Here is a 144,179-nt window from a genome sequence, read left to right on the forward strand (position 1 = left end):
TTTACGAGGCTGATACCGGAGTTGAGGGGGTTGAGCTATGAGGAGAGGCTGAATAAACTAGGCTTGTACTCGTTAGAGTTTCGAAGAATGAGGGGAGATCTCATTGAGACGTATAAGATGATGAATGGGATGGACAGGATAGAGGTGGAGAGACTCTTCCCGCTCAAAAAAGACAGTAGGACTAGGGGGCACAGCCTCAAGATAAAGGGGAGGCGGTTTAGAACGGAGTTGAGGAGGAACTTCTTCACTCAAAGGGTGGTGAATCTCTGGAATTGTCTGCCCGTTGAAGTGGTGGAGGCTGCCTCGCTAAATATTTTTAAGAAGCGGGTTGATGGGTTCTTGATAAGAGAGGGGATTAAGGGTTATGGGGAGAGGGCGGGAAAGTGGAACTGAGCCACGACAGATCAGCCATGATCTTATTGAATGGCGGGGCAGGCTCGAAGGGCTAGATGGCCTACTCCTGCTCCTATTTCTTATGTTCTTATGTTCTTATGATAATGTCGTTCATGTGGTGTATATGGATTTTCAAAAGACACTGATATAATGCCACACAACAGTCTTGTGAATAAAATTCTACCTCATGAAATAAAAGAAGAAGTAGGCATTTAGATAAGAAATTGACTGAGTGACAGAAAATGGTGGTTTTCAGATTGGAGAATGGTTTGTAGTAGACTTCCCAGGGATCAGTGTTGGGACCTTTGCTCTTCTTGATATATATTAATGATCTAGGCTATGATGTGCACAGCATGATTTCAAAATCTGCAGATGATATGATGATCAAAATATTTTCAACTGTGATGAAAAAGTCTTGTACGTCAAGAGGGTAAAGACAACTTGGTTGATTATGCAGACAAGGGACAGATAAATTTCAATATAGAGAAGTGTGATTCATTATGTTAAGAAGAATATGAAGACACAGTACAAAACAAAGGGAGAAACTCTAAGTGAGTTGCAGGAACAGAGGTATCTCAGTGTATATGGACATAAGTCATTGAAGGTAGCAGGGCATGTTGTGAGAGTAGCTAACAAAGTACATAGTACCTTAGGCTTTATTAATAGACATATTGACTACAAGAGTAAGGAGGTCATGTTGAACTTGCATAAGACACTAGTTAGGCCTCATTTGGAGTACTGCATCCAGCTTTGGGTACCATACTTGAGGAAGGATGTGAAAGCATTAGAGAGAGTACAGAGGAGATTCACAGGAATGATTCCAGGGATAAAGAACTGTTTGTATGAAGATAGATTGGAGAGATTGGGTCCGTTTTCCTTGGAGAAAAGAAGGCTGAGAGGAGATTTGATTGAGGTATTCAAGGTCCTGAGGGGTACAAACAGGATAAGTAGTGAGAAACTGTTCCCTCTCAAGACAGCATCAAGAACCAGAGGACAAAAATTCAAAATAATTGGCAAAATGAGTAAAAATGATGTGAGGAAAAATGTTTTCACCCAGAGGGTGTTTGGAGATTGAAATGAATTTCCTGATAGGTTGGTGGAGGCAAGTTCAAATGAGGCATCAATTGAGGATTTGGATTGCTATCTGGAAAGAAAGAATGTGCAAGGTCACATAGAAAAGACAGGGATGTGGGTCAAGGTAGAATGCTCTTTCAGAGAGCCAGTGCAGACTCAATGGGCTGAAAGTCCTCCTTTTGTATTGTACAGATTCTGTGATTCTGATTGGGAAGTGGAATTTGGTCAGTATAATGTATGGGAACACAAGCAGTACTGACTGTACTGAAGGGAACAGGTTATAGCTGTTCCTCTGCATATCTAACTGTTTGGAAAGAATTTGGTTTAATGATTATTAACTGACCTCTTTTAAATAAGTGTTCTTTCATCAATCTTGGAAAAAAAGAAAAACAAATGAACCATGTACAAAACACACAATTACCTAGTTTGGATCTTAAGGTATATTGTTAACCTTTTGGGTTATAAGAACATAAGAACATAAGAAATAGGAGCAGGAGTAGGCCATCTAGCCCTTTGAGCCTGCCCCGCCATTCAATAAGATCATGGCTGATCTGTCGTGGCTCAGTTCCACATTCCCGCCCTCTCCCCATAACTCTTAATCCCCTCGCTTATCAAAAACCCATCAACCCGCGTCTTAAAAATATTTAGCAAGGCAGCCTCCACCACTTCAACGGGCAGAGAATTCCAGAGATTCACCACCCTTTGAGTGAAGAAGTTCCTCCTCAACTCCGTTCTAATGTGATCATATTGCAAAAAATTCAAATTCCCTGGCAGGTTTCTTGAAATGCAATGGACTTAAAAGTCATTGGCAGTGGCTCAGAAGAACCCTTTCAATATTATTCATGACAGACATTTAACCAGTCAAATAATGATTTTTCTTTCTCAATGAATATATTGCACATTTTTACAGATGAAGGCAACCCACCGATCCTGCTACACCTTCCTAATAACCCTCTTGGCCTTACAATGAAATGCGTCATAATCTACTTTTGCAGCAGATTACTCCAGAGAGGTTTGTCATATCACTTTAAAGGCTTTGCCGAACAGCTCTTTGCTTTACAGTCCGTTGTAAATATTATTTTAGTGGATGAACTATGCAATTTGGGTACTCACAGCAGAGAAACCATCAGCTGCTCTGACTGGGCAAGTCATTATCTGTCCTGGCTGTGGTCAGCATTAACTGATAAAGTGATCAGTTCCTTAATAGAAGCATTTTGATGAACTCACAGGCAGGAACATCCCCACAACTGGGTAGATTTCAAAATGGGACCTAATTGCTGAGAATGTGGACAAATCAGAGAATAATACTGGAAATTCAGAAATGATCAAGATCTTTGATTTTACACTGTTAGAAATGTATGATTTTACAACAGAAAAGCATTCCTACACATTTACAATATCAGACTACAGCTTTTGCCCCTGAAGTAGAAGTTGTCTTTATTCCTTTTTCCTAAAACCACTGGACACTTGGTAAAAATCATTTTCTGGATGCAGAGTACCCCGAAGTATTTCACTCAATGGCCATCATTCACAGTGAATCTTGATACAGAACACTGATAATCTAAATGAATATCAGTCATTCTTAGATGTGCCCTCAGTTTATGTCCATGCACCAACACACTTCTCAGTAGCAATCATTTGACAGTCATCAGAATTGGGAAAACTGATAATTTTTTGCTCTCCCTAATCCAGAGATGCTGAACCCAATTATAGTTCTAGCCAACACCAGTTAATTCTGCATGGACTACCCATCTGGGTGGAGTCTGGTCTGTATAATTCAGATAATTGCTACCTAAGTCATTTGGGACAGTCTCACACTCTGGGGGCGATTTTCCAGCCCCACCAAGCTTGGCGCAGATTGCGCCAGTCCCAGAAAATAGCTTTTGGGCCTAAAAACGGGTTTCATGCCTGGCGCCAAATGATTTGCAATCCCAGTTCCTTTCTACTGGTGCAAACCAGATCATGCCCACATAGGACATGAGGCTGATGATATTTGCATATAATGTTAGCATATTAGAATAGTATTTAAATATACTTAGCCCATTCAACACAGATTCTCCCAGCTACCAGGATCTTCTGACCCTCAGGCATGGTGCGAGCCCGGCACGAACCACGATTGGTCTCCACTTGTGGGGTGTTTGGTGGCCATTGAATCCCCCAGCTGGGCAGGGATGTGGCTGGACTGTGTCCATCTGGCAGTGCTCACCTGGCACCTTGGCAGTGCCAGTCTTGCACCTTGGCAATGCCAAGAGGATGGGGCCTGAGTGGGGGTCACGATGGCGTGGGCTATGATGGGGAGGGCTATGGCAGGAGGAGTTATGAACAGCGTGTCATGAAGGGGGTTTCTGAAAGGTCATGAAGGGGTGGGGCATGAAGGGGTGAGATATGAAGGGCTTGTTGGGGCTCACGAAGGGTTGTGTTGGAAGGTCAAGAAAGGGGACATGTCGAGGCTCATGAAGGGCATGTCTGGGGTCATAAAATGGGGGCATGTTGGGGGTCATGAAGATGACCCAATGGGGGAACTCCAGTGCTAGAATGCTGACAATCTGTGTCAGGGTGGGGGTGGGGAGAGATGCTGCCGATGAGAGGCTGGTGTACTGATGGCCACAGGAGAAGGGAGAGGGACTTCCAATGCACTGTGAGATTGAGGCACCCTTTCAGAATAGCATGTTTAGTCCCTGCCCCTCTTAGAACTGGCAGGCAACCCAAAAAACATGGGATGATTATGGTCCAGTCAACTCCTCTGGTTTTCTCACCATTATGAGTCATTCTTGGAAAAATACTGGCCTATATGTTTAGCATTAAAATAAAAAACAAATTAAAAAATAGTGTTGATTTGGAGAAGATGTTTCCTCTTGACAGAGAATCTAGAACTAGAGTTTAACTGTATAAAAATAAGGGGTCACTTGTTTCAGACAGAGATGAGGAGAATCTTTTCCTCTGAGGGCTTGACTCTCTGAAACTCTCCTCAGAAGGCAGTGGAAGCAGAATCTTTGAATATTTTTAATACAGAACATGATAGATTCTTGTTTAACAAGGGGGTGAAAGTTAATGCGGGTAGGCAGGAATGTGTGGTTGACATTACAATCAGATCATCCGTGATCTTATTGAATGGTGGAGCAGGGTCGAGTGGCCTACTCCTGTTCCTAATTTGTAAGTACCTTTGGTTAAAATAGACTGAAAATATATAGCTGTACAGTTGTCATCTGAAAGAGAATAGGATCATGCTGCAATTTTCTAGCAATTCCTGTTTATTCTAATATTAGCTGTGTTTCTAGCATTCTGTGTACATGCTAAATATATTTGGAATTGTATTGCTTGCGTGTCATGTGAGATACTCAACCTAGCCCCAGGCCGCCTTTGCACAGTAAAACATGCAATGCCAGTATTTGTCCAGTGGGGACATATATCTTTTCCTCACTTCATCCAGAATGCACAATTCAAGTGTGACATGTTGACAGGATAATCTCAAAGGCTCCCTTCTTTGCACATCTGATGAAATGCCTTTAACCTGAAGTTAGTGATTTTGATTAAATGTGGTTAGAATCTGGAATGCACTGCCGAAGAGCTCGGTGGAGGCAGCCTCAATCAAAGCATTCAAAAGGGAATTCAGAAAATGTGATTGTTAAATGAAAATGAACATCGTGCAGGGATAAGGGGAAAAGGCAGTGCAATGATACTATGTGAATGCATATTCAGAGAGCCAGTGCAGATGCAATGGGCCAAATGGCCTTCTTCTGCGCTGTAACAATTCTGTGATTCTTTGATCAATTATTTCTAAATCTTTTGAAAACTGGGCCTTATTTTGGTGGAGTGCTCTGTGATGGCATCTTGATGTACTGTCAAATGTACATTACTCACTGTTAACGACAGGAGAGGGACAACCTGTCCTGATTCCCACTTGCCACCTGTCTGTAAGCTGAAGTTGTTGAGAATTAGTTTTTAAAAGAATAGGCAGTGGTGTGCTTTTCCAGACCCCCAGTTTTTTGGAATTCATTTGTACTAATAATCCACAGCAAACTTGAGTCAGAATTAACTCAGATGGTTAGGTTATTTTACACATACAACCTAGAGAAAAAGGAGTGTCCATATCCCCCACTCTGCACATATATGGAGCAAAGGGGGTTAGAGGAAAGGAGTCTTACAGTACAAGGACCGCAGAAAATGAGTATTAATTCATGTGAATTTCAGATGCCAAAATCAGAGCCTAGAAGATGTTTCCTTCACTGTGGGATTCTGTCCTGATGTGTTTCTGGCTGGTTAAATGATACAAACATCCTTGAAACAAATGATGCTGTTGCACGAGGGACTTTTCTGTGTTTAGACCATCTGTCAGGTGTTGATCAGAGACTTTGAGAATCCAGCAGGCTTTGTGGATTTTAGCCTACTTACCCAGCTTGGCTGCTGGAGTTCTGTCTGGTTGATATTTAAACAGCAATCTGGCTGTGTGGACCAGAGATGTAATATTAAACTGTCCAAAAGACTGGAGGTTTGGGTTATGTGACCTTCCTCCTTCAATGACTTTGAAAGGGGTAATTTAATTTTGATTTGATTTATTGTCACATGTATTAGTATACCGTGAAAAGTATTGTTTCTTGCATGTTATACAGACAAAGCATACCGTTCAGACAGAAGAAAAGGAGAGAGTGCAGAATGTAGAGTTACACTCATAGCTAGGGTGTACAGAAAGCTCAACTTAATGAAAGGTAGTCCATTCAAAAATCTGATGGCAGAAGGGAAGAAGCTGTTCTTGAGTCAGTTGGTACATGAGTCAGACTTTTATATCTTTTTCCCCCGATGGAAAAAGGTGGAAGAGAGTATGTCCAGGGTGCATGGGGTCCTTAATTGTGCTGGCTGCTTTTCCAAGGCAATGTAAAGTGTAGACAGAGTCAATGGATGCAAGGCTGGTTTGCGTGACAGATTGGGCTTCATTCATGACCCTTTGTAGTTTCTTGTGGTCTCGGGCAGAGCAGCAGCCATACCAAGCTGTGATACAATCAGAAAGAATGCTTTCTATGGTGCATGTATAAAAGTTGATGAGAGTCATAGAGGACATGCCAAATTTCCTTCGTCTTCTGAGAATGTTGAGACATTGTTGGGCTTTCTTAACTATAGTGTTGGCACATGGGTGCCAGGGTAGGTTTTTGGTGATCTGGATGCCTAAGAACTTGAAGCTCTCGACCCCATTGATGAAGACAGAAGCATGTTCTCTACTAGGCTTCCTGAAGTCAATGACGATCTTCTTTATTTTATTGACATTGAGGGAAAGGTTATTGTTGTCACACCAGTTCACCAGTTCATCATGTACGATGAGGTTCTGCTGTTTAAGAAGCCATTGTCACTGCTCCACTGACTCCTGGGCAAGGTTGGTTTAACAAATGCAAATGACATCCTCATCGTTCCCTTTGAAGTGGGTCTGAATATTCCCAGGTGTGATGTGAGTCTGATAGTAGTTCTCTCAGCATAATGAGGTGTGACATTCCAGAAACTGAGAAACAAATTATTTTGTCCTTGAACCTCATGGGGACACCTCCCTGACAGAAGGTCAACCTTGTGATCAGGTGACTTGTAACCATCTTAATTTTCTTTGTTCAACAGAAAAAAATCCAGTTTAAAATAAAATAGCAATAAGGATATATTTTTTAAAATATTCAATATTTCATTTGATTTTGATTTATTATTGTCATATGTATTGGTATACAGTGAAAAGTATTGTTTCTTGCACACGGAACAAAACACACCGTTCATAGAGTATATAAGGGAAAAGGAAAGGAGAGAGTGCAATTGGGTTTTCTTTTCTTGTCAAAGGAATTCAACACCACACTGTTCAATCAAGCTCCCCATGCTTCCTGACATATGCAATATCTATGTTAACCGGCAAATGTTGCCCTCAAAATTTGAAGTATCTACTTGGACAGAGTCACTGAGCAGTTGGACAAATGTTATCTGATCAGGAGAGTCACCATAGACTTAAGAACATAAGAACATAAGAAATAGGAGCAGGAGTAGGCCATCTAGCCCTTCGAGCCTGCCCCGCCATTCAATAAGATCATGGCTGATCTGTTGTGGCTCAGTTCCACTTTCCCGCCCTCTCCCCATAACCCTTAATCCCCTCTCTTATCAAGAAACCATCAACCCGCTTCTTAAAAATATTTAGCGAGGCAGCCTCCACCACTTCAACGGGCAGAGAATTCCAGAGATTCACCACCCTTTGAGTGAAGAAGTTCCTCCTCAACTCCGTTCTAAACCGCCTCCCCTTTATCTTGAGGCTGTGCCCCCTAGTCCTACTGTCTTTTTTGAGCAGGAAGAGTCTCTCCACCTCTATCCTATCCATCCCATTCATCATCTTATACGTCTCAATGAGATCTCCCCTCATTCTTCTAAACTCTAACGAGTACAAGCCTAGTTTATTCAGCCTCTCCTCATAGCTCAATCCCCTCAACTCCGGTATCAGCCTAGTAAACCTCCTCTGCACTCCCTCCAGGGCCAAAATATCCTTGCGCAGGTGCGGCGCCCAAAACTGCACACAGTACTCCAGCTGCGGCCTCACCAATGCCCTATACAGCTGCAGCAAGACCTCCCTACTTTTATATTCAATCCCCCTCGCTATGAAGGCCAGCATCCCATTCGCCTTCCTGACCACCTGCTGCACCTGCAAGCTGGGTTTTTGCGAAAATGTAAGTCTAATTAGCCCACTTGGATTTTTTGATCAGGTAACAAACATAATAGATAAGGGCATATCTATGTCCTTGCAGGACCAATCAATAAGGTTCCGCATAAGAGAATGTTTTAAAATAAGAGAATACAATTGAACGCAATCTATTGGATATGGAAATGATGAGGAGCTCAGAGACAGGGTACTGGTGTCCCTCAGGGGTCTGGTCTAGGGTATCAGCTTTTCACAAATTTATATATGACTTGGTTGGAGAAATGGAGAGCCTCAATCTAAGTTTGGTCTTGACCCCAATTCGGTGGAACAGTAAGATGTGTGGATGACAGCAGAATGTTGTAAAGGAACACCAATAAGTCCAGAAACAACTTGATTGCCAAGCTAGCTGGCTCAATGTGGGCTGCTGCGACCTCATCCTCCAAACCTCAGCACTTGTACTCTCATACTCAGTAGCAAAATACTGTGCTTCTATTTGGTCAAGATCATCACACAGAGTTAATACCCATCTGAACACTACCATGGGTATCATTACTGGGACATTACACTCAGCACCACTCCATTGGCTCCTTGTCCTGGCAAACGTCGCTCCTCTACAAATCCACCAACTTGCAACAACCCACAAATGATAGAAAAAGTTTGCAATGTACCCCACCTGCCACTTCATGCTGATTTATTCAGCCTATCCAAGAAACGGCTCCCATCTAGAAGACCAATCTGGAAAAACCCTCTCACACAGGACTTCAAACACAAATTCTTTGAACAGAACAAATAAATATCTAACCTCAAACCCAATCCAACAGCTGCCTGGTTTCAACCTTCCAAGGAAAGTTTGGTCTATCCTCAACAGGCTCAGGAACGGCCACGGCTCCTGCTTGGCCAGTCTCCAAAGATGGGGCATTTCTGCCAACCCCGTGTGTGCCCGTGGAAAACAGCAAAGTATGCACCATATTATAGAAGAGTGTCCAGTCCACAAACTCAGCGGAGGCCCATCTGCATGACCGGAAGAAACTGCTTGGCTTGGGACTTATCATTCACTAAATAAATAAACTAATAAATTAAGCGAGTGGAAAGAAACTGTGGCAGATGGAGCTCGCAGTGGAAAAGTGTGGGGTCATCACTAAGGATCTTAGAAATATCAAAGTAGAACAAAGGACAGTACAGCACAGGAACAGGCCCTTCAGCCCTCCGAGCCTGCACCGCTCATGTGCCCAACTAGACCATTCGTTTGTATCTCTCTATTCCGCGAATATGTTCATGTGGCTATCTAGATAAATCTTAAATGATCCCAGTGTGTCTGCCTCAACCACCTTGCTTGGCAGCGCATTCCAGGCCCCCACCGCTCTCTATGTAAAATACATCCCCCGACATCTATGTTGAACCTTGCCCCTTTAACCTTAAACTTGTGACTCTTGTGTTTGTCACGTCCGACCTGGGAAAAAGCTTCCCACTGTTCACCCTATCTATGCCCTTCACAATTTTATATACCTCTATTAGGTCACCCCTCATCTTCCATCTTTCCAGGGAGAACAACCCCAGTTTGCCCAATCTCTCCTCATAGCTAAGACCCTCCATACCAGGCAACATCCTGGTAAACCTTTTCTGTACTCTTTCCAAAGCCTCCACCTCCTTCTGGTAGTGTGGCAACCAGAACTGGATGCAGTATTCCAAATGTGGCCTAACCAACATTCTATATAGCTGCAGCATCATATGCCAACTTTTATACTCTATGCCCCATCCAATAAAGGCAAGCATGTCATATGCCTTCTTCACCACCCACTCCATCTGTGCTGCCACCTTTAGGGATCTGTGGACTTGCACATCCAGGTCCCTCTGTGTGTCTATACTCCTGATGGTTCTGCCATTTATTGTGTAGCTCCTCCCTACATTAGATCTACAATGTTTTGTAATTTCTAACTAGTGAGAATCTAGAAAGTATGGATGAGCAGAGTGAGTTTGGGGTCCAAATACAGAAAATACTAAACTAGAGAGGGGTCCAAAAAAAAATTGGAAGTCTAAAGCAAACATGTGATCATACAGCAGAGAAAGAGGCCATGCAGCCTATCTTGCCCGAACTAGCTCTTTGTTGGAGCCATTCAGATAAACCCAGTCTATTTCTACTTGGTCCATTGCAATGTTTTTCCTTTCACATATTTATTCAGTTTTCTTTTGAACGCTGAATCTAATTCCAACATGTTTTAGGCAACGCATTCCAGATCAATGCAACATTCCATGTGAATAAGAAGTGTCCTTATCTCTCCTCTGAATTTTTTCCCCAAGCACCTTGAATCTGTGTCCTATGGTTGCTAACCCTTCTGACACCGCAACATTTTTTACTTACTTACTCTATTAAAATCAGTTATGCTTTTGAACACGTTTATCAAATCGACTTTTCTGCTCTGAGGAAAATACTTCAGCTTCTTCCCTCCACATAATTTGAGTCTCTTCATTTTTGGTTCCATTCTAGTGGATCTATTGTGCATCCTCTCTAAGGCCTTCCGAAAGTACAGCTTTTTTTATTTCAAAAATACACTTTATTCATAAATACTCTGAAATAAACCATTGCAGAAACGACATTTCCAATAATTACAAACAGTGTAAAAAAAAGTCATATCTACAATACTTTACAGTGCTCAGTTCCGAGACATTACATTCATTACAGTTCAGTTTTTCAACAAACTATATACATTCCTCACATTTCACTGTGTGCTGTTTTTACAGATTAGCACACTGTTACGCAATCCGAGGGTATTCTACAATTATAGGCCGCTCAGTCTGCCTTGGTTGAAAGGCTTTAAATGGTGGCCTTTCCCCATTGTGCCTTTTCACCAGCTGCCCCAAGCTTGAGGGCATCCCTCAGCAAGTAGTCCTGGACCTTGGAATGTACCAGTCTGCAACGCTCGGTCGAGGACAAATCTTTGCACTGGAAGATCAGCAAGTTTCAGGTGCACCAAACAGCATCCTTCACCTAGTTGATGACCCTCCAGCAGCGGTTGATATTGGTCTCGGTGCATGTTGCTGGAAACAGCTGTAGAGCACAGAGTCCTGCGTCACCAAGCTGCTTGGGATGAATGTCGACAAGAATCACTGCATCTCACTCTAGACGTCTTTGCAAAGGCACATTCCGTAAGGCACATCTCATCGCCCCTGCAGCAGCTTCAAGGGCAGCATGCGGTGATGTTGAGACCTCGGGCATGCACAAAGGATCAGATGAGAACTGCCCTTCTGACCACCAGCCAAGCCAGGTCTTGGTGCTTGTTTGAAAGTTCTGATGATGACGCATTCTGCCAGATGACACTGATAGTCTGCTCATGGAACCATCCGAAAGAATCTCCTTTCCCCTCAGAGCCTTGAGGACATTAGGTGCTAACCACTGATTGATCACCATGTGTGGAAATGCCGGTGTTGGACTGGGGTAAACACAGTAAGAAGTCTCACAACACCAGACTTCTTACTGTGTTTACCTTAGATCACCATATGGTCAAAGGTGTGTTCCTGGAAACGTTTCTCCACGAAGTACAGGTGCTGCAGTATAGTCCAACTACTTGGAGCGTTCCGTGGCAGTGTGGCCAGACCCATCCTCTGTAACACTTGGGACATGTAGAACCTCAAAAAGTAATGGCATTTGGTGTTAGCTTACCAAGGATCTACAAACAACTCGATGCAGCTGCACAAAAAGTTGGCCATCAGGATGAAGGCGGCATCAGGAACATTTTTCCCTCCATTCTAGAGATTTATGCATCATTTCCCTCTGGACATGATCCACCTTAGATTTGAAGATGGCCTGGGTGACTGCTGCTGCACAGGCTTTGGGGAAAGATCAGATCTGTGCTAGATATAATAAAATGGACATTACCTCACACCGGATGACTAGGTTTTTGCCAGCGATAGAGAAGGACTGTTGTTTCCACAAGCCCAATTTCTGCCCTACTTTGGTGATGCACTCTTCCAGTTTTTCGCGCACGCCCCCATTGCCCCAAACCATATCCCCAGTACCTTAAGGTAGTCTGCCCGGACGGTGAAGGGGACAAAGGATTGGTCAGCCCAGTTCCCAAAGAACATAGCTTTGCTCTTGCCCCAGTTGACTTCGGCTCCCGAGGCCAGCTTGAACTGCTCACAGGCTTGGAGGAGCCTTCAAACAGAGCAAAACTCAACTACATCATCCATGTACAGGGAGGCTTTGACCTGCATGCCTGCGCTGCCTTTCTTTGGCCTCATTATATCACACTCAAAATCCTACACAATTTATGTGATGGCTGTGTTGCCTGGCAGAGACTGCCCCATCACATCCTGCTCCCACTAACATTTCAATACCATTGGTGTCTGGTAGAATACTCTCTCAACTTCTATGCCCTCTGTAAGGAAGACGAAGTGTCTCCAAAGGGATATACGTACTTTAAATGAGTAGGAAAGTAAGTGGGAGATTGAAAATAATTATTTTTCTTTCATGGGACAATGTGACAATGAGAAAATAATTTTTTCTGTGATAGTGATGCATGTTGGTCAGGATATCCTCAGTACTGCACTAAGGTATCAGCTTTGATTTTTATGCTCAAGTTTGAGAGTGAGATTTGGATCCACAATCTTGTGATCCAGAAGCAACAGGGCAACCAACCAAACCTTGCTGATCACTCTAACTCTTTGTACTTTGTCACTCATGTATTGTAAAACTCTGACTATTATTTGTCACTTAGTTGTTACAAATGTTATTTACCACTTATCAGCACAAATCTGAAAGTAGGTTTCAGTATTTGCTGTAGAATCATCAGCAAACAACCCTATTTTTGACCTGATGATGATGGAATATCGTTGTCTAAGTGTTTGACAGAGTCTTACCTCATTATCATGGGGCTGTGTTGGCTGGCCTCTAAAATCCGTAAAGATTTTCCTTTGTGTTAGATATGACTCCTGCCAGCGTCTCTGATTTTCAATTATATACTTTTTATTAGCACCTCTTTCGGTCACATTTGATAAAATGCTGCCTTGATGTCAAAGGTAGTCACTTCCACCTCCCCTCTGGAATTCAGTTATTTTATTCGTGTACGAACCATGAACTTGTGACCAGAAGCCCTGGGTTCACATCCCACTTCAGGATTTGATGGCCATGGAAGGCGTTTGCATGATGTAGCCAAGCAGGTTGGTTATCAGTCTGTAAATCTTTCCAAATATGCCTGATGGCAGGTGGTAAAGAATGGGAGAGTTCCTAAAGAAAAAATGCTGGAAAATCCCAGCAGGTCTGGCGCATCTGTAAAGAGAGAAAAGAGCTGACGTTTTGAGTCCAGGTGACCCTTCATCAAAGGGAGAGTTACATAGTCAGCCATACTGCAGAAGCAAGAATGCAAACCAATGCAGAACTTTACCAAGCATGATCATGGAGTATTCCAATGGAAGTCCACAGTTCCCCAATGCCCTGTTTCAGCATGAAAGAGGAAGAAGCAACTCTACCAAGGCTGTAATGAGATCTGAGTGGTGGTGGTGGAACCCAAACAGAGCACAGGAAGAAGGAGGAGGTTATTGCTGAGTAAGTTTCTTATGTTTCTCCAAAACTTGCACTTAGCAGTGTTGCCTGAGGGAGGTTCTCCCCATGAACTCTCGTGCTCTCCAGAAGGTAAACGTTCTCCAAGGCAGCCTTCAAAACGTACGACAACGCAGAATCACCAAGCAGAAACTTATTGCCAAGTTCCGCACACATGAAGATGGCCTCAACTGGGATCTTGGGTTCATGTCATACTGCGCGTAACCCCCACCATTTGGTCCGGGCTGGCAAAATCCTACTAATTATCCTGGCTTGAGACAATTCACCCCTCTTTAACCTATGCTTATCCCTCTCTCCACCGGCACTGTCTGTACCTGTACAGACTTGATTACCTGTAAAGACTCGCATTCAAACCATTATCTTACAATTCTTTATCTATATACGCCCTGTTTGTGAACCCAACTGTCCACTCATCTGTTGAAGGAGCAGCGCTCCGAAAGCTCGTGATATCAAATAAGCCTGTAGGACTTCAACCTGGCGTTGTCAGACTTCTCATTGTGCCCACCCCCGTCCAATGCCGGCATCTCCACATCATCTCCAACGCTTGCAGCAGCAATACTGCCAGGCTGGGCGGCACTGTCGCCTGCCTCTCTTCCTCTCCTCCTCCTCCTCTCCTCCGTGCCCTTGAGCGCTTGCAGTAGCAATGCTGCCAGTCTGGGCGGCGCTGTCGCCTGCCACTCTCCCTCTGGAGTCTCGAGCACTCACATCCGGTGCGGCTGCGACGTGACCCAGTTGGTGATCGGACCGCAGAATCCAGGGGCGAACAAGCAGCGGCAGCTCCGCTGGCCCTCCCCGCTTCCCTTCCCGGTATCAGTAGCTGGAAGACTCGCTCGCTCCGTGCGCCATGGCGGACAGCAGCAACCGGTATCAGGCGGTGAGTAGCCGCGCACTCGGCTCCCCGGGGAGGGTGGATGTGTTCAGTCCCGGGCAGGTGAAGGGCGGCTCGGCTGGCGGGTGTCAGGAGACACCGAGGATTGTCGTTGTCTTCTAGGCCTCACTCTATCAAAACGGACGGGGGGAAAAAATGACGGAAGTGTTTCTCCGACAACTGACTGAAGGCAGCTTTGCGAGACAGGACACCGGATTTAATATCCGGCTATCAGTTATTGATATAAAATAGGAATCAAATCAACACTACTTGTCTTTAAAAATAATTATAGTGTGTGTTAAAGCGGCGAGTTTGAGACGCGATGAAATTACCTTCATGTCGAGCAACGCAATGTTTGCCGAGACTGACCATCTTCATTGGAAGTGACGGTCACACATCTTGTTTTACAACAATTACTTGGATTGGGTTCTTGTCACTCTTGATCCGTGGCCTCGAGTCCTGAAATAGAGGCTTCAATCCGTTTCGGTCCTGATGAAATTGAGAGCCCCACTTCACATTGTATATATTGTTGACAATCTTTGGTGAAAGCATTGCGGAAGCTGTCAACATCATGGTAGTGTTGACGATGAGAAATAGCGTGACAGGAATTGTAAACTCGTTTCAGTACACGAAGTGTGCACTGTTCTTTGAGGGTGACCTATTTGAAATTAGGTTACAAATTGGCACTCCTCAGCAAATCTACCTTTCCTACAACTATTCAAGGTGTTTAATATGTTTACCACCTCATGTAGATCCATTATTAAAGACGAGAGAAAAGGGTGAATTCATTTTTGGGTAAAAAATGGTACTTTGATCTCCAGATAGGAAGCTGGGGATCTCATAACATTTATGGGCATTGTTTTTGATTTAAAATAAAAGAATAACTCTTAAGGTGTGCCTGAGATGCAATATAGGATAACCATTTGCTCGTACTATAAATATTCACTAGTACTATAAATACTTCACAGCTGATCAGATTACCTTTTGAGTGGCGAGGATCAAGCTTGTATTAGTGGCTGTTGCTCCTCTGCTGAAAGCTGATATTGAGGGAAAGCATCAGGGTATTGAGTAATGTAAGGGAGGTTTTGTAACAATATTGGTTTGAGAGTAAAGGGTGGATATCAGACACCACATACAAATGAAAACAATACTAGACCTAGTTGTATCTGTAAATATGTTCTTTGGCCTAATGTGATTTGATGACTACACCTTATAACGTTGGCCTAAAATGTTTTGTAGAGATACTGTGGGATGGTTTACTACATTATGGCGCAATGGCAGTTCTACTTTTTGCGCAAGCATTGCCCTGAAACCATGCAGAAGTGTTTTCTGTTCATTTCTATTAATTCTTTCACCAACTCGCTCTATTACCATGTCTGTTTCTGCTGTAGAATTTTCATTTCTAAAAAAAAACTTTTGTATCCATTTTTAGAAAACAGTGCACATTAATTGTGCAGGAGATGCAGTCAAATAAGGTATACAGAAATACAAAAATAATTTTCTCTTAGGCAGTTGTTGTGACTTGTAAATCTTTGGCGTGTTATTTTAAGGTTGAATAGAAAGGGATATAATTTATTTTGGCTTCAGACATATAATTACTTTTGGACAAAATGCTGCAGCTGTAGAACTTGGCAAAATGGAACAACCTAGTCCTCTTTTAAAACATTTAGATTTAAAATCTTAGTTTACTATTGACAGTGTTTACTTGGATAGCCTAATAATCCTTATGAAGAATTGATTTCTGAAAGCCATTGAGAGTTTTAAAGAAATAGATATTTTGGCCAGTCAGCGTTAATAAAGAAACATGAAATTTATGCCTCCAAGAGAGAGCTGGCAGGGAAGAAATAGTCACATGATTCATTTAAGTGCAGCTGACTCTGCATCTTTAGTGCACACTTGTGACTGCGTTCCTGTTTGTTGGAAACTGCTGCTGGTAAAGACTTGGCCATGATTTGGAGCAGAGGAGAAATATGCTTTCTTTGTTGAAATTTTCAGGAAATGTGCAAATTGATGTGGGTTGGAAACTTCCATATATTAAATACAATGAAATAAGCTGCATAGCTTTGTATTTTTGCCCTCCCTTGGTAGGTATCAGGATTAATGTTTAACCTTTGTCCCAATGTACTGCACTTTAGAAAGGTAGATATGAGTTTCTACCCTTGAACTAATTAATTTCCAGAACCATTACTCCATTACGGGTTGGCATTGTGCCTATATTGATAGGCAACTGACTTTAAAATGTATTGTTACTAATGCAAGAATGCTTTGAAGTGTTTTGCTTTCACTTTGGGTGGTGGTCCACATTTCCATTTGCTGGTTGTCCATGATGTAAAATGAAACACAAATTTACTTTTTGGTATACAATTTGGTAGACCATTACTGTTTCTTTCAGTTGCAGTGAATGCCACCAGACCAAAGATTATGTTCTTGCATCACGTGAATTGAGAATTGTTTTGTAATTCATCATATTATGTCGGATGATGATTCCTAGCTTTGAAAGAGGAAATTCATTCCCTTTGCTGAATATAGCATTTCATAGATTCCACTTTTTGAAAGACCCTTCCTAAATTCTTCTGCCATACCTTCTTTAAGACAATTCTTAAAATTGATCTCCATAATCTAAGTCTCAGTGATCTTTCCTAACCTCCTATGACAGTGATATTTTTTCTTTGCATGTCTTGTGATGCACAGTGGAATGTTTTGCTGGTATTAACAATGTCAAATAAATGCAAATTATTTTGGGTAGAGCTCCAAGGGTAGCGTTAAATAGGGAATTCATTATGTTGACCCAGTGATAATGGTTATATAAAGAGTTAAGTGGGAAGAATTCATAAAGGTACATGCCAATAAGCCAGTTTAGCTCGTCAGTGAACAACGGCATCTTTTGTTATTGTGGGTTGCTGTCTTTGATTTGGATTGCCTAATTTGCGATAGTGATCCAAAAAGTGGAAATAAGTGGAAATCTCAGCAGGTCTGACAGCACCTGCAGCAAGAGAACAGAGCTAACGCTTCAAGTCTGGATCACCCTTTGTCAGAAACTTTCCAGCATCTGCGGTGATGTATTTTTATCGGTTTGCAATCAACCCTCACTATGGCAATCTCCCATCACCAAGTAATTTGTCTTGGGACCAACTTGATCTGAAACTCTGGGCATTTCACTGTTGCCCTCTCCCAACCTTGATGAAGATAAACACTAATTGTTACCAAAGACAAGAATATTAGATACATGATCTTTTATCTGTAAGCAATTTGAGATGGTTCAATAAAAATAACTTGAAGACTCCAGTCAGGGCATTCCACTGTAACATTTCAGAGAACTTGGACGGTGTAAATTTAATGCATGTGTGAACATCCATGAGCTTTTTTGCACACAATCTACTAGTTGAGAACAGATGGCATTGTAATAAAGGATGGTTTAGAGAGACGGACGTAATTTGAACAGATAGAATGATTGTATTGGTTAGTATTTAGATCCAAATCCTTCCATTAGTTACTCAGGTGTCTTGTAAGTCGAATACTGATAAGCTATGGGATGCAATTTTTACTTGTTGGTAGTGCTGACCATAATGTGTAGGTTAGAGCAGCTTGATGATGCTACATTGTCTCTATTCTTTTCACTTAATAATGTTATATATTTAGTAAGTCACAGTTAATTGCCCCAAACCAAGTTTGTTTCTCAAGTTATCAGTTGAACATATAGACATTGAGCAGGAAAGTTAAATTTTATTTATTAGTCACAATTAAGTCTTACATTGACACTAATGAAGTTACTGTGAAATTGCCCTAGTTGCCAAAGTCCAGCACCTGTTGGGTCAATGCACCAAACCAGCACGTCTTTCAGAATGTGGGAGGAAACCGGAGGAAACCCACACAGACATGGGGAGAATATGCAAACTCCACACAGACATTATCCCAAGCTGGGAATCAAACCTGGGTCCCTGGCACTGTGAAGCTACAGTGCTAACTACTGTGCTACCATGCCACCCCCACTGTACTACTGGAATAGCCCCTAGAATCTGCTCTGCCATTTAATATGATGGTGGTTGATCTGATAGTAACATAAAATCTGCATCAGCCTGCCCCGATTACTGTTGCCTACTTGCTTACTAAAAATCTATCCATCTATCTGTTTTGAAAATATTCAAAGACTACTTCCCCCACATGAGCATGCAATGAATAATTATCAATGTGTCCGCTTATCTCTCACCCTCTTGTGTAGTGAATGACTTTTGTAAAATATCTTATACTCTACAAGTACAATTGTGTCCAAATGAATAATCTGATTTGTAGCTGTGCTGTAGTGAGTGTATTGCAACAAGGGATAGGGTATGAAAAAAATTGAAAGCCTATTAATCTTTTCATAAATATTATCGTAAAATCTAAAACAAAAATTAAAGGCAGGATGTACTTCCTGGATTTGTTTTGTGCCAGCTGCTACCACTAAAATAAATTACACTAGAATGATACTGAATGGCATTATTTTAACTCACTATTGTGCTGGAATTGATAAATAATTTAGTTAACGTTTTTACAAAGCACTAGGAAACTAAATGCTGATTGCATCTGGCACCCTCAATAACTTTGAGGGCCTCCAGAATTGGCCCAAGTTTACAGTTTTTTAAAAATAAGTTTACTTTATCAATGAAAGGCAAAAATGTACACTTGTTAAGTGGATAAAATTTAATTTGAAGGAATCAAATTTTCATGCGGCAGTTTATGTTCTTATAAGAAAACTGAACAATCAGATCAGCTTTCTTGCTACTGGCCTTTATTCACCACTGATGCCCTATGGCCACAGTATATACTGTCTGAAGGCAATATTGTAGCTGCAACATGTATTATCTGCAGGATCTGGTGCATAATTTAAACATCTCTCAAAATCCCATGATCTTTATCACCAGGATGAATGAAGGAAGAAGGGAGTACCATCAGAGTACCTCCCATTAGTGGGAGGACCATCACCTCCAATTTTCATTCCAAATTGTATGCCGTTCTGACATGGCTATATACTATTTCTTCACTATTGCTGGATCAAAATATTTAAATGCACATCTCACATTGTGTGGAAGCACTTATCACCATAAGGACTACTGTTTCAAGGAGACCTGCAACTGTTTTTTTGGGCTAACTTGGGACGATCAGTAAGTGAACCTTGCTAGCATTGCCCACATCCTGAGAACCAGTAATAAGATTGTTTAAAAAAATATATCTGAACTCCTAAGGAAAAACTCAGTTGAATTTGGTAGCCAAGAAATGACCAGTGTGTCCCTGCCCTCTTTCCCCATCTCTAGTAAAGCTGATGATCAGAAGTATGTGCAGTCTTCTGTACCTTGTCTAAGATGATGATTTATGTAGACTGTTTGATGTGCAGTATGTCATGGTGTTCTGAATTTGGATGAGACTTGTAATTCTATTACCTTTTTTCTGTAGCTTGGGAATATTGACTTCCCATGTGGTTGGCTTGGCTGAGATCAAAATCCCATTGTTTTCTTGTCATTTAAGGAACATTTCCATGAACCGTTCCTGTCTGAAACAAACTTCCAAAATTCCTTTCACAAGATCATGGCAAGAATAGAATTTTCTTTTCAGATCAATTTTGTAAGAAACATTAGACAATTGGGTATGTATCTAAATATTAGACAAAATCCATGCAAAGAAAAGAATAGGAACATTATTGTAAGAATTAAAATAATTTTATACTGAAAAGATCTCTAGATGACTCAGTAGTTCAGTAAGTAGTTGAGCTACACACATACCGAAAAGACACTAGGTTTAATCCCAGAAGCTGGAATGGAACCGGAATTGGTGTCAGCACCCTTGGTTGGGAGAGGTGAAAATAAGCCATGGCTTCTGTTACTGACTGCTGTCAAAACACGAGTTCTGATATGAGGGGAGGATTAAACTCAACTGTGACCTCCTTCTCACTCTCAGCATGAAACTTCACATCATTAACTGTCAGAGCACCAATTGTCTTAATGGGCCTGAAGTCCACAATGAGTCAATGTTTTCAGGCACGGAGTCAATAAGAACAGTATTTATCCTGTTTGCAAGTAAAATATCTGCCATGATTAACAACCTCTGATATTGCATTTCCTTTTCGGGATGTGAGGGAACAAATTTTTTTAGTACTTTAATGCAAGTAGATTGATAGATTCAACAGCCTTCTGCACTTTAAGCTTTTATGATTGTGGATGATCAGGGAGGAGGGAAAGAAATGAATCAGGATAGCATTGCATTGCAGGTAGGAGAGGTTCTCTTATTAAAAGTCTTTATTTAAAAGCAAACTTCAGGAAACAAATATTTTACATTACATATATCTGTTTAAAAACTGAGATTTAATTTGTCTTTTTTTGACTATACAGTTGCAGAATGAAGAAGAGCCATTGGAGGTGTCAGAATCAGGGGCTGAGGCTGCTCCTCCACCATACAGCAGCATTGCAGTCGAGAGTGCAGGTATGTCGAACTGTGTAGTAACAAGGAAAGTGTTACTTCACAAGGATACTTTCTGCACATTCTCTGGCAAATGGTTCTTACCATTTTGCAGTTGGTGTTATGTAGTAGCTCACCAGCTTTGCCCAAGATCTGGATTGATGAGTGACAAAAAGGGTTTGTTTGCATTTTGGGAAAATATTTCATCAGAGCAAATTGTCAATTAGTTAAGGATCTTTTGTAGAGTGTTTTAAAAGTTTTTTTTTTAACTCTTCTTAACAGTGCCCTTACTCCAGCAGTCACTTGAATAGACTGACTTTCTCGGGTCTCGCCTCTCAGCAGATCTTTTATCCACAAATTCTCCCTAAACTGCTGTCTACCCAACATGCTTCCAGGTTAGCTAAAATTGTGGCTCTCCTTGGTACCTATCATAGACTTTCAAAAATATCATCACTATCCTCCCCAAAAAACTCAACCTTAATCTCTCCTTGCAAATTGCCACATCAAACATACATCTGTCTCCAAACATGATATCTCCTGTGAATTGTCCAATGCACACTATCCCTCCTTGTGCTCCATGACCATTTTGTAGCCTTTGACACGGTTGACCAGAACCAATTTCATCTGACACCTACGTCTTAACACCTGTTCTTGATTGTCAACTCTGTGAAACTGCCTTCATGTGATTCCAAATCTGGCTATTCGGTTCACAACCAGAGCTTCAGCAACTATTATTCCTCTTAGCCAAAACAGAACAAGCTGCCAGAGGTAGTAGTAGAGGCGGAAATAATTTTATCTTTTAAAAAGCATTTAGATAGTTACATGGGTATGATGGGTATTGATGGATATGGGCCAAATGTGGGCAATTGAGATTAGCTTAGGGGCTTAAAAAAAAGGGCGGCATGGACAAATTGGGCCGAAAGGCTGAAAGAACTCAGGTCTGGCAGATTTGTGCAGAAAGAAACTGAGTTAACATTGAGTCTGTGCATTTGGACTCAAAGCATTAACTCATTTTCTCTCTGCACAAATGCTGCCAGACTGGCTGAATTTTTCAGCATTTTCTGTTTTTATGATGTTTGTAATAGCTGATCAGTATCATGAATTCCTTGCGTAAGTCGCATATTGGACTCTATCCTACCCCCAGATTTTAATTTTAAATTGTTCACTCTTATGCTTGATTTTTCAGAGCTGAAACAGCTGAATTAGATGGCTTGTGTTGCAATGAACTCTGCTGTAATTTGATTTTTTTCAAAGCCAAATCTTCAACAAATATTTTAAACTTAGTCATAGTGGATTCAGATTATTATTCCTTTTAGTTCTGAAAGTCCTTTGCTTCAGATTTCTCACTTGTTGTATAGGTTAAAAAGCAAGTAGTCACCCTGCCATGATGCCTCTGCAATAAAAGCAAAATACTGCAGATGCTAGCAATATGAAATTAAATAGCAAGCGTGGCACCATCTGGAGAGAGAATCAAAGTTAACATTGTAAGTCGAATAACACCCTTCGAAAGAGTCACATTCGACTTGAAACATTAACTCTGTTAATCTATCTGCATTCTGATTCATGTGTGATGGGGAGAACAAGCTGAAGGGAGAAAACCTCTCAGGATTTTTCTGAAGTTGCTGTGACATGGACCACTGGGATTGTGGAAAGGAAGATAGGGTAACTGATCTCTCAGCCACTGTGGAAAGGAACCAGGCCTTCACTTCTGATTTTCTCTCAGCTTTAACAAGAATTGAGGAGTTGTAAATCAGCCATATAATCTGTTGTAAAAACCAAAACATATAATTAATTGGTCACAGTCAACACTTCATGCACTTGTAGAATTGATTGAAGCAGCTATTTGTTTCACCCCAAAATACATGTGGATCTTAACTTGGAAACTTTGTAATTAAGTATAATAAAAATGGAAAATGACAATTACTTTTTAGATGATTTAAAAGTGACTGTCATGAATGAGGGGGATTATATGTTTTGAATACGTTTTGCACTCATTAAAATGAATGTTATCAGTGCTGAGAATGGAACATTAGCAACATCTTAGCAACAAATATTCCAACATCAGCAAATCATAGAATTACAGCACAGAAGCAAGCCGTTTGGACCATTATGTCTGCGCTAGCTCTCCATCAGAGCAATTTACCAAGTGCGACTCCCCTGCCTTCTCCTCTGCAAATTCTTCATTTTTAGTTAATAGCCCAATTCCCTCTTGAATGCTGGGATTGAATCTGCGCCACAGTCTCAGACAGTGCATTCAGATCCAAACCGTTCACTACATGAATTTGTTTCCTTAGGCTGCCATTGCTGCTTTTGCCAGTTAGTTTAAATTTGTGCCCTTTTGTTCTTAGTTCCATGGTGGGAACATTTTTTCCTTATCTATCCAGATCTCTCATGATCCTATTTGCCTCTATTAAATCTTCTCTGATTTCTTTTCTCCAAGGAAAATATTCTCAACAATCTATCTACATAACTGAAATTCCTCATACTTGGATTAATCTTGTGAATCTTTTTTGTGTGGGTCTTTTCCTTTCTCCTTGCTTTTAATATTCTCTGCCTCTTTTGGCAAAGCCTAGGATGCTGTATGCTTTATTCACTATTCTCAACCTGTCCTGCCACCTTCAATAATTTATGCACATGTATACCCAGATCCTCTACTCTTGTACCTCAGTTAGAATTGGACCCTTTATTTTATATTCTCTCTTCAGTTTTCTTACCAAAATATATATCTCCACAGTTCTTTGCATTTAACTTCATCTGTCCATATGTCCTACTTGTCTTTCCATTCCACCAATCTGTTTGTGTCCTTTGGAAGTTCTATATTGTCCTCTTCGCAGTTCAAAATACTTCCTAGTTTTGTATCATTTGCAAGTTTTGAAATTGTATCAAGTAAGCTAAGGTCTACGTCTATATATGAAGAAGAACAAGAGTCCTAACAGCAACTCCTGAGGAACTGAAGATAAACTTTCCTCTAGTCTGAAAAACATCCATTAATATTCAGTACTCTGTTTTCTGTCACTCAGCCAAATTCGTATCCATGTTGCCATTGTCTCTTTTATTCCATGAATTATAATTTTCTCCACAATTCTGTTGTGCAGCAGTTTAACAAGTGCCTTCTGGAAGTCCATGCACATCACATCTTTTGCTGTTATCTCAGCAAAGACATTCAGATAAAGTAAACACAATCTGTGCTTAAATCTATGTTGGCTTTTTTCAGTAAACTTAAATTTCCCTATGTGACTATTTTGTCCTGAATTTCTGGATGCTTCCCCACCATCAAGGTTAAACTGACTGACCTGTAGTTGCTGGGCTTATCTTTACACCCTTTTCTGAACAAGGGAATACCATTTGAAATGCTCCTCTCCTGGCACTACCTCTGAGTCTAAGGAAGATTGAAAAATTATAGCTAATGCCTTTGCAATTACCATTTTCACTTCCCTCGGTACCCCTGTATGGATCCCAGTTCAGTCAGCCTATCTAATACCTCCTTGGATGTAGAAGAATACAGAAAATCAGGAAATTTCCCAGTCTCTTATTCCTCCCTTTGTCACCTTATTCCCCCTGCTGCCACCACTTCACATTACTGTAGACAAGTGATAATTATGAACCTCTGTGAAGTAGAAAGTTACTTAACTAGGAATGAAAAATAATGTCCAGGTGCATTGCTGTATTATGTTTTTGTATTACTTGAGTAAGCTGTATGCTTTTTGTTCAAAGTGGGTTTTGAGATGTAACATTGAAATTTATAGTGCATTGTTTAAATTGTCTTCCGGATGCATCGGTTGCTTGAAGGTTACAGCAGTCCCATTGCAGAACTGTATGCATGTGACAATGTCAGTAATTTATTTTCATATAATGGTACCTTCCTGGGAGGAATTAAAAAAACAAAATTTATTAAAATTGAATTGTTGGTGAAAATACTTGCGCACTACTTGAAAATCCTATGCAACTGTTTAATTATATGGCTATCATGTCCATCCGTAACCTTTGTTGCATTTCAATTGCTCCATTAAAATAAACTGTAGATTGCACTTTCCCAATAAATATTATATGAGGTAATGGTCCTGGTAAGAGGTTGTGATTTTTGAAACAACAACATTTTAAAAGGGTTTAGGGCCAAATAACAATCCTACTCCACAATGACTTGATGTTTAGTAGAAAACTATTTACAGAATGACTTTGCTGCCCCTCTTGGCTGAATGAAGGGATATGTTATAATCTCTAGTCCCTCAGAGACAATTTTGCATTTTTCCTTAATTCAGTTCCAGTACAGAAAATAGTTCTACAGGGTTATTAATAAACATGAATTTAAAGCTACTTCTGGTTTGCATCGATCAGTTTTTGACTACCCTGCCAGTAAACCAAGTATGGTAACTAAGAACATAAGAAATAGGAGCAGGAGTAGGCCATCTAGCCCCTCGAGCCTGCCCCACCATTCAATAAGGTCATGGCTGATCTGTCGTGGCTCAGTTCCACATTCCCGCCCTCTCCCCATAACCCTTAATCCCCTTGCCTATCAAAAACCTATCAACCCGCGTCTTAAAAATATTGAGCGAGGCAGCCTCCACCACTTCAACGGGCAGAGAATTCCAGAGATTCACCACCCTTTGAGTGAAGAAGTTCCTCCTCAACTCTGTTCTAAACCGCCCCCCCCTTTATCTTGAGGCTGTGCCCTCTAGTCCTACTGTCCTTTCTGAGCAGGAAGAGCCTCTCCACCTCTATCCTATCCATCCTATTCATCACCTTATACGTCTCAATGAGATCTCCCCTCATTCTTCTAAACTCTAACGAGTACAAGCCTAGTTTATTCAGCCTCTCCTCATAGTTCAACCCCCTCAACTCCAGAATCAGCCTAGTAAACCTCCTCTGCACTCCCTCCAAGGCCAAAATATCCTTGCGTAAGTGCGGCGACCAAAACTGCACACAGTACTCCAGCTGCGGCCTCACCAATGCCCTATACAGCTGCAGCAAGACCTCCCTACTTTTATATTCAATCCCCCTCGCTATGAAGGCCAGCATCCCATTAGCCTTCCTGACCACCTGCTGCACCTGCAAGCTGGGTTTTTGCGACTCATGCACAAGGACCCCGAGGTCCCTCTGCACCGTCGCCTGCTGCAGTTTTTCGCCAGGTAAGTAATAGTCCTTCCTACCATTCTTCCTACCAAAGTGGACCACCTCGCCCTTGCCAACATTAAATTCCATTTGCCATTTCCTGGCCCATTCGCCCAGCCTATCTAGATCCTTCTGCAGACTCTCCACACCCTCCGCGCAATTTGCCTTTCCCCCAATCTTGGTGTCATCAGCAAATTTCGACACCATACACTCGGTTCCCTCCTCCAGATCATCTATATAAATGGTAAATAGCTGAGGCCCCAGCACCGACCCCTGGGGCACTCCACAAGTCACCAACCGCCAATCCGAATAGCACCCATTAACCCCCACTCTCTGCCTCCTATTTGACAACCAATCCTCTATCCATGCTAACACCCTACCCCCAACTCCATGCCCCCTGACCTTCTGTAATAACCTCTTGTGAGGCACCTTGTCAAACGCCTTCTGAAAATCAAGAAAGACCACATCCACCAGCTCTTCTCTATCCACCGCCCTAGACACATCCTCATAGAACTCCAATAAATTCGTCAGACCCGACTTCCCGTTAACGAAACCGTGCTGCGTCTGCTCTATCAAACAATTCTCCTCAAGATGCCTCGCTATTTTCTCCTTGATCACGGATTCTAACGTTTTTCCTACAACAGACGTTAAACTAACTGGCCTATAATTCCCCGCCTTTTGCCTGCCACCCTTCTTAAACAACGGCATAACATTAGCCGTTTTCCAATCTTCCGGTACTTCCCTGGAATCCAGCGATGTTTGGAAAATAATCACCAAGGCATCCACTATCACCTCCGCCATTTCCTTCAGAACCCTTGGATGCATTCCATCTGGTCCTGGGGACTTGTCCACAGTCAGTCCCTCCGGTCTGTGGAGCACCGCCTCTCTAGTAACAATAATGTCATTCAGGCCCTCCGCTCCTACCATCTTTCCATCGCTAACACCCGGCAAATTATTCACGTCCTCCTCCGTGAAGACCGAAACAAAAAAGGTTATTCAGGGCCTCAGCCATTTCCCCATCCCCTATCACTAAGTCCCCCTCTCATCCTCTAAGGGTCCAACGTTCACCCTAGCCAGCCTCTTCCTTTTTATGTATTTATAAAAACTCTTGCTATCCTTTTTTATGTTAAGCGCAATTAACTATTTGGGTGAACTTATGTAAAAACAGTTTCCTGTGCCAAAAATAATTTTAAAATTGTAAATTAAAGATGTGATACATATGCAAAGGATTTAGCATCTTGTTTTATATACAGGACCATTAACAAAATACTAACTGAAATGATATTTATATTGAAAGTGATTCTGTTTTTTAAATATATTCTCTTTTTACGTGGAAGTCTTAAACAATTCCATTTCCTCACCCCCCCCCCCCCCCCCCCCCCAAACTTACGGTTTGTAATGTAGCATAGCTTATATTGTTAAATAATTATTTTTAAGATCATATGACATTTGTAGTAAATGTAAACCAATGTCCAATATTTGGTAGTTTAAAGAAATTTGAAGCTTTTTGAAATGAGATATTGCGGTTTTGTGCTGGGACTCAACTCCATGCGAAACTGCAGCCTTCCAATACTTTGCTCAGATGTCCATTCGCCTGAGCTGAGACAGTGAAGGTCAACAGTCTATTCAAAAGGTTAAGACTTTGCAGGCAAGCCTAAACCTATTATCATCAAATATGCACATACATGCACTTTGCAAAACCATTGGATATACTGCTAGATAATGTGATCCCTTTGAGCTTTCCTTTCTGCTGAACTAAAAAGCATCATTTTTCATGCTCACAATACCCGATAGTGATCATGAATTTAGCTCAAACCAATAATCACGACAGTTTGAATAATTTTGAGCTGCACTGAGTGCTGCAATTACTCAATGAAACCGTAAAATGCTAAATTTTTGTAAATTCAGAAGACACTAACTTGTTTTGTACATCCCACTACTGTATACCTATTAGCTGGGAACTGTAGCTCTAGTGAAATTGTGATATAGCTTCATTATAAATTAAGTACCTATGGTTCAATTCCCTTATTTGCAACTCATTCTAAAATTTCACAGGGTATCAAAATTTGCTTTCATGTGGTTACAACACATGAGGCCATTCGGCCTGTCGTGTCTGTCCTGTCTAAAGGAATGACTCAGTAAGTCCTATTCCTCTGTCTTTTCCCTGAAGACATGTGCATTTGTTTTTTTTCTCTCCAAAATTTCAGTTGAATCTGAGTCAGTTGCACTGTCAGAGTATGCATTCTATATCCAAACTATTTGCTAGGTAAAAACGTTTTTCATGTCACCATTGTTTCTTTTGAGGGTCATCTTAAATCTGTGCGCTCTGGTTTACAATCCTCCCAGTAAAAAGTCTGACAACACCAGGTTTTAGTCCAACCTATTTATTTGATAATATACTCGCAAGCTTTCGAGGGGTTACCCTCTTCGTCAGGTGAATGGAGAGTTCTGGCCTCAGACAGAGCATATAAAGCACAGACAGTTTAGAGATTACTGATTAAAATGCGAATCCTTACACCTAACCTGCTGTTCAAGACCTGAAGTGGCTGATAATCCTCCCAACAGTGGGAACAGTTTCTCCCTTTGTTATGTCCATACCCTATCACATCTTCTCTTGTCCTTTTCTAAGGAGAGCAGCCCTAGTAACATCAATTTGTAACGTGAGTTTCCCATCCCCGAATTATTCTGATTCATTTCTACTGCACCATCCCAGTGTCTTCACATTTTTCCTGAATTTTGGTGTCCAAAATTTGATACATTTCTCCAGTTGAGGTTAAGCCAGTGTTCTTAAATGCTCACCACAATTTTCTTGCTTAAATATTCTTTAATAATGCTTAGGATCTAGTATGCCTTATTAACTGCTTTCTCAACCTGTCCTTCCACCTTCAACAATTTATGTACATATACTCCTAGGTGCTTCTGCCTTGCATGTCTTTTAGAATTGTATCCTTTACATTGCTTTTCCATTCTTCATATCAAAATGAATCACTTCACATTTCCCTTCATTAAATTTCAACTGTTGTGTGTCTGCCCATTCCTCAAGCTTGCCTATGATTTCTTGCAATCTATCACTACTTTAGGTTTTGTATCATCTGTGAATTCTGAAGTTAAGTCCTGAACACCCAAGTCTGGATCATTAATATAGGTCATGAAAAGCAGCAGTCCTAATACTGGCCCGGGGAAAACCCCACTATAAACCACCATCTAGTCTGAAAAACAACCATTCACCCTATAATTCCTGTCACCTAGCCAGTGTTTTGTACATGCTGCTACTGTCCCTTTTGTTCCATTTGCAGGATTTGGCTCATCAATGAAAGAACGACATTAGTTCCTGAACGTAAAACACTGATGAAAATGGGAATTATTTTAAGACAATATAAAATAGGGATATAGTATCAGTCTCTAATTTTATATCCTTGCTTTCAATGAAGTAAATACAAATTAAATACTGTGCATTGTTTATGAAAATAACTTACTTACTGGTAAGGATAAGATTTTAACATGTTTTTGTAACATTATTTGTCATTAAAATGAATTTGCTTAATAAATGGAGAGGAGTAACACATTTTTATGTGATGCATGTGACAGAAAAAGTATTTAACGGTTGATGAATAATTCAGAATGCTTCATTGCACTTCTGAGTGGTTGCTCAAAGATTTTTATGGATGTTCTACTTTTGATGTGGCCGTGGAGGAAAAGTAATCATTACGCAGTATAAATGTTACATTTTTTAAGGACCAAAAATATACAATAAATTTGACATAAAAACTACAAATATGCAGTACCTGACAGAGAAACTGGTTATTTACTGATTAAATGTAGCATAACATAACAGAGTTGCCACATAACAGATTTGTCAGCAAGCTTGAAACCGATTGAATAAGAAGGCAGTGGTAACATGGATACAAAGGTTGGCTGAGTCGTAGTAGTTGGAAGCAGTAGTCGTGAACAGTTTTTTTTAGACTGGAGGAAGGAATAGTGCGAAGTTCCCTTTAGGTTGGTATTAATATCAATGCTTAATGAGATTTACATAATGACCTAGACTTGGGTGTGCAGAGGCCAGCTTCAAATTTTGCGATGGCACCAACCTCAGATGTATCATGAGCTTTGATGAGGCTGGAACAATTAGTGACAGAACTCAAGGGGGCGTAAGCTGGTGGAATGGACAGACGCATGGCAGACAAAGCTTAAAACAGGAAAGTATGAAGTGAATTACTTTGATAGGAAGATCAAGGAGAGGCAATAGAAAATAAAGGATACAATTCTAAAACAGGTGCATAGCAGAGGGAACAGAAACAGAGAATGCTGGAAAATCTCAACAGGTCTGACAGCATCTGTGGGAAGAGAATAAACCCAACATTTTGAGTCTAGATGACCCTTCATCAGCAGCTCTGTTTTTGTTTCAGATTCCAGCATGCACAGTATTTTGCTTTTAGCATAGCAGAAGGAACTGGGTGTAAATGTGCACAAATTGTTGAAAGTGGCAGGATATGAGAAAGCAGTTAATGAGGCATATAGGATTCGAGGCTTTATAAATAAGCCCTGCAAATAGTCCTTGTCAGTGTTGAGCCAAAATTTGAAGCACTGTCCCACTGACTAGTCAACTAAGAGTTCAATACTGTCATGCTCACAACATCCTAACTTTTAACCAATGTCCCAAACTCAGCCGTCACCATCCAGGGGTATGTTCAGCTCCACCCGTTAGTTAGATCCACTGGAGCCTAATGGTATACAATTTGGAGGGAGTGTCCCTGGAAGTCCTCAATATTGACTGTGGACCCCAAGCAGCCTTATGACATCGGGTCAGTCATGGGCAAGGAAGCTTCCTGATTACCACCCCTCCCTCAACTGATTAATCAATACTCCTCCTTGGAAGAAGCAACGAGGGTCATAAGGCTACAATGTTTTGTTTTAAAGTTTTATTTGTTTGTGTCACAAGTAGGCTTACGTAAACACTGCAGTGAAGTTAATGTGAAAATCTCCTACTCACCATACTCTGACACCTGTTCGGATACACATAACCAGCACGTCATTTGGACTGTGGGAGGAAACTGGTGTAACAAATTGTCCCTAAATTAGTCTCCCCTCAATCTGGTTTCCAATGTGGAGTGCCATAAGCATAGACAAGGGTCACGGGTGGAGAGGGGACTCAGTGTTGAAATGGCGGCGCGGGCTCGTTGGGCCAAAGGGCCTGTTTCCCGTGCTGTGTTGTTCTTTTTTCTTTGAAACCCACATAGACGTGGAGAGAATGTGCAGACTCTGCAGAGACAGTGACCTAAGCCGGGGTTGAGGACTTGAATGTCTGTCACTAAGTGTGGCTCAGCAGCACCATTACTGACTGAGCTGGTTGAACATAAGAACATAAGAAATAGGAGCAGGAGTAGGCCATCTAGCCCTTCGAGCCTGCCCCGCCACTCAATAAGATCATGGCTGATCTGTCGCTGCTCAGTTCCACTTTCCCGCCCCCTCCCCATAACCCTTAATCCCCTCTCCTATCAAAAACCCATCAACCCGCGTCTTAAAAATATTTAGCGAGGCAGCCTCCACCACTTCAACGGGCAGAGAATTCCAGAGATTTGAGTCTTGAAGAATATATCCACCAGACCAGGCCTGCAGTAGTTGATGAGTGAACGAGGGGAAAAACTACTTCACCTTGTAATCTACCTGTCACAGAAGCAACTGCTCACGACAGAATAGGTAGGAGTGACCACTGCACAGTTTTTATGAAGACCTGTCCTCATGATTAGGATACCCTCTATCTTGATTTGTGGCCCAACTATTGTGCTAAATGAAATAATTGGATCCATAGAAATGCTACAGTGCAGAAAGAGGCCACTGGGCCTGCATCAACTCTTCAACAGAGCATCTTACCCTGGCCCTGCCCCCTGCCCTATCCTTGTAACCCCAAATATTTACCCTGCTAATCTACTTAATTTGCATATCTTTGGACTCTAAAGGAATCCATCTAACCTGCACACCTTTTGAACTGTTCTGTCTTTTGAAAGTTCTGCAATCTGATGGTGAACAATTAAATAACCAACTTGAGATTCCACAAACATCCCTATCCTCAATGATACACATCAGTACAAAAGACAAGAAGCGTTTGAACATAAGAATATAAGAAATAGGAGCAGGAGTAGGCCATCCAGCCCTTCGAGCCTGCCCCACCATTCAATAAAATCATGGCTGATCTGTCGTGTCTCAGTTCCACATTCCCGCCCTCTCCCCATAACCCTTAATCCCCTCGCTTATCAAAAACCCATCAACCCACGTCTTAAAAATATTTAGCGAGGCAGCCTCCACCACCTCAACGGGCAGAGAATTCCAGAGATTCACCACCCTTTGAGTGAAGAAGTTCCTCCTGAACTCCGTTCTAAACCGCCCCCCCTTTATCTTGAGGCTGTGCCCCCTAGTCCTACTGTCCTTGCTGAGCGGGAAGAGCCTCTCCACCTCTACCCTATCCATCCCATTCATCATTTTATACGTCTCAATGAGATCTCCCCTCATTCTTCTAAACTCTAACGAGTACAAGCCTAGTTTATTCAGCCTCTCCTCATAGTTCAACCCCCTCAACTCCAGAATCAGCCTAGTAAACCTCCTCTGCACTCCCTCCAAGGCCAAAATATCCTTGCGTAAGTGCGGCGACCAAAACTGCACACAGTACTCCAGCTGCGGCCTCACCAATGCCCTATACAGCTGCAGCAAGACCTCCCTACTTTTATATTCAATCCCCCTCGCTATGAAGGCCAGCATCCCATTAGCCTTCCTGACCACCTGCTGCACCTGCAAGCTGGGTTTTTGCGACTCATGCACAAGGACCCCGAGGTCCCTCTGCACCGTCGCCTGCTGCAGTTTTTCGCCAGGTAAGTAATAGTCCTTCCTACCATTCTTCCTACCAAAGTGGACCACCTCGCCCTTGCCAACATTAAATTCCATTTGCCATTTCCTGGCCCATTCGCCCAGCCTATCTAGATCCTTCTGCAGACTCTCCACACCCTCCGCGCAATTTGCCGTTCCACCAATCTTGGTGTCATCAGCAAATTTCAACACCATACACTCGGTTCCCTCCTCCAGATCATGTATATAAATGGTAAATAGCTGAGGGCCCAGCACCGACCCTTGGGGCACTCCACTAGTCACCAACCGCCAATCCGAATAGCACCCATTAACCCCCACTCTCTGTCTCCTATTTGACAATCAATCCTCTATCCACTCTAACACCCTACCCCCAACTCCATGACCCCTTCTTACCTTCTGCAATAACCTCTTGTGAGGTTTGCAATCATCTTTAACCAGAAGTTCTGTTTTGAAGATTGACCTTGGCCTCCAGAGCTCCTCAGCATCACACGTGCCAATCTTCAGATAATTTGATTGCTTACGTGATGTAAAGTTGGCTGAAGGCAGTGGATAAGTAAAGCTATGAATCCTGACAGCATTTCAGTTCAAGTACTGACCTGTGCTGCAAAGTCCCAATCTACTCTTAGTCATCGGCAAAGTGGTGGAAAGTGTAATTGATAGTGCTGACACTTGCTTATTTTGGATTCTGCTAGGTCCACTCAACTCCAGACCTCATTACTGCTTTGCTCCAAACATGGACAAAGACCTAAATTCAAATGGTGACGTGAGTGTGGTCTTTACATTGTGACAACACTTAACTAAGTGTGCCATTAAGGAGTACTAGCCAAATTGAAGTCGCAGGTATTTGAGTGTATAATTCTGCATTGGTTAGAGTCAGACCGAGCTCACAGGAAAATGGTTGGGTTTTTAGGTGCCAGTCATCTTGGCCCAGCACATGTCTATGTTCTAGATCCTTCATCTTCAGCTGCCTCATCATAACCTTCCTTCCATCATATAGTCAGAAGTGAAAATGTTTGCAACTCCTGAGATATTGAAGCAGTCTGCCTGCATCTAGCAAGACCTGGGTAGCGTTCAAGTAGGCTGTTAAGTGGCAATCGACATTTCATGCCATACAAGTATCAGACAATAGCATCTCTAAAAAGAAAGAAGCTGACTATCTCTCCCTTGAAGTTTAACTGCATTATTGCTGAATTCCTCACTGCCAATATCCTGGGTGTTGCAATTGACCAGAAACCTATCTGGACCAACTATACACAAACTGTAGCTAAATGGTGGATCAGACCATAGAAATTTTGCGCAAGGTAACTCAGTAACTCACCACCTGATTCCTCAAATCCTGTCCACCATCTAGAAGGTGCTTGTCTGAATGAGTATAGCTCCATTGACACTCAAGAAGCTTGACGCTATCCAAGATAACTAATCCACTTTACCTGCAATCTCATCTGCTGTCTTAAACATGCATTCCCTCCTCCAGCAGTGCAGAGTGGCAATGTGTATCATCTACAAGATGTACTGTAGGAATTACCATGATTTGTTTGAGAACACCTTCCAAATCTATGACCACCTGGAAGAACAAGGGCATCAGATACATGTGACCGCCACCACCTGCAAGTTCCCCTTCATGTCCTTCACTGTCGCTGGGTCAAAATTCTGACACTCAGCAACAGCACTGTGAATGTATGAGCACCATGCAGTTCAAGCTTGCAATGCACCACTTTTTTTTGAGGGCAAGTACAGATAAACAGTAGATGCTGGCCTTGCCAATGATGTTCGCATCTCATGTACAAATAAGAAAAAAGGATAAGTGAAAGAGTTTGATCAGTCAACAACTTCACTGATCTTTATATCATGCGACTACCAGGATATTGAAGGGCAGACTAGACGGATCATGGTATTTTTGTCACCCAACAGTTCATCTGTTCCTAAATTGAAGGGATTTTCTAGTTTTCTCTTATTTCCTGCTAAAGATGTGCGCAGTTGCAGCTGAATGCTAGGTCAAGTAAATGCTGCGGTAAAGGATTGTGATGCCATTTGTTCTTGCTCTCACCTCAATGCTATGCTTGGTCCAATAATGAAAATGCAGAATTACAATTCAGAACATTCCATGGTATTTTCTGCCAAGTTGCCAAAATGGAAATTGAAATAAATATTAACAATTTGCTTGGCAATTTTTGAAAACATTAGAAGTTCCCATACTTTGTTAAGCCAGATCTATCCCTTAACCAATTCCCATTCACATGCACTTTCCAGCAGGAGTCATTGCCAATGATGAGGACTACTGCCTGATAACCTTTGAAGTGTGATGTCCAAGGCTGATTGAAGTCCTTTACTACTTTATCTAAGCACTTCATATTTGAGGACCTCCCAAGTTCTCTTTTTAAAAAAATCATAACTTCTCAACACACTCTCACAAAGAATACTAACCCATTTTCTGAGATAACATCATGGCTGTCAGTTGATACCTGGAATTTGTTTTGGCAAGACCATGGTTCACTTTTGCCACCATTGATGGGCGGAATCAACCCAGTAGTTCTGGTGACCTTGTTCAAAGATGTTATTCACGTGATTTACCAAAGTTTAGGATTGCTGTTATTTGTCTAGCATTGAAACGTAACAGCCACGTCTGATAATCTGACTGCTCAATCTCAAAATGTGGTAGGCATATTGAATCTGATGGACCTTGTTAACCTTGAATGATGTTTTAGGCTCAGATTCACTTAGCAGCAGAATACTTTTAAAGACAGGAACATTGGCGTTCGTCATTTTCCTTAAGAACCTCAGAGTCTTTTTCACCAGCTGAAAACAAACCCATTGCTCGAATACTTTATAGTCTGGAACAGATGGGGAAAGGTACAGACTTCAGCATACTTATTGACACCTGTGGATCAGCCAGTTGTTGAAGGTGAGGCAGGACTTAAAGGAGTGTATTTTAAAGCTTATTTACAAAATCTATGTAAAACGAGGCTCTACAATGTCTAAAATTACAACTGCACCAGATAAAAGCGTGGTGAAAATGCAATGATAGTTATGTGTTTATAATCCATCTCAGGAATTGTGGTGTTACGATATGCAGCCTGAACTGCTTGCAAAGCAATGTTTTACTGAGCATAAAATTTGCATGGGAAGTGTATGCATGTATTTTTATAGTAACTTCAGTATGTCACAAAAATTAAAAAAAACAAACACAATTAACATTGTTCAGAGAAAGTAGGTCGCCATTGTTAAATCATTTGGATTTGTGACCTTGCCTTATCAAAATGGTTAAATTTTCAGTCTTTAACTACTGTCCAATTTGAAATGTGTATCACAAAAATACTACTGCTTAGGTAGTAAACCTGTCTGTAGTGAGAAGGCTAGACTCTCAAGTTCAAATGTTAATTGATATCTCCAAATTAGTTCATTTGCATTGTGTGCAACTATCTGTTAATTTTAACTACCTGATTTCTATGACAATCTATAACATTTTTTCCGAAATAGTGGGATTTTTCTATAATGTTTTCTAGGTGTGGAAGGTCGAAAATAACAATGCAAGTATCTATTTCTAACTGTCTCTGCCATTAGAGATTCATAACACGTGTGGTTCTATTTAGATAGTTTTACATTGCGTTGCCTGTAAAGAATTTGAAATGTTCTATCAGTTTCCACGCTAATAAACAAAATAATTATTATAGAGAGAACAAAGCAAAATATTATCACAAAGAAATATAACATTGGGCCATTGATGGTTTGTGCTCAGTTAATTATCTTTCTAGATCCCTCCTGGCCTTTTGCAGGCAATGGCAGCAGAGAAAGTAAAAACAAAAATGAATCACTGCATTCTTATATAACAACCAATTTGTCACTGTTTGAGTCCTCTGAAACGTGGGTAGAAAATTAAATGGAAGGGTCGCAGGTTGAGTACTGTACTTATTAACGTGGCTATGTGGTGTTCAGTTCTCAGTTACAGTTTTTGAGTGCTGAAATTGAAATTCTATGGCTGAACAGAAGGAATCCTAGCTACCACTTCAAGAATAGTACTCGATCTGGACAGTGGTTAGAACTCGCTCACCTTTATATATTTTAATGTTAAATTAAAGAGTAATTTTCAATTTGTAGCTTTCCAAATCAATTCAGTGTTTTAGCAGATGTATGGTAGGGCGAGTGGCCTCCATGTACGCCATCTATGTTACTAAATTTCCATGTTAGACCTGATGTACAAGATGTTTTTTGAGATACAGGATACAAAAGAAATACATAAAAAGTCAAGAACTTGTAAAAAAAAAATTGCGTTGCATCCCCTGAGTAATTCCTGTCACTGGTCCTAGCATTCAACTATACTCCTTTTTTTAGTATCTTTATATTACACCGTGTGGTGGAGCATCTCAGCAGTTTGAGTAAAGATATTTTTATGAAGTTTATTTTGCTCATTAGTAATCCATATTGTAGTTTTACTGGCCTGATTGACAAAGTAATATAGTTTATTAATTTTAATTCAGTAATTTTAAATAAGTTAGTGCTAAATTTGTACATGAATGTTTTGTTGATTTAATTTTAATCAAGTAGTCAATATCTATGACTGTAATACTATATTTTGCACTCTCTTGTTTTCTTCTCTATGAACTGTATGTTCTGTCTATATAGCATGCAAGAATCAATACTTTTCAATGTATGTTAATACATGTAACAATAAATCAAATCAAAAAATTTTAAGTGCAAAAGTCACTGAATTGGACTGAATTCAGAGTTCACCTTATCTGTGCAATTTAATACTTCATGCACCTGAAGTGAGGTTTTCTTCTCGATAAACCAAAAACATAAATCATTTCTGCTTTTGCCTCAAACAAGGTTCATTGTTCTCATCCTTGGAATCATTCTTCTCCACTTTAAAAAGTTTCAACCAGAATTGCACAAGCTATTCTAAGTGAAATCAAACCAGAATGTTACAAAGCTTTGATGTAACATCTTCTAGATTTATACTCTGCAAGTCTGACTATTGTGTTTCCATTTTGTTGTGTTTTAACTTTACTTTGAAAATGGTGAGTCAGTCTTCACTTTTATAGGTGTCACATTTTGTTTTCAAAACCTCATTGCCCAAAATTCATTTCCTTTCATTAGATAGCGATGTAACTGATTCCACATTACTTCATTTGCTAGTATTAAACCGAATTTGCTGTTCGACTCCACTGTTGCGTGACGCTCATCTTTCTGCAAAACCTAGGATAAGAATGTATCTGGGCCAAATAAATTGGAGTCACAGGTTGGCTAGGAAAATGGTACTGTAACAATGGGCTACCTTCAAGGCAAGGCACAGTGAAGGTATATTCTGTCTAAAGGGAAAAGTAGAGCAAACAAATCCAGAGCGCCTTGCATGATCAAATAGGTGAAGATTAGCATGAAGAGAAAGTGTGCTTGTGACAGATGTTAAGTAGAAAAGACATTTGAGAAGCAGGTACACAAAAAGTTCAGAGGGAGTTCAAACAAAAAGCTCAACAAATAAGAGAAGCAAGGAGAGAGTGTGAAAAGAGACAAGCACCAACATAAAAAGAATCCCAAAGTCTTGGGCATATAAGTAGTGAAAAAAAAGATTTTTTTTCATTCATAGGGTAGGGTATCACTGGCTGGCCAACATTTCTTGCCCATCCCTAATTGCCTGAGGGCAGTTGAGAGTCAACTACTTTGATGTGGCTCTGGAGTCACATGTAGACCAGATCAGATAACAAAAGTTGATTTCCTTCCCTGAAGGGCATTAATGAATCAGATGGGGTTTTCTGACACTCAACAATGGTTTCATGGTCATCAGTAGATTCTAGTTCCAAATTTGTTTCTTTGAATTCAAATTCCACTATCTGCTGTTGTGGGATTTAAACCCAGGTTCCCAGAACATTCGCTGAGTTTCTGGATTAATAGTCTAATGATAATACCATTAGGCCAACTCCTTTCCCTAGATATGTCCAAGGATACTGAGTGAAGTGAGAGTGGAAATTGCCAAGGTACTACCATAATTTTTCAATCTTTCTTGGATTTGGGAGGTGGTGTGTGAGGACTGGAGAATAGGAAATGCCTGTTCAAAAAAGGTATTAAAAATAAGCCCAGCAACTACAGAACAGTCAGTTTAACTACAGTGGTGGGAAAAGATCTAGAAACAGTAATTTGGTACAAAATGAATAGTTACATGGATGAATGCTGGTTAATTAAAGAAAGAAAACATGGATTTCTGAAGGGAAAATTGTGTTTAACTTGGTGGAGTTTCTTGAAGAGATATAATAGGGTCGATGAAGTCAATGCTTATGATATGGTGGACATGGACTTCTAAAGGCATTTAATACAATGTCACACAGCAGACTTGTGAGCAGAGTTATAGCTCATGGAATAAAAGAGACACTTTGAACTTGATAATGTTGGCGATTGGCGAGAAATAGAGTAATGGATACTTTTCAAGCTGGAAGAAGGTTTGTGGTCGAATTCTCCAGGAGTCAGTGATGAAATCTTGTTTTTTCCTCATTTATATTAATGATTTATACCTTGATACTTAGGGCGCAATTTCCAACTTTGCAGATGACACAACTTGGAAGCTTTGTTTACTGAAGGCAGGACAAATGGACGTGGACAAATTGGTGAAATTAATGGATAAGTGGCAGATGAAGTCCAATGCAACAAAATGTGAACTTATTGATTTCAGTACAAAGAACATGGAGAGACAGTATAATTTAAGGGTACAATTCTAAAGGGAGCGCAGGAGCAGAGGGAGCCAGATGTATATATGCATGTCATTAAGGGTGGCAGGACAGTTTGAGAAAGTAATTAATGAAGTACACTGTATCCTAGGTTTTATTAGGGTCATAGACTACATGAGGAGGGGATTATGTTAAACTTCTATGATTCCAAGGATAAGGACCTTCAGTTATGAAGGTAGGTTGGAGAAGTTGGGACTGTTTTCCTTGGAGAAAAAAGAAGCTGAGATGATATTTGATAGAGGTATTCAATATCATGAAGGGGGTCTAGGCAGGATGGATCGAGATGACTTGATCCCACTTGTGAAAGGATTGAGAATGAGAGAGCACAGATTTAAAGTAATTGGCAAAAGAGGCAAAAACATAAGAACATAAGAACATTAAAAACATACAAGAAAAAAACGATGTACAACAAGTAGTTATGGTCTGGAGCGCACTGCCTGAGCATGAGGTGGAGGCAAATTCAATCAAAACATTTGAAAGGACATTAGGTTGTTTTGTGAAAAGGAACAAATGTGCAAGGTTACAAGGAAAAGGCAAAATAATGACATTGGGTAAATTGCTCATTGGAGCGCCCGTGCAGACACAATGGGTCAAATGGACTCAGTCTGCACTGTCACAATTGTCATCCAGTCTGTTGGATTGCAGTTACTGATGAAGCAGTTGAAGATGGTTGGGCTTAGGACAATACATTGAGGAACTCCTGCAGTAATGGCCTGGGATGGAAATGTTTGGTCTCTAACAACCACAATCATCTTTCTGTGTGCTAGGTAACTCCCATCAACAGAAAGTTTTCCCCTAGATTCTCATCAACTTCAGTTTTGTTAAAGTTCCTGCGTATCATAGTGGTTATCTGCTGCCTTGATGTCAAACCACTCTCATCTCTTCAATTCAACTTTTTTGCCCATGTTTGGACCGAGGTCTGGAATAGCATGACCCTAGTAGAACTCAAGCTGTGCATCAGTGAGCAGATTATTGCTGAGAAAGTTCACTTGATAGCACTAACTGCGACACGTTTTGTCATTTTTCTGATAATTGAGAAATAGACTGATGAAACTATTGGCTGGATTAGATTTGTCTTGTAATTTAATATGACCTCAACTGCGCTTCTCCACATTGTTGGAAACAGTTGTAACTGTTCTGAAACAGCTTGGCTCAGCTATGGCTGATTCTGGAGCACCAATTATTCAGTACCAGGCTACTGTTAGGCTTTGGTCTATCCAGTGCCTTCGACTATTTATTGATAGCACATGGAGTCAATTGATTTGGCTGAAGACTAGTATTTGTGGTGCAAAGGCCTTCATGACGTGTGCAAGATGGATCATCATTTGGCTCATGTGACTGAAGATTATTGCAAATGCTTCAGCTTTGTCTGCTGTACTGATATGGTGCGTTCCCCCAATCAATTAAAATGGCACTATTTGTGGAGCTGTCTCCTCCAGCTAGTTTTTAATTGTCCACCATTATGCAATACTGGATGTGACAAATGTTGACCTGATGCCTCGTAAAGATATGATACAATAAGTGTAATTGCTTCGCTCTGACTATAAAATATTGCTTCTGCTGTTTGGCTTATGTTATTGCTTTGCCAGGTTGGCAACTCATTTTTAGGTATGCCTGTTGCCGCTGCTGCTGGCATGCCCTCCTGCACTGTTCGTTGAACTAGGTTTGGTTGCCTAGCTTGATGACACTTGTCGAATGAGGGACATGCCAGGCTATGAGGTTACAAATTGTGGTTGAGTACAATTCTGTGCTATTGACAGCCCACAGCACCACATACGAGGCTCAGATATGAGCTGCTAGATTGATTCTGAATCTATCCTGTTTCACATGGAAGTAATGCTACACATAATGGAGGATGTCTTCAGTGTGAGGATGGAACTTAGTCTGTGCATTGATGATGCGATGGTCACTCTTAACAATACTGCCATGGGCAGATATATCAACAACAGATTGGTGAGAACAAGTGATTTTTTTTTCCCCTTCTTGGTTCTCTCATCACCTGTTGCAGGCCCAGCATGGCTGCTAAATCTTTCAGAGCTTGGCCAGCTCTCAGTGGTGGTGTTATTGAGTGATGGACTTTGAAAACCCCACATAGTGCATATTCTGTGCCCTACTGTTACTTGGTACTATTTCCAAGTTTGGGCTACATGGAGGAACACTGACTATCACCTGAGTGTGTGTGATGGGTAGTAATCATCTTGAAGATTTCTTGCTCATATTTGACCTGATGCAATGAAACTTCATGGGTCCAAAATCAATGTTGAGGGCCATTTCTTTTTTGACTGTATACCATTCAGCCACCACCTCTGGGTGGATCAACTTTTATGGTGGTTCAGGACATACTTAGGAACAGTGATGGAGAAGTCTGGGATTAAGCTGTTAAGGTGTGACTTGTTGAGTATGATTGTCGGACTGTTGCTCAACAAGACTGTGGAACATGTCTCCCAACTTTGGCACCTCCCCAAATACTGAGGAGGGCTTTGCAGGATCACCTGGGAAGGGTGTGCCTTTCTCACTAGTGCAGGCCTCCGGATCATTTCAGGTTGCCTCCATGCCTTGCTTATAAACTTCCCAATCTTCTCATAATCAAGAGAATTGACAGAAGCCAGAGGGCGGTTGTAGAGGCTTGTTTTTCAAACTAGAGGCCTGTGACTAGCGGTGTGCCTCAGGGATTAGTGCTGGGCCCACTGTTATTGTCATTTATGTTAATGATTTGGATGAGAATATAGGGGGCATGGTTAGTAAGTTTGCAGATGATACCAAGATTGGTGGCATAGTGGACATTGAAGAAACTTATCTTCAATTGCAACAGGACCTTGATCAATTGGCCAGTGGGCTGACAAATGGCAAATGGAATTTAATTTGGATAAATACGAGATGATGCATTTTGGTAGATTGAACCAGGTCAGGATTTACTTAATGGTCGGGCATTGGAAGAGTTACAGAACAAAGAGATCTAGGAATACATGTTCATAGCTCCTTGAAAGCGGAGTCACAGGTGGACAGATTAGTGAAGAAGACATTGGGCGTGCTTGGTTTCGTTGAATACAGGAGTTGGGATATCTTGTTGAAGTTGTACAAGACATTGGCAAGACCACACTTGGAATACTGTGAACAGTTTTGGTCACCCAGTTATAGAAAGGATATTACTAAACTAGAAAGAGCAAAGATTTACTAGGATGCTACTGGGATTGATGAATTGAGTTATGAGAGGTTGGATAGACTGGGACTTTTTTCTCTGGAGCATAGCAGGCTCAGGAGTGATCTTATAGAGGCCTATAAAATAATGAGGGGCACAGATCACCTTGATAGTCAATATCTTTTCCCAAAGGTAGGGGAGTCTAAAAGTAGAAGGCATAGGTTTAAGGTGAGAGGGGAGATGTACAAAAGTGTCCAGAGGGACAGTTTTTTCACACACAGGGTAGTGAGTGTCAGGAACAAGCTGCCAGTGATGGTGGTAGAGGCGGGTACAATGTTGTCTTTTAAGAATTATTTAGATAGTTACATGAGTACGATGGGTACAGAGGGATATGGCCAGATGCGGGCAATTGGGATTAGCTTAGGCGTTTTAAAAAAAAAAGGTGGCATGGACAAGTTGGGCCGAAGGACCTGTTTCCATGCTGTAAACCTCTCTGACTCTAAGAGCCATTACCCTACAAATAGAATCATAAAATCTCTATAGTGCAGAAGGTGACATTCGGCCTATTGTACCTGTGCTGACAACAATCCCACCCAGGCTTTATCTGTGTAACCCCACATATTCACCCCACTCATCTCCCTGATACAAAGGGGCAATGTAATACTCGCTCCTAATTATGTTCAGCGTAGGGTTTGATAGCACGTGGCCAAGAAATTTTGTAAATTTCAGTCCTTTTAAATTCTCAAGGATGCCTCACTGATTTTCGTACATGGGGTGTGTGCTAAATTTGAAAAGCGTCTGTATTTTTATGCCATTAAAATTGCACAACTCCCTGATGCCCTCTAATGGTAGTAACACATTGATGATGCATTGCAATCATGAATAGATACTGGTAAACATAGGTGCCTGAAGAAAAGGCTGTTTTGGCACCCATGAATTGTTGGAACACTTCCAGTGTCATCACAAAACAGCATGCCTATTTTGGAGCATTTCTGGCTAGCACTGCCAAATTGTGTTTTACTGTATCACTGAAGAGAGAATTGCCTCTGGCTGGTTGCTTTTTAAAATACATGTGCAGGAGTCAATTTGTAGGGATAAGTAAATTTATACATTTTGAACTTGGGCCATCTTGGGATACAGCTGATATTTTAATATAGTCAATGTAATGTCAATATAAAAAAAAGTGAGATAGTATTTGTGTAAACGCAGGGGAGATCAGTGGACCAATAGCTCTGGACATCCTTTGATAACAACTAATTGTAGTGTGTCTTTTGCAGTGGCAGAACAGTTTTGCAGGGCATCCTTTGAAGTGTGTGCAAAGTTCTGCAAAACGGAGCAATTCTGTGTGTATACTGAGAGAAATTGCACCTTATTTCTAATGCTTTGTTATTCTGCAGTATACTTTGATTACAAAGAGGACTCTGCGTTTCCGAAGCCTCCATCCTACAGTGTGGCAACTACACTCCCTTCATATGACGAGGCTGAACGAACAAAAGTTGAAGCAACCTTGCCCCTAGTGTCTGGACGGGTAAGAATCTAACTTGCATTTGAATGCACAAGATATAGTGTAGCTGGACCACTGTATACAAAAGTATGTCTAGGACTAATGCATTATCTTTCTATTAATCTATTTTTCACACCTTTTTAATAGAGAGAAAGATATCTCCCAACCCCATTTGCTTTATTCTAATTCTAATTTCATTTTGCCTTTAACTAAATTAAAAATGGTATGTTCTTTGAGAAGGAACCTTCAGTGATCACTTTATTATCATAACTCAGTCTTGGCAGGCCAATCAAAATTTAACTGACCTTTCCATAATTTGGGTATTTAAAACATTTTTCAAGAAAAATTACTCAAGTAATTTCTATCGATCTGGTTTCCCAAATCTTCCAATTTTCATCCTATTCTAAAAACGGCAGAAGGGAGATGATTTTGGTGCTGTAAAATATTTCCAGCATTTGAAAGTTATATTAAAAAATACAAATAACGTTGTTTATTTCTGCAGTAGTATCAGGGAATCCATCACTCTGTTGTGCTGCTAATGTATTTAAGTATAGATTTCAGTAGATATTTTTTCTGAGTAGCGTTGTAGCTTTGATGAATATTCTGTAGACACCTCAGTGACAGTGCAAGGTAATGCAGAAAAATAATCCCATTTTTCCCAAGATGTCAGTTCATGAGTCTGCTGTGCTTTGCTTTGTTATGCTGCATTTTTTAATTGAACTTCAGATTCTTTTTTGGCATGACAATTAAATAAACTTATTATAAATTGAGCATCTAAAAGATTAGTTAAATATGTGGCAGTGAGAAGTGAGGGATAACTGTAGTAGCCATTTCACCTTTGCTATAGTCTGCTCCAAACAGATTGAAGTTCCTGGATTAGGTATGGCCATATTAAAGCAAAATGCTGAATCACTGTAAGCAGCTGGCTTAGTTAAATGATTTTCATTTTGCTATAGTCTGCTCCAAACAGATTGAAGTTCCTGGATTAGGTATGGCCATATTAAAGCAAAATGCTGAATCACTGTAAGCAGCTGGCTTAGTTAAATGATTATTGATTCAATATTGACTTTACTTCCATCAATAAGAGCTAAATCTCTTCCTGTTGAGATCTTTAAGTTGCATTTCAATCTCCCTAGCACTATGCCTCTCTTTGAATCCCAACCAATTACATTTTGTGACTGCAATGGTAGCCTCCATGTCCTCCAAGTTCCTGATGCCATGTTAGCACAGAATTAATAAATTAGGAACTAGGGAGGATAGAATTCCTCTAACAGCACAATGTTACAAGGTACCTGCTACAGAATTAAGCAGCTTTAGCACGGAGATTCAAGCAGAGATAACTGTCAAATTTTGAAGAGGTGCGCAGTAAATATTTTCTGAAGATACTTCTGTTTGTGGAAACAGTGATTTAAACAATAAAATATTGCATGTTTGAGAAGTTGATAGTGGAGTCAAGTATGGTGCTGCTTAAAAGAGATTGAACAGTGTCTGCCATGTAGTATGTTTTGTGAAATATCTGACCCTCCCTTCTCTTAAGCATGTGATATAGACACTTTCAAACATATGAAAATACTTCAAAATTGCGCTCAGAAGAAAAAAGTAATTGCTGCACAGTGATTTATCTCAGATATACATCATCAAAACTGGTCATTAGTCACAACAGCTGTGTGTCAGTCTTTATGTTGTACATGAGTACTCTCCCACCCTTCGTTATCTAACCTTCTACAACCTTCTATTCCTTTCACCCTCATATACTTAGCCATCTTCCTCTTAAATGCATCTATGGTATTTGCTCAACTTCTATTTCTGGTTCCATGTTCTAGCTGCAATTTGGGTAAAGATGACTGTAACATGCACACATATCCTTCTGAAATCCTTCTGAAATCAAAGCTGTATAGATTAATTAAGATGGCAATGGTTGATAATTAACTAATTATGTTGCCACTAAACAACTACTGACCAATTTTTCTTGGTATTAACTCAGTAATTTTAAATGGGGGCACTGATTGCTTTAAAGGTCACTTAAATCCCTCGAGTAGTGCCAGTGTATAGTCCTCTAAAAATGGGAACAATATAGCTATATTTTGATCACAGTTAAGATCAGGGATTAAAAATGGGTTCTTCAGGTCTGTGCTACCCAGGCTCGTGCCATATTGCGAACTAATTGGTGGGGAAATGGAATGGCATTGTACATCACTTATTTCTTAGTCACTGCAGTTGTAGTGCCATAGTTCCATTCTGAAATTTAATATTGTTATTGTGTGTGCTTTGCAAAAGATGCACTATTGGTGTGGGTGTTGGCTGATACTTCCAAATCTTATCAGCTCTAAAGGAAATTCATCTCAAATAGTTTAATGTTTAGTAAAGGGATTAGACACCTTAACATATGCTGCTGAAATCTTGAAAGCTGGAATCATTTTAGATTCACGTTCTGCTGATCATCTAAGTTTTAACTGAGCGTATTTGCTGTTTGTAGTTTTTGTCCAGTAAAGCATTTAAAGATTGTATCAACCAGATAAAACCCATTATGAGCAGTTTTAAAGAAATTCTGTACATAGTGCTACAGAAAAGAAACTAGTTAATGTTATTGATTATTTCCTTAGAAGTATTCACAAGGGACACAGTAGCAGCGTGTCAGTCAGATTTGCATAGCGGCCAAAGGGAGCCTTAAAGGATTTAAAACCAATAACTTTCCAGAAATTAATGATCAACCTTTGTGTGCTCTGAGATTTGGGACTAACTGTACCAAGTACTAGCAGTAATGAGGAATCTGTTCCCATGCAATTAGAAAAATGCCACCACAGTTTCTGCCTTTAGAAGAGGCAACAAAACTAACCCAGAGAATTGTCAACCCATCAGTCCTCATCAGTATTTGCTAAAATGATTAACTTAATTATTAGAAACAAACTTGGCCATTACCCCTCTAAAGGTACTTTTAACAAATAGCAACCAACCCAGTTTCAGAAAGGGTGATCCTGCAAGACCAAAGTCTTTGATTGTTTTTGAGGAAGTGGTTAAAGTTTAAGTTTATTTATTAGTGTCACGATTAGGCTTACATTAACACTGCAATGAAGTTGCTGTGAAAATTGGCACAGTGGTTAGCACTGCTGCTCAGCACGAGGGACCCAGAATCAATTCCCGGCTTGGACAGAGTCTGCACATTCTCCCCTGCGTGAGTTTCCTCAGGGTGCTCCAGTTTCCTCCTACAGTCTGCAAAGATGTACTGGTTAAGTGCACTGGCCATGCTAAATTCTCCTCAGTGTACCCCAACAGGTGCCGGAATGTGACTAGGGGATTTTCACAGTAAGTTCATTTCAGTGTTAAAGCAAGCCTACTTGTGACATTAAGAAATAAACTTCAACTTAAAAATCCTATGAATGAATAACAAAAAAAATGTCCAGGTAGCTGAGTCTAGGTGGTGTTCACCCAACAGGCAGACAGTCATAAGATAGGAAATAGCAACTAGTCAAGTGGGAAGAAGAACATAAGAACATAAGAACATAAGAAATAGGAGCAGGAGTAGGCCATCTGGCCCTTCGAGCCTGCCCCGCCATTCAATAAGATCATGGCTGATCTGTCGTGGCTCAGTTCCACTTTCCCGCCCTCTCCCCATAACCCTTAATCCCCTCTCTTATCAAAAACCCATCAACCCGCTTCTTAAAAATATTTAGCGAGGCAGCCTCCACCACTTCAACGGGCAGAGAATTCCAGAGATTCACCACCCTTTGAGTGAAGAAGTTCCTCCTCAACTCCGTTCTGAACTGCCCCCCCTTTATCTTGAGGCTGTGCCCCCTAGTCCTACTGTCTTTTTTGAGCGGGAAGAGTCTTTCCACCTCTATCCTATCCATCCCATTCATCATCTTATACGTCTCAATGAGATCTCCCCTCATTCTTCTAAACTCTAACGAGTACAAGCCTAGTTTATTCAGCCTCTCCTCATAGCTCAACCCCCTCAACTCCGGTATCAGCCTAGTAAACCTCCTCTGCACTCCCTCCAAGGCCAAAATATCCTTGCGCAGGTGCGGCGCCCAAAACTGCACACAGTACTCCAGCTGCGGCCTCACCAATGCCCTATACAGCTGCAGCAAGACCTCCCTACTTTTATATTCAATCCCCCTCGCTATGAAGGCCAGCATCCCATTCGCCTTCCTGACCACCTGCTGCACCTGCAGGCTGGGTTTTTGCGACTCATGCACAAGGACCCCGAGGTCCCTCTGCACCGTCGCCTGCTGCAGTTTTTCGCCACGTAAGTAATAGTCCTTCCTACCATTCTTCCTACCAAAGTGGACCACCTCACACTTGGTAACATTTGCAGAAGACATTTTTTTCAGCAAATAAGTTTTACTGAAAGCTTGTTACACAGTCAACATTTCAAGGAAAGAAGCATTGGAGCGATGCCACTGTGCTGGAAAAATGTGCGCAAGGTTGTGGAGAGAGTTGAGAGGAGCAGGTTGAATGTGGAAGTTCAGCCAGAGTGGGTGCTTGAATTATGTTAGGAACAAGTAAGCATGAACATTGAACGATAGATGATGTCAAGATAGGGGACGAAAAGTGGGTGCAGAAGCTCTTGAAACGGATGATTCAGCCAACTCTGTACAGTTTTGTTCTTACTTGAGAAAGGATATCCTGGCGCTGGGGGAGGTACAGAGATTCATTAGGTTGATTCTGGAGTTAAGAGAATTACCTTATGAGGAGAAACTAAATAGACTGGAGCTACACTGTTTGGAATTTAGAATGAGGGGAGATATTATAGAAACATAAAATTATGAATGGAATAGATAAAATAGAAGCAGGGAGGTTATTTCCATTGGTAGGTGAAACCTGAACTAGGGGGTGTAGCCTCAAAGTAAGGCGCAGCAGATTTAGGACTGAGTTGAGGAGGAACTTGTTCACTCAAAGGGTTGTGAATCTTTGGAATTCCCTGCCCAATGAAACTGTTGAGACTACCTCATTGCATGTTTTTAAGGCAAAGATAGAGTTTTGAACTGTAAAGGAATTAAGGATTATGGTGAGTAGGTGGGTAATCGGAGCTGTGTCCATGAAAATATCAGCTATGATCCTATTGAATGGCAGAGCAAGCTCTAGGGGCCAGATGGCCTACTCCTGCTCCTAATTCTTATGTTCTTATTAAGTTTTGATTCATGTCCAATCAATGGCACCGGGAAGAATGGTATTAAAGTTGTCAAGTAGGGACAGTTAAAGGCTGGAAAGTAGGTTAGGGAACAGGTACCCAGTTAGGGTCTCAGGGTCAGTACAACTAGTGTCAGTCTTTAAATTGATGATTTTGTAACTTATTTGCTAGCGTTCTGGTCATAATTTCTAGATGCTGAATGTGGTTATCCTGTTTGCATGTTTTCATCCTTCAGAAAAAGCACCTAAAATGTATTTCTTTTTGTCCAACCAGGATGATGATTTTTCAGGAAGGGATGACTTTGATGATGCAGATCAGCTCAGGATAGGGAATGATGGTATATTCATGCTCACGTTCTTCAGTAAGGATTATTTTTAAATTGCATTTATTCTAAAATTAGCATTTCTGAGAATTATTTAACCAGTATATTTACTAATAGGAAGGCAAGAATTTGTCAAAAAACATGTATGGATATAATGTGAAGTTCTGGTAAGTGCACGGCATCTCAACAGACAATAGCTTTTGCCATTTCGAATAATTTTATGGTACCTGTATAATTTAATGAATCCTGAAGGTTTTTCAATCACATGGATGCTAGATTTCAATTGGCAGCTCCAGTAATTTGTATTATTAATATGATAGAGAGATATTACATTTAAGTTTTAATTGTCATTTTGATTTGTTGAACTGATGACATTTCACTATTTTCACTGTGATACCTTTAAAGCTTCCCTGTCTGAAATGATAAATAATTGGAAGGTCTTTTCCTACTGCACTGATGCATGCAAAATAATAGAGTAGCTGTAATGTTTAATAAGACTGAAATTCCTGCATCTGGATGGACATTACAAGGGTTTACAAACAGGCTGGAAATTGGATTGAAACTCTGATCTAAAGAGTCTTTGTTGCTTTTTTTGACCAGTGAGACATTTTTGCTTGATTCTCCTGCCTCAGATGAGGTGGAGCTGATAAATTATAGCCCCCATGAGAAATCTTACGTGCTGCAGCCCTGTTGCCCTGCATACAAGGGTGCCTGCCTGATGCATGGAGTAAATAGTATGCTTAGACCAATGTTCTTAATAGTGGCCAACTGACATTAAGAAACTGGTATCTGCACAATACATTATTCTTCTAAACACAGTCCAGTTTTCATGCAAAATGGCCTGTTCCTCCTGTCAGTGCGACAGATTCCGAGTAGCACTCTGAAATTCCTGACCAGTATGCAGGGATTACGGGAAATATCACAGGCATCCTTCCCCTTACGTCACTGACCTTGTTCCCTATATTTCCACCTGAGACAGGGTCAGGCCAAGGTAGACTGGTGCCTAGAGCTGATGTCCTGCTGCACCTGGTTGGCAAAGTGGGTTTCTCAGAATTTCTGTGAATCTATGATTCTAACCTTGCATATTTAAAGATCTGCATGCCTGAAGTTTATTAAATGTGGGAGGGTGTTAATTAGGGGAAATCTGAGAGTGAAAGAAGTGCAGAAACCATCATGTTTTTCCCCTTTCCTGTGTTTCCCAGTGGCATTCCTGTTCAACTGGATTGGTTTCTTCTTATCATTTTGTTTGACCACTTCAGCTGCTGGTCGATATGGGGCCATCTCTGGATTTGGCCTCTCGCTGATTAAATGGATCCTCATTGTGCGGGTGAGTAAAACGTTTTCTTGTCCATTTGATGTTGACTATCCCATCCAAAAGATAAGTTGTTCCCAACTGCAACGTTAATTAAAATTGAACTTTCCTTTTGGCTACAAAAGCTAAATGAAAATTTAAGGATTGGTAACAGTTTTAACTTACTAGATTTTGTGACTGTCAAGCCTGGTGCTGAGATTTGTGCATCAAGTGAGATTCTGCAGATGAGTAACAGCACAAGAATACATTTTATTTGCCGTTGTATGCAATATTGTGACTTCTATACTATCCTAACCATGTCCCATTTAACGGGAACATTTCAGCATAGTTACAGATGTAGTTCTGATAATATCACATAACTCGTTCCATCAAATTGATTCTTTCATCTCATGAAGGCAGACAGAAGCTATTACAGTCACAGGATGCATTCTGTAAATTGTATTTGTGCTTCTTGTCTTACTAATGAGAAATTAAAACTGTTACCAAGCAGAATACATTTTCATTTGGATTTTGTAGCTCAGACCTTTCACATAGTCTTGACAGTGTTTGTTATTTTCATAATTTGGCTTGACAGGAGAATCTCTCAACTTGCTGCTATTTGTATGATATTTTAAGGTGTTTTAATGAACTTTTCCTTCTTGAGGTAGATTCACCATCCTTCCCATAAACGGATTGCGTGCCCTGTGAACCAGAGGTTTTACTTTTACATCTTTCTGCTGTAATAGAAACCATGTGACCTTTAGAGTATGCACATCTTCAATCTCTAGCATATGTTATGTTTAGATTCTCTCATAATATTGCCATCGCACAGTGCTTGAGCAGAGCTCAAATTCCATACAAGTCAGATTTAATTTCAGTAAATGGATCTTAACGAGTAACCTCACAACTTATTGCAAATTCTGGAACCTTGATAGCAGTAAAAGTAAACACTGTTGCTGGCAGCATTGAGGATGTAGCTCCTTTACCAACAGCGTGTAATATTCTCGATGCTTATTTTAATTCTGTTTCACCTTGTACCACCTTGGTTCACATGGTTTCATGGCTATCAGAATCTTTCTCTTGCACAAGCCAGAGGCTTAAGTTTTCTTTTTATTCTTTGAAAATTAAGGCAAAATACATTTTTGTTTTATTCATTGATGGGACATGGATGTCACTGGCTGGCCAGAATTTATCCCTAGTTACCCTTGGAGGGCAGTTGAGAGTCAACCACATTGCTGTGGCTCTAGAATCAGAGCCAGAACAGGTTTCCTCCCTAAAGTACAGTAGTGAACCAGATGATGAGTTTTTCTGACAATCAATACTGGTTTCATGGTAATCAGTAGATTCTCAATTCCAGAATTTTTTTATTATTGAATTCAGATTTCACCGTCTGCCATAACAGAATTCAAATCCTGACCCCAGAACATTAGCTGAGTTCCTGGATTAATAGTCTAACGCTAATACCATTAGGCCATCGTAATGTTAAAAAAGACTTTCATATAGTGTTACGGGTGGCATGGTGGCACAATGCTTAGTGTTACTGCGTCACAGCATCAGGGATGTGGGTTCAATTCCAGCCTCAGGTGACTGTGGAGTTTGCATGTTCTCCCCATGTCTGCATGGGTTTCCTCCCAGTGCACTTGTTTCCTCCCACACTTCAGGTGCAGGTTAGGTGGATCAGCCATGCTAAGTTGCCATTAGTGTCTCAAGATGTGTAGGTTAGGGGAAGTAGTGGGGTAAATTTGTGAGGTTACAGGGATAGGGCCTTTGCAAAGGTGCTCTGTTGGAGAGTCAGTGCAGAGTTGAAGGGCTGAATAGTAGCCTCCTGCAGTGTAGAGATTCTAATTTTTCCAGACCTCAGGACATCCCAAAGAACTTTACAGTCAATTAAGTATTTCTGATCTACTTGCTTTGTAATGAAGGAAAAAAATTCAGCAATAGAATTGCATATTAAAATTATATTTCTTTGCAATATGGGAAGATTCAGTTTCTATAGCGAGATAGTTAAATGGGGAATTACTTCTTGCTTCTCTGTTTAGTGAAAATAATATTGCTACCTGAGTAACCCACATGAATTACTATTTTCATTGCTGATGCAAAGATGTTGCTACTGTCATTCAATATCTAAAGTTCTCTTACATCTGTGAAGTTCTGTAAAAATAAAATTCTGTCTTTCAGTTCTCTACTTACTTTCCTGGATACTTTGATGGTCAGTACTGGCTCTGGTGGGTTTTCCTGGTCTTGGGTGAGTGTCTAATTTCCATCTTTGTAAACATTTGTATTTTTAATCATTCCTTTCAAAGTTGCAGGACCTTGATGAGCTAATGGTAGCATTAATTTTTAACTCAGTATTTCTCCGATACCGGATTAAGGACCTGTGCAGTGTATTTGGCAACCCAGGCAGTTCTTCATTTGGGGAGGAACTTCCTGTACAACTTGTGCATGCCCCTGAAACAAAAATTCCTACATGCATGCCCATTACAAGCCCAGTGCTTTATAAGATGGAAGAGGAAAAAGTTGCCTTGGATGTGACTGAGAGAAATTGCGAGAGAAATCTTGGGGCTTTTAAAAGATGAAATTAATTCCATAATACACGGATATAGTAGCTGAAAGCTGTGTTGTGGATGAAGGAATAAAAGTAGAAATGTACAGGGGGGAGGTGGGTAGGAAGGAAATCAGGAATAAAAAAGGTTAATGAAGATAGGAAAATAGTGCAGAATAAATGGTCAGCATTGGGTGGCACATCAAGTTTCCACGCAGCTGTCTTGACAAGAGAATACTGCATAGCAATGGGCAAAATAGTGGCACCTGTAAAATGAAGAAAACTAAGCTTCAAAATATCATGAGAGGTAGGAGGGATGAGTGAAACATTTCAGGCAGCATAATCTATTGAAAATTTGCTTATGTAGCTAAATTAATCCCAGGGTAGTCTGCTGTAGCCACATCAGCTGTATGCTCTGTTCATAGCCACAAAGCACAGCATCGTGCTTGGGCATAGCTTCTCATCCAGGATGAAGATTAGCCACAGCTTTGAGTGCATTGTCACCATCTTGTCTGTTTATTTGTGTCCCTGCAGCTGCCTCAATGTTGGGTAACGGCAGAGGATATAGAGAGCTTCATGGGAATGCATGATTTTGAATGCTCCAAGTTGTTATTGGTAGTTCAGTTTTTAATACATACAAAAGCTATTGTACATATTTTAAAAGTATATTGAGCCATTTATCAGTTCCCACAAGTGACCTGATTAAACAGGGATGCAAGAAGCTGAGTCCAGCAGTTTGACATCAGTGCTGAGCTGGTTGCTGGCTTGCATCAAAATTTTATGTCAGCAATATCGTCCTCCCAGTACTTTCTGACCTTCTTACAAAAAGATATGTATTTTAAGAATTATAATATGTTGGAAGTTGATTGCATCTACAGAAAAATCTGTAAGTTCTGAGTATCTTAGTATGGCACACACTTGAAATGAAATGGTTTCTTATTCCTGGAGTAGACCATTTATTAACAATTGGAAGAAAACAAGTGAAACATGTTAGCCTGAGATGTTTCATTTCATATTATCTCTGCAATTTTAAATAATTCTTTCAGGGAGCAGTCTTGGCAGATTTGGTTTCAGTTTTTATTTAAATATTTTTTAATGAACAACTCGCCAGCTGAAATAAGCCATCATAAAAGTGAGTTAATGGTCTTCTATAATAAGAGTACAGAGCAGTAAATTTTTAAAATACCAACTTTTTGTTTTTGTTTTTAAAAGACGCCTAGTCTATCAAACAAATACACCAAGAAAATTTGATTTGTGTATTCTGTCTCTGAAGTTTAGAATGGTTACAGAATTTGTGCAATTTATAGAATTTGTGCAAGAACAATTTAATTTGGTCAAAGCCCCCACCCTACTGTACTGATCGAAACTTGGTTTAAAAATTATAGTTTGGTCCATTGATCCAAAAGCTGTGGGTAAGTAGTTGCTCCAATTAGATCAGAAAGGTCCCAATGTCATTTACTGATCTTGCTGAATTGATTCTTTTCTTAAATCAATTCATGGGAATGTGAACAATGCTGGCAAGGCCAACATTTTTGCCCATCTCTAATTCCCTTCACGAAGGTATTGAACCGCTGCAGTCTGTATGATGTAAATGCTTCCACATGCTGGTGGATGGGGATTCCAAGGAATGGCGGGGGTTATATTTCTAAGTCACAATGGTGTATAGTTTGGAGGGGAATTTGCAGGTCATGGCATTCCCATTGTCTTTGTACTTCTGGCTGGCATAGTTTGTAGGTATGGAAGGTAAGGTTGGAGAAGGCTGGTGCATTGCTGAATCCTGATAGTACACACTGCAATCACTGTGTATCGGCATACTAATTAAACAAGCTGCTTTATCCTGGTTGGCATCAAGTTTATAGGGAATTGTTGGAACTGTTTTCATCCAGGCACTCCAGGAGAATATTCCATCACAGTCTTGAATTGTGCTGTTTAGCTGGTGGACTGGCTTTGGGGTCTTAGAGATAACTTACTGTAGAATTCCCAGCCTGAGACAGAGCAGGCTATATTTATATACCTGATTCAGTTAAGTTTCTAATCAGTGGTGGCCTCCAGAGTAGCTAGTGGGGAGAATTCAGTGATGGTAATATTATTGAATGTCAAGGGGAGATGGTTAGATTCTGTTTCTTGTTGGAGATGGGACTTTGCATGAATGTTTTCTAGGTCGTTGATGGAGCATGTATTTCAGTATCTGAGGAGCCATGAATGAAACTGAATACTGCAATTATCAGCTAAAATCCCCAACTCTGATCTATTGATGAAAGGTGGGTCATTGCTGAAGCAGTTCAAGATAGTTTGGCGTAGGACACTATCCTGAGGAGCTCTTGCACTGATGTCCTGGGGATTAAGTACTACAATTGTCCTTGGATTATCTGTTTGGGAGATGAGGGAGGATGTGGTGGTGAGGGTGGTGATTGTGATGATGAGGAAGGAGCCTTGCTCCTAATTATTATCCAGCAATCCCTGTTGGAAGCTCACCTCTATGGACATTGCATCAGAATGGAAATCATCATAACCTCCCCCACTGCTACCTGTTGCTTGATTCCCCTGATAGCTGAATATCTCACTAACATTCACTGTTGATGCAAGCACCCAGAGAGCAACTATAGTCCGTAGGACATACCACAACATTGACCTAGGAAGAAAATTTGTAAGAAACAAAATAAATTCACTAAGTAGTTCTTATGATTGTAATTTTTAATATATTTGAGCAGCTTTTGTGCATTTTGGGAGAGCATAGTCTATGATTCTGTTCATAAATGCTCCATAATAACATGATCACATCATTGTGTTGTATGCAACAGTTTGACATTCATTCTGGGTCACTAACCTGCATTAAATTTTTATGTCAGCAATATTGCTGTCCCAACATATAGCACTTTCTGATTTTGCATCTCTCAAACTCGAGCAAAAAGGATGTTGGAAATCTTATTAAAACTGACTGATGACAGCATTTGCAATATCCAGGCTTCCCTGGAGCATAGCCCTGTCTAACAGGATGTAAATGTCAAAGTGCAAAAATATGCAGCCTGCTTTCAATATTTTGACACCTCTCAAATGGAATGTCTATACTTCATACTGCGCATGAACTTTCAGAAGAGCGCAGTGAAATCAGAAAATAAATCGAACTCAAACAACCCCATTTAACTATCTGGCGCTGAGCGATCTAGTGCATAAATATATTGCTATTGGTAATCTTTGTGAAAGGTGAGTGCAAAGTAAAAGTTAAATGCAGATTACTAGAAATCTTTTGAATATATTCATGATTGAGATCAATAGATTCTTGATCACAAGAGACAGTGCAATAGAGTCCATGCAAAATCTCAGTCAAGATCTTACTGCTAGTCTGAGGGATCATTTGGCCTACTACTGCTCCTGTTTCTTATGGCAGACAAGTTAGAAAAATTAAGATCCATGGGATCCAAGGGAAAGAAACAAAATGAGTCTAAAATTTGCTCAGTGACAAGAAGCAAAGATCGAATGTTTTTGTGACTAAGGCATATCCAGTGTAATTCCGCAGTGTTCAATCTACAACCTTTGCTTTTTGCAATTAATATCTTTTATTTGGATATATATATAGGGACATGATTAAAAAGTTTGCACAAGATACAAAAATTAGTTTTGTGGTTTATAGTTAGCTGCAGGAAGATATCAGAAGACAGGTCAATGCATGGGAAAATGAAATTCAATCTGGAGAAGTGTGCAGTAATGCATTTCAAGAGAGCAAACAAGATATGGGTATATACAAAAATAGTGCTGGAAAACCTCAGCAGGTCTAGTCGCATCTGTAGAGAGAAACAGAGTTAATGTTTTGAGTCCAACATATCGCCTCTTCAGAAATGGAGCAAGGTCAAAGTGCGATGGATTTTATGCTGTTGATAAAGGGAGGAAAGTTAGATGGAGCAAAAAGGAAAGTCAGGGATACGTTAAGGGGTAAGGACAGTCTAAGTGACAAGACACTATGGAACAAAAGGTGAAGGGAATGGTAGTGGTAGTACTAATAAGCCTTGGTTCAGAGTTAGGAGCAGAATAAAAGTCAGCTCTATCTACAAGCAATGCATGAGACTGGCATTAGAGGAAGAAAATATAGACTGGCAGGCACATCTTATCATTGGAAGCTGTTGAACTCGTTGAGTCCCAAAGGCTATAAAGTGCCTAATTGGAAGATGAGGTGCTATTCCTCAAGCCTGCACTGGGCTTCACTGAAACATTGCAACAGGCAGAGGACAGAAATGTGAGCAGGCGAGTAAGTGATGAATTGAAATGGCGAGCGGCCAAAAGATCGGGGTCATGCTTGTGAACTGAAAGAAAGCATTCCTTGAAGCAGTAACCCAGTCTGCATTTGTTCTTCCCAATGTAGAAGAGACTGCATTGTGAGCAGCCAGTGCAGTAGACAAAAGTGACTTATGTAGAAGTAAATCACTACTTCACAATGCTCAGTATTTGGAAGAATACTGAGACGTGCAGAGAAACCTTGATGTGCATGTTCACAGATTTGTAAAGGTAGCAGGACAGGTAAATAAGGTGCTGAAAAAGAAATCTGGCTACTTTCCTTTATTACCCAAGTCATAGAATATTAGAGCAGGGAAGTAATGCTAGACCATTATAAAAGCTGAATTAGGCCACAGCTTCAGTATTATGTTTAGTGCTGGTTGCTGCATTACAGTGAGGATGTGATTGTTCTTGAGGGGGTACAGAACAGATTTAAGATATTGTTGCCAGGAATAGATAATTTTGATCACAAATAAGATTGGATAGGCTGAGGATATTTTCTTTGCAATAGAGGAGGGTGAGGGAAGATTCATTGACGGGTATAACATTAAGAGCCCTACATAGGATGCTAGGAAGGACTAGTTTCCTGTCGCAGAAAGGTGAATAATGAAAAGGCATAGATTAAAAGTAATTGCAAGAAGGATAAGAGAGGAGTTGAGAAATGTTTTCACCCAGATGGTGGTGGAGGTCTGGAATTCTTGAATATGCACTTGAAGTGCTATCATCTACAAGTCAGCAGGCCAAGAGTTGAAAGGAAGGATCAGACTGGATAGTACATTTTGGCTGGCATGGAGACTGAATAGTTGTCTTCTGTACCATATTTTTTATTCTATAAATCCATGCTGACTGTTATTAAGTTGTGGAAGTATCAAGCCACATACATTAGAATGTCAACTTGACATATCCTCTGATTCAGTGTTTGAATGCTGACATATTGTAGAACTAACTTTGCATTTGTCTTCCTGTAGCAATTTGCTAATCTTATTTTCATAATTAGGGTTCTAAAATTTGTAGGACTCAATTGTTGATTGGAGGAAATTTTGAACTTAGTGGCTCCATGATGGTATGGGTTGGGCCATGTGTTTTAATTTAAATGAAATGCTTTGTACTGTGTCGGATTGTATTAATCATACCAACTGGACAGATATCAGCTGAATTATACAGTATTGAATATTCCGTATTTTCTATTGGACCATTATATTATTGCATCATTATTTTTATTCAAAAAATTTGTCAAATTTTTGTCATCTTGCAGGATTTTTGCTGTTCCTCCGAGGATTCATTAATTATGCAAAGGTTCGGAAAATGCCAGATAGTTTTGCCACTCTGCCCAGGACTAGGGTCCTTTTCATCTACTGAGAAAAAGGTCTGTAAGTGATTCAAATTTACTAACATCCATGCATTACTATTAGCTACCTTTCAGGCGACAGGGGATCAGAAAATCTTGTTCACTCTTACTAAATATACATGGTACTTTTTAAAACCTGGAGAGACAATAGAGAAAAGGAACCAGTATATATTTGTTAGTTAGTAACCTGATTAATAAATTACCAGTAACTATGCAGCACAGAATTAAGTTGGCATTGAAAGATTGTTTCTTTTTTAAAAGCAACTCAACAAAGCAAGCTTATGTTCTCAGCTATACAGTGGTTCACAATCAATATCAAACTATCCTTTGTGACAGCTTGCATACTTCAGTCGATTCCATAAAATTTCTGAATTTTAGCATAATCGTTGAAAACAATTTGGCTTTATATATTATTTTTACAAAAATGTTTGTATTTGCAAAGTTGAAACTTGGGAAGAGATATTTTACCTCATTTATTCTGAGATCTTCTAGTTCACCCAGGAAGGGGTGAAAGACTGCAATGTCCAAATTTGGTTTGAAATTTGCTGCATTGCCTGAGCATCAAGTTCACCTTTTCAGCAGAAGAAAATGTGGTTTGGATGTGGGATTAGGCAGCAATGAACAGGAGGTGTTGATTTTCTCATTTTAGCAGCACCATTGTGCTGTTTGTGTTTGAAGTCAAACGAGAGGAGGAAGAATAATGCCAGCTTTAAGATGAAAGGTTCCAATATCACATGATCGGAAGGGAATGTAATACAGGATCTATCTTTTCAGAGTATTGCATTATTCACTGTCTTGTATTTATATAGCATTGGATACTTCCACGTCTGATGGCAGTACTGTAATCCTCTTGCCATTTTTTTCCTGTTCTGCCTGAAAATAGAATGGGTCTCATTATAGTTCATAATGTCTTTTTTTCTTCTTTGCTGCAGATGGTTTCCTGGAGAGTGATTTCCTGCATCCGTAGATTGAACAACTCGTTCACTAGCAACTGACACCTGCAGGAAGTGGACCTTACAACTGGGACACAAAAGGGGGGCGCTGGATAAATTACTGCATAAAAATGGAAAATGAGGACAGTGTTTCTTATCTGTTTTTAGATGTACAATTTTAATAGTGAATGCTGAGAACTTGTAATCATTATATTGTTTTAGTGGCTACTGTTGAAGTGCTACCGCAAAATTGGTCTGTGATGTACTAACAATGCCTTATTCATTTGTAGACATTACTTAGCATGCACTTTGCTCTTATAGCCAATAGAGGGCACAATTGCTTTACTTTACTTCCTTTGGGCTTTATCATCAATGGATTTTAAGAAGACAACATAGTGTAGAAATGATGCTGGTCATGATATATGTTTAAAATAATTGTATTCTTTGGAGTTTAGGATCTCTGTAAAGTGGTGAGATGATGTGTTATCATTTGCAGAAGTACACTTCTGCATTTTAAGAACAGACTAATGCACTTTTTGTGCTTTCTGCCAAGAGTTATTGGACTGTACCTTTTGGTTTTATTATGTTCTAAAGTATATGACTGTAAATAGTTCAGAACATCTAATAAATGTGAATTCTATAACAGCCTTCAGGGGCAGTGTCTGTTCAGTGAAAAGCACAAACACTTTCACTGGTTTCTCCTCTTCAATATTTTGAGAATTCCTTATGTCTTTCTCCTTCCCAATGCATTTTCACATTGCTGCTTTATTTTAACAGAAGTGCTTAACTGCCGTCCTTGGCAGGTCCCAGCAGAATTCTCCTTTGCGTTGTAGCTGGCTATGTATAACTCTCTTGGTTAGTATGGATGTTTGAAGCATGCAGAGGGATGCAGTTTGCTTTTTGGGCATGCGGTTCGTGAGCTGAGTCAGCACTGGGTGATACAAATGGTCGTTGTGTCCCAGGCACAAGCAGTTAGCAAATCCCACTCCTGCTTACAATCTAGTGCCACATCATTGAAAAGTTCACACGTAAGGCCCTCTAGTGAGGATTGGTCTTGGCAGTGATGGTCAGATGGATTGCCAGCGCTTGCATCTAGGATTAGGCGCGAAGAATGAGATACTTGGCCACAGCCCGGAGATGGGCCAGTGTCAGCTGAATCAACACCTGAGGAGGAAAAGCAAAGCATGGGCTCTCAAAGGAGGGATGATGGCTTAGTGATAATACCACTGGACAGCTGGTGGAATTTAAATACCATTTTTAAAAATCTGGTGAATAAAGCTAGTCTCAGTAATGGTGATTGTGAAATCCAACAATTGTTGTAAAAACCCATCTGGTTCACTGATGTTCTTTAGAGAAGGAATCGTCACCTGCGATCCTGGCCTGTTCTGCACTACATGTGACTCCAACCCCACAGCAGCCTGGTTGACTCTTAACTGTCCTCTGAAATGGCTGAGCAAGCAACTCAGTTCAAGGGCAATTGGTGATGTGCAACAATTGCTTTCCTTGCCAGAGATGCCCAAATCTCATGAAAGAGTCAATAAACCTAAATCTGGGCAGTGAGCAAAGTTGAATTTATTGTGTCTTGAGACATCAACGTTTTTAGTTCTACCCTTGTATCCATGCTAGACTGAGGAAATTTGTTTGAGTATGAAGATAACTAAAAACATGTAGATGTGCCAAATTTCCCAGAGGTTCAGAATTTCTTTTGAAACTCTAAACAGAGAAAAATGTAGATTCTCACACAAACTTTTATTGTGTTTGCATTGTTTATTGGTATATCTTGTGACAAATGTTATGTTTAAAAATACCAATTGTTTGAAGTCCAAGAGTTGGAAAGTCTGTTGTGTAGATCAGTGACCTGCTATAGGATCTGCTCTCCTTGACACCTAACTGGTTTGGACGATGGCTTGAGGATATAGTTTCACTGTTGTCTGTCACCAAGGTTGTAAAGGTAGCAGGATTACTGGACCACACAAAAAAAAACAAGCAGATGATATCCCTTGGAGGCAAACCACCCACTGCAAACTGTGTGCTATTTATTCAAAACTCTCCGAGGTTAAAATGTTTGTAGCCTTCTGACCCCCTACCCAAAATGATAACGTGTATTCATAAAATGTCTGTTAAACCCTTACTGGAGTTATAATCGTTGTGGAGGATGAGATTTTATTTGTGTACTTTTAATGGTAAAGCAGTGGAATTTAAACATATTTATTACTTGAATGGAGATTTTTAAAATTAATTCAGGGAATGTGGGTGTCACTGGCTGGCCCTTGTCCATCCCTAATTGCCCTTGAAATGAGTGGCTTGCTGAGCCATTTGAGGGTATTTAAGAATCAATCACTTTACAATGGGTTTAGAGCCACCTTTAGGCCAGACCAGATAAGAACATCAGATTTTCTTCCCTAAAGGACGTTAGTGAATGAGATGAGTTTTTACAATAATTGACAACGGTTTCACGATCAGACGATTCATTCCAGATTTTTTTCCTCTATTGAGCTCAAGTTTCATCATCGAACCCGGCCCCCCAGAAGCTTTACCCTGGGTCTCAGGATTACTAGTTCATGGACAATACCACTATGCCACTTCCTGCCCCCTAATCTAAATGTTTTTTGTGATACAGCAACACTTACTAAAACAGACAACCTGATTCTAGAATTCCAACCAAAAGGGATTCACCACTCATTTCAGCATGAAGAATTACTTATTTAATGAAGAACTGCATCGAATCTGTTCAACCACATTTACATGAGCAACGGTCATCTGATCCAGGAGAAATTCAAGACTGTTATTGCAGGTTTACCAGTTCATTCCCTCAAAATGATATTTTGAGGAATAGGGTGCTTCAGAAAATCTCAAGTCACATTAGACCTGTTTTAGCCACAATGGTTTGGGCTGTAGCTGCATTGTTTCCATTGAGGTGATACCACCTTTGAATCTTTCTTTGTGCTATTAGCTGATCTCCATGTGGGGGGTGTCAAATTTGCTTGGGACCCTGGACGTGGAGAAGGAATTCTGCCATGATTGCAAGTCCTGCAAATGACACAGTAACCCCTGCTGGCATGTACAGCTATGTGGATGTCCAGTGACCTCGGAATTGGGTATCTGTGATGTCTAGTTAAGCAACATAGCAAAAGTTGCTAGCTTGGCTCCTGGAGAGAGTGGTCAGTAAAGGTGCCAGAAGTATAGTGGCACCACATTACCTGCTGAGTTGCTACTTTCAGAGTCACAGCAACATTTGGGCAAGAGTGTAAGGAATCTGAGTACATTTCAATATTTTCCCCTCATGTTTGAAGGGAAAAGCATTAGGTAAATAGCGTGGAAAGAAATCTAAAATTCTGTCACGTGATATAACGTAGGAGCACTTCTGTGTTTTAATCCTGCTTTTGGGTTGCCAGCATTGATTAATTGTAATTAATTTTGTAAGAGCAGCGACATGACGAAAGAGTTGAAATTGGGTTTTTATTTCCACCTATGCTTGCCTGCATTACAAAACCAGCTATGTATTGGAATAGTCTCAATGCAGCTTTCATTCCTGTTTAGACTTGGTTGCGTAAATGAAGGATTTTGTTCTCTGGCTATGTCTCAGTGCAGTGATGGTTTCATGTTTTATTCTGTAGCCCAGGAGTTAAAAAGGCAATTTGTGCTTATCTGGATGGTGGGGGAGAGGCCTATGTTATCAACACCATGTAAACAGCTTTTACTGCTACAGAGAAAGCTTTTACTTAAGTGAGATTGAGTGATGAAAGGCACAAAATGCACTTGTTGAGTAAGGACAGCTTCTGTTTGAAAGCAAGAATGCTTTATTGAAAGTTTATGCAACCCTCTGAGGCTCAACACCCGAGTACCCTGTGACCACCATTAGAAATTAAATTGTGGGTGAGACCATAATTAAGTTATCTAGTCTGGGGAAAAGAGGGGGGGATTTCCAGTGGGTTCTTCAGCACCACTTTGAATTGTAATGTCTGCAGCAGGCCAGAGCTGGAATACATTGACGATAAAGCTGGATGGAGCTGCGCACACAAGTTTATCCCTGAGCAAATGATCCAGAAAATCGTTTTAGTGAAAGAACATCTGCTTCCACAGGCTTTGTCGTATTTAGCAGAAGATACTGGTTTCCTTGTCTAATCATTTTTACATTGAATATTTACTTCCTTGGCCAATCTTGAGTTTGACAGTCACTGAGGAGACTTGGTTTAAACCAAGTTGAAGAGCAAGCTGATCTAAGCTGTCTTGAAGTGAATATAACCACCGTACTAACATACTGTCCTGTAAGTTGTAAATTATGTATTGAGGAATGGGTGTTGATGTTTTGGAAGTGTGTCGTTCAAAATGGAGATTTCATGAACTCTGATATACAATTAGAGACGGAGTCAAACAACAGCTTAATAGCCTTCACTGATGTGTATCATTGAACAAAGCACGTGTTATTTTAGGAGATATTTCATAGAGGGAACCTAAGTATATTAATGTTCTATGAGGGTTGTATATGTGTTTGAGGCTTCACTCTTTTAAATTCTTTCATGTGATGTGAGCATTACTAGCAAGGGCAGCATTTATTGCACTTGAACTGAGTAACTTGCTTCAGGTGGCAGTTAAAAGCCAACTGCAATGCCATGGGTCTGGAATCATGTGTAGGACAAACTGGGAAAGGACGGCATGTTTTCTCCCCTAAGCACACTAGTGAGTGAACCAGATTTTTACCACGATTGATGATATGTCACCATTACTGAGACAAGCTTTCAGTTCAGATTTAATTCATTAATTGAATTCAAATTCTGAGAGTAGCTATGGTGGGATTTTAACCCATTTCCCCAAGGCATTAACCTAGGCCTCTGAAATACTGGTTCTGTGATGCACAAATAGGCTGTGTGGTTGAAAGCAATAAGGGGAACTGTCGACTCCAGGATGATATCGATGGTTTGTTTGAGAGGGCAAATGGAATTCGATCTGGAAAAGTGTGAGGTAATGAATTTGAGGGAAAACAAAGCAAGAGAGTGCACAATAAATGGGAAGATAATGAGAGGGGTTCAGGAAGTGAGAGACCTTGGAGTGCATGTCCACAGGTCCTTGAAGGTGGCAGGATAGGTGAACAACTTGGTAAAGAAAGCATGTGGAATCTTTTCCTTTTATCGGGCATGGTAATGAATATAAAAGCAGGAATGTAATGAAGGAACTGTATAAAATGCTGGTTAGGCCATAGCTGGGATTTTGTGTACAGTTCTGGTCACCACAATACAGGAAGGTCATTGCTGTGGAGAGAGTGCAGAGATTTACAAGAATGTTGCCAGTGCTTGTAAATTGCAGCTGAGAAGAGGCTGGATAGGCTAGGATTGTGTTCCTAAAAACTGAGGAGGTTCAGGTGTGACCTAATTGAATTGTACAAAATTATGAGGGGCCTAGATAGGGTAGACAAGGAAGACATCTTTCCACAGTTGAGAGGTCAATTGGCGTAGATTCTGGAATTTCCAAACCATGTGAATTGGTGGGAACCTAATCTGTACTTGTTTTAGCATGTGTGTGTACTACCAATATTAACTGCCAATTATCCTCAAGATAAACATACATTATACCAAAGACACAAGTGATAACTGATGCAAATCTCATCATGCCTAACTACATTTACAAGATTGTAATAGTTCTTTTATATCAAACATCCTAGCAGTCGTATCCTTCTTGAGGAACCTCTGTACCAAGGATAGACAAGAAAGATGTGTTTCCATAGTTGAGAGGTCAATTAGCAGGGTGCATAGATTTTTGATGATTGATAGATGGATTAGAAGGGACATGAGGAAAAAGGTTTCCGCCCAGAGAGTGGTGGGTGTCTGAAATTCATTGTCTAATTTGATGGTTGAGGCTGAAATGTTCAACATATTAAGTAGTACCTGGATCTGCATCTGACCTGCAGTGACCTGCAAGGCTACAGACCACATGCTGGAAAATAGGATTACAATTAATGGCTGGTTTATTTTTTCTCTTTTTTTTGGCAGGTGCAGACACGATGCATCATTACTTTTCTATGGTTCTATTACTGCGCCTGTTATTTAACATGAGCAAAAGTTCTGGGTCAAGTCTTAGACATAAAATTAAGATTAATTTTTCTTCCATGTGCATGGTTCAGCAAGTATGACCTGTTAGTAATGTACAAACTAGGAAGTTTCCACATTTAATCTCGTTTTTATTTAGTCACTGACATTCACATGTGAAGACTAGTCACCTGGGGGAAGAGCAAGCGCAACAACCTGATGCTCTCAGAAGATGAGGATATAGAAATTGGTGGAATTAAAAAGTAAAGTTCAGATTTATGTGATGTCAAGTGAATTGTTCCCTTGTGTAAACCAATATATTAATGATCCACATCAGACTGTAATCTGTCCTAAATCATTGAAACTGTAGCACATTAAACTCAAGCCATAGCATTTAAATTGAATTCTAATCCCTAAGGTCAACATTGTCAATCCAGGTACATCACACCTCTATGCATCTCTCAGGAATATTATGTCATAAACACAAGGGTTTAATATTATTGCATTAGTGATACAGACTCAAGTCACTGACAAAAGGAATAACATTGTATTTGGTTTCCCAATGAATCATAAGAGTTTTGCAATCAAGTCGCTGAGTCATAGAGGAGGAAGACCTTGTCTCATCTTTAGTTTGCCCTATGTTAGTTATTAAGAGTTGAAACATGAGTGGTCAATACATGCTGGTTCAGTTTTATAAAGGGGGGAGAATAATTAGCCTGGTTGCCGCTGCTCAGACCAGTGACTATTCCTGTGCTGTGGCTGTTCTCTTTGGGACAGGACAGGGCAGCAGCAGGAGTGGAAGAAATGAGTTATACCAACCAAATGCGCACAAGGAGAACTACTAACATGGAAAGGAAAAGCTTGAGTGATTTAAGAAGAGTATGAACTGAACCCACTTGGGCCTTGAAATTAGCTGGGCTGGCAGTCATATGCTGAGAAATTTCTAAGAACCTGTTTGTCAATTTGATAGTGGGGGTAGTGGGGCGGGGGTGGGGGGGGCGAACCTTCCTGTTGCTACATGAAACAGAAAACAGGTTGCAATTCTGATGATGGTTCAGTGAGTAAAGTCCCCACCCAGGGTGGCACCGAGCCAGAGTAAAGAACGAAGAACTTGAAACTTGTGCGACGTCCCAAATTGCTTCACAGGCAGTCAAGCCGTGTTGTCACCGTTGTGAGGAAGCACAGCAACGGCCCACCAGAAAAAACTGTGATAATCATCAGAACAATGGTTCCATGGTTCCAGAGCCCCATGCTGCACAAGTTAACGGCTTTAGGAGGTAAGGGGCGTACTCGGAAATTCTAATGCGGGTCAAAAGCCTGAAATAAAAACAGAAACATTGGAAATGTATGGCCAGTCCTTCAGTGTCTGAAAAAGGAAAAGATAGTTAAATGTTTCAGGTAGGGATGCATTCCTCAGACCTGGGCCATTAAAACTACCACATGTTATGGGCTGGGGGAGGTGGAGGGAAAGGTGGTGCTGGCAAGTACTACTTCAGTGGCCATTCATTACACATTGAGCACAGACTGGCTGCTGTGCAGGGAAAGCTTAAAGACAGACAGACATTTTTTTTGCAGGAGTGTTTAAGGAGGTGAACAGGCTCTAGCCTCAGGTGCGTATGCATGGCGTGGCTGGGCAGTTTTAAAGCAATCTACTGTTCCCAGGGCCCAGTTCACCTGCTCGTTAAGCAATTTGTCTGCTTTCTTTCCTTTTCAGAACTTTGCTTGGCTGAGTGTAAGGTGATAGTTGGCACCTCTTCAGGGAAATGGTGGAAACCCACAGGAATTTCAGAGACAACAGGGAGGATAATGGAAGGGGAAGGAGAATTTTGTGAATGAATGAAATCTTTATTGTAGGCTTGTGTTCTGAAAGTGCTGACATCTGAAAGTTCAGGGTTAACCCTTTAATTGGCATAAACAGTGCACACAATGGCGACTCGCGGGACGTACTATTTATCCCATTTAGTTTGTAAAACCACATCATCCCTGAGCAGAATGTACCCATGTTTATAAATCGACTGCTGATCAATTTTAGCAGGGTGAATAGGGAGAGTTTGGACATGGGCACTGCATTCTTGGAATCCATCTTAAAATATTGGATTAAAACTACTTGAAAATGAAAGAGGGAAAGCAATACGTGCAGGTCATTCTTCCCTATAAGAACATGAAAATTCCCAGTATATCTGAAAGACACGCTGGTTAGGTGCATTGACCCGAATAAGCGCCAGACTGTGGCAACTAAGGGAATTTCACAGTAACTACATTGCAGTGTTAATGTAAGCCTGACTTATGACTAATAAATAAACTTTACTTTTACTTTAATCGCTAACTGAAATATCCAACTTGACTCTGAAATTAGAAAACAGTGCCTTGAAAACTCTTAGGGCAGATGTAGCTTTTTTTTTAACTTTTCACCCAGCCAGTGGCAAAAAACAACTTGTGCATTAAGGATCTGGTTTTGGTGTGTTGGATAGAACAAGGAAGTTAGGATATTTACTATCTGGGCAAAAAGAAATGGGGTGGAGAGAGGGGAAGTGAATCTGCATCTCATCAACTGCAAATGCAGCCAGATGTTCCACATTTTCCCATCTTCCCTGTAACTTCCAGTCTTCTTTTCTTCCTGATGCTCTTGTTCCTGGTCTGTAGTTTGATAGCTGCTGTTGCTCTCCAATCTTTCATCCTAATGCGTGATTGAATGGCAGAGCAGACTTGATGGGCTGAGTGGCCTAATTTTGCTCTTATGTCTTATGGTCTTAGGGAGCCAATGTTTTGAATGCCAGCAGGTTGTTTAACTGGGTTGGTATCACAAGTAAACCGAGTCCTGTACCCAACACACACATTTCCCAAACAGGATTGATATCAGGAGTACAAAACTTGGTTTATTTTCATTTGTTTTGGTGTTCTAATGACCTTGCTGCTTCTATCCTTCATGTGGTGATGGAGTTTGAGAGATTTGGAGGTGTTGTCAAAGTAATGTTGGCGACTTGCAAGTAATGTCCTGCAGATACTACATACAACAGCAACAGTGATAGGAGGGATGGATATTTATCTCAATAGCAGAGTCAACAGTCAAGTCAACTGTTTTGTCCTGGATGGTTTTGAGCAACTTGGATGCTTTTGTAGCTGTATTCATCCAGGCAAGTGATAGTATCCCATTGCACTCCAGAGTTTGAGCATTGTAGAGGGTGAAGAAGTTTTGGCGGATCAGGAAACAAACCACTTACCTACTTAACTGGACAGAACTCCTGAACACTAAGTACACCAGATACTGAAAATCTAAAACAAAACTGAAACTACTGGAAAACTCAGCAGGTCAGGTCATATGTGTAGAGAGAAAAATAGTTAGCATTTCAGATCAATGACTATTCATCAGAACACCAATAATAGGAACAGGAAATGCTGGAAAAACTCAGCAGGTCTGGCATCGTCTGTGGAGAGAGAACAGGAATCATGCAGGCAGGGGGATGGGCCATGCAAAGTTCTGTTGACCTTGAGGGGAGTTTCTGATTTTGGGACGAGCGTATCTGGAAAATCTCGCCCAGAGTTAACGTTTCGAGTGCGTAAACTTCTTCAGAGCTCCAGGATAGTTTGTGCTCAGTGCAATACAAATGCATCTCTCACACTTTCAACTCTCAAACATAATAAAGAACTAAAGTAATTGAATTTTATCCCTAAACTACAACAATTACAACATTAAATATATTCACAAAGATTGTTGAGTATATTATAAAATTGAATTAGGCTCTGAGTGATTTCAAGGTCAGAAACCAAACTTGATGTTTGGAAAACAATCTAACTTCATTCACTTTCATCATTCATAGCATTTCAACCCTGAAATTCACCTGAACCTTTGCAATTCATTCTTTGCTGTCTGTTAATTTGAGTTTAACCCATCAAGGCTCTGTAATATGTCACTGAGCACAGTTCAGAAAAGCCCAGTTGTACTTCCACAGGCTGAAGAGAAACACACTTCTTCTGTATTTGGATTCTGCCCTCTGTTTGTGTGACTGACTCACTTACAGATGATTTGAAATGCCGTTTTGTTCTGTAGTTACAGATTCAAACCGCTTTGAACTCTTCTTGAATATTTCACTTTAATACTGAAATCCATTTATCTACACGTTCCACTCCAACCTTTTGTTTCCATGGATACCAGACATGTTTTCAGTGACTCACCAATGTGACCCTTCATTAATTCACATCACCAGCATTTATTGCCCATCCCGAGTTGTCCTTGAGATTGTGGTTATGAACTGGCTTCTTGAACTGCTGCAGTCCATCTGGTGTAAGCACACCTGCTTTCAGGGAGGGAGATCCAGGATTTTGACCTAGTGACAGCGAAAGAACAGCAGTACATTTCCAAATCAGCATTGTGTGTGACTTGGAGAACTTGCAAGTGGTGTTCCCATGTGGTTGCTGCCTTCTTTTGTTGGTAACAATCAAGGGGTTGGAAGCTGGTGTCAAAGTTGGCAAGTTGCTGCAATGCGCCTTGTAGATGATAATCTACAATGCATCTTGTAGAGGGTAATTCATGATGATCAGGAAAGACCTGAACTTGGACACACTTCTGAGGTTTGGGGCTTCTTTGATGACTTTGGCTTTGTCTTCACTGGGGACAGTCCATCCTCTGTGCCTGGAGGATGCATTTGCTACATTTTAGGCATAGCCCTGCCCCTGAAAATCTCTAAAACTTAATCCAAGTTGCTGAGGTGCTCCACCTCAGTTTTCCCTGTGATCAGAATTTCAGTTAAATAAATTGCTACATGAAGAATCCCCTGCAACAAATTGTCCATCATCCTCTGAAAAATTGACAGACTTGAGAAAACCATGTCATATCCGGAAAGCAAGATTTGAATGAAGCCTTGTGAGTGTTGAGTGTGATATATTATTTCAATCTTCCTCTAACAAAAGCTACTGGCAGGTGTGGTTCATGTCAAACATCTTGCCTCTTGTGAGGATTGACAACAGATCTTCCACCCATGGCAACAGGTAAGTTTCCAGCTTGACAGCCTGATTGATGGTGAGTTTGTAATCTCTGCACACAATACGTCCACTTTTATCAACAGGACCAACTGGAGCTGCCCAATATGAGAAGTGAATAGGCTCAATGATTCCAAGCCTCTGCGTTCACTCCAACTCCTCCTCCACTTTGCCTTGCCTGGTGAAGGGCACTGTCCTGGGCTTGAGAAAGTGAAGAGAAGGCCAAGGATCTAAGAACAACTGAACTGTGGTGTCACTTAATGTACCCAGTTCATCTTTGAAAACCTCAGGATATTTCTGAATGACATCCTCAGTCCTTTGTGTGTGCTTAATCTCACCCCAGTACAATGGGATTTCAGTGAGCCAGTTATGCCCTAGTAAACTAGACCCTTTCCCTTTCACCATGACGAGGCATGCTCTTGCTTCTTGGTTGCTGTATCAATGCCCATCTCTAACAGCCTAGGCAATAGGCTGGTCTTTCCAGTGTATGCCCTGAGTTGGATCCCTGTCTGAATATTTGATTTGATTTGATTTATTACTGTCACATGTATACAGTGAAAAGTATTGTTTCTTGCGCACTGTACAAACAAAACATACTGTTCATAGAGAAGGAAATGAGAGAGTGCAGAATGTAGTGTTACAGTCATAGCTAGGGTGTAGAGAAAGATCAACTTAATGCAAGGTAAGTCCATTCAAAAGTCTGATAGCAGCAGGGAAGAAGCTGTTCTTGATTCGGTTGGTACATGACCTCAGACTTTTGTACCTTTTTCCTGAAGGTGCAAGAGAGAAGGTCAGAAATGCCTGGGGTCCTTAATTATGCTGGCTGCTTTGCTGAGGCAACAGAAAGTATAGACAGAGTCAATGGATGGGAGGCTAGTTTGCATGATGGATTGGACTACATTCACGACCTTTTGTAGTTCCTTGCAGTCTTGGGCAGAGCAGGAGCCATATCAAGCTGTGATACAACCAGAAAGAATGCTTTCTATGGTGCATCTGTAAAAGTTGGTGAGCGTTCTAGTTGATATGTCAAATTTACTTAGCCTTCTGAGAAAGTAGAGGCAAGTAGAGGAAAGTAGAATAAGGAAAGTAGAATAAGGGCTGGTGTCAACTTAGGGCTCCAAGTGGGTCTCCTTATTAATTACAGGTGCAGAGGCTCCTATGCCCACTTCCACCTTGATTTGTTTTCCACCAATCTCCACTGTCACATAGTAAGAAGTCCAACAGGTTTATTTGGAATCACGAGCTTTCGGAGCACTGCTCCTTCATCAGGTGAGTGAAGAAGTGAGTTCACAAACACTGCTTACTATGCCCACATGCCGGCGTCTCCACATGATCACTGTCACATAGATAGGCTCCTTTCACTCTTCGCTCATGTTAAGCATACTGTACACATTTTGTTCTGCCTACTTTAAGCTTTCCAGGTGATTTGTAGCAGACTAAGGCTTTTTCAAACTTAAATTTCGCTGCTCAGCCTTCGACTTGCTCTTAGCACCCTTGCATTTCTAAGCTAAATGATCCTTTTTTTTGCAATGGTGAAAAACAGTGTCCATAAATAAGCAATGATTTGAATAGTGTGTCCCTCTGCATCTGAAACATTCCATTACTTTCAGCTTCTTGCTTGCAGCCTCTTTCTTTACTTGATGCACTGTACCCACCTGTGCACCACCATTGGTCTTCTGAATATTTTTTGCATTGCTGGCAGTCATTTTCATGCTGTGAGAAATTTCTAAATCCTTCTTGAAAGTCAGTGTGGCTTCTCTTAACAAACAACGCTGAATGTTGTCCTCATTAATGCCACAGACCAGTCTGTCCTGGACCTCGTCCTCCAATACTGCTCCCAACTTACAATGTTCAGAGAGCTGACATAATTCAGCAACAACGTTAGCTATAGACTAAGATATAAACCAAATACTGTAGATACTGGAATCTGAAATAAAAATAGAAAATGCTGGAAAATCTCTGCAGGCCTGACAGCATCTGTTGAGAGAGAATAGACTTCTGACGAAGAGCTCTGATGAAGGGTCATCCAGATTCAAAATGTTGGCTCTATTCTCTTGCCACAGGTGCTGTCAGACCTCCTGAGATTTTCCAGCATTTTCTGTTTTTGTGTTCACTACACACTGTCCTGTCTTATGAAAGTGACTGTGGAACTTGACCTGCTGGACAATCACTGAGGGCTTAGGATTGTGATGATTCTGAAAGAATGCAACTAAATCTGCAAACAAAATGTCCTCTAGTTTCTATGGTGTTGCTAGATTCCTCACTAGCTTGCAAGTTGTTGACCCACACACACTCAGGAGAATTGAATACTTTTTGGCCTCATCTGCAATTCCATTTGCCAAGAAAACGTGTTCCAATTTTTCAAATATTCAGTCTAGTCTCCATTCTGTTCCACAAACTCACTGACAGTCCCAAACATAGTAAGAAGTGTCACAACACCAGGTTAAAGTGCAACCAGTTTATTTGATAGTAATCGCACAAGCTTTCGGAAATGTTGTTCATCCATCAGGTGTGTGGAAGCCGGCATCTCTACATCATGTCCCAAACATAGTCACAGTGCTGTTAAGGTTTGAGGGACTGAATGGCCTACACCAGTTTCTCCACTCCTATGGGTTGTATGATAGAGGGATGGTTTTCCATTACTTCTGTCTGAGTTGAAATTGGATGTCTGCTCCAAAAGATATTATTTTTGCGAAAGTATCATCCATCATTCTATGGGGTTTACTAACTGGAGCAAACTTTATGGCCAAAATTCACCAGCCATTCACGCCAGTGGGATTCTCCAATCCTGCCTGCAGTGCACCCCCTCCCACAGGTTTTCCGCCAATTTGGAGTGAGGTCAATCGGAATTCCCATTGATAGTGTCGAGACCAGAGAATCCCACTACTCGCAAACAACACGCCGCTGCCCACCAGCGGGCAACACAAGGCTGGGGGCCGGAGAATCTCACCCTATGACTGGGCGGCATGGTGACACAGTTGTTAGCATTGCTGCCTTATAATGGCAGGGACCTGGATTCAATTCCGGCCTCGGGTCACTGTTTGTGTGGAATTTGCATTTTCTCCCCGTGTCTGGGTGGGTTTCTGTCAGGTGCTCCAATTTCTTCCCACAGCCCAAAGATGTGCGGGTTAGGTGGATTGGCCATGATCAATTTCCCCTTAATGTCAGGGAGATTACTAGGATAAATATGTGGGGTTACAGCGATAGGGCCTGGGTGGGATTATTGTCGGTGCAGACTCAATGGAGCAAATGGCCTTATTCTGCACTGTAGGGATTCTACAATTCTATGAATTTTACCAGCATGCCTGCTCCGATTCCAGGGCGCGGACAAGACTGGAAGAGTGGCATTCGCCAATGGCATTGGGCGGGATTGTAGAAATCCCTCCAATATGTTTATATAGACACATTCAAACTGAAAGCATCAAGCTAACTGCTTTCACATTAATAAAACAACATTACAACTAGAACTCTCCAACCTCACTTCTCCAGCCTTTTCAGTGAATGGAGATTTGGCTGAATACCACAGTCTCCATTCTCACTGGCAGCAGCAGTGGTGTGTTAGAGATTGGAGAATTCTGACCTACATTGTACAGAGGCACCGCAGATACAACAGCATACAAAAAGATATGAATACAGCCCATTTATCACTGGGATTGCTCACATTAGTTTTTAGGTGTCCAGATCACCAACATCCTGTCCTAGTCCCCCCATGCCGGCACTATGGTTAAGAAAGCCCACCAACGCCTCTACTTTCTCATGAGGCTAAGGAAATTTGACATGTCTACTCTGACTCTCATCAACTTTTACAGATGCACCCTGGATAGAATTCTTTCAGGTTGTATCACAGCTTGGTACAGCTCCTGCTCTGCCCAAGACCGCAAGAAACCACAAAAGATCCATCATGCAAACCAGCCTCCCATCCATTGACTCTGTCTACACTTCCCATTGCCTTGACAAAGCAGCCAGCATGATTAAGGACCCCATGTACCCTGGACATTCTCTTTTCCACCTTCCTCCTTTGGGAAAAAGATACAAAAGTCTGAGGTCATGTATCAACTGACCCAAGAACTGCTTCTTCCCTGCTGCTGTCAGACTTTCGAATGGACTTACCTTGCATTAAGTTGATCTTTCTCTACACCCTAGCTATGACTGTAACACTACATTCTGCACAGTCTCGTTCCCTTCTCTATGAACGGTATGTTTTGTTTGTATAGCATGCAAGAAAAATGACTTTTCACTATATGTTAATACATGTGACAATAATAAATCAAATCAAATCAAATCATTATGAAGGGTAAAACTTCCAAAAATGTCATCAACTATTTCTCAGTCATGAGTAGGTTTCTAAAAAAAATCCCATTAATTTTCTTCTTTGCAGCTGTATTTGGGGAAAGGCAACATTGATAGCAATAATGGCTGGAATTCTCCGACCTCGTCTGCACTTGGATTCTCCGGTCCTGCTGCTGTGATTTGGCTGAGCACCAAATTCTCTGTTCTGACTGGCAGCGGTGGCGGGACGTGCAAGACTGGAGAATTCCAGCCAATATCCTTGAAAAGGTGTGAGGGTGTGAACCTCAGCCTTCGGGTGGAGGGGAGGGAACTGATCCTAGTAGAAGGTCTCCAGTCGTAAACTATCCCAGGATAAACCAACACTGTGGCTGGAATTCTTCAACCTCCAATGCCCCAACCACAGCTGGGATTATCCAGCCCCGCTGCTGTGAACGGAGATTTTACTTAACCAAATGCTTCATTCTCACAGTAGGGTTTGCGGATTGGGAATTCCAGTCTGTAAAGAGCCTGCATAAGATTGGGATAACCCAAAAGCTGGCTTGGAAAGAAATTCAGTTGTCAATTTTTTTTTTGGGGGGGGAGTGGGGGGTAGGGGGGGTTGGTGGTGGGGGGGGGGGTGAAGAGAGGGGGGAGGGGGCCTGGAAATTTCCCAAAAATTCATTAGCCTGACTGCCTCCCTTCTTGGAATAGCAATTAATAATCAACACCGACCACAGATTCCTATTCACCAGCAATATTCCTGAGAAAAATGCAAACGTGTGTGGGGAGCGAATAACGGGCCAGGGAAATGACAAGCTCAGATGTGATGCCCCCATGATCGAATAGCATGCCAAAAATGATGATATAAACTTACATATGAAGAAAACAAGAACTGTGGGAGCACCCTGGCAAAGAGGGCAGTAAACATTCAGGGGAATATTAAAAATGACTGGTGGATCTCCCATTTAAAATTGCCCAAGGAAATCAGGAGAAAGTGAATCTCCCTCACTGGATTCATGCTGGCATGGGTATAAGGGTGGGTATCTGGAGGTTATGAGGTGGTTGAAACATGCAGTGCAGGGGTGACTGTGTGTCACAAAGATTTGCATTTATATTGCACCTTTCAGAATGCAAAGCACTTCACAAACGAAATAGGAAATTAGGTAGTGTTACAATGGGAAAATGCTCATGAAGTGCCACCTAGGACTATGATAGAATAGTGAAATCCAAACAAGGAATATAAGCAATCACAGAATTATTACAATGCAGGAGGTGGCCATTCAGCCCATCATGTCTGCACTGGCTCTCCAAATGAGCTTATCACTAAGTACCATTCACCAGCCCTCTCCCGTAACCCGGCAGATTGTTTCTTTATAAATGGTCACCTAATACTCTCTTAAATTCCTCGATTGAACCTGTCTCCACCACTCTCCCAGGCACTGCATTCCAGATCCTAGCTACTTGATGTATGAAAAAGTACTTTTTCACATCACGTTTGCTTCTTTTGACATTTATGTTACATCTGCATCCTTACGTTATTGTCATGAGTGGCAACGGTTCCTGGCTGTCTGCCCTCTCCAGGCCCTTCATGATTTTGAATACCTTTATCAAATCTCCTCTCAGCCTTCTCTTCCCCAAAAAGACACAACTTTATAGAATCATAGAATCCTACAGTGCAGAAGGAGGCCATTTGGCCCATCAAGCTTGCATCGACTTACCTACAGAACATTTCACCCAGGCTCTATGCCTATAACCTTACATATTTGCTCTGCTAATCTCCCTAATCTGCACATTTGAGACACTAAGGAACAATTTAGTATGGTCAATCCACCTAACCGGCACATCTTTGGACTGTGGGAGGAAGCCAGATCACTCAGAGGAAACCAACGTAGACATGGAGAGAACGTGCAGACTCTGCATCGACAGTGACCGAAGGCCGTAACTTCTCTAATCTATCTTCACCACTGTCTTCACCATTGAAGTTTTTCATCCCTGCAGTCATTCTTGTAAACCTTGTCTGCACTCTCTCCAATGTGTCCACAACCTCCCTAAAATGTGGCCCCCAAAAAGCAAGCATCATAAATTTAACATATTGAAGTTAGAAATCACACGAAAGATTCGAGCAGCTAAAAATTTATTGATCTTTGGAAGGAGGTGAGATTACCGGATAGACTCTCTTAGCGGGTTTACAATGTCACACAATTTCGGTTCTGACCATTTTCAAGCTGAGGAACTGTACAGTCCAAGAATTAAAATCAACTTCTGATTTAATCCTCTGACAGTTTACAGTTAAATGTTACCTCATTACATTTGTACTTCCCTGCATGTCCTCGGTTTATACATCTGTGCAGTAACTCAGCAAAAAAACACTGAAAAACGCTCATAACTTATTTCCATGTTCCACTTTGAAGGGTTTCTGGGTTGCAGGAAGGAAGGGTTTTATGCGCAGTGCTTGGATGAGTTTACCAAATGTTGCTGGCTTTCTGTCAAACACCCACTGAAAGAACATCCAGTGTGGAGCTCTGGCTCTGGAGAGCTTTCACCGTCCAAGAGATGTCAAACAGGATTTAGGCAAAGATCAAGGATGGTCAAATAGCATCGCTGTGGATGAATGGAAATGAATGAAAAACGTGATGTACAAAATTTTAATCATTAAAAAGCGGTCTAAAAACGTATTTTAAAAAATCAAAGAGACAAGGTTAAAAAAAAACCGTAGAAGTACAGGCTACTACTAGAGAAAGGAAAAATAAAGTACGGTGGCACAGTGGTTAGCACTGTTGCCTGATAGCACTAGGGATCTGGGTTCGATTCCCGGCTTGGGTCACTGTCTGTGTGGAGTTTGCATGTTCTCCCCGTGTCTGCATGGGTTTCCTCCGGGTGCTCCGGTTTCCTCCCACGGTCCGAAAGATTAGATGCGTTGGCCATGCTAAATTCTCCCTCAGTGTACCCACGCAGGCACAGAGTGTAGCGACTAGGGGTTTACATAGTAACTTCATCGCACTGTTAATGTAAGCACTAATAAATAGAAAATGAAATTATGGAAATGGGGTTAAGATTAAAAACATCGTTATACTGATTGCCCCACCCTGCAATGGATTATTTAAAAGAGCAGACTATTCAGACTAAGACCGTCTCAATTTCAGATTCAGATCTGAAATGAATTAGCTGATTTTGGCAGAGGCATTTCAATTGGCTGCAATGTCCATGGGTTGGGAAGGAGGAAAACTGTCCAAGACTCTCTTTCTTGCTGAGTAGCCGGTGACACCTGCTGGAAGTGTGTAAGTGACTGCTGGAGATAGGATTGGGCTCACATGTGTTGGCCCCCGTAGTTGAACAGCACCTCGTGCTGGCTGCCAAGGATTCCCAATGGGTAGCAGTAAAAGAGCACAGGGTACAAGAAGGGCAGCCAGTGCGTCATAGAATTATACCACGGCAAGGAGTCAAGTCCTTTAGGAAATGAGAGGAGAAAATTAGCTCAAAATGAGAAAGTTTGTTTCCCTCCAAATGACTGTGACAAATGACAAAAAGGAATAATGCAAGAAAAAAAAATACAGGGGAAAAGAGAGAGGAAAAAGAAGGTAAGAAAACAAACTATAACACACAGCCCCTCAGGGAATGCCAGTATACATTAACTCCTCCTGGGCTTTTCCCCTTGGATCTCCCTTCCTTCCTTCCTCAGTCTGTCTCTAATAGCTCCCTTGTTCCTAAAGGACAAAACTGGCCCTTTGTGACTACTCTTAGAGCAACATTAAAAACAGGAACAGGGAAATTGTAAACAGGCTGCTCCTGGCCTACAGGCCGAGGCGCGCACAACCTCTGCAGTGTGGTTTCTGCAGAGGAAAGAAACAGATCTTTGTTAGTCGGGGATTAGAGTGTGGGATTTCGGAGGCACTGCAAAAGGCACGAGGGGTGACTGAAGTAAAAGCTTTGTAAAAAGATACCTGCGTTTTCTATCTGCCAACGGAAATCAGGCTTCCTATTTATACAATACATGTAATGTGATAACGCTTCTGTGAGAGACTGTCAGGGGAAGCAATGAAACAAGCTCTCTCGCTGTCTCTCTGTTCAAACTTGTGCATATATTACATGCACAGCAACCTCCTTCTATTAGAAAAATGCTTTTAAAATGTCACAATATTGCATTAACTCTTTAAACACCACAGTGCCATTTCTAAATAATTCATTTACAGCATTAACACAATTTGGACAATAGGAATGAAAGGCGCAAGTATATTAAAATCTTCAGCTGAGTTTTTACTAATAAATATAAAGTATATGGTTGTAATTTCAAATCTTTCTACATTTTCAGCATGTAGTATCGGTTCAAACACTTCAAAATAATATGGAATAATACAGAAATCCCATGTTTTCACCCCGTAATGTGTTTACAAACTTATAAAATGCTGATAGGATTCGAGAGGATAAATTCAGAAAGAATGTTCCCAATGATCCAGAATTAGGGGTCGTAGTTTGAGGATAAGGGATAAATCTTTTAGAACTGAGGTGAGGAGAAACTTCTTCACCCAGAGACTGGTGAATGCGTGGAATTCACTACCACAGAAAGTAGCTGAGGCTAAAATGTTGTGTGATCCATAGAACCCCTAGCGCAGAAGGAGGTCATTTGGCCCATCAAGGCTGCACCGACCACAAGTCCACCCAGGCCCTATTCCCATAACTCCTCATATTTAACCTGCTAATCCCTCTATACTAGGGTTAATTTAGCATAGCCAATCAACCTAAGCTGCACAACTTTGGACTGTGGGAAGAAACCAGAGCACCCAAAGGAAACCCACGCAGACACTGTGGGGGATGGAGGGGAGGAGGGAACATGCAAACTCCAAGCAGATTGTGACCCGGGGCTGGAATTGAACCCGGGTCCCTGGCACTGTGAGGTAGCAGTGCCACAATTAGATCAAGTGATATGGGAGAAGGCAGTATCAGGATGTAGGATTTGATGATCAGCCATGATCAAAATGAAGGTGGGGCAGGCTCAAAGGGCCAAGTGGTCAACTCCTGCTTCTATTTTTTATGTTTCAAAACTGCTACCATTGCAATGGAATTAATTCAACTTAATATCTACCAAAATAGCTTTAACCAATTCAAAACGGTGCAGAATACAAATACTGACTAGGAAGTGGGTAAAAGGTCAGGCACACTTATTTCACAAGAGGATCTCTTTCGGCAAAGACAATTTTCTTCATGTCATCTGGGCTACATAGAAACCACATTACAGTGAATGAAATGATAATGGCCACAAAAGTGGGCTCTGTGGTGTCGCTGTACTTACCAGGCAACAGTCGTGATGCATTCATCCTGTGCCAATCATCTGTATCCACTATCCTTGGGCCATGAAGAACCACAGGCTAGCTGGTGGGTGACATGGCAATACCCACGCTACATCTGACTAGATACTCCCCTCTGCCACAAACTGCAGTGAGAACATTGCACCCTCAATGACACCCTGCAGCAAGTAGGAATGAGGTGTAGCAAACGATCGCTGTGCTGAAACAAAGGTTCCACTGCCTGGACCTCTGTGTTGGATACTCTCCAGTACTCACTGGAATATTCTCCAAGTCTCTCTGCTGTGTCCTCCATTACTGAGCTATCATGAAAACCCTTGACATCAGGCCTCTGTAGGCCAACTCAAGAGGAGGAGGAAGAGGAGGAAGGGGAAGGGAAGATAGGAAGGAGCCATCTGGGACCCTGTTGTTCAGGACGGATAATACTGAGACTTCAGTTTCCTTGCTGATATCCTTACAGCGCAGTTCCTGCATAATTCCCCACTTCTCAAATCAACAGCCACATTCCAACACAGCTTCCTTTTGGCCATAGCCCTGAAATAAATGCTACCAACAAAAAAAATTTCAGAACAACTTTATCCAACTATATTCCAATGATACAAATCAGAACTATTCACCATTGTGCATTCCCTTCGCAGCTGTTTTGTCGTGTCTTTATCTGTCCAAGCTCTCCTCTGCAGTATTAACTCAGCAGCAGGAATGCAGTGGATTTTCACAGGCAGAGACTTAGGTTTCCTTGCAGAACACCATTGAGTGACTCTGGGTCTTATGTATCAGGCTTCAGACTGCACCACCTTGGCACAGTGGCAGCAGTCGGGGCTGGTTGACTGACAGTCATCAAGACGTCACGGCTAAAGTGGCAGTGATGGAAGCACAGAAGCTATAATCTCAAGAGACCACACTAGTTCATGCTTCATGTAGACAATGCCACTTTCCTGGGCTGGTATCCTAACAAACCCTAGTAAACTGCGAGAAGACATTCCCCATGGCAATCTTCCGTGGCGCATTCTCCATGGCAATGCCCCTACCAATCAGAATCTATTTGCCAACCATCAGCACCCTCTTCCCATACAGTATGAATTTGTTGTCTTCCTTGGATGTGTATTTTTGTGAAATGTCCTGATGAGTGTAAGATGAAAAACTTTGACAAAAATGTCTCTTGTTTTCAGCAATACTCAAGAAGACAGGTTTCTGCCTTGCTGCAATGGCCTATGAATCCTAGAAACCCTACAGTGCAGAAGGAGGCCATTTGGCCCATCATATCTGCACTGACCACACTCCCACCCAGGCCTTATCCCATATCCCTACATATTTACCCTCTCACCTACATTAAGGAGCAATTTTTTAGCATGGCTAATCAACCTAACCCACACATCTTTGGACTGTGGGAGGAAACTGGAGCACCCAGAGGAAACCCACGGAGACACGAGGAGAATGTGCAAACTCCACACAGACAGTGACCTAAGCCGGGAATTGAACCCAGGTCCCTGGAGCTGTGAAGCAGCAGTGCTAACCACTGTGCTACCGTGCCACCCCTTTAAAGCACTAAGATCCGCTGGCATGATGGCAGCAGTCTGAGCCTGCATGGCACCAAGCTAGGCATGTCTGACAACAAGCATGAACCTCACCATCTCAGTTTGCACTTCCACTGCAGGATGGAGATGTAGGGCAGCTCCCCTGTGCTGCATGAAAACTGTGACATTGGGCAGCAGATGCTGAACCATGGCTGGGAAGGCTTGTGCTGTCATGGAGTTGGTCACAATGGAAAGGATGGACTCCTGGCTCTGAGATATGCCCTGTGCCACACTGGAGTCAGACTCCTCCATGCTAATAGATAGTCACTGTGCCAATCTCAATGTGCATATCCATTTGCTCCCTCCTGTATGCCACCTCTTCTAATTCTTCATCTGATCCCCCGCTTCCCGCGGTTGAACCCGGGTGCAGCCTGGCCTTCCAATCAGCACACAAAACCCACAGCAAACTGATGAAAGAAGAGCACTTCTTGCCAAAACCATTCATTACTACAGAAAGATTTAGGTTCCATTGCTGAAGCAGTAGGAAGGCGAAAACATTTCACAGTTCGCTGAGGTCTTACAAAAGCTAGCTAAATATTGCAATGTTTGATGATACTCTTCACGGGAGGTTGGTATGCAGATTCCAGAATGAAGCTATTCAGAGAAGCCTGCTCACTGAAAGAACGCTGACCCTGAAGTCAGCAGTGGACATTGCAGTGTCAATGGAGCAGGCTGCAAAAGAGGCTTTGCAGATAGGAGCCGGGTCAAGGATCCACAAAATGGAGACAAATCAAAATAAATCTGCAAAACAACAGGCAGGTCATTGATAGGCACAAACTGGATACTCAACATGGGGAGTTCTGGAGTAGGGAAAGCAAAAGCATGAATTGTGGCAGAAAGGGTGGCACAGTGGTTAGCACTGCTGCCCCACAGCACTCGGAACATGGGTTCAATTTTGGCTTTGCCTGTCTGGAGTCTGCACATTCTCCCCATGTCTGGTGGGTTGCCTTCGGGTGCTCCAGTTTCCTCCCACACTCTGGAGATAAGAAGGTTAGGTGCATTGGCCATGTTAAATTGTCCCTTAGGTTAGATGGATTAGCCACAGTAAATGTGTGAAGTTACATGGATAGGGTAGGAGAGAGGGCCTGGGTAAGGTACTTTGTCAGAGATTTGGCACAAATTTGATGGGCTGAATGGCCTTCTTCTGCACTGTAGGGATGCTATGATTCTGTAAAAATATCTTTCCATCTATAAAAATAGAAAATACTGGATAAACTCAGCAGGACAGGCAGCATCTGTGGAGAGAGACTCAGAGTTATTGTACCTCCTATCCAGCACTTGCAGCATTTTGCTTTTATTATCCTTTCTCCCTGGCCTGTCCACAGCCCGCTCCGGTCCTGTGACTCACCACGTGCTTTTCCTGGCTCTACACTGGCCTCTAAGTTATGTGCAAGGCCAATGTCTGAGCTTGTAGCTGCAAGTGTCAAATTGAGTGCGTTTCCTCATCACTGGTGTGGGATTGCTCTCCCTGCTCCTGGGTGTGCTGGCATTGGCCAGGTGGGGGTCCTTGGGTCTCTCTGTCTCTCTCTCTCTGAAAGGGAAAAAGTAGATGGGGTGCGTTAGTTTGAGTGAAGGGGCCACATCATGCCAGCAATCAGGTCAAAGGTGAGGAGAAACGTGAGAAGGGATATAAGGCATCTGAAATGTCAACTTGGTTTCTCTCTCCGCAGGTTATGCCTGACCTGATGAGTACTTTGAGCACATTCTGATTTTGATTTCAGATTTCCAGCATCTATAGTAATTTTTCTCTTGACTTACAAAGGTAGTGGTTTTCAATACCAGTAGAAAGAGCAAAATTACAGTGTCCTGTTTAACTGTGAAAATCAATCCAAATCAATGCATAGCTGCTCCAAGCATAATCCTGGACTAAGCACAGCAATGTACCAGACCACTTCCCATTGACTTCCATTGTATAGAATTTCTGCTCCAAGCATAATATTTAAATTAAAAAATCCTGATCCAAGCACCAAATACTCCTCAATTATCTGGTTTTCAAAGCTCAAGACATTAAATACGGTTACTCTGCTGCCAGGTTTTATGTTATGGCGCCATACAATTTTACAGTTGTTTTTCCCACTTCCCTGCCCTCTTGACTCTTGACTGGGTTAAGTTCTACAGGTGCCAACAGCTCTATCGTCCCTCACAGAAATGGCCATTCTTTGTGTGAGCTTACTCAGTGAGTTTGGACGCACTCAGTGAGGTGTTAGTAATGACTCACTTAGCAGCGTTCCTGCCGCAGTTGCTGGAAGGTTGTGGGTTCAGCTCCCGTGCCAGAGAGACTTGAGCACTTAATCTAGGCTGACACTTCTAGCATTAGTACTAAAGAGGTACAGTCTTTTGGATGAGGCATTGGACTATTGCTTCCTTTGTCCTTTCAGGTAAAAGATCCCATGCTACTATTTCCACAAACAGGAGGGTTCTGGTGTCCTTTCAACTGATGTGGAGATGCCAAGTGGGACTGGGGTGGGCACAGTAAGAAATCTCACAACACCAGATTAAAGTCCAGCAGTCCACTCACCTGATGAAGGAGCAGCGCTCCGAAAGCTTGTGATTCCAAATAAACCTGTTGGACCTTAACCTGATGTTGTGAGGTTTCTTACTGTCCTTCTCAACTGAGCTTCCTGTGCACAAATTGGCTGTTGAGTTTTCAATGTTGCAACAGTGACTTCAAAAAGTTCTTGGCCGTACAGCATCTTGGGACATCCGGACATCACAAAGGGTGGGGAATTCTGGAGTAGGGATAGACAGACTTAAGGATGTTTTCCCCCCCACCCCTGCCCAACTACAAGACATCAGGGCATCCCAATACCCCCCCAACCTTTCCTGGACTGACCTACATGTGACCCCAGATACACAGTAATGCTGTTGACTCTTAACTCGCCTCAGAAAGGGCCTACCAAGCCACTCAGGTCCAGGATAGCTAGGGATGGGTAACAAAATGCTGGTCTTGCCAATGACACTCACATCCCATGTCAGAATACCTGGGCAGCACAGTGGCACAGTGATCAGCACTGCTGCTTCACAGCGTCAGGGACACAGGTTCGATTCCCGGTTTGGGCCACTGTCTGTGCGGAGTCTGCATGTTCTCCCTGTGTCTGTGTGGGTTTCCTCTGAGTGCTCCGGTTTCGTCCCACAGTCTGAAAGATGTGCTGGTTAGGTGAAGTGGCCATGCTAAATTCTCCTTCAGTGTACCTGAACAGATGCCTAAATGTGAAAAAGCAAATAACTGCGGATGCTGAAATCAGAAACAAAAAGAGAAAACGCTGGAAAATCTTTGACAAAGGGTCATCTGGGCTCGAAACCTCAGCTCGTTTTTTCTCTCCTTATAGATGCTGTCAGACCTGCTGAGATTTCCCAACGTTTTCTCTTTGGTTTTGGGCGCTGGAGTGTGGCGACTAGGGGATTTTCAGAATAACTTCATTGTACTGTTAATGTAAGCCTATTTGTGACACTAATAAATAAACATTAAAATCTAAACAGAATAAATAGAACAAAATGAAGGATGGAGTGGGGGAGGGGGGCGATCACTGAAGACAGCTTCTGGTGAGGCTATTGACAAGCAATGCCACATATACTGTGAAAGTGCAAATCAAACTTTGTCCTCATCAAAGAGAACGAGGGCACTTTATTCCATCTGGAAAGGGAACTAAAGGGTTAGTCTGAGGTAGGATGTGGCACTATTCAGAATAATATTTAGCAATATGTTTACTAAACAGCTGTGCAATTACAGGGCAAATAAATCTCAGGGGCCAGTTCGGATACATCTAAGAATCCTGAAGGAAATAAGACAGGAAATCACAGGGACTCTGGCATGTATCTTCCAGAATCACTGAATACCAGAGAGGTGCCTTGGGACTGGAGAAAGGCAGATGGTACTGCTATTTTTAAAAAAAGGTAGTAAAATGTGACTTTGGAAACTGTGTGATGAGTTACGTTCCATTGTGGGTAAAATTGTGGAATTCCTTATTAAAGGTGAGGTCGTGGAGTATCTGGATAGAAATAGAGCCATTAAAGATAATCACCATTACTTCGAGAGTATAACATTTGATCAGAAATAAAGCAGACGTACTGTTCAGTTCCCTTGCAAAACCTTTGACTGGAAATAAAGACAGTTGGAATCAGTTGCCAGTAAAATGTATAGAAACCAAGAGCAGGAGTAGGCCATTTGGCCCTTCGAGCCTGTTCTGTCATTCACTATGATCCTGGCTGATCTTCTATCTCAATGAAAGATTTTACAATGGATGTGCAATTAGAAGATTGATAGGGTTTTTTTTTATTTTCAATTTTTTAACTCCATCTTTAAAGTTACAAAGCCAGCGCTCAGAGTGGGTTGGGCACACTCAAATCCACCTCCTTGTTCGCTCCAAAAACCAAATTCAAAATCCAACTGAATCCACTTTATGGTCCCCACAACAGAGACAAACAAGATCCAAGCTGACAAGATAAGGCATTGCATCCCATCTTGGGCTGGACGTGATGTTTAATCTGAGATGCAGCTTGGGAGAATGCTGACAGTGGATTTCATGGGTGTCTGCTTTGGGGCCTCTTTTCACAGAATCACAGAATCTTTTGTCTAATACTGTATCTTCAGACATGATCTGGAGGCGGGATTCACAAGCACAATGGCTAACTTTATAGATTATCCAAAGCTAATGATAGTGGCGGACTCCTAAACCGAACAGGATTAACCATAAGAGGATTTGAATACCTCGGGGGATTGGATTGACAGGTGGCAAACAAAATTCAATGTAAAAAAAAGTGCAAAGAGCTTCTCGTGGGGACAGAATTTTGTTACCTCATTGGTGAGGAAATAATCCTGATTGGCAATAAATCAAAAAATATTGCAACCATTCTTGCTGGCAGTGTATATAGCAAATCAGACATTGGAATATAGCAATATGGGAATATTGAACCAAGCAGGGAGGTAATATTACTACTTTATAGACATTGGTGTGACCGCACTTTAAAAAATGTGTACAATTCGGTCTCCACACTACATTAAGGATATTGCTGCCATTGAAAGAACATAGAAAAGAGTAACCTGAATGACTGAGGGGATGAAGGGATTGGCGTACGAGGCGTGATTATATAAATTAGGCATGTTCTTACCGGAAAAGAGAAGGTTGAGAGGTGACATGATTGTTGTTCTTAGAATTTGAAAGGAACTAGGTTTATATTCCCTTGAGTACAGAAGATTAAGGGGTGATCCAAATGACATGTTTAAGATGATTAAAGGATTTGATAGGCCAGATAGTGAGAAACTATTTCCTTTGGTGGGGGAGTTCAGAACAATAGGGCATAACCTTAAAATTAGATCCTGGCTGTTCAGGGGAGGTGCCAGGAATCATTCTTTCACACAAAAGTTTGTGGAAATCTGGAATTCTGTCCTGAAAAAGCTATTGAGATAATGTCAAGTGAGAATGTCAGAACTGAGATGGATAGATTCGCGCCAGTTAAGGGAGTTAAGTGACATGGAACCAGAACAGGTAAATGGAGTTGAGATACAAATCAGTCATGATCTAATTGAATGGTGAAATAGGTTCAAGGAACGAGATGGCTTACTCCTGTTCCTAAGTAACAAAATAATGGAGACCATGACAAACTGTTTTACCTTATCCAGAGGTCGTGGCCTATGCTTGAAGGGGAGTAAATTTAAAATTAATCTGCGGAAACATAGTGAGTGATTGGTAACTCTGGCGAACAGGCTCCTTAAGCAGATTCTGGAAACAGTTAACATTAATCCATTCAAATAGAAATTAGGTAGATTCTTTTTGGAAAATATTATTTTGGGATACAGTGTATGAGTAATTTAAGACATGACATATGGTAAATCCTTGAGAGGATCAGATGACTTTGAACCTATAATTCCCAAAGATTTCCACGATGGGGCATTTTGTTGCCTCTTGTCTGGGTCTGTTTAGACAAATTGATAGAGATTGATTGCCATGGTCAGTCCAGAACTGCATTATTGTTGTGTCATGTGACCAGCAGCATGGCATAAGGTAAACAAGATGGACTTTGACATTCTTCCATCCAGTAACTCCTATGTTCCTTACAAATCACCTTCAAAACCTTGATTGGATTCTGGAAAATTCTTGGCAATCTATAGCCTTCAGCAAACAATGAAGAGTGCCCCCCACCCCACCCCGTTATGTGTACTTTACAACAGTGGCTACACTTTAGAACTTCTTTGTGCCTCAGAGCACTTTGGGCATCAGAGGGTTATGAAAAAGCAATCTTTGTTTCTTCCATTCCTTCCTTCCCTCCTTCCTTTCCTCTGCTCTCCCTCTTTCTTCCATTGTCTTCCTTCCTCCTTCCCTTTCTTCCTTCCCTCCTTCACTCTCTCCCTTCCCTCCTTCACTCTCTCCCTCCCTCCCTCCCTCCTCCTTTCTGTGTCCAATTCTCTCTCTCTCTTTCCCTTCTGTCATCGACAACCTTCCTTCACCGTTCCTATACTCCAATATTTCTTGATCCCTTTCCCAAGCTATGGACTGTGGCTGATTTCCCCCTTCCGAGCTGACCGGATACTTCAACTGTAGACATCGAAGGAGGGGCAGAGAAGATATCCTGGAAAACTAGCATGGAATGGGAGCTTCAGTTACGAAGAGAGACTAAAGAAACTTGGATTGTTCTCCTTAGAGCAAAGACGTTGAGGGGGAGATTTAATAAATGTATTCAAAACCAAAGGTTTTGACTGAGAAAATTGGAAAAGCAGTTTTCAGTAGCAGAAGGGTCACTAATCATAGATTTAAGACTCTGAAAAGAACCAGAGGAGCAGTGAGGAGATTTATTTTTCACACAGTGAGAAATGTGTTGCCTATGAAAGTAGTGAAAGCAGGTTCAATCGGCATTTTTTAAAAAAGAATGAGATAAATACATGAAAAGGGAGAAATTGATGGGCCACAGGGAGAGAGAGAGGGGTGAGGGACTAATTGGATAGCTCTTTCAAAATACTGGCAGAGACATGACTGGCCAAATGGCCTCCTTCCACACAGTATCATTCTATATCGTTCCTGCAATGTACAAAGTTCCAAAAGTTCATTACCACATCTTACAGTGAACTTGTCAAACTAATGGAGCTGCTCACTGAGATATTTTACAAAAGGCTTCAGAACAATTCTTTAAGTGGAGCATTGTCACGATGGATCATTTCCACACATCTGCCTCCCTCTGATTTTTATCATTGAGAACATTATCACCTCCAAGTTCTCCTGAGTTTCAAACTATCTTGGGTTGGACAGACATCACTGGGCGATTCTCCCAGGCCGAGACTTAAGTGGAGGCCGTTTCATAGAACATAGAACACTACAGCACAAACAGGCCTTTGGCCCACAAGTTGTGCCGATCATATCCCTACCTACCAGGCCTATCTATCACCCTCAATCCCATTAAATCCCACGTACTTATCCAGAAGTCTCTTAAAAGACCCCAACGAGTTCGCCTCCACCACTACCGATGGCAGCCGATTCCACTCACCCACCACCCTCTGAGTGAAAAACTTACCCTGACATCTCCAAACCTTTCGTGGGATCCCCACTGGGTGCCATGCCCTCCATGAGTCTCCGGCAGCCAAATTTCCAGTGCTGTCAGCTTCTCACTAGAAATTCTCATTTAAATATATTTTAAATATTACTGGTGGTCCCAGGACTGAGATCTCCAGACCCGCTAGCATTCCCCCCGCCCCGCCCCCCACCCTCACCCCACCACTGCCAGGAGTGTTTCACTCCAGCGGGGTTTATAATAACTGCCCATTTACGGGGAGCTGGCAGCCTGATGCTGCTGGAGTGAAGGGCGGCCACCAAGGTCCCCCAGAGAGTCAGGCACTGGGGATGGTCCCTGGGCATTGCCACCTTGGCAGTGCCAGCCTGGGTCCCCAACACTGTCCAAGAGTCTAAGTAGAAATGCCTACTTAGGGACATCATGGCACTTCCCACCAGGCATCAGGCAATGCAAAAGGATGGGGCCTAATGGGGGTGGGGCCTAATTGGAGGGGTGAGAGTGATGGGGTGTGGGGGTTCCCGCTGCCACTGTACATTTGGGGTGAATGACTGAGGGAGGGAAGACAGCAATCGGGACTGGGGTGGGTTGGGAGGTGGGGTTCAGACTGCTGGGGGGTCAGGGTTGTTCTGGGCATGTCTGGGGGTCAGGAGGCCAGCAATGTGAAGCCATTGCGCGCGCGCTGATCTCGGCACTGACAGATTGGCGCATGTGCAGTGGCCTGCTCAGCGCTATGCTGCTGGTCTCTCCAGTGGGAATAGGCCTTACCCAGTAACATTAGCGTGATTCACGCTAGTGCACTCTGCAGAACACAGCGTGTGGAAGATTCATTTTGAAACTCCCGCTGAGGCGAGATTTACTCCCGTTTTTACACAATTTCGACACTTGGAATTTTTTTGGGAGAATTGCCCCCATATTTAATACTCCTACCGTCATAGCATCAGAGTGGAAGTGCCATCAGCATAAGGAGTGCAGTGGTTCATGAGGATGGCCCACCATCACCTTCTCAGGGTAACTAAGGATGGGTGATAGATGATGATGAATACAATTTTTAAGTTTAGGTTTATTTATTAGTGTCACAAATAGGCTTACATTGACGCTGCAATGAAGTTATTGTGAAAATCCCCTAGTCACCACACTCCAATGCCTGTTCGGGTCCATTGAGGGAGAATTTAGCATGGCCAATGCACTTAACCAGCACGCCTGCTGGACCGGAGCACCCAGATGAAACCCACGCAGACATGGGGAGAAAGTGCAGATTCCGCACAATCAGCGACCTAAGCCGGGAATCAAACCCTGGGTCCCTGGCACTGTGAGGCAGCAGTGCATTGCCCACACTTGCCCATGGTGGCAAACTTGAAAGTCGAGTTGGAGGGGAATTTGGCCACACAGTCATAAGTGCATAAGGAATGTAGTAGGAGGCTTGTTGGGCACTGATATTGCTGATGATCAGGGAGGTGGTGTTGTTGCCTATCCTTACTGATTGTGATTTCTGGGTTAGGAAGCTGAGGATCCAGTCGCAGCGGGAGGAGCTAAGGCCAGGCCACATAGTTTGGAGATGAGTTTTGAAGGAATATTGGTGTTGAAGGCTGAGCTGTAGTCAATAAATAGGAGTCTGACATAGGCGTCTTTGTTGCCTAGGTGTTCCAGGGTTGAATGCAGGGCCAGGGAAATGGCATGTGCTCTGGACCTGTTGCGGCAGTAGGCGAACTATAGTGGATCCATGCAGATCTTTATTTTGCTCAATTACAGTCCTATACTTCTGAGTGTCTGGAGACAACTATTTTGGAAATCATTGCAAATTTAGGTTTGGACATCAAAAATTCTCTTGGGCATATCTTTGATAATGCTGCAAATATGGCAGGAAAACATTCAGGTCTCCAAATAAGACTGAACATTGCAAGCCCCTGTGCATTATTCATCCTATGTTCCAGCCACTCCTTGAAATTAATTTGCAATGCTGCAGCTGAATACTGTGAGAAAGCTGTACATATTTTCAACTTTGTTGAAAATGTTTATGTCTTTTCTTTCTTTTCTTCCTGTTTTCCACGCACTGCTGGAAAATGTTGTAATCATGCTTGGAGCAGGCAATTGGACCTGAGAGTAGGCCACACCTACAAGCAAAAACAAAATGGAAAATTTAAAGTGACAGCGAAGTTCACAATGACTATTGTTCAGGGACGCATTGGCACTAACAATAACAAAAAATGTAAGCCCCTCTGATGATGAGAAGCATACTAGATTCAAGAAGTTATTTTTCAATGAAACTAGAGACAATTAAATCACTACAAAAGTGAAAGAGGAGGTCATTGTTGAGACTGCCAATGTTAAGTGTGGTGCCATAATGTGCAATTGCAGAGTAGAAGTGAATCTCTGAAGAAAACTGTTGATTTAATTTTCATACTTTTTGACAGAAGTTTGGGAGAAAATGCTAAAAGCCACTGCAGTGAGAAATTAAGTGAGTTCTACTAGGAGGACGTGGACACAAATCTTTTTGAAGATGAAATGAAACAATTGATTCATTTCATCAATAATGATGAGTTTGATACGGTGAGATCATCAGCTGATTTGTACAGATTTGTACATGATATACACCTAACAGGTAACCTTTCCAAATATGGAAATCTTCCTGAAAATATTTTCAACAATACTTGCCACAATTGCTTCAAATGATTGTACTTTTTCTGCACTGAAAAGAGTTAAAAACTATTTGTCAAGTACAATAAGTTAGCAACATATGACAAGATCAACAATACTAATGATTGAAAGTGAGTATTTACAAGATTTTACCAATGATATTATAATTTATGGTTTTATAGAGAAAATGTGTAGAAAAAAGTGATTGAAATTACCATGCCAACTAGGAATGAAACAAAAGATCTGAAAGATATGTCCCTCTTCCATATTAAGAACATAAGAACATAAGAAATAGGAGCAGGAGTAGGCCATCTAGCCCTTCGAGCCTGACCCGCCATTCAATAAGATCATATTCTCTTGTTTAAATTCTATTTTTCAAAATGGATCATTGCTGGTCTGATATGATGACTGTAACTGGTAACATGCTGGCAATTCTAACAACCATCACTCTCGGGACTGGCCTTCAGAAAGTCTCTGGGACAAAGAACGGAATCCTGCCAGACAAAAACACTGATATTAGACTTGGACTCAATAGACCCTTCCCTCATGTGAATTTATGGCAATAAATTCTTTGATTTTGAGGGGAAGTAAGGGAGTTAACTTCTATTTTTGAAACTGAATAAAATTCTGAAATATACCGAATGGCAGCATGTGCATTTTATTGATTGGAGTACTTGTTCCTGCACTGCACTGGCTCATTCTGTCCTGCGTCAGCTGAGTTCTCCACTGCTCACCAGCAAGTTCCATTTGCGCTCAGCTCAGGATTCACACGTCATAATATTAACTATCTTTATTGTCATTCTGACAAGAGATAAGCTTGGATTTCAAATCAGCAATTATTCTTACATGTGTATTTTTACAAGTTAAAAAACAGTGAAAAACCTGTGCGTTTTTGAGGTTTCTACCTTTACGTTCTCTGGAGTAAAGTTGGGTAAGGTCGGGAGGGGTGTGAGATTGGGGGACGGACCCAGAAACGAAGATGAGTGCATGGTTTCACAACTTGTAAGTCCACTTCTGCTTTCTTCAGTTATAGAGTCATAGTCATAGAGTCATAACAGCATGGGAACAGGCCCTTTGGCCCAACTTGTTCATGCTGCCCCCTTTTTTAAAAAAAACCCTAAGGCAGTTCCAATTGCCTGCATTTGGCCCATATCCCTCTATACCCATCTTACCCTGTAACTGTCTAAATGCTTTTTAAAATTGTACCCCCCTCTACTACTACCTCTGGCACCCTCTGTGCGAAAAAATTGCCCCTCTGGATCCTTTTGTATCTCTCCCCTCTCACCTTAAACCTAGGCCCTCTAATTTTAGGCTTCCCTACCTTTGGGAAAAGATATTGATTATCTAACTAATCTACACCCTTCATTATTTTATAGACCTCTATAAGATCACCCTCAGCCTTCTATACTCCAGGGAAAAAAGTCCCCATCCAGCCTCTCTTTATAACTGAAGCCATCAAGTCCCGGTAGCATCCTAGTGAATCTCTTCTGCACTTTTTTAGTTTAATAATACCCTTTCTATAATAGGGTGACCAGACCTGTAAACAGTACTCCAAGTGTGGCCTTACCAATGTCTTGTACAACTTCAACAAGACGTCCCAACTCCTGTATTCAATGTTCTGACCGATGAAACCAAGCATGCCGAATGCCTTCTTTACCACTCTGTCTACCTGTGACTCCACTTTCAACAAGTTATGAACCTGTATTTCTAGATCGCTTTGTTCTGTAACTCTCCCCAACGCCCCAAAGACTTAACTGAATAAGTCCTGCCCTGATTTAATCTACCAAAATGCATCACCTTGCATTTATCTAAATCAGTTAAAGAAATAATTTATTACTAAATGTGAGGGAAGTGATTAACGTACATGTTTATGCAGTCACACAAGTTAAAAATGAGAGTTGATTCCAAAGGTAAACGGAATAATATGTACAAATCAGTCTTTCACATGTCTGTGAAGAGTCGATCTTGGAATGATGTGCCTGTTGTGATTTGTGATTGCAGTAGCACTGACTTGAGCAGGTGAATGGTTGGTTTTGAGAATCCGGTGTTCTGCGGTTTAGCTATGAAGATTCTGGGAGTGATTCTTCCACCTTACAATGCTCATTTTCTAGCACAGCGGGGTGGGAGCATCTTATTGCTGGGCATGCTCAGGATTTGCCCGTACATTCCCGCCACAAACACATCTCCCAGTGCCGGATTTCTGGCAGCGTGGATCTGTGCTGGAAACCAGCTGGAAGACCAGGTAAGTCGTCTTAATCTGTTCTTAATACAATTTACATGTAATTAGCGGGTCCGTGATTGAATTCTCCAGACCCGCTAACGATCGAGCTGATCACCAAACGGGACGCTGACAGTTTGGGACCACTGCGCTTGCACAGAGGCCCATTGGTTTCAACCTCCCAGGTGGGATAGGCCTCACCTCCTGAAATCTAATGATATTCACACTGGTGGCCTCTGCAACGCACAGTGTTGGAGGTTCTAGTGAAAGCTCCCACTAAAAAAAAAGTCAATTATTCCAGTTTCCCTGCAAATTTAACACTTAGAATTTCTTTGGGAGAATTCCAGCCTCCCTGCTTCCTTTTCACCTGTAGCTTTGTTGACTTGGTTTGCTTCAGCAATCATAGAGAGATTTACCCGGAAAACATTTGCAGTGTTCTGCTGCTGTCTTTCCTCTTGTGTCCCACACATTGACATACCCGGTACTACGTTGATGTTGCAGAGTCTGATGCAAATGCAGCCTGAACCGTCAGACATACCAGTAACGCGGTGCAGAAGTTGGAGATTCAGGGTGGGATTTTATGACATCGCTTAGGCAAGGCTCATAAAGCCCTGCTCAAGGCCAACGAGAATCCCATTCTGCGAGCCTCAGAATGGGGACAGGCGAGGCAATAAAATTCCAGCCTCAGTCAGTTTGAGCCTCAATGTGCAATTTACGCCACACAGATTAAATCAAACCTTGTAACCCCTTATGGACCTTGCTGTTCAATAGAAGTTTGGCCTTGCATTTAATCTGTGGTGTTAGCTAATCTGGGAGTGCTTGGTAATGACATTCCCCAAGCTTGGGCACATGCAGTCAGCATAGGCAGAACAACACAACACAATAATATCTGTAACTGGCCTCTTTATATCTTCGTACACTGCATTGCAGAATATTTCCAAATGCTTCAACAGCCCCACTGTGTTTCTGGCAAACTCTTCTTCAGTGTTGCTGTAGTTTATTGTTTGATTTCCATGGCAACTTTTTTGAAAGGATGTAAACAAGCAGATAACAATATTCTAACAAGCCTGTAGGAACACTGCAGCTATGCTTTTGCGATGTTATTTCATCATAGCTACAGGCTCCTCTGGTAATTTGAACACAGGTGGTTCTAGCCCAACCTGCAAGGTCATGACAATATGAAAAAGAATTTCAGAATTGTGGATCATATTCCCCAAAATAAACTTCTTGAATTCAACTTAACAAAATAAGTTTATTGAATTCAACTTAAACAATTCAATCTAACCACCGCCTCTTAACATTCAATGGTGTTACCATCACTGAATCCCCCATTGTCAACATATTTGGGGTTCCCATTGACCAGAAACTCAACTGGACTTGCCACATAAACACGTAAACTACAAGAGCAGCTCAGAAGCTAGGAATACTGTGGTGAGTAGCTCACCTTCTAACTCCCCAAAGCCTGTCCACCACTTCCAAGTCAGGGGTGTGATGGAATATTCCTCAGTTCCTGGATGAATGCAGCTCCAACAACACCCAAGAAACTTGACGCCATCCAGGACAAAGCAGCTCCATCCACAAACATCCACTCCCTCCACCATTGACGGTCAGTAATAGCAGAACTATCTGCAAGATCCACTGCAGAAATTCACCAAAGATGCTTAGACAGCACCTTCCAAATGCATGACAACCTCCATGGGCACACCACAATTTCCAACTAGAACTAGATCAAAACTGTGCTTTCTGCTACAGACCCAACACTGCACATAAACCACATCATCACATGGCCCTGTAAATCATCCTAATCAGAAATCCCAGGATAACTTAAATGAACAAACGTTCATTAACTCTACTTACCATAACCACTTGCAAGGCTTAAATGAGTAACTATCCTACTCTTCCACCATCTTGGTTATATTCCTGCCAGACATACTGACTACGTGGAGAATAAAGCTGATATTTTAAACATTCCCCTTAAACATTAAAAAATAAAATTTATGTATTTATATCATTTGCAGTACTACTATCACACTGGCCAAAATAACTGCCACTTGAACCTCTTCCACCATTCTACTGGATCATAAATAATCCATTTCTCAATTCCAAACAAATTTGCTCCATCTCCTATTGACTGCTATCTTCAAATGTGTCAGAGGTGAAAAGATCAAAATATGGGATTGCTTGGTCTGCAAGACATGCTAATCCAATTCCTTTCTGGGAATTTACAGACATGTGTTTTAAAATCAGAATAAAGGTGGATGAGGAGGAGAAATAAATTGAGTATCTAAAAACACTGCTGGAAAAGAGCAGTAAAGATCGCTCACTCTCTCTGAAGCTGAAGAATGTCTTCAACAAACATGAATCAAGTCAAATCCAAAATTCTACATCAAACCTACTAACTTTAAACAGTTGCAATTTGCAACAATCTAAGACTCAAACACAAACCAAGGATTAATGTGTATTCTTTTAACTTTTATTGGACTCTAACATTTCTTACATCTGAGATCGATAGCATTGCATCTTTATTATTTTTCTCAGTTATAGTAACTCAGGTACCTCCATCAACCACCTCCATTTAGCACTGGGCCTCAAAAGACCTCCCTTCATCCATTTCCTCTCCAGCAACATCCCCACCCCACCACCCCACTTCTGCCCGCTCCCTTGGGCCTCATCTCCCCATTCAACTCCAAGATCCCCACACTTACCTGGTCCTGGACTCCCGGGACTTGGACTCTGGGGACTTATTGATCACTTTAATGACATTTTAGTTTGATGTTTCAAGTTTCATTTGAGCTTTGTTTTTTTGTTGAAGGCAGTATTTCTTTAAGGGGCTGGCTCTTTTAGTTGTCCCTCAGTTTGTTTGACTTGGTTTGATAGGTTTTATAAAAAAAAACTGAAATCACCGTGGGACAAGAAGTATCAGTTGGGATGTTTCCTCCGCTGACGTTTTAGATGGTGGGCAGGGAAATCCCTCCAACTGAAAAGTCTTGGCCATTTTGTCTCAAATATTTTTGCTTCACACAAGAAAGATAAGAACATAAGAACATAAGAAATAGGAGCAGGAGTAGGCCATCTAGCCCTTCGAGCCTGCCCCACCATTCAATAAGATCATGGCTGATCTGAAGTGGCTCAGTTCCACTTTCCCGCTTTCTCCCCATAACCCTTAATCCCCTTGCCTACCAAAAACCTATCTAACTGCGTCTTAAATACATTTAGCGAGGCAGCCTCCACCACTTCAACGGGCAGAGAATTCCAGAGATTCACCATCCTTTGAGTGAAGAAGTTGCTCCTCAACTCCGTTCTAAACTGCGCCCCCCCCACCTTTATCTTGAGGCTGTGCCCTCTAGTCCTGCTGTCCTTTCTGAGCGGGAAGAACCTCTCCACCTCTACCCTATCCATCCCTTTCATCATCTTATACGTCTCAATAAGATCCCCCCTCATCCTTCTAAACTCTAACGAGGACAAGCCCAGTCTATTCAGTCTATTCAGATGGTGGACATTGCCTTAAGGTAGGTTTATCAAATTTGATTATTCATATAAAATACCACCATTTTAAAAGGGGATCTTCTGATGTTACTGTACAGTTCCTCACCAAGTGCTTTTTTATGGCCTCAATAGGCTTCAAAGAATTGCACTACCAATTGCAAGATAACATATAAATACCTAAAAGTCAGATGGAAAGGGACTGTGGCAGTTTGGGGCGTTACCAAATAGACTGAGCTCAGGAATGCATAATTTCGCAAAGTTGTTAAAGCCATTTGCAACAACAAGGAGCAAGGATCATACTGTAGTGGCACCTGTATATATAAAACATCTCACTTGTTGCCAAGATGAAACAGGGAGCAATGGATGTGATCAAAGAAAACCACCTGAATATTATCTGATCTCAGTTTCATCAAACACCCACACCAATCAGTCCTTGACCCATTACACAAAATTACCTTTCTAGGTACCTTCCCCCACAATCCAAGTCAGTCTCACTGAAGCAAAATAAGTGGAACTATGTTGTCTCTGCAAACATTTTGTTGGCTTTACGTTCACCAGCAATACGATTGGTTTCCTCTGTGATTAGTGGTTGTTTTCCCTGTGGTACAATGTGGGTCAATTGCATTACAGGGAGCCTGGAAAGAGGAAGATAAACATGAGCTTGAAAAGAAAACCAAGAGCATTTTAACAAAAAATTATCACTTCTACAGCTGGCAATGAGCTCACTTGGTGGTTTGACAATGTATCAACCACAGTTCATACCAGTGTTAAGGGCACACCAACAATACACATCACAAGCAAGCTCAGGCTCAGGGTGGGATGTATCGACTGGTGCCCCACACATTGGAAGAAAGGAATTCTGAAGAGAAAGTACAGGCAGCAGGGAATAAAATTAATAACTTTGAACTGAAGGCTGCTTTCTTTGTCTTGTGAGTTTTTTTGGAAACAACAGCCATGTACATATTGTCATGCAACAAGAGAGCACAGTGACAGTGGTGTATGTATACAGTATGGGAGGTATAGGCAATCATCATACCGGTCAAGATTTTCTGGAAATGATGTATTTGTAGAGATGTTTGGGCCACTAGAAATTATTTGACTGGTGTCTCGGAATCAAAGAGCTGTTGGAAAAAATTCAGTGATCAGCTTGAATGGAAACTAAATGGGGCTGTTTTCCTACAGCTATGTCAATTGTATGGAAAACCAGATATTAATGTTTTTGCATGATGTTTAAATGCACAGGTAGGAAATGATCTTTTCTCATGACTGGACCATGGCTTTTTCAATTCCCTGCCAAAGCTATTTCTTCGATGCAATTCCCCCACTAATACATGGTTATAGAAAATTGAAAGGGAGGAAGCCAATGGTTTCACAATAGGACTGAAATGGCCAACACAGCCATGCTTTTGAAGATTGTTGTGTGCACCAGTGCAAGAATCTATGACACTCCCAGCAACAAAGCTTTTAATTTCTCAACCGACTTCAACAGCCTGCATCTGCCTCATGAACATCTTAACCTTACAGCATCCAGGTTACTAGGAAAGGTTTACAAGACCAGAAACTGCTGACATTGTCCTATCTGCCTGGAGGCCATTGATTAGGAAATAGTACACCACTGACATCAAGCAATCAAAAGGTTTTTGCAGTCAATGATAAGTTAATCCATTGCAAACACATGTGGAAAATGTTTTGGAATTACTAACCTCATTATTTTACAGACTGTTCTTCGATGCCATGAACACAGCAATGCCAGCTTTGTCATCTTTTGTTGGGCACACATTGGGTTCAAATCCACCAGTCTCTTGTTTTGTTAGAGATGTGTATAACATCAAACCACCTGTGCCAAGGTATAATACCATATGGGATGTAAAGCCTCTGCTGGACTACCTCCAAATACTTTCACCTGTTTCATCAGCCACTTTTCAAGGACTGCCAATGAAAGGATTAATGTAAATTACAGTGTCAACAGACCATATATCCACTGGACACAAGCAAATGCAAGAAACGCCTCATCTTATTTTACAAGCAGAGCAACCAGGGAAGGCTAAGAGCATCCCCAACAGACCCTTGATCATGTTTCTTATTTCCTTACCCATTTATTAGTCATAAGTAGGCTTACATTAACACTGCAATAAAGTTACTGCGAAAATTCCCAAGTTGCCACAGTCCGGCGCCTGTTCGGGTACACTGAGGGAGAATTTAGCATGGCCAATCCACCTAACCAGCGTGTCTTTCAGACTGTGGGAGGAAACTGGAACACCCAGAGGAAACCCACGCAGACACAGGGAGAACATGCAAACTCCGCATAGACAGTGACCCAAGTCGGGAATCAAACTGGGGTCCTGGCTCGGCGAGGTCGCAGTGCTAACCACTGTGACACCATGCTGCCTCATTATAGTTCAGGGACATGTTTCTAAGAATAATGTGACATGTTATAAAGCCCGGAGACTTCAGTCAGAAATCCAGGTTCCAGAGACTTATGGAGGCCATGGTGCCCAACGAGGAGCCTGCTAACCATCCTCCACTGATGTTTTCTGGCACATTACGCTGCTATAGCACCACAGCAGGCTGGGATAATCACTCCCTGTACATTTATGCATGTATTTTGTTACTGATCAGATGCACCACTCTTCACTGGCAAGTGATATTCAATAATTGGCACTGATAGAGTTCAAACATTGCCCTCACTATGGGGCAGCACAGTGGTTAGCACTGCTGCCTCACAGCACCAAGGACCCAGGTTCAATTCTGGCCTTGGGTCTGTGTGGAGTTTGCATGTTCTCCCCGTGTCTACTCCAAGCGCTCCAGTTTCCTCCCACACTCCAAAGATGAGTGGGTTAGGTTGATTGGCCATGTTTAATTGACATTTAGTGTCAGGGGGATTAGCAGGGTAAACACGTGGGGTGATGGAAATAGGGCCCGGATAGGATTGTTGTTGGTGCAGACTTGATGGGCTGAATGGCCTCCTTTTGCACTGTGGGGATTCTATGACTCTACTGACTGCGCATGTAAGAACATAAGAACATAAGAAATAGGAGCAGGAGTAGGCCATCTAGCCCTTCGAGCCTGCTCCGCTATTCAATAAGATCATGGCTGATCTGAAGTGGATCAGTTCCACTTTCCCGCTTTCTCCCCATAACCCTTAAAGCCCTTGTCCATCAAAAACCTATCTACCCATGTCTTAAATATATTTAGCAAGGCAGCCTCCACCACTTCAACGGGAGAGAATTCCAGAGATTCACCACCCTTTGAGTGAAGAAGTTCCTCCTCAACTCTGTTCTAAACTGCACCCCCCCCTTAACCTGAGGCTGTGCCCTCTAGTCCTGCTATCCTTTCTGAGCGGGAAGAATCTCTCTACCTCTACCCTATCCATCCCTTTCATTATCTTATACGTCTCTATAAGATCCCCCCTCATCCTTCTAAACTCCAACGAGTACAGACCCAGTCTATTTAGTCTCTCTTCATAGTCCAATCCCCTCATGTCCGGTATCAGCCTAGTGAACCTCCTCTGCACTCCCTCCAAGGCTAATACATCCTTCCGCAAGTGCGGCGACCAAAACTGCACACAGTACTCCAGCTGCGGCCTCACCAGTACCCTGTACAGTTGCAGCAAGACCTCCCTGCTTTTATATTCTATCCCCCTCACTATAAAGGCCAACATTCCATTCACCTTCTCGATCACCTGCTGCACCTGCAGACTGGGTTTTTGTGACTCATGCACAAGGACACCCAGGTCCCTCTGCACCGTAGAATGCTGCAGCTTTTTTCCCTTTAAATAGTAATCCCTCCTGCTATTATTTCTGCCAAGGTGGATAACCTCACACTTGCCAACATTGTACTCCATCTGCCAGGTCCTTGCCCACTCGTTTAGCCTATCCAGATCCCTCTGCAGACTTTCCACACCCTCCACGCAATTTGCTTTTCCACTCATGTTCATGTAATCAGCAAATTTCATCACCCTACACTCAGCCCCCTCCTCCAGATCATCTATATAAATGGTAAATAGCTGAGATCCCAGCACCGATCCCTGCAGCACTCCACTAGTCACCAACTGCCAATCAGAATAGCACCCATTGATACCAACTCTCTGCTTCCTATTAGACAACCAATCCTCTAAACACGCTAACACCTTACCCCCAACTCCGGGCACCCTAACCGTCTGTAGAAACCTTTTATGAGGCACCTTATCAAACACCTTTTGAAAATCTAGAAACACCACATCCACCGGTTCCCCTCTGTCTACCGCACTAGTCACATCCTCATAGAAATCCAATAAATTTGTCAAACACGACTTCCCCTTAATGAATCCATGCTGCGTCTGCTCTATCAAACCATTCTTTTCTAAGTGCCTCGCTATTTCTTCATTGATGACAGATTCAAGCATTTTTCCAACTACAGACGTTAAACTAACCTGCCTTCTGTCTGCTACCTTTTTCAAACAGCAGCGTAACATTAGCCGTTTTCCAATCTTCCGGCACTTCCCCGGAATCCAGCGAATTTTGGTAAATAATTACTAAGGCATCCACTGTCACCTCTTTCAGAACCCTGGGATGCATTCCATCCGGTCCTGGGGACTTGTCCACCTTCAGTCCCATTAGTCTATCAAGCACTACCTCTCTAGTGACAGTAATCGCATTCAGGCCCTCAACTCCTCCCATCCTTCTATCTTTAAGATCCGGCAAACTATTTGTGTCCTCCTCCGTGAAGACCAAGGCAAAAAACTTATTTAAGGCCTCAGCCATTTCCTCATCTCCCACCGTTAAATCCCCCCTCTCATCCTCTAAGGGTCCAACATTCACTCTAGCCAGCCTCTTCTTCTTTATATATTTGTAAAAACTTTTACTGTCTTTTTTTATACTTAGGGCTAACAGGATCACTCACATTAACACTTCATTTTATGAGGTAGGTGGAGTGAGATTCAACTACAGACAGAAAAGTTCTCATTTAATCTTTCCAACTATCCAGTTGATGTTTCCTCAACTGAGAGAGAGGGGAGTGCAATTGGTTTGTTGGTGCCCACTATAACCGTGAAACACCCACGTTCAACAGAGAACAGCTACGACTTTTCTCAGTGTGGTGACTAATGTTATTTTGCTCAGTTGCAAGGGTTTGAAGGTAGGGTTCAGACTGGAAATATTTAGTGAGACAGAGATTCCTAAACCGGCGAACACGTAATGGTTTTCAACCTTTTTGTTAAGGTCAAGTGTCGGATCAAGACCAAGATGGGATTACGTGGCTTTATCTTGTCAGCTTGGATCTTGTTTGTCTCTCTTGTGGGGCCCATGAATTGGATCCAATTTGAATTTGGTGTTTGGAGAAACAAGGAGATGGATTTGGGTCTGCCTGGTCCACACTGGGCATTGGCTGTGGAACTTTGTCAAGCAGTAAAAGTTTTTTAAAAAGGTTTTCAGATACTGCATATAAACTCACATTACAATAGCTTCAGTCTCGGCTAGCTATAGTAAATAAAGTGGTTAAAAAAGGAAGCTGTTTCACTGAAGAGTAAATACAGGGTGCCTGTAATGAGCTTCTTTTCACCACAAAAATCTTAAGGTAAACAGTGCAGATAAACAATTAAACTAGACTTCCCGTGCTAACGGTCGATACGGATGTGGTAGAAATGTCAGATTAATACGGAGGCTGGTTGGGTGGAGAACATTTGGACAAGAGCTATTTCATCATGAGGCAGGGAGGGTAGTGTTGTAAAAGAGTCTGGCATAGACAGGGTTAATGTGGGATTGAGCAAAGCACCATCCACAATGTGATGTAAAGGAACACATAATCTGAATCTAGAGGGCAGTCTTATACTGGACCGAGACGTGTGTAGAGGCAAGCATGGAGACAGCCCCCAGCTTAAACTTGTACTACTTTTACGTACCTAGTCAATAGTAGTTAATAAAACACTTACTGTTAAACAAGACTCAGAACCTCTTCAAGAAACCTTCTGAACTACACACAATATTCTACCGCATGGAGGCAGCAGTGGCAACTTTCAGAAAAAAAGAACAGAGCCTCACAGAAGCTGGAGAAGGAATTTAAAACCCCGCAGATTGAACAGAGCAATATCCTGACTTGACTGAAAAACACCAGAAATGAAGACACAGACAGAGACCAGCTGAGACAAGCTCCAAAGCGGAAGTGGGAGCAGAAGTCAGGAATAAAACTTTACACTGTTGCAGAAGACTCCATTGAATCCTGCTGAAGGCCACCTTCAATACCTAAAGATTATAGAGCCTGATGACCAAGCAGGGACGAGCTCATAAACGCAGGTTCTTGGCCAGAATGTATTTAAGAAAAAATTTAAGTCAGCAGCTGTCAGAATCGTTGTTTTAATATGCACCATGAACTTCCTGAGTGGGTGCCCAACCATGTCACATCCTAATTCGCTCCGAGCAAAAAAGAAATGAAATTAAATAAACAAATAATTGACAGTTGAACAGTGGCACAGTGGTTAGCACAGCTGCCTCACAGTGCCAGGGACCCAGGTTCAATTTCCGGCTTGGGTGACTGTCTGCGTAGAGTCTGCACTTTCTCCCCGTGTCTGCGTGGGTTTTGTCCAGCATGCTCCAGTTTCCTCCCACAGTCCAAAAGACATGCTGATGAGATGCATTGGCCATGCTAAATTCTCCCTCAGTGTACCCGAACAGGCACTGGAGTGTGGCGACAAAGGGATTTTCTCAGTAACTTCATTGCAATGTTAATGTAAGCCTACTTGTGACATTAATAAATAAACTGAAAAGGCGAGGAATCAAAAGTTTCATGACCCAAAAATACTTAAATGCAGCAAGAAAGGATCAAACATGTTGATTCAGGGAGTTATTGCTGAAAATTTAAAAACACAGAAATTGCAACTGCTGCCAAGATCGGCAAGCGCAGGAAACCTCACTAAGATGAAACGTATGGCATCACCATCTTGGATTCCCTAATAACGTTTAAAGCTATACACACTTCCAATGTTAAATGACCATGAATTAAAAATCTATCTTAGCAGACCAATTTGGAGATCCAAGACCCAGATGAGTCACAAGAATGAGGAGGTTGGAGAAATAAATTTGAGTAGTTCTGAAAAAATAGACTATTTTGTGGTGGAAGTTTTTCGTCTTGCTTTTGTAAGAATGCAATGTAAAGGAAATCAACAAATTTATATTGTATGATAAGGGAGGCCTGAGTAGTTGGCAAGCAGACTCTGATTGGTAGAGGTGTTGCCATGGAGAATGAACCAGTTGATGGTGGACAGTTGACAGTTAACTACTGAGCAATGTTTTAAATTTAAACCAGGCAACTTAATTCTGATTTGTCAAGGCATTTCTCTGGGGCATGAACTAGTGAACGGCTGTCACTTACTTTGTTAGCTGAAACAGGCACAATGTGTGTATACATTGTCTGGAAGAAGGGCTCTGCAAACTTGAAACATGTTTCCTCTCCCAAGGGATGCTGCCAGATCTGCTGAGTTTCTTCAGCTTTCTCCGTTTTTGTTGCAATGTGTGTACATATTCTGCCTGTATGCAAAGAACAAGGTTCGGTGTATATGTTGCTTCCAGTACATGCAAATATATCAACAGCAAGCACAACTAACAATCTTAAATCAGCTGTCAGTGTAATTCCTAGCACACTGAGGAATAGTTAACAAATGTTGTCCGCATAATCAAATCTAATCTGGGACTTTGTGTTTTGCAAGCATGGACTTACTGTTAAACTGTACGACCTTTTCATGAGACCTTCTGAAGAAGTTGAGAACAGAGGTGCATGAAATAGATTGAACACACTTGAGGAAAAAGAGAGACATATCAGAAACTCAGTTACAGAAGGTTGCACCATCTGAATAGATGGAACGTAGATGGCGGAATTGAGTCCATGATGGAAAGAAGGTGTGAGGAAGAGTAGTCAAGGTAGCTGTTGGAGTCTGTGAGCTTGCAATGTGTACTAATTGATAGTCTATTCCCTAAATGGTGACAGAACAGTCTAACAAGGGAAGAGAAAAGTTAGAGATGAACCAGCTGAAGGTGAGAGAAGGGAGGAAAGTTGGCAACAAAGTCAATGATGGGCAAATTGATGGTGTAGGCAAGGAACGCGCTGGAGAAAAAGATGAGGAAGTGGGGTGAATAGAATTGGAAAAAAGAATGTTCCACATATTCCGCAAAGGCAGGGGTAGTTAGGAGCCATGCAGGAATCAAGGGATATGAGGAATGGGTAGAAAGGTGGAGTTGAAGCCAGTCATACTGAATTGCAAAACAGGCTTGATGGGTTGGATGCTCTTCCACTGCTCCTAGTTTTTATGCTCTGATGTTCTTCTATTTCAGAGTTCCAGCAGCAGCAGTATTTTGCTTTTATATACATATTTTTCCATTGGTGGCGCTGCAGTACTCCCCTCAACTCCCAGGCTAATTCTCCACTGTATTCTCTCCAAACCTCAGGCGCCTTCTGCTAACATTTCCAGCTCGCAGGTATTTCAATTCCCCTTAGTTTCAAAGTGTTTCTTTCATTTCTCAAAAAAAGTGCTGTTTGCCTTCTGGTCTGAATGTCGGTGCAGCATTAATTTCGTTTCTGGAACGACTGAAAGCCTGGGGTCTCCTCCGCTTTGCAGAAATAAATAATTTACAGAGAGCCTGTAACTATTGCCCCCCCACCCTCAGCAGCCCCCCTCCACCATCACCCCCTGCCCAACTCCATCCACTCTCACCCCCATCCTCACTGTTTCTCAAAACCCAGTGGAAAGATACATAGAACCCCTACAGTGCAGAGGGAAGCCATTGGCCCATTGAATCTGCACCAACTTGCTGACAGAGTGCCTCACTCAAGTCCAACCCTATCCCCATAACCCCACACATTTAGTATGGTCAATCCACCTAGCTTGCACATCTTTTAACTGTGAGAGGAAACCAGAGCACCCGAAGGAAACCCACTCATAACGGGAAGAACGTGCAAACTCCGCATAGATTGGAATTGAACCAGGTCCCTGGCGCTGTGAGGCAGCAGCGCTGACATTGTGTAGCCCTGCTGCCCTGAAAGGCAGTTTGCCCTGTGGTTCATCTGTAGCAGAAATCCTCAGCGATCCCTTTTACACCTCTCCATGTGACTATTTCAATGCCCTTCTGGCCAGCCAGACCCTCTGCTAACTTCAAGTCCTAAGACCATAAGACTTTGGAGCAGAATTGGGCCATTTGGCCCATCGAGTCTGTTCCGTCATTCAATCATGGCTGATATTTTTCTTGCCTCTTTCCCATAACCCCAATCCCCTTATAAATCAAGAACCTATCTATCTCTGTTGTAAAGGCACTCAATTTTCTGGGATCCACAGCCTTCTGCCGCAAAGAGTTCCACAGATTCGCCACGCTCTGGCTGAAGAAATTCCTCCTCATCTCTGTTTTAAAGGATCGTCCCTTTAGCCTGACATTGTGCCCTCTAGATCTAGTTTTTCCTACTAGTAGAAACATCCTCTCCACATCCATTCTATCCAGGCCTCACAATATTCTATAAGTTTCAATAAGATCCCCCCTCATTCTTCTAAACTCCAACAAGTACAGACCCCGAGTCCTCAATTGTTCTACATACGACAAGCTCTTTATTCCCGGGTTCATTCTTGTGAACCTCCTCTGGACCCTTCCCAAGGTCAGCACATCCTTCCTTAGATACGGGACCCAAAACTGCTCACAATATTCCAAATGGGGAATGACCAAAACCTTATACAGCCTCAGAAGCACATCCCTGTTCTGTGTATCCTATGAATATTAACATCACATTTGCCTTCCTAACTGCTATCCAAAACGCTACTGCTGGTGCCCTTGCTCACACAAAGTTCACACATCACCTGTGTTCTCACTGACTGCATTAGCTCCTAGTTAATCAACACTGGATTTTAAATTTCTCATTCTTATTTTCAAACCCCTTCCAAGGCCTACAACCCTCTAAGATTTCTGCATTCCTTGAACTCTGGCCTTCTGAGAGTACCCGCTTCCAATTGCTCCCCCATTGGCTGCCGTTTACGCTGCCTCAGCCCTACCCCAGGAAATTCCCTCCCAAAACTCCCCTTTCCCTCCTGTAAGACAACCCTTGAAGCCCACCTCAATGATCAAACTTTTGATCATATTCCTTATTATCTCCTTATGAGGTTCAATGTCAAATTTTGTTTGGTAACTGCAGAATCATAGAATCCTATAGTGCAGAAGGAGGCAATGTGGCCCATTGTGTCTGCACCGATCACAGTCCCACCCAGCCCTATCACCATAACCCCACACGTTTACCACACATTAGTCCCTCTGACATTAAGGGGTAATTTAGCATGGTAGGAAGTCTGACAACACCAGGTTTAAGACTTCTGTTGTCAGACTTCTTACTGTGTTTACCCCAGTCCAACGCCGGCATCTCCACATCATAATTTGGCATGGCCAGTGCACCTAACCTGCATACCTTTGGACTGTGGGAGGAAACAGGAGCACCAGGAGGAAACCCATGCAGAAACGGGGAGAACATGCAAATTCCATACAGACAGAGACCCGAACCGCGAATTGAACCTGGGTCCTTGGCGCTGGGAGGCAGGAGTGCTAACCACCGTGCCACTGTGTTGCCCCAAATGCTCCAAAAGGTAATGCTCCTCTGGAACACCTTGGGATGTTTTACCATATTAAAGGTGCTGTTTAAAACAAATAATTGTTATTGTTACTGCATTCGTAAAGCTCTCTGCAGAGAAAGACTTCTCCTCGTCTCACCTCTGGTTCTTTGTCCAATTACCTTAACTCTGCATCCTTTGTATATGAATGACTGCTAACCAAAGCTCGAGTCAGATAAGCAAAACCAGCACAGTTTATTTCTAGAGTAAGTGGTACAGCTGAACCATCATCAGAACTTCAGGCAACAGCTTTCATGCACGGCCACCAGGATATAAATCTGTGGTTACAGCCTTCTTCACAGTGGAAGGATGGTGTTGATAACATCTGGAGATTTGCTTGAGTGTGTAAGAACCAACTTTTACACATTCGATCCCACATTCAAAAGATTAAATCATGCTGGGATCTCTCTCTTGTTTGCATATATATATTTTATCTATATATGAATATATAAAATCTACATATATCAATAAGTTCTTAATGACGTTCTTAACTTTGGAAAGAAATTGCAATTTTGCACCTAATTTGATACAGTTTGTTGAATTTAAGTTTTATTCCACACAGCTCCGCACTGCACGGTTAATACTAGCAAATCCAATTTCATTCCGGAACAAGACTGGATTGGGGTTTATTTCCCCCAGAATAGTTGATTTCTTTTAGAAACGTGCTCAAAGTGTATAGAGGGGCAGTGAAGTCTTGGCAGTGCCAGAAAGGAATAAGTGCTGTGACCACGAAGCTCAGTGAAGGGACTGTTTGTGCGTCAGGAAGACATGGTGCCATTTCCCTTGCTGGAACAACTTCTAAAAGCATCTTCGTTTAGGATGACTGGCAGGAATAAACCTAATATGATTCGCTGCCAATTTTCATTCAGTGCCAATAAAATGTTTCTAAACTAGCCCTACTGGGACAGAGTGGGGAACAGGATTATATCCAGGGCCATATCGAGGATGTAAAAGGCTTTTACATCACTTTTATACAAATAGTTTGGAAATCCTGAGCAGTCGCTGCCCTCTTTCTGGGGTCTTTGGTTGCCTCTTCCCTGAGTCTTCCTCTGAGGTCTTGTGTTGATTCTTCATTGAGGTCTTTGTTGCTTATGGACGTTTTTTGAGAGTTTTCCTTTCTCTGCAGTCTTCTCCAAATATCCTGTCTATTGTTCTCTGTTTCTTCTTGTAGTTGCTGCTTTAAATGCATTGTCACATTAAATGTATTACCACTTTAAATGCATTACCTCTTTAAATGCAACACTTCTTTAAGACTGTCAGCTTTTTAAAAAAAAATTGTCAACAGCTGCCGGTGTTCTGTGGGCTTTTCTCGTTCTTTTGAAGTTTTGGCATGAACCTGGCAGGTCACCCTTTGAACCCATTTTAAAACTTTTAAAACTTGTCTTTTTTTACTGACAGAAAACTCCCTTGGCCATCTCTACCTCTTTTCTTTCTCTCTTTATTTGCAGAGTCTGTTCTTCTCTTCCTTTGATTTCAATACAAGATCATGAGGTCTCAAGGTCCAAGGGGATGTTTTTACAACTTTTCAACTCATCTTCTAAACAAATTGTGGACTTGTCTTTAAAAGTTAGGAACTTGTTGTCTGCAGTCTCTGCAGTGCAGTGTCTGCTACTCGAACCCCCCCCATAGCACTGCTTGGATCAGGAGCCTGGCACTCTCAGACTCTTCACTTTTCTGCATTCTGGAGACTGAGTCACAACTCTTTGGGGCATTTTTCTAAACTTCTGACTGTACCGACCAATTCAGGTTGACACTATATCTGGCAATATCTCAAGATCTCAGTACTCACACATCCAGGGCCACAGGCAGTGTCCTCATCATCTATTCCACCCTTGTCACCAACACAATGATGCAACCAAAGACTTCATCAGGAACCCAAAAGACATTTATTAAGAAAAGCTACACAGAGATTTGTAACCCTCTAGCTACCCCAGTGCCCACATGTTTTCTAAATGTTTTCTACCCATGGACTCCACCCCCAGGACCTCTACAACCTCCTCCCACAACAGCCTGGGACACAATTCATCTGGACCTGGAGATTTGTCCACTTTAAAATCTCCAGTACCTTGTCACTCCTTATATCAATTTGCTCAAGGCCCCTGCAGTCTCTCTCCCTGAGTTCCATATCTTCATTCTCATTCTCTTGAGTGAAGGCCAATGTGAAGTATTCATTCAAAACTTCACTGATGTCCCCTGGCTGCATGCATAGAGTTTGATCTCAGGTGGTAGGGACAGGGTCGCGAGCATCTGGAGCACCCTACAAAATAGAGATGCCTTCTCCTTAGAGCCCAGTGACATCAGACGTCCGACTTCTCCAACCTATCCCCCAAGATCCTGATCAGCCCTTTACAACCCCCAAGCCTTGCCTATTTCCCCCCAACCCTGCCTACCCCAACCCTTGACCTCTGCCATATGCCTTCCCTCTAGGTTTTGGCATCTAGTTCCAGGCAGTGAGCTGCACTGCCTCTTCCTGGAATGAAATTGGCTGGCAGCTCTCCGCAGCAGGATTTCCTCCTGGTGCTGGGGTGGGGAATGTCCCTCCTTCTGCCAATCATTAGAGCACCAAATAATATCAGGCCTATTTGAGCTGGCCGGGATGCATTCCCCGCCAACTCTTCTGGTTGGGCCCGAGCTCCCACCATCCAGAAAATTCTGGCCATGGGGCGGCACGGTAGCACAGTGGTTAGCACTGCTGCTTCACAGCTCCAGAGTCTTGGGTTCAATTCCCGGCTCGGGTCACTGTCTGTGTGGAGTTTGCACATTCTCCTCGTGTCTGCGTGGGTTTCCTCCGGGTACTCCGGTTTCCTCCCACAGTCCAAAGATGTGCGGGTCAGGTTGATTGGCCATGCTAAGAAATTGCCCCTTAACGTCCAGGGATGTGTAAGTTAGAGGGATTAGTGGGTATAATATGTAGGGATATGGGGGTAGGGCCTGGGTGGGATTGTGTTCGGTGCAGACTCAATGGGCCGAAGGGCCTCTTTCTGCACTGTAGGGTTCTATGATTTGTAATTAGAAATACCTAGACCACATGTACATTTGTAACCAACAGGCCAGGGCAGCTACTCCTCTTGTTCACTAATTTTTAAATAAAGAAATGCCTGAACAATGAGAAAAAATGTGAAGTCATCCATTTTGGTAGAAGGAACAGGAGTGCGGAGTATTTCTTAAATTGTAATATTTGCACTTGCCAATTCCTTAAAGGGACCTGGACGTCCTTATCCGTAAGTCAGTGAAGGCTAACATGCAGGTACGGCAAACTATTAGGAAGGCAAATGGAATGAAAGCTTATTATTACAAGAGGATGTGAGTACAGGAGTAGTGAGGTCTTGCATCAATTCTATTGGAGTTTGGTTAGATCACACCTTGAGTACTGTGTGCAGTTATAGTTCCCTTACCTCAGAAAGAATATTGTTGCCAAAGAGGGAATGCAATGAAAGCTCACCAGACTTGGTCCAGGGATGGCGGGATTATCTTAGATTGGGCAAACTGGGCCTGTATTCTCTAGAAAGCGAGGTGATCACATTGAAACCTACAAATACTTCAAGGAATAGTCAGGATAGATGGAGATAAGGGGGTGAATTTTGCCATTCTGCCCGCCATGGGAATCGCAGCGGGTGAGAGGTGGACCATGGAGAGGTCTATTGACCTCGGGTGGGATTTTCTAGTTTCAGGGCGAACGCGGCTGGAATATCCTGCCCAAGATGTTTCCATTGGTTAGAAAATCTAGAAGCTGGCGGCTCAATTTAAAAACAAATGCCGCTTCGGAATGAGATGAAGAGAAATATCTTTACACAGAGGGTTGCGATTCTTTGGAATTCCCCACCCCAGAGGGCTGTGGAAGATCAATCATTGAGTATGTTTAAAGTAGAGGCTAATAGTTTTCTGATTAACAAAAACAATGGAATATGGGAATAGTGGATGTGAAAGGCATTGAAGTGTGCGATCAGCCATGATTGTATTAAATGACGGAGAAGGTTCAACAGGCTGAATGGCCTACTACTGGTACTATGTTCCTGTGATGCTCTTGAATCTTTGAATGGCCAAGTGATGTACTCCAGCTCTAATTTCGTAGGTTCTTAACAATGATTGGGTATTGAACTGGAGCAAGAACCTTGTTGATTTTCTGATTCCCTCTTGCAAAGGAACTGAGGCTAGTTGACTAGCCTGGCAAGTTCCACACAGGGACTAAACCAGAGATTCTATGGTATACAATATTACAGGCAGACTTTATCCTTATGCCCTCTGCCCCCAGTCAGCAAAGTGACTCCTGTAAACTCAATGGATAGCAGGAGTCACAACTGCCTGAGACCATCTTGCTGCACACAGCCCCAGGGACAAACTACACATCCACCAAAGCCATTTCACCACTGGGAAAATGTGTCTTGAAGGAATCGCTTAGTCTGAACACAGGGCTGGGCAGCGATAACTGTTGATGTGAAAGAAAAATGATTGAAGCACCTTATTAAATGATTTTGTGCATCTGTGACGGTTCAGCACGCTCACATTACCTAGATTCAGTGACTCCTCCAAGCTTAATCATCCTGATGAGATCATCGGGACCCACTGTTCAAACAAAAATATTCCAAAAGGCAAAGGAACAGAAATAGAAAAATAAGCCTAAAGGATGTCAAAGCTAATCCTCGCGCTTCTTCAATAACCACGAGACGACGATTGCAGGCATTAACCAGAAACAATAAGTGAATGCTTTCATTGGTTTTTACTTAGTTATTCAATACTGTATTTTCCATTTAAATCTGCTGATGCTTGAGGAAGTGCAAAACACACCAGAAGTTAAATAAGGCTGTTTTTAATCAAACATTACGGTCAAAGGTCCAATAATGACATTCTGTTTGTTGGCTGGCCAGGCTGAATGGATGATGTTATTTGTATAATGGGTGCTGCACAGGATTTCCTGTTTCCACTGATAACTGTTGGACGAATACATGTTTATGTTCTTTCTCTGATTTTTATCTGGTTGAAATAATATTTTCAGAATTTTTCCTGGTTACAAAAGGACTATACTGTACCAGTGCATTTTAGTGCTTCTTTTTTTAACCTTTTATTACTATTAATAGTCAATATGAGTTAAATGTTTAAACAAAATGTCAGGAAGTTGGAATTCTCGAATAGTTGGGGAATGCACTCATTTCTCAAAGTGGTACTAAGTAATAAACAGACCAGGAAAGGCACCAGCTCTGAAGTCTGCTGAGTTAACCCATCTCAGCCAAGGTATTGGTACACCACAATTGGCCTCAGCATCCGTAAGCTATTGAGAGGGGTGCATCAGCCAAGTTTCCTGCTTTTGACAACTACCTAGGGACTGCAGCTTGACAGAACACCACACGGCCTGCTGCGATTCACTGTCCAAGCACTCAGATAAACGAACGGGCTTTTGATGGGATACAGGAGGCCTCGTCTGGCCTTGGTTTTATATCCCAGGATAAATTATGAGGTTCACAAGAGGAAAGGGGGAAAAAGAAGCCCTCAAATCTCACAGCTATGACTTGACACTTCATCCTCGATGCACACCAAATAGTCCTACTCCAAATCAAAAGCTCGGGGGGTGGGGGAGAGGAAACTGTCAGGAATTTTGAGACGGAAATGAAGGAATTATTATTAACCATTTGTTTTGATGGTGTCATGAGTCAAAGATTTTGTCTGTTCGCTAAGTGTTTTGACATAATAAGCACAGTGGGAAGCTTTCCGATCTTCAGTATTTCAAACAGAATCATAAAACAGTGCAAAAGAAAGTTTGATTTCACTAGAGATAAGCTCTCCGGGGAAATTCTGCCACTCTGTTTACAATGCCTCAAACACCAGAGGAAATTTATGAATGACTGGGTATTTATGGATTTCCTTGGGTGTGGGTCAGAAGAGATGGAAAACGTTCAAAAGAACAGTCCCATGGTTTAACTACTCACAAAGAAGAGACACTAATATGCATTCAAAACAGATGGTGTGTGGGAGGAAACCCTTGTGTGCACAGGCTTTCGCAGTAAGGTACGCAGACAATAATGCGGGCAATTTACCCTCTGTGCTGTGAAAGATAGCAGGATGTGTGGGGCAGTGTCAACTCATTTTATGAATAGTTAACATTCACTTTTTTGGTCTCATTTTAAGCCCTTGGATTAAACTTTATTAAATCTTGATGATAACCTTGCACAAATACAAATTTTGGACTGAACTTTGCCTCAGCCATTTCCCATAGGTATCTTTTCAAGAACAGATTGCACAGGGAAAGCAGAAAAATTTACTGAAACTCTTTCTTCTCCTTTGTGACTGCGACTGCGCCAATGCTTGTATTATTTTGCAGTGGTTAAACAAAAATGAAAATCAGTCAAAGGTACTAACTCTCTAAATCGATATTCTCTTTTCTTGATTATAGTTCAATTTTATCTTCATTGGCTCTCTTCCTAATAAACTGTGAACACTACATTTACTGTTGTCTTCAAGTTGGATGAATGGCGCGGGAGTCATTATTTCTGCTAATTTTGGAACCCAAGATTGCAATCCGTTTCCTTCCCGCCCCTCCCCCTCCTTCAGCATTCCGGTCAGCATTCCGCAGGGACTGCTCCTTCCGTGACACCTGGTCCAATCCTCCATCACGCCCAGCTCCCCATCCCCTTTCCTTGCAATTGCAGAAGGCGCAACACCTTCCCCTTTAACTCCTTCCTCCTCAAGGTTCAAACCTAGCTACTCTCTTCAGGTTAAGCAATTTACACTTCCTTCAATTTGGTCTATTGTATTTGCTGCTCTTCTGTACATTAGAGTGAGTAGACACAGATTGGGTGACCGCTTTGTGGAAACACTTTCATTCTGTCTGCAAGCATGACTCCAACCTTTCTGTTCCTTGCCATTTAACTTAGCATTTTGCTGTCGTGCCCACATTGCCTGTCCTGGGCCTGCAGCAATGCTCCAATGGATCCTGGCACAAGTTGGAAGACAGCAGCATCTCATCTTCTGGTTGGGCACCTTGCAACTGCCAGGACTCAAGGTTGAGTTCGGCAACTTTAGATCTTGACCTTCCTCCTCCATCTTAAACCACCACTAACCCCCCTCCCTCCATCCTCTCCCCTCCACCTACTCTTATTCTGTCATCTCTCTCGAAGACAGTGAATCATGTCAGAATGCAACCTCATTGGCAACGGGCCCCTTGAGCATCTCGATCATTTTTGTGAGTCTAGACAGAGAAGAATAAATTCAACTTAACCTACATGCCGGAAACAGGTGAGACAATGTCGAGGGGCAGTTGTAGACCCCACCTCATTTTATTCTTCACTGAATTCTATTACTGAGTGTCAGTAGGTTAGCCAATCAGGGGGTACATCACCCCAAATCTTATCCAGCCCTCCGCTAAGTTCAGTTCGACTGTAGGGATGATATCAGGCCATGTTATGGAGGAGGGAACAGATGGTCTTAGTGAGTGTACGTACGCATGGAAGCTGTTAATCTGACACCAAGATGGTGAACACTCTGTTCAGATAGTTGCCAAGAGATGGAGTCAGTGCCTAGGGAACAGAGCTATATCGGGGAACAAAGACAATGGTTTTGGTCTTTCCAATATTTAGTTGGAGTGAATTTCTGCTCATCTCCTTACTGGATGTTGGAAAAGCTGTCAAACAATTTAGAGAGTGTGGCGGATTCATGGAAAGTGGTGGTGAGGTAGGAATAGATATCCTTGGTATATATGCAAAAATGTTGCTGTGGTTTTGAGTGAAGGGGCAACAACGATTGAAAGGGCAGTGGAAGGTTTAATAGCAACTTTCATGGGGGAATTGGATAAATACGTGAAGGAGAAACATTGCAAGGCTGTGGGGAAAGAAGTAACACTTTAGATAACTCTTTCATGCAGCTGGTACATTACACAATGGGCCCAAATGGCCTCATTCAGCACTATATCATTCTGTGATTTCAAATTAATTCTGGCACACCTAAGCTGTTATTGTAATTAGCTGAAGTTCCTATCCCTGGTCGTGAACAGCAATGTTGTATATATCAGGGGAGGGCAGGATTGGAATTGGTTATAACCAAATAATCTGTTCACCATGCACTGTCCAGACTAACAACAGATAACAGTTAGCAGTTAAGGTGGTTGACAGGTGGCTCTGGAACAATAGCACAACTTGAGTCTGCAACTTCAAGGAGAAGGAGGGAATGTTCAAAAGAAAGGAAAATTAGGAAAAAGTGACAAGTCAGCAACATTTGTTTTTAGTTTTCAATGAGCCCCAATTTGTAACTATCCATGCATCTCAGCTACTCAGGATTCGCACAAGGGATATTACTTTTGGTTTACAATATTGAAATATTCTCTTGGGGTGATGCTTTGGGTTACAAATCTACACTTTCCCATCGATAGCACAGGATGTGCTATGGAAATCAATGGTGTGCTTACTTCTTATTTGCTACAGAACCTCAGAATTCTGATACAACAAAACTAGGTGGGACCACCACAGCTAAAGCATAAAATATTCATTGCTAAGCTATACAATCAATATTTTTCCAGACATGTTCATTGTTAAGTATTCAGCAACTACATTTCAATATTTTTAATAGGCAAACCACAGAGTCAGTATCCACCAATGACCTTCACCTATGAAGTATATGTGCCATCTTCATTTGCCAGTGATATAAATGATGATAAAGGATGAAATTGCACTGCGTATCTTATCCATTAAGAATAGGAAGAGTCGTTTTTTTTGAATGATCATGACTTCTGCTCTATTATAACATGGCTGGAGGCAATGTTTGACTAATGATAGCACCCACTGTGGTTTTCACATGAACCCTTCCAATTAACTGAAAAAAAATGCATTCACATAGTGCCTTTCATGATCACCAGGCCTCCTAAAGTACTTAGTAACCATTGGAATACTCATATGTGCATCAAGCATTATCTTGTTTGCAATAATAGCTATTACAATCCTGTTACAATGGGTTACAAAATTACAATGGGTGATTTTAATATGCATATTGACTGGAATAACCAAATTAGCAAGGGTAGCCACAAGGGAGAGTTCATTGACTGTATCAGAGATTGTTTTTTGCAGTGATATATTGCGGAACCAACCAGACAGCAGATTTGGTATTATGTAAAGAGGTAGGGCAAATAAATGATCTCATTGTTGATAGCGAAGAAGGTTATCAAAATTTACAGGGGATCTTGATCAGTTAGGAAAGTGGGCCAAGGAGTGGCAAATGGATTTCAATACAGGTAAGTGTGAGGTGTTGCATTTTGGAAAGTCAAACAAAGATAGGACTTTTACCTGGGGAGTGTTGAGGGACAGAGGGATCTAGGAGTACAAGTACATTGTTAGTTGAAAGTGGCGTCACAGGTAAGGTAAGACGTTTAGCACACTGGCCTTGATCAGTCAGGCACTGAGTATAGGAGTTGGGACATTATGTTACAGTTGTATAAGTCATTGTGAGACCGCACTTGGGAGTATTGAGTACAGTTTTGGTCACCCTGTTATAGAAAAGACATTGATAAACTGGAAAGAGTGCAAAAAAGATTTACAAGGATGTTGCCAGTTCTAAAAGGCCTGAGTTATAGGGAGAGGTTGGACAGTCTAAGACTTTATTCCTTGGAACATAGGAGAATGAGGGGTGGCCTTATTGAGGTGTATAAAATTATGAAGGGCATTGATAGGATGAAATCATATAGTCCTTTTCCTAGGGAAGGGGAGTTGAAAACTAAAGGGCATAGGTTTAAAGTGAGTGGGGAAAGATTTAAAAGGGACCTGAGAGGCAACATTTTCATGCAGGGAGTGGTGCATATGTGGAATGAGCTGCTAGAGAAAGTGGTTGAGGCAGGTTCAATAGCAACATTTAAAAAGCATTTAGATAAGAATATGGATGGAAAAGGATTAGAAGAATATGGGCCAAATGCAGGCAAAATTAGGACTAGCTGGAGGGCACTATGGTTGACATGTACCGGTTGGGCTGAAGGGCCTGTTTCTGTGCTGTATTGCTTTATGACTCTATGATAGTTAAAGATCCTCCAGGGAAGTGTGATCGTGGCACACTGTTCAAATTCAGTTTGAGTGTGAGAAACTGGAGTCCCTTACTAGGGTTCTGGATTTAGGTAAAGGAAATTATAGAAGCATGAGGACACATTATTGGACTGAGCTGGGAGACTGAAAGGGAGGATAGTTGATGAACAGTGACAGATGTTTAGGGAGATTTTCAAGTTCTCCCAACTTAAATATATTCCAGAGAGGTAGAAAAAGGGGTGGGGAAGGCTTTCATGGCTAAGCAAGGAAATTAAGGATAACATAAAGACAAAAACTAACACTATATTGCAAAGGCCAGTGGTACACTGGAAGATTGGGAAGCTTTTAATGATCAACAAAGGATCACTAAAGAAGTAATAAAAAGAGCAAAGGTAGAACCCCAGAGGGGTTGGTCTTACAAAGAGAGATTGGGCAGTTTAGGCCTATACTCCCTGGAGTTTATAAGAATGACAGGAGATCTAGTTGAGGCGTACATGATGATCAGGAGGATTGACAAAGTAGACGTGGAGAAGATGCTTCCTCTGTGGGGCAATCTAGAACATGAGGTGATAGATTTAGTATAAGGGGTGGCAGATTTAAAACAGAGATGAGGAGAAATTACTTTGCACAAAGGGCTGTGAGCCTCTGGAATTCACTACCCCAGAGCGCAAATTGAGTAAGTTTAAATAAGAGGTGGACAGATTTTTAATTAGTTAGGGTTTGAAGGGCTATGGTGAACAGGCAGGATCTTGAGACCACGATGAAATCAGCCATGGTTGTTATTGAATGGCAGAGCAGGCTCGAGGGGCTGAATTGCATACAGTTGCTCTTAATTCTTACGATTCTTTACTCCTGGCTGATGTCCCTTTTTAGCTCCTTCTGCCTCTACTGTCTCCTTATCTCTAATCCTCCAATGGAATTCTCCAATGGACACCTCTTAAAATTGGTACCCTACCAGGAGGAAAGTAGGAAGTGGGGGGGCTGGAAATACTCATTGGTGCCTCAATCATATGGCAGCCTGCAATTAGTACAAGCATAGGCATCTAGCCATCATCCTGCCCTGGACTAAGCCAAAAACAGTGTAACGGGAGTGGAGACATAGCAGGTTAAATTAATCACAGGCTAACATATAGCCTTTACAGAGCCATTGGTTTTATCCCAGGCCTTCAAAAGATGTTCTTTGTCTTTGAAAGGCACCAGAATACCCCTTCACACCGCACCAAACACATTTCTTAAACAATAAATGAATAAGCAAGTAGTCACAACACACAAAACTGCACCTGGAGAATGCTCAGTACTATAGCCACAAGATGAAAATGCAGAATCTGGCACTGGGCTGTGAGGGAAACAGATCAACACCAATCACGTCAAATTGGTCTGATAGTGAATTGGCTTCCAACAAAATCAGCTACCATCAGCTGTGGGGATGGAGGGGAGCACAGTAAGAAGTCTCACAACACCAGGCATCTCCACACCAGGGGTAGAGTGGGGGGAAACAGGGGCAGTTTGTGGAGGAGAGAATGACTGAGGGGGGTGGGGATGTTGGGTGGCAGGAGGGCCCCTGATACTTCTGTGGTGGCAGAGGGGAAGGTTAGTTTTTTGTTTGGATTGGGGCGCCCTTTAAATAAGCACCCCAATCTTTGCGCCGTGCCGGTCAGGCTAGCTCTAAGAGTCCCCATCCCACCCAGAGTGATGCCGTAAACCACGTCCACTCATTTTCTTTCGTCTTTGAGGCTCAAAGTCTGGAGAGAAAAGTGGCCTACAGAGCTGGAGAGCTTCATGTCAGTTTTCTGTCTGAACCTGACGCTCTGAAAATTTTGGTAAGATTCCACCGGAAAAGCAAAGGAAGCACTCCCCTAAATGAATATCTAAAATATGGAAATCAAATCAACACGATTTTCATCAGCAATTCTTCTATTTCCAACAGACCTGATTTACTTCACTCCATTATTGGAAGCCGGGTCTTTAGCTATCCAGGCTCTAAGTCCCTTACCCAAACCTTTCTGTTTCTCAATCTCTCCTCCTTTAAGATGCTCCTTTAAACCTTCCCCCTTGACCTTTTGCTCACCTGCCCTAATATCCCCTAACGTGGCTCAGTGTAGAATTTGTTTAATAACACTCCTGTGACGCGCCTGTGAAGCGTGAGGTGGCACAGTGGTTAGCACTGCTGCCTCTGTGCCAGAGGCTTAGGGTTTGCTTCCAGGGCTGGGTCACTGACTGTGTGGCGTCTGCATGTTCTCCCTATGGGTTTCCTTTGCGTGCTCCAATTTCCTCTCACAGTTCAAAAGACATGCTGGTTACGTGCATTAGCCATGCTAAATTCTCCCTCAGTGTACCCAAACAGTGGCCGGATGTAGCAACTAAGGGATTTTCACAGTAACTTCATTGCAGTGTTAATATAAGCCTACTTGTGTTATTTTACGATATTAAAGATGCTTTAGAAATGCAAACTGGTGTTGTTGATGTTGATCAAAAATAAATCCAAACTACTAGCAACAATTGCATTTTATAAAAGTTTTCTGTTCTTTTTCCACATGCTAAGTAGATGTCAAAACTTCCCAGTACTCGGGAGGTAATCTAATTTAAAGAACTCACTATTCTTGTTTACTGGAACCATTATAGCCATATCCAAAACAAAGATGAAGTTAGGTTAGATTTTATGTTCAAAAAAAATCAGATTTCACCATGTTGATTTAGAGATTGTAAAACATTACTCATGACGGATGCCCAGAGAGCAAATCAGGTATTCTCTATGTTTCCAAATCAAAAATCCTTGTGCAATGGCATCATATTTCAGAGCCTGTGCTAATTAAATATCACAGTAGAATAAAGAGATGGAGAACACTTTGGTGCCAAAAGGTTGCTCCTGTGTAAAAAGCTGAATGGGTGTTTTGCATGAATTTTCACCTTGAGAAATGTGTAAGCTTTTCTTGATAAGTGACTACATCAGATAGACACAAAGAAAAACAAACAGCTCTCCGAATTTCCCTTCTTATTTGATCATTATGAATGGCAGAGTTCCCCAGTATTTGTCAAACAGCTTAACCTATTTGCCATAGCTTGGCTGGTCACACAGGAAGAATTAGTATTAAGTACCAATGCTTCCTCTCTCCAACATTTGCAACGTGCCCCGACTTGGAGGGTCCACCTTGGTTTTTTTTAACTTCTTCATTTCAGCATTTTGTGATATCTTTCCAAATGGCACGCAGCTTATTGCAATGAAAAGCAAGTCACTTGAGAATCTTTACTTCAGGATCCTCACTTTGCTTTATAACAGGAACTCCACACAGCTAGCACAACAAACACTCGAGAAAGTGTTTTAACCCTTACCCTGCTGAATAAACAGGATCTGCGTCCCCTTAGTAGAACAAATACTGCAGTTCATGGTTCAAGGTGTCAGTTGCAGCATTTGTTGTGTCTACCCTGGAAAATCCCTGTTGATTCAACAGGGCAAGGGTTAAAATTTTTGGCGCCACATATATTGTGCTTACTGTATAACGATCCTCTTTTATTTGTCAGGGTAAAGATTAAAGCACTAATTGTGACACTCATTGCAACCCCATGGAGTTGATATTTGCTAACCCTCATTTTGCTGAGCTAGCAGAAAATGCATGGCGTGTCTGCAAAATAAATGTTTTAATTAATGGCTCCCCGATGGCCCATTTGGTGATCTGCTCAGCCATTTTGCCTGCTGTACAACCAAGGTGAAAGGCCACGGCCTATGATGTAGGACAGCAGGAAGACTGGAAAGAGAAAACAAAGTACACCAGCAAATGGTGAACGACGCAGACGTGAGTCTTGAGGTTTTACAGCTGAAAGGCTTCGGGCAGGAAAATGTGCAATGAATCTTGAACTCAGATAAATGAAGATATTGGAGAAGCTTCAAGCATTGAAGGAATAAGACAGGCATGCCCAGAAAAAGCTGTTAAATAGAATATCTTGCTGTATCTTTATTGCAGAATAGAGTTTGACCCTCCATTTCTCTCTGTCCATGTGTCTCTGATTTACCTGGAGCCTCACGTCGTGCAGGTAGAGATGATGACTGCTTTTCTTCAGCCTCTCCCATTAATACAGGATCTTATCATTGTGGTGGTGTGCATTGACACACTCTTCCCCCGAGTCAGTCACATGTGAGGCACTCCATTTGAAGACATGGAAACGTAAAAAAAAAGTGCAGGAGTAGGCCATTCGGCCCTTTGATCCTGCATTATTCAATATGATCATGGCTGATCATGCACTTTCAGTATCCCATTACCGATTTCTCTCCATCCCTTTAGCCACAGGACCATGTCCAGCTCCCTCTTAAACATATCTAAGAAACTGGCCCCAACAGCTTTCTGTGGTAGAGAATTCCACAACTCCCTGAGTGAAGAAGTTCTTCCTCATCTCAGTCCCAAATGGCTTACCCCTTATTCTTAGCCTGTGATCCCTAGTTCTGGACATCCCCAACATCGGGAATGTTCTTTCCACATATGGCCTATCCAGTCCCAGGATTTAGCATGTTTCTATGACAGCCCCTCTCATTCTTCTAAATTCCAGTGAGTACAAGCCCAGTCAGTACAGTCTTCCTTCATATGTCAATCCTGCTATTCCAGGAATCACTCTGATGAACTTTCCCTGGACTCCCTCAATAGCAAGAATGTCCTTGCTCAAATGGGGAGACCAAAATTGCACAAAGTACTCAGGCGTGGCCTCACCAAGGCCCTGTATAACTGCAGCAAGACAGCCCTACTCCTATACTCAGTTCCTCTTGCTCTGAAGGCCAGCATGCCATTAGCTTTCCTCATCACCTGTTGTGCCAGCATGCCAACCTTCAGCGACTGTTCCATCATGACAAACAGGTCACATTACACTTCCCCTTTTCCTAAACTGCCACCATTCAGATAATAATCTTCCTTCCTGTTTTTGCCACCAAAGTGGATAACCTCATATTTATCCAGATTATATTGCATTTGCCAAGTACTTGCCAAGACTGTGTGCACCAGTCCCCCTACCCTCCCCTCCTCCCTCCCCACCCCCTCAGTATTATGTGTTCCCTACCTACAGGCACCATACACTCTGCAGCCCAATACAGAGCCCACCACTCCCAGGAATACCAACTGTAGGACAGCCCTGCACACGAAACTATACATTTTGCCTTTGACATACACAGTCCTTTCCCCTCCTTGTAGCTGGGGTACACTGTGCACCCAATGAGTGCCCTTGCTGCATGGCTGCTGCTCTTCTGCACTTGATTCTATCTCAGATTGCAAACTGTGATGTCCACATGGCCCCCGGATTGCTTATCATCTGTCACTCCTTTCCAGTTTGCAGCAGCGATGTCTGTACTTTCTGATGCCTGTCTGACAGCCCCTGGACTTAAATGGGAGCCTTGACCTAGTTCCCATTTCCAAAGAGGATTATGGAAAACAGTAACCTTCACAAAGCACGGCAGCCCCGACCTGTTTAGTGTTTCTGCGAACCATTCCTAATGTGCCACACTAACTATCCCCATTCCATAATCTAGAGTCTGCATTCATCCCCTTCCAGTAATACATGTGCCATTAGACCCCCGTGTTTGTCTATTTTTCAAACAGCCTTGTTGGGATCCAGCTTTCCTCCCCTGCATTCCATTGTTTGACATCTTCTTCCAGCTCCTTGCTCCCCTGCCCTTGCCCTTCTCCCACCTCCTCCCTTTACACAACCCTCCTCCCACATTGCTCCCGAGTTTTTGACCTTCCCCCACTGTGCACGGCACTCCTTCCACTTGGCCCCCTTGTCTTCGTCTGCCCATCCTCACACCCACCCCCCCCCCCCCCACCCCCTCACCCCCAATCTTCACCTTGTGACCCAGGTTGAACTTCGGATCTTTGTTGTGGTGATGGGTCCCACGGCACTTTGCTGTCCAGATAGACACTAGTGTGCAGAACTGGTGGGGGAGGACACCTTTGTACTCCCTAACTGCAGGCGAGTACCAAACAGAATGCTGACACTGGAGGATCCATGGGTGCAGCAGCACGGTCCACGAAGACCATTTTGGTGTGGGGATGGAGGACATGAACCAGTCTACCCTGGCAGGCTGGTGTACAATGCACCCTACCTCAGAGTCTCTGGTGAACTGTTTTGTGCACACCACTCTTTATCAATCAGGTTTGACAACGTGATTTCCCGCTGATGTAACACTAGATTGGAAGGCCTAAAGGGATTGGGCAGTTTTATTGAGTATTCATGGGATGCAAATGGCATTCGCGCCACCAGCCAGTGGGAAGGGTGACCTGCATTAACTGACTTTGGGAGAACTGCAATGTGATTTTATGGTGGCTGGCTTCCGACTTTTTGGCTCCCACCAGCTTCACCGTGCTCGCCCACCACCAAACCCAACATGGGCCGATTGGGAGAGTTCTGCCTGCGGCCTTTGTGGAGGCATCAAATGGCCTCTGCTGAGCTAGCGAAAGAATGATCAGTCAGTTATCCAGCATTCCTGTGGAAATGCCTCAGTGTGAACATTGAGTAAAGGCACAACTGGGATAAAGAAAGGAACAAACAAGATTTTTTTAACTATAGAAACCCTTCAAATCCTCAAGGTGACCCAATATGCTTCTTGGCCAATAAAATTCTGAAGTACCGTTGTAATGTAGGGGGAAGTTGCAGCTAATTTGTGCACAGCAAGATCCCAGGAAGAGTAACGAGGTAAATGACCACACAATCTACTTGAGGGATGCTTTTGAAAGATCAGCATTGACCAGGACAATATCCTTGCTCTTCTTCTGCTATCACATGATTGTTTTCCTCAGACAAGGCTTTACATTAATAGATGTTCCAATAATCAGCACTGCAAAGAATGAAGTATTCCATTTGCCTCGATTATGGATTAACCATCTGGAGCGGGCTTGAGCATCTCACAGAGGTGAGACTGTCAAAGACTAGACGGTATTGCCCCTGTAATTGAACAATTTGCTGATTTTCCATGTCTAGGTTCACACATGATAATGGAATTCTGGGTGACAGAAGGCATAGCATCTCAGGATAAGTGCCTTAGGAATTTGAAAGTTGACCAAAATAAAAGAATGCAGGACCGAGGCGTGCAGACCAGGAAAAATAAACGGCTCAATTTCTGGTCTGGATGAAGTTGGCTGATCTCAGCCAGTACAAAGGTTGCAATGCTATCATTACTCTTGCCATCTGTGGCCCAGAGAGAGGAGAAGGCAACCAGTCCTCTCAGCTCCCATTGCTATCTGATGATGCCTGCTTGGCTAGTTCATAAATATGGCTATTGAGTGAACACAGGATTGAGTTTGGATGTGTTGTTGATTAGCAACAGCATGAATATTGTCTAGTAGATTGCACATAGTGGTGACAACTTGGTGATGTACTGCACTCATAAATAACCGAAATTGTATAAATCTTTCAGGAGAGAAAATGGGAGGGACAAATATATTATCAAGAAAAATGTTGGAAATCTATGGAGTAATTAAGGATTAGCAAGGCCATGTACACCACCCTGCCTAAGGCCATCCATCTAAGAGAAGCAAGTAGTTATGACACTCATTCAGATATTGTGACAGGCATGTCCTGAAGCTTATAACTCTACACCAGACTGATTATAGATTACGTGATAACACTTACGTGATACTGATATATAACTATTTCCACTCTTCGACCCAAGTAGAATGTGCCGGAAGTCTAAATGTCAGCAAATGAATCTCATACACCACTGAATTAGCAACATGTGCAACAGCCAACAACGTATAAAGAGACAGAGTTAACCAAGCAAAGTAGTCTCGAAACTGACAGATAGGAGAATGGTTAATTTTACATTGTTTTCTTTCTTTTTTCTCCTGAAGATGTTGACTCTTCCTGCATCACCAACACTTCAAGCAACTGACTATTTTTTATCCTTGAACTGAACAACAAATGGCAGCAAGTTATTCAACCAAGGGGGAAGCAATCCAAATTCTTTCCTTTGTCAGTGTTTACCCACAAACATTTTTCAATCAGGTATCAGTGTTAAATATACACAAGATGTTAACATAACATAATGAGGAACATTAAAGAACCTTGCATGCAAAGGGGTGTCTGAAAGTCGCTGCTTGAACATATTTTTAAAAATTTGTTTCTTGGATGTGATCATTGCTGGCTAGGCCAGCATTAATTGCTCATTCCTAAATGCCCTTGAAAAGCTGATGGTGAACCACCTTCTTGAACCATGCAAGTCAATGTGGTACAGGCACATGCAGTTAGGGAGAAGAATTCCAGGATTTTGACGCAGCAATAGTGAAGGAACGCTGATATATTTCCAAGTCAGAAAGATGTGTGGCTTGATGTAGGAGCAAAAATACTCATTGTATTTAACAAATAGCTGGATGTGCATTTGAAGTGCTGTAACTTACATGGCTACAGATCAAGACCTGGAATATAGGGTTAGGTTGGCCAGCTGTTTTCGGCTAGCAGTTGCATGATGGGCTAAATGGGATAGAACTATAGAATTACAGAATTTAACAACATGAAAAGTGTCACTTAGCTCATCATGTCCCCAATGGCCAACATGTAGCCAACCAGCCATATCACACTTTCTAGCTCTTGGCCTGTAGCCAAGTATGTTACGGAACTTTGAGTGCATGCTTTTAAATGTTTATGAGCATTTCTGCCTCTGTCACCTTTTCTTTTTAAGTTTATTTATTAATGTCACAAGTAGGCTTACATTAACACTGCAATGAAGTTACAGTGAAAGTCCCCTCAATACCACAATCCGGCACCTATTCGGATACACTAAGGGAGAATTTAACATGGCCAATGCAACTAACCTGCATGCCTTTTGGACTGTTGGAGGAAACTGAACCACCTGGAGGAAACCCATGTGGACACAGGGAGAACATACTAATTCCTCACAGACAGTGACCCATGCGGGGAATCAAACCCGGGTCCCTGATGCTGTGAGGCAGTGCTAACCACTGTGCCATCATGAGATGGCAGTGAGTTTCAGGCAGAGAATTTCAGACCCTCCCCACTTTCTGGGTCAAGACCTTTCCCATGAAGCCTTTCTGAACCTTTTACTTCTTACCTTAACTTGATTCTACTTTCAATGAACCACTCAACTAAGGGAAACATTGCATTCCTATTCACCTAGACCTTTCATGATTTTATACACTCCATTTAGGGTAACCCCAGCCTATCCATACTTTCTTCATAGCTAATATCCTCCAATCCAGGTTGCATCTTCATAAATCTCAACCATATCATCTCTAGTACAATCACATCCTTCCCATAAGTGCGCTGACCAGACTGCATCCAGTACTCCAGTTGTTGCTTAACTAGACTTTTATACAAGCCAGCCTAAACTCTTATGGTCTATGCCTCCCTAATGCCTTTTGTATATCACCTTATCTACCTGGTCTCCTGTAACTGTGCTATGCTTCTATAACCTCCTCTCCAACGCAAACAGATTATTTTAACTATCTCCAATATTTTTGTAACTAATATACATATGATCAATGAAAATAAAAACAACATTATGAAACAGACAGTCACATGGGAGCAGTGGAGTATAGTGGTGAGTCTGAAAGAAGTGGGCATGAAGTTGGCACATGGTTTATATATATATCATAGAAACACTACAGTGCAGGAGGGGGGTATTTAGCCCATCGAGTCTGTACCAACTCGACAGAGAATATAACCCGGACCCGCTCCCCTGCATATCCCCATAACCTCACACATTTACTATGGTTAATCCATCTAATCTTGGGACACTAAGAGGCAATTTAGCATGGCCAATGTACCGAACATTAACATCTTTGGAGTGGGAGGACACCAGTGCACCTGAAGGACACTCACTGGGAGAATGTGCAAACTCCACACAGACACCCAAAGCTGGATTTGAACCGTTCCCTGATGTTGTGACGCAGCAATGTGAACCACTGTGCCATTGTCCTGCCCCATATAGAATTATATGTTATTAATAAATAGTTATTGTTCAGCCATACAAGCCTCTGGGCCTTTTCATGAGACGATAAACAACATTACAACAAACATAATGCCTCAGTGGCCTTTTAGAAGATTAACTTTAAATTCCTGAGGAATCCAGGGCAATCCTGAAGGGTTGGCAACCCTACATGAGTGATGACAAAAGAATGTGGGCTTCCCAATTTCCAGCCTGATCTTTGAGATACCCTAGAGAAAAAATGTAAATGGCCATTTACACTTTAACTCTGCGATATCTGCTCGTTTCCCATTAGGGTTACAGTGGGAAATTGGGAAAGTCCTGTGAAAGTTCCAGACAATTATCCTTTCGCCTTCCCTGGATCTTTGCCATTTTCTTACTGCGTTGTGTAGCTATTGTTTCATATCTCATTGGCTATGCAATGGTGTTGCATTTTTTTTTGACTGGAGCTCTATGCAACAACATTCAGAATAAACGAAATGAAACGGGATACACATTCCTCCAGAGGTGCTGCAGTCAGCCACAGGAAGCTGATCAGCTGCCAGGCCACTAAGTCTTTTAACACCTTAAAAAACAACACCCTCCCACATGCCCCAGGAAATGGGAGGGACTGGCCTTCTATTTCTCACCAGTTGTTCTGGCTTCTAATTATTAACAACCCGGTGCCAGTCTAACAACTTCAATGCGAAAGAAAGACAAGAAACAACTTGGGTGTCTTGAGAAGTCTCTCAGCTCAGCAAGGTAAGAGTGAAATTGACCCAGCAAATTCATTCCCTCTTTCAATTGTCACTGGGGGGGTTGCTTCCCCTTTAAAGCCTGGATTCGATCCCTGAGTGAACCTTACACGATGATGTTGCTCTCCGTACACCTCCCCCATGAACCCCCCCACCACCCCCCACCCCCGCGCAAGATACCAGTGTCTCACCAATACTGAAACTCAGCCTCCAGCCATGCGTTTAATAGTGTTATGACACATCGTCACAGTGTGCACGTGACCCGTGGCTAAAGACCAGAGACCACCTTTGATTTACACCTGTGTCTCCAGGAAACAAAGGATGCCAATGTTGTGACTCGGAGGTTACTATGCTGTTGTTCTCGCTGTGCAGCTGTGCAGCTGGATTTAAAAGGTCGGAGGTCGTTGTGAATCGTGTCAACATTTCAGATGTCAGATCAGTATCTGTATACTGATTTTAAGGCCAGTTTCGTCACCCGCGAGTCTGCAACAAGCAAAGTGGGCGGCACGGTGGCACCGTGGTTAGCACTATTGCCTCACAGCGCCAGGGATCCGGGTTCAATTCCAGCTTCAGGTGACTCTGTGGAGTTTGCACCTTCTCCCCATGTCTGCATGGGTTTCCTTTGGGCGCTCCAATTTCCTCCCATTGTCCAAAGATGTGCAGGTTAGGCCATGCTAAATTATCCCTTAATGCCAGGGGGACTAGCTAGGGTAAATGCATGGGGTTATGGGGTAGGGCCTGGGTGGGATTGAGATTGGTGCAGACTTAATGGCGGAATGGCCTCCTTTTGCACTGTATGATTCGATGATTCTAAAGTTGAGAGTAGGTTAATCTGCTCAGGGTAGAGGGTAGGGGAGGGTGCACCACGGCCCTCTACAACTGAAGTCTTGGCACTTGTGATCACAACATAGTGTGCTGTAAGCTAAGTATGGTCTTTCTATTTTCATTTTATGGCTGCTTAACCTCAGGAGACAGCTGTCCGTCCAGCTGTGGATACATAATTGTCCAGTTATTGATGGCGCTCTCAAATATAAAAATAGACACAATGGAAAGGCAAACCTTACAAAATCCTATCAGCATCAAAAATTTGAATTGATATAGCGCCTTTGGCATAAACAATGAAGCACACCAAGTGCTTTACAGGATCGCCATCAGACAAATGTTTAACATTGAAAGAAGACATTAAAGCAGGTGATCAAAATGAAAGAGACAGGCCTCTTAAAGAAAGAAAGGTTTAGGGAGGGGATTCTAACCTTCCATTTTAGCCGCAATCTCAATGTATGCACCATGTAGCAAATCTCATGAACACATAGTCAACAGGATCTCTAGGCTGTAAACTCAGGTGGAGATAGTGTAATGTACTAATAATCCAGAAGCCCGGGCTAAAGCTTTGGGGAATATAGGTTCAAATCCCACCATGGCAACTGGTGGAATTCAAATTCAATTGATAAATCTGGAATATAAAACTAGTCTTAGTAATAGTGACCGTGAAGATATCATTGCGCATTGTAAAGACGCATCAGATTCACTAATGTCCTTTAGGGAAGGAAATCTGCCATCCTTATCTGGTCTGGCCTGTATGTGACTCCAGACTCATAGCAATATGGTTAACTCCCAACTGTCCTCTGAACTGTTCAGTTTAAGTGTGGTTAGGGATGGTTTTGCCAGAGATGCCCACATTCCACAACAGATAAAGAAAAAAAAGTTTCGAACAGCTTCCAGAGGAATGGGAGCAAGTTGAAATATAATTCAGGGGGAATGGTATGTAGAAGGAACTGGTCTCCATTAGATCGTTACTTACCCCAGGCCTATGGTGAATAGCAAAACATTTTGTAACATGTAATTAAATTTCCATGCTGTTGTTTTTTTTTTGAGAATTTTGGTGTGGCTTAAGAAATTTTCACATTATTTACTCTTTGTTAACCTGTGTCATCAAATTGCTATTCTGGTGTGAGACTGCTTTTTGGCAGTGGTGTTTGTGTAAGTGTTATTAATAAGTTGGGGGCTGCTATTCCTGTTAACTGGATGCCAGGGTTTGGATTTCATTACATTCCCTCCATATCCATGTCATGGGTAGGATTTTGAGACCCCACCAGAGCAGAAATACAGGTGGTTGGGAGCTAAAGTAGCCATACCTTACAACATACTAGCTCACAGAATCCCTACAGTGCAGAAAGAGACCAATTGGCCCATTGAGTCATACCGACCCTTCAAAAGAACATCCCACCAGGTCCACCCCTTCGTCCTATGTCCAAAAAACTGCACTTTTATCATGGCTAATCCACCTAACCTTCACATCTTTGGATACAAAACGAACAATTTAGCATGGCCAATCCACCTAACCTGCACACCTTTGGACTGTGGGAGGAAACCAGATCACTCAGAGGAAACCCACACAAACATGGGGAGGACGTGCAAACTCCACACAGACAGTCACGGAATGAAACTCAAGTCCCTGGTGCCATGAGGCAGCACTGCTAATCACTGTGCTACCTTGCTTCTCTGGCTCCATCTCTCTTTTGGGCCAATTTTATGGAGTTGGCCCAGAGGGATGGCAGGATGACACACTCAGATGTGGCACACATGTAGAGCCTATTGAGGTCAATTAAAGGAAGACAGCTGAGATTTCCCAGTAGGCCTCAGGTTCCCCCAGGTGGCGGGGCCAGTTTAAGTGCTGGTGGCAGGCCCTTGGTGGTAGGCTGGGGAAACTAGAGCTCCAGGCAGATCTGGAGGTCCTCACTGCCTGCCAGGCACAATGGATGCCATGTAAATCTTTTGAGTGTACCCATTTTGAAGCCTGGCCGCCATTACAGCCTGTTGCTCCTTTTAAACGGAAGGCCTTGGATTTGCCTGTGGGTAGCTTCGAGAAATGGCTCCAGGCCACTAAGGGGGTGGCTACACAAAAAACCTTAATGAGTGACTGTTTCCCTGGGGCAGGTTCTAGACCCAGGAACAGTCATGAACTCTGTTTCCCTCCATCAGAAGAAAATTCCAGCCTGATGTGTAACTCACTCATCTGGGAAGAATTGCTGATGTCAGTCTAAATTTGCATCTTAATAGTTTGAAATTGTATCAACTTATCTTACTGTCCCTATTGTTACGGTTTAGTTTGAACTAAAAGATTTATTCAAGCATTTTTGATTAATATTTATTGATGTGCATGCTGAGGTGAAGAATATTAATGCTGAGAAATGGAGTTCTTCCCATTTTGAGTGCCCACTGGCAACATGTATTAGGCCAGACTCAAGAAGCTTGACACCATCCAGAATAAAGCAGTCCACTTGATTGGCACCACAACCACAAACATCCACTCCCTCCACCACTAATGTTCAGTAGCAGCAGTGCGTACTATCTACAAGATGCACTGCAACATCTCACCAAAGATCCTTAGACAGCACTTCCATCTAGAAGGACAATGGCAGCAGATAAATGGGAATGCCACCACCTGCAAGCCACTCACCATCCTGACTGGAAATATATTGCTGTCCCTTCGAAGTTGCTGGGTCAAAATCCTGGAATTTCCTCCCTACCGGCATTGTGGGTCAATCCATGGCACGTGGACTGCAGCATTTCAAGAAGACAGCTCACCATCACCTTCTCAAGGGCAGCTAGGCGTGGGCTATAAATGCTGGCCAGCCAGCGAAACCCATGTCCCACAAATGCATAAAAAAAGGGTAGAGCGGCGCATTGAGAAGCAGGGTAGTCCCAGTCAATAAGCCCACTAACTTCCACAGCTACCGTGATTACGCTTTCTCCCACTCTGCTTCCTGTGAAGAATCTATTCCATTGCCTTTCAACATTTGGAAGGGAACATTCCATTTTCAATACCCTGGTCTATCCCTTGATCACCCCCAACTTTCCATGTGGAGTGGAGGAGATACAACACTTGACCTTTTGTAGTCAAACAGTCATTACAGCTCAGAAGAAGATCACTTCTTCCACTGAATCCAAGCCCACACTCTGGGCAATCCAGTTTGTTCCACTCTCCTACCCTACACCCAAACACCTACAAGTGTATTTCCTTTTAGGTGACCATGCAATTTCCTTCTGAAATCACTCATTGTCCTAATTCCACCAGCCTGGAGGGCAGTGAGTTTCAGGTCATTACCACTTGCTGCGTAAGAACATTCCTCCTCACATCTCCCTCGAGTCTCTTGCTCAAAACCTTCAATCTGTATTTTACCAATTAATGAGAACAGCTTTTCTTTGCCTACCTTATCTAACCTTGTCACAGGAAATAGGCAATGAGTGTGGTGGTGTGGATATGTGCTCACTTTGGGCTCCTCATGTTTACAAATAGATTGTTTTAGCTTCAAACAGTTGCCAAGCAGAGGGATGGAGCTGGTAGCTAGGGAATGGGGTTTGGAGCTTGGACCAAAGACTTTGGCTTCCGTCTTCCCAATATTTAATTGGAAGAAATATTGGATGTTGGATGAGCATCTGATAATTTGGTAACAGTGGAGGAGTCGAGGGAGATGGTGGTGACATGGAGTGGGATATCATACATGTGAAAACTAATGCTGGGCATTGGGCAATGTCAGATAGGCAGCTTGTTGATAAGGAATAGCAGGGGGCCAGGAGTAGATTCTGTGGGGAGGATCTGAGATAAGGGTGAGGGAGCAGAAAGATAAACCATTGCATATAGAAACATAGAAACAACCGGCGGCATGGTAGCACAGTGGCTAGAACTGCTCCTTCACAGCACCAGGGACCTGAGTTCGATTCCTGGCTTGGGTCACTGTCTGTGTGGAGTCTGCACATTCTCCCCATGTTTGCGTGGATTTCCTCTGGGTGTTCTGGTTTCCTCCCACAATGTGAAAGATGTGCTGGTTAGGTGTGTTGACCTGAACAAGTGGAGGAGTGAAGCGACTAGAGGAATTTCACAGTAACTTAATTGCAGCGTTAATGTAAGCTTTACTTCTAACTAATAAATAAACTTAAAGAAAAGAAACTAGAAGCAAGAGTAGGCCATTTGGCCCTTTGTGCCTCCTCCACCATTCATCTTCATCATGGCTGATCATTGAATTCAATATCCTGATCCCCGCTTCCTCCCATATCCCTTGATCCCTTTAGCCCCAAGAGCTATATCATAGAATCATAGTATCTCTACAGTGCAGAAGGAGCCCTTTCGGCTCATTGAGCCTGTACTGGCAATGATGCCACCCAGGCCCTATCCCTGTAACCCCACATATTGACCCTGCTTATCCCCCTGACACTGGATGGACAATTTAGCATGGCCAATCCACCCAAGTCACACATCTTTGCAGTGTGGGAAGAAATGCACGCAGACACAGGGAGAATGTGCAAACTCCATAGAGACAGTGATCCAAGCTGGGAATCAAACCCTGGCTCTGTGAAGCAGCAATGCTAACCACTGTGCCACCATGCCAACGTTTTGGCCTCAACTACATTCTGTGGTAGTGAATTCCACACATTCACCACCCTCTGGGTGAAGAAATTTCTCCTCACCTCAGTCCTAAAAGGTTTAACCCTTATCCTCAAACTATAACCCCTAGTTCTGGATTCCCCCACCATTAGGAACATCATTTCTGAATCTACCCTGTCTAACCCTGTTAGCATTTTATAAGTTTCTATGAGATAGGACATAGAACATAGAAAAACTACAGCACAAACAGGCCCTTTGGCCCACAAGTTATGCTGATGATATCCCTACTTACTAGGCTTACCTATAACCCTCAATTCTATTAAGGCCCATGTACTCATCCAGATGTTTCTTAAAAGACCCTATTGAATCTGCCTCCACCACCACCAATGGCAGCCGATTCCACTCACCCACCACCATCTGAGTGAAAAACCTACCCCTGATATCTCCTCTGTACCTACTCCCCAGCACCTTAAACCTGTGTGACCTCGAAGCAACCATTCCAACCCTGGGAAAAATCCTCTGCGATCCCCTCTCACACTTTTAAACTCCAGTGAATATAATCCTAACCAACTTAATCTCCTCATATGACAGACCTGCTATCCCAGGAATCAGCCTGTTACTCCCTCGATAGCAGGGATATCCTTCCTCAGATATGGACACCAAAACTGCACACGATCCTCCAGGTGTGGCCTCACCAATGCTCTATACAATTGTAGCAAAACATCCCCATCCCTAAGCTCAAATCCTCATCTCTGCATCCTCCTCACAGCTCACCCTCCCTGCCAACCCGGTATAATTGCAGAGGATACTCTGGCTACATCTGGATAGCTAAGAACGAAACCAAGTGATGGCAGCTCCATCCTTTGGATGACAGAGGAAAGGCACTGGAGGAGCAGGTGTGGGCAACTGTGTCAAAGGCTGCAGACAGGTTGAGAATGGCGATGAAGAATAGTTTACCTTTGTCACAGTCACAGAGAATGACTTTGATAAGAGGTGTTTCAGTACTATGGCAGGTTGGAGAGATCCAAACCAACTGTTTTGGGAAAAAAAAAGACTTAGGTTTAAAAAGTAATAACACATTCAAGGACTCTGGAGGGGAGAGGAGGCTGTAGACAGGATGGGTGGTTTGCAAAGACTATGAGGTCAAAGGTTGATATTTTGAGGTGTGGTGATAGTTTTTTAAATGAGAAAGCTGCAGCACCTGATGAGAGTGTTAACATGAATTAACACAGAAGCCAGGAAGAGACGTTGCATAGTCAGCTGTTTACTGGGAATAGGATGAAGGGAGCAACAAGTAGTCCTATGGACAAGATGGGCTTGGAAAGAATGTAAAGAGAGATAAGAATGGAACTAGGGAAAGCTGCAAGTTCAGGGTTAAGGTGGGGAAGATTTAGATGGCACAGAGGGCTAGGGGAGGGGCAGCTGATCAGGTGGTCTTAATTCTAGTGACAAAGAAGCCCATGAGCTCTTCCCACTTATTGGAAGTGAGGTTGGAGGGAACAGCAAAAGGTGGTTTAACAATGCAGTGGCAATAAAAAATCAATCTTTATCCTTGTATTGCAGGGGGATCCCGTAGCAGTTTTAGGATTTGACAACAGGATCCAATAGCATGCACAGCCAGATCTTGAAGTGAATAACTAAACAGTTGTCCACCACATTTGTTCAAGTTTGTACTCCTTGGACTTAAGGGAACTGCACGAAGGCAGTACAAAGGGAAATGACCAGGAGCTGAAAAAAACAATTGTTTTATTGGGGAACAGGGCACCAAAGGAGAAGGTGAGAGTGCAGTTGAGTACATCAGTAGTTGCAGAAATATTGTAGTACACAGAGGGAAAAAGGCTGGAAAGTTGGGCCTTTGAAAGTTCAGTTTTACCTCCTTGCTTCCCACCACACAAGTCCTCAAATGCTCCTTCCATGTGAAACAGCAACTACTGTACTTCTTTTAATTTAAAAGACTGTATTCACCCCCCGTGATATGTTAATACTAATTGCTGATTATGTTATTGCTTTGCCGAGAAGCTCCTTTCAATCCAGAAATATGACCCAACTTCCCTGTCTGTAATGTTAATTCTCTGCTGCACTCTTATTTTCTCTTCCCAATCCTCCACATCCAACACCGTTTGAATGAAGCTCAATGTGACCTTGAGGAACAGAATCTTGATCTTCAACAATTTCAGGTCATATCTCCCTTTTTTTTAGAAAGTAACCAGTGTTGATGACCCTGCTATGCCAATTTTCGCCCCTTCCAGATCCATTTGTTTTGTGTTCCATTACCATCTCCTTGTATCATTAATTCTTTTATCATTTACTCCTGCCTGTTTTCCAAGCTTCATGGATTTTTCCTTTCCTTCCTTCCTCCCCCTCCTTTTTAATTCTTGCATGTCACATTTGTTGCCCATCCCTAATTGCCCCTTGAACTTGAAAATGCTAGGCTGCTTCTGTTAAGAGTTAACCACTTGCTATGGCTCTGGAGTCACATATAGGCCAGACTTGGGTGGGGATGGTAGATTAAAGAGTAGTAGTGAACCAGACAGGTTTTTAAAACATTCAATGATAGTTTCATGGTTACCATTACTGAGACTAGCTTTATATTCCAGATTTGAAAAAAAATAGGGCCTGGGTGGAATTGTGGTTGGAGCAGACTCAATGGGCTGAATGGCCTCCTTCTGCACTATAGGGATTTTATGATTCAATGATTTATTAATTGAATTCAAATTCCATCAGCTGCCATGGTGGGATTTGAACCCATTTCCCCAATCTCTGGATTACTATCACTACACCACCAGCTCCCTATCCCAAGCTCTGTATTTGTTTGAACCTGGATGCCAATTGACCTACTGAATAATGATGTGGAGATGCTGCCTGACCTACTGAATAATCCCAGCACTTTCAGTTTTTATTTTAGTCTTCCATTTATTCAACCGTAACAAACTTCAGTCCCAATCTCAGAGGACCACCCCACATTCCAATGGAACAGTTTTTCATACTAGAACCCTATAATATTTGAGTAAAGTTGTAAGTTAGTGCTAAATTAGGTATCATTTGGGTATCTTAGGCCTGTCCTCACTAAGAACTAAACTCAAGACACAATGCACTGCTGTGAGCCTGTTTGCAATTTGTTTGGGGATGCGCTTTAAGAAATATAGACTGTTGGCTGAAACCAACCTTTCAGCCAATTAATAGACTGAGAAGGATTTTTAATTTCATTCTTGGCATATAGGCATTGTGGGCAAGGGCAGTGTGTATGCCCATCCTCAGATGCCCTCCAGAAGGAGGTGAGCCTTGTTCTGAAACCACTGCAGTCTCCTGGTGATGATAATCTCACTACTATTCAGTATAGTCTTCTACAATTTTGGCTCCGTCATCATGAAGGTGTGTGGCTTGCAGGAGAACCTGTAGATGATGTATTTTCCACATGTCTAGTCCTTCTCCTTCTCTGTGTTTGCAGTTGTTGGTTTGAGAGCTTATGAATCAACCGACTCAAGAACAACTCCTTCCTTGCTGCCATCAGAATTTTGAATGGATTTACCTTGCATTAGGTTGATCTTTTTCTACACCCTAACTATGACTGTAACACTGTATTCTGCACTCTCTCATTTCCTTCTCTATGTATGTTATGTTTTGTCTGTATAGCGTACAAGAAACAATACTTTTCACCGTATGCTAATACATGTGACAATAATAAAATCAAAGAGAGGTGCTGCTGGGTGAGTTGCTCCACTCTATCATGTCTATGGAGCCCTGGGGACCACATACAAAGTTGAATTCATTTGTTATGAATCACAAATTGCTGATACCAACATACCTTCTGATTTAAGAAGTATTCACAATTAACACAACAGTGCAAAGAGAAATCTTCAAAGTGGACAATCCTGGAATGCATAGATAACCCACTTTATAAATATCTCTCCCCGTTCCCTCCAACAATTGCAGGGAGTTCATAGGCTTCATTGCCATTAGGTTTTAGACAATTTTATTTGCTGCCTCTGCTACGTTCATCCTTTCCACTAGACCATCTTGCTAAATTTCTTTTAATGTTCCCCTACCCTTGCCCTGAACTCACATCTGTGCTCCTCTAATTCTGATGTGGAAATGCTGGCGTTGGACAGGGGTGGGCACAGTAAGAAGTCTCACAACACCAGGTTCAAGTCCAGCAGGTTTCTTTGGAATCACGAGCTTTTGGAGAACAGCTCCTTCAGCTAAAAGCTTGTGATTCCAAATAAAGCTGTTGGCCTCTAATTCAGGGCTCATGCGCATCCTCATTTTAATTGCTGCACCACTCAGTTGCCTGGACTCCCAAGCTCTAGAATACTCTCCCTACACCTCTCCACCTCACTTTCCCACTTTAAGACACTTTCTATTGGATCATCTGACTGAACTCTTACTGGGCTTGGCATCGTACCTTGCTTTATAAAGTTCCTGTGAATGGATATTTTGTTACACACAGGGATGAATGTTAGCCAAAGCAACATTGGAACTCTCTACTTTTTTGAATAGGAAATTTTACAGCCATTAAAGAAACAGCTGTTTGGACCCTCTCAGTGAAAGACAGCACCACTGACAGTGCTGCAGTCCCTTACTATGGTGTCAACATAGAGTCTGTGGTCAAATGTCAGACTGGGTTTCGAAGTCAAAGCTGGTGTATCTGCCTCTCATACCATGTGCTGGAGGTCTTGTGGCACAGTGGTAGAGTCCATTCCTCTGGACCACAAGCTGCAGGTTCAAGTCTAATGCTTGGGCTTTCTTGACCATGGAAGGAGCATTCATAACATGGGTTCGATGGGCTGATATACAGTTCAGAAACCTTCCACCACTAATACACAAGGGAGGGGGGAGGTGGTGGGGGGGGGGGGTGCGAGGTGGGGTGGAATGTGAAAATACAGTTAAAATAACATGTTGGCACAGTGGTATAGTGGTTAGCACTGCTGCGTTACAGTGCAAGGGACGCAGGTTCCATTCCTGGCTTGGGCCACTTTCTGTGTGGAGTTTGCACATTCTCCCCATGACTGCCTGGGTTTTCTCCAAGTTCTCCTGTTTCCTTCAACAGTCCAAAAGACGCGCTGGTTAGGTGCATTGGCCATGCTAAATTCTCCTTCAGTGTACCTGAACAGGTATTGGAGTACGGCGACTGGGAGATTTTCACAGTACCTTCACTGCGGTGTTAATGTTAGCTACTTGTGAGGCTAATAAATAAACTTTAAGAATACCATGAGCGTAGGAACAGGAGTAAACCCTTCAATCTGCCCCACCATTCATCAGGATCCAGGCTGCTCTGTCATCAGAACAATCCTCCACTTTCCATCAGAATAAACTTCAGAACCGAGTGGAGCTTTTTGTTCAAAATGAGAAAAGAAAACTAGCTGACCTCTCCTAATGTTCCCAGCTCAACTTCCCACCTCTACCCTCTCTCAATCTTACAAGGGGCTGAAACCAAAATTCATGGCGTCTGGTGAACAAGAGCTGCCCGATAGAATTCGTGGTTGCTAAGTACTAGAATGGTGTATTTGTTGTTATTGGAGGATGTATAGCCTCTCCTCCCATCCCTCTTGTTTGTATAGTCCCCGATCCTTCCGGGGCTGTTAAAAAAAAGAGGATGATTGACAGGAACAGCACGCGAACAATAAACAGCGGCGAAGATACATGGAGAGAGCCTTTCTCAGTTGGAAAGCAGCACAAAGACCAATCGAAAGAATACGAGAGAAACTCCCAAGATCCACTGGCCAGGCTCCCTGGTCCCGTTTCACGGTGAGTGCCTTTGACTTCTGAACTAAATAAATGTCCCTTCTTAAAGACTGCTTTACAGCAGAGGCGACTGACTGGCCCTCCTGCTCTCTGCCAATTCCAGTCAGAATAAAACACGGATTTCGACTATAGGAAGAAATTAATAATTCCTGAATGCACGATTATTGTTCAAATCTAACCTGTATTGAACTTATATTTAAAACAAAAGCAGTGGGTGTGTGCAAACCACCCGTTTTTAAGATGTGTCGCTCAAGTAGCTTCTGGGATACAGGTTTTAACTTTCACAATTCGCATTAAAAGTGAGAACTTCCCTCTTTCCCACCATGTTTAATTCACGTTAAACTTATAAAACAAACTCTCGCCAGCATTGTCTTGTTTCCTCTTTGACAAACCTGGGTTCAGTGATTTTTGAATGAACTTCTCTCCGGAGCCAATGTTTTCAACTGAAACTCTCGCTTGAGTGCGATCACTGACTAACAGCTCGCCTGTGTTTTTCAATATAATTCCATTCTCAGCTGGAGAAAGTAACGCGTGTTTGTAAATTAAATCCGAAAGCTGGAAGTGCAAAAATAGGGAGTGTTTCAATTTAAAAAAAATATTTAACTTGAACCATATTAACTAGAAAATGGTTTGGTGACATTTCAATAATAAAGTTCCCACTTTCCAAGTTTTGACTGGGACGCACGCAGCTTTCAGCCAATTGCATTTTTTTCTGTGTGAAAGTGACATACTTGGCATTTCTTTATTTTCTCTATTTTTAAAATACTTTGGACTTTGGCTCGCAACAAATTTCTCCCTGCACGTTCAAACGGATCCTTTTTCTCCCTTCCTTTTTCTTGCCTGTGTGCGGAGTGGAGGGGGGCGGGGGGGGGGTGCGGAGAGCAGACAGTAGGATACTTTAGAGAAAATTACAATAATTTCCGTTCTGCGGTTTACTTACAAATGAACACATCCTGTCCTTTTGTGAGGCTTAGGGCGCCTGCGAGGCGGGCCGTCTGCAGCAGCATTGCTTCAAGAAAGAATTCTTGCCTTCCCCTCCCGACACATACAAATTCAGCCTTACTCTCCCGTGCTGCTACCTAAATATTGGCCTCCCGATGCCGCAGTCTGTATTCTGATCCGCTCAAATAAATGAAGCCGACCATTTTATTAATTTACAACGCAATTTTTTTTCGCTCTTAAGGCCCAGCACATTCCCCCCCCCCCCCACAAGTTTAGAAGCGATGTTAATCATTGCTTACCCACTGCAATTGTTCAACAATCTCCCAAGATTATTGTCCCTCGCCTCTTCACCATGTCGAGAGATTAAGGGTCAAGTTGTAATTTTTTTTTTCCCCCTTTGGGTTCACAACAAGGAGAGAGAGAAAAAAAGCTTTCTTCTTTTGTCTGTTGTGAAAAATGGAGTGCTTTATTGAAGGTAAACTAATGCAATAGGATTGTAAACTCTTGTCAGAATGTGAGGTTAAAAAAAAACACAGCTACCACTTTCATTCCGCCCCCCCCCACGCCCAGTACGTGCCCTGAACTTGGCAGATCTACACACATGAAGCCTTGAGGTGGTGTGACCTTTTCATTCTGTATGTGCTAAATCAGTCCCCGTGGTTGGGATTGCTAGTTTACAGTTGTTCCAAATCACACTCCCTTTTATTTTGTTAAATAAAGCAAGATTCCGGGAGTTTTCCGGATGCTTTGGTGACTGCTTGCTGCATTCTCCCTGTCTATTGTTATACTGGCTTTGTGATGGCCAAATAATTGAAATACCAATTTTTATTACATGTGATCCTCATTTTTTTAAATTAGCGTTTTGGGGATTTTCAATTCTGTGTTGGTTCTATTTTCCCAATAAACCGCCCCCACTCCCCCCCATCTCCAAAACTAATGCCATTGATCATCTGTGATAGGGTACAGGAACACCAAATGCAAAGGATTTGCTGGGGGAAAGTTGAGGAAAGGACATCTGTCATAATTATTTGAATCATATTTTCATAGTAGCCTCGAGGTCATATGTACTTTCTAACTTGTGCATTAAGTATCTCTGGATAGTTTATTTGAATCCTCAGTTATAATCCTCAATTAAAAGAAACATTATTGCTAAAGTTGTGCTGGTAGCAGTGTTAATGTAGCAATGCCTCAGTTCATTACCAAAAACACACTGGTGCTTTAACATTTAAAAATTGATAAATTTTTTAGCCATTCTTGGGATGTAGGTGTCACTGGCCGGGCCAGCATTTATTGCCCCTCCCTAATTACTCTTGAACTGAGTAGCTTGTTAGGACGTTTTAGAGGGCATTTAAGAGGCAAGAATATTGCTGTGGACCTGGAGTCATATATAAGGCCTGACTAGGTAAGGGTGGTAACTTTCCTGCCCTAGAGGATATTTGTGAACCAGATGGGTTTTTACAACAATTCATGGTCATCCTTAGACTTTTTTTTCATTGAATTAAATTTCACCATCTGCCAGAGTAGGATTTGAACCCGAGTCCCCAGAACATTATCCAAGGCTCTGGATTACTAATACCACTAAGCCATCAGGCAGCATGGTGGCACAGTAGTTAGCACTGCAGCTTCAGAGTGCCATGGACCTGGGTTCGATTCACAGCTTGGGTCACTGTCCGTGAGTAGTCTGCATGTTATCCCAGTGCGGGCGTGGGTTTCCTCCGGGTGCTATGGTTTCTTCCCACAGTCCGAAAGAACTGCTGATTAGGTGCATTGGCCATGCAAAATTCTCCCTCAGTGTACCCAAACAGGCGCTGGAATGTGGCACCCAGGAGATTTTCACAGTAACTTAATTACAGTGTTAATCTAAGCCTACTTGTGGCACTAATAAATAAAGTTAAAATCATCACTTCCCACAGCACTATCAGGTTTGCCATTATTGGGCAAATGCCACCTAGGATAGCTGGAAATGTGCATTCTGACCCCTTATAACATGACTGTGATTTCCAAAACTAAATTAGGAGGTTAAGGTCATAGAATCATTAAATGGTTACAGCACAAGACGACACCATTCAGCCCATCTTGTCCATGCCAGCTCCTTGCAAAAACAGCTCAAGTTTATCACATTTCCCTCCCTTCCCTTTCTTTCTCTTATTCAATTCCCTCTTCAAATCCCTTATTGTATCTGCCTCCACCACACTCTCTCAGGCAATGCATTCCAGATCCTAACCACTCTGTGCAAAAAAAAGTTCCTCGTTGCGCTGTTGGTTTGAGTTCAGAGATTTGTGTTGCACTTAATGAAACTTCAGTGAAAACCTTACTCACCAATGCCTCCAGGAAAGTAAAGTAAATGTAAAGTTTATTTATTTGTCACAAGGAGCCTTACATTAATACTGCAATGATGTTATTGTGAAAATCCCCTAGTTGCCACATTCTGGCACCTGTTTGAGTACACTGAGGGAGAAATTAGCACGGCCAGTTTATCTAACCAGCATATCTTTGGACTGTGGGAGGATACCGGAGCACCTGGAGGAAACCCACACAGACACAGGAAGAATGTGCAGACTCCGGATAGTGATCCAAGCCGGGAATCGAATCCGGGTCCTTGGCGCTGTGAGGCAGCAGTGCTAACCACTGTGCCAGTCCATACAACGAGTTTCAGAAACAGATGGAATTATTTAAAGCTGCTTTAATATTTTCGGTGTGTGTTGGATTTTGCCAATTTGAAGCCCATTTAAAAACTGGACTCTTGTCAAGGTGGGAC

At 42.1% G+C, this 144,179-nt stretch overlaps 2 protein-coding genes and 1 long non-coding RNA gene across 5 annotated transcripts in view; 2 read left to right on the plus strand and 1 right to left on the minus strand.

Annotated features, from left to right (window-relative positions):
• Window positions 1-14,359: 14,359 nt before the first annotated feature.
• Window positions 14,360-60,773, plus strand: LOC145351730 (NEDD4 family-interacting protein 1). Of its 2 annotated transcripts, none has more exons than XM_080201320.1 (8): window positions 14,360-14,544; window positions 20,901-20,991; window positions 44,184-44,314; window positions 49,695-49,782; window positions 50,946-51,070; window positions 53,213-53,279; window positions 59,101-59,215; window positions 60,126-60,773. In XM_080201320.1, exons 1-7 carry the CDS (start codon window positions 14,515-14,517, stop codon window positions 59,202-59,204), a joined length of 636 nt encoding a protein of 211 aa, XP_080057446.1. In that variant the 5' UTR covers window positions 14,360-14,514; the 3' UTR covers window positions 59,205-59,215; window positions 60,126-60,773. The 2 variants fall into 2 exon arrangements, with proteins under 2 accessions (XP_080057446.1, XP_080057445.1); XM_080201319.1 differs by having other exon boundaries at window positions 14,361-14,544; window positions 59,101-59,211.
• Window positions 60,774-91,788: 31,015 nt separating this feature from the next.
• LOC145351732 (uncharacterized) lies at window positions 91,789-105,593 on the minus strand. The gene is made up of 4 exons (XR_013888445.1): window positions 105,451-105,593; window positions 99,810-99,943; window positions 98,562-98,741; window positions 91,789-91,879 (listed from the first exon to the last, which is right to left on the minus strand). It is a non-coding gene; the product is annotated as an uncharacterized LOC145351732 (long non-coding RNA).
• A 34,719-nt stretch (window positions 105,594-140,312) lies between these two features.
• Window positions 140,313-144,179, plus strand: part of spry4 (sprouty homolog 4 (Drosophila)) — a 20,717-nt gene continuing 16,850 nt past the window's right edge. For both annotated transcript variants that reach the window (XR_013888444.1, XM_080201321.1), the window contains exon 1: window positions 140,313-140,482. The gene's annotated coding sequence lies outside the window, so the exon portion shown is untranslated. The remainder of the gene's footprint in view (window positions 140,483-144,179) is intronic.

This window comes from Carcharhinus amblyrhynchos, chromosome 13, assembly GCF_965287045.1.
Source record: "Carcharhinus amblyrhynchos chromosome 13, sCarAmb.v2.hapA, whole genome shotgun sequence".
NCBI classification, from domain to species: domain Eukaryota; kingdom Metazoa; phylum Chordata; class Chondrichthyes; order Carcharhiniformes; family Carcharhinidae; genus Carcharhinus; species Carcharhinus amblyrhynchos.

Excerpts from the sequence above, each read along its gene's own strand:
- LOC145351730 (XM_080201320.1), top strand. The coding sequence starts at position 14,515 with ATGGCGGACAGCAGCAACCGGTATCAGGCG. Across the intron at positions 14,545-20,900 it reads GCAGCAACCGGTATCAGGCG|TTGCAGAATGAAGAAGAGCC; the intron begins GTGAGTAGCCGC and ends TTGACTATACAG. Across the intron at positions 49,783-50,945 it reads ATTCATGCTCACGTTCTTCA|TGGCATTCCTGTTCAACTGG; the intron begins GTAAGGATTATT and ends TGTGTTTCCCAG.